The sequence below is a fragment of the Phocoena phocoena genome, chromosome 15, assembly GCF_963924675.1.
Source record: "Phocoena phocoena chromosome 15, mPhoPho1.1, whole genome shotgun sequence".
In the NCBI taxonomy this organism is placed as follows: domain Eukaryota; kingdom Metazoa; phylum Chordata; class Mammalia; order Artiodactyla; family Phocoenidae; genus Phocoena; species Phocoena phocoena.
Window position 1 is genome coordinate 86,055,608 of NC_089233.1, and position 116,554 is coordinate 86,172,161.

At 54.0% G+C, this 116,554-nt stretch overlaps 2 protein-coding genes across 2 annotated transcripts; one reads left to right on the forward strand and one right to left on the reverse strand.

Moving 5' to 3' along the window:
• Positions 1 to 7,260: 7,260 nt before the first annotated feature.
• TAF4 (TATA-box binding protein associated factor 4) lies at positions 7,261 to 78,250 on the reverse strand. The gene is made up of 15 exons (XM_065893077.1): positions 76,978 to 78,250; positions 36,654 to 36,820; positions 35,290 to 35,409; positions 33,162 to 33,281; positions 31,848 to 31,970; positions 29,843 to 29,932; positions 29,027 to 29,308; positions 27,410 to 27,527; positions 26,864 to 26,978; positions 24,475 to 24,644; positions 24,057 to 24,187; positions 23,093 to 23,218; positions 22,590 to 22,646; positions 22,039 to 22,158; positions 7,261 to 7,428 (listed from the first exon to the last, which is right to left on the reverse strand). Exons 1-15 carry the CDS (start codon positions 78,248 to 78,250, stop codon positions 7,261 to 7,263), a joined length of 3,180 nt encoding a protein of 1,059 aa, XP_065749149.1.
• A 24,918-nt stretch (positions 78,251 to 103,168) lies between these two features.
• LSM14B (LSM family member 14B) lies at positions 103,169 to 112,906 on the forward strand. The gene is made up of 8 exons (XM_065892624.1): positions 103,169 to 103,295; positions 105,138 to 105,301; positions 106,408 to 106,543; positions 109,604 to 109,771; positions 110,003 to 110,080; positions 110,295 to 110,456; positions 110,815 to 110,965; positions 112,735 to 112,906. The coding sequence occupies exons 1-8, from the start codon at positions 103,169 to 103,171 to the stop codon at positions 112,904 to 112,906; spliced, it is 1,158 nt and encodes a 385-aa protein (XP_065748696.1).
• The last annotated feature ends 3,648 nt before the right edge of the window (positions 112,907 to 116,554 follow it).

Here is a 116,554-nt window from a genome sequence, read left to right on the forward strand (position 1 = left end):
GTCTTTCAGCAGGCCTCCTTCCACCTCCCCTCCCCACACAGCCTCTCCCAAGGTTACATGCGGTCTGATCCCCATGCCTCCCCATGCCCATCCCCTCTCCCCACTCGCTCCCCACTCAGCACAATCCCAGCTGCAGGCCCCCCTGGCTTCCTTGGGCAGCTGCTCACCCCTCTCTGGCACCCCTTGTCCCCAGCCTGGTGATTAACCTTGTCCTGGCCCCGAACCCTTCACGTGGCACCCCAAGGACTCTGCAGCCAAACTTTGCCACACACCCCCTGCCCTGGACGACACCTGCAGACGCTGTGGGAACTGCGGGTCCCCCACCCCTCAGCTGTCCAGCGCCAGGACGTGTCCACCTCCCTCCCAGCCACTGCCACCTACACCTTCCTCCTGGCCACATCCATCCAAGCCGGTCCCCGTAGAAACACAGCTTCATTTTTCATCCATATTCCCTTCTTTCTGCGCCTTTGCCGAGCTACTGCGGTGCGCGGTAAACTGCCCTCTTCCCAGCCATCTGAAACGTTCCGACACTTGCATGCACCACCACAATCACGGTGACCAACATCCCAGGACCCCAAAGGTTCCTCGCACCCTTCGCAGGACTCCCCCACCCCCCAGGCCACCCCAACGCTCCACACAAAGGAAACCCCACGGGGCCCTCTGGCCAGGCTGCGTTCCCTCATCATCACCCCCATCACCCCGAGACTCACTGTGGCACCGAGCGGCCCCTCCCTGTAGGAACAGGCCAACATATCCCTTCACCTGTAGAGGGACAGTTCGGGTTCCTCCAGTTTTTAGCCATTTGAGATAAAGCCGCTATGAAAACTCGTGTACAATCTTTGCACAGACGGCTCTTCCATTTCTCTTGGGTGAGAGCCCAGGAGTGCGCTGGCAGGGTGTGGGAGTGGACGTGGTCATAACACACATCTCACTTCTGAAGAAATTGCCCAGGGCCGTGCATCCTGCAGCCCCGCAGCTCCCGGGCCCTCATCCTCCCGGCACTTGGCATAGCCAGTCTTTTCCCGATGGTGTGCTGCTAGCATCTCACTGTGCTTCTAATTTCCAAACAAGCAGACAAAGTGTGCTTGCCTTTCTCCCCAGCTGCACCAGCAGGAGAAGCCCTGTCCCCCCCCAACACACACACACCCCTCTGTCCAGGCCGCGGCCCCCGCTACGCCCTGCCACCCGGTGGGCTCCTGGCCACCTCTTCCAGCCCAAGTCCGACCCACTCTGTGGCGGCGCCTGGCCCTCTTGCTGAACAAATACATTTTAGAAAAGCGATAGATCTGTGCAGGCCTGTTCCCCTCAGAAACAGAGAGAGTCTGGCAGTTAGGACTTAAAGCCTGATGCAACCGCCTCGAGAGGCAGCTAAATTTGTAAGGAGGAATGTGACTTGTTTCCCTTGCGAGTCTCCGAAGGAAACAGGACACGTCCCCTTGGGCTGGTCCTTCCTGGGCCAGGTGACCCAGGTGAGGCCAGAACGATCTGGAGGACAGAGAGGCTGCCAGTCTGTCGCTGTGGAAGGGGAGCTCGGAAAGGCCGCTTATGGCCTGGGGCTAAGAGCATACCTCCACCGTGAGAGCATGCACTGGTTGAGCACTTGCTGTATGCAAGGCATGAAGGCTAAGCAGGACTCAAAGGGGTCCCCAAGGCTGCTCAGATCGACAGAACACGAGACCAGAACAGCTGCCTTGTGGCCTCGGATACCGGGACGGTCAGGGCTGAGGGACGCTGGGTGGACTGTTGTTTCTTTTAGATGAAGTTTTCTTGTTTTTTAATTTTGTTTTAATGCTTTATTTGCTCAGCTGTAATAAGTCATTTTAAGGCCTCTGTGTTCTCAGATATGTTTTCTTTCTTTCCCTTTCTTCTCTCTCTCTCTCTCTCTTTAGGCTGCGTTGGGTCTTCGTTGCTGCCCGCAGGCTTTCTCTAGTTGTGGCGAGCGGGGGCTACTCTTTGTTGCGGTGCGTGGGCTTCTCATTGCGGTGGCTTCTCTTGTTGCAGAGCATGGGCTCTAGGTGCACGGGCTTTGGTAGTTGTGGCACGCAGGCTCAGTAGTTGTGGCTCGTGGGCTCCAGAGCGCAGGCTCAGCAGTTGTGGCGCACAGGCTTAGTTGCTCCGTGGCATGCGGGATCTTCCCGGACCAGGGCTCGAACCCGCGTCCCTTGCACTGGCAGGTGGATTCTTAACCCCTGCCCCACCAGGAAAGTCCTCTTTTCGATACAAGTTTACACTTGGAGACCACGGTTGTGACAGAAGGGAAAACAAGTGAACTGTGGATAATCACAAGACTTGCCTTGATAACAGCATTCCCAGAAGATCACAAGCTGTCTCCTACTTAGCACACCTATCCCGAGACACTCGCGTGCCTTCCCGTGTGGCACCACGTCACCTGCCCAGGTGGAGCCGAGGCCCCACCCAGGGGGTCCGACGCTCAGCTCTGGAGTCTTTCCCCCACGCTCTCCTGAGGTACACTTCACACACGCTAAAACACACAGATCTTAACCTGTCAGCCTAACCTTTCACACGTGTTCACACCCACGTGACCACTGCCCGGATCCCGACGGCACTTCCATCAGCCCAGCGGGCCCGGGGCCCCTCCAGCCTGGGGAACGCGCTCGGACGCCCGTCACAGCTGGGAGTTCTGCCCGTTCTCGAGCTACAGGCGAACGAACAGGGTCGGGTGAGCGGGGGCTTCCGCGGCGGGCTTCTCCCAGCGTAATTCTCAGGAAACTCGTGGGTACGTTACTGACCGCATCATCGGTGCGCTCCGCTTACTCCCGGGGAGTATTTCACCGAATAAATACCCTCTGGTTTGCCTGCACTCACCTTCCGACGGACACGCGGGCCGTCCCCATTTTACCCCATCAACGAGCACAGCCTCAGTGAGCAGCCTCGCAAGGTGTCTCCGGAGGACAAGGCACCCATTTCCCTGAGTAGACGCAGAGGGGTGCGACTGCGGGCTCACGCACGTTTACGTTACCAGGCGTGACACGGTTTCCCGAGTGGTTCCGCCACGTTACACACTGACAGCCTGTGGGAAGCTCCACCCACACACAACACCGTCAACCTTTACCATCTGAGCCAACGTGGGTGAGTGGTGGAATCTCACCGTGGTTTTGTGTTTCTCCGATGACCCGTAACGACGAGCACCTTTTCATTTGCCTCTTGGCTCACGGGCAGACCTGCCATGAAGTACCTGTTCAAGGGTCTCGCACGTTCTTTACCAAGTTGTCTTCTGACTGCTGAGCCGTGGAATCCTTTGTATGTTCTGGACACAGGTCCTTTGCCGGGCGTGTACTTCGCAAATATTTTCTGGAAGTCTCTGGCTTGCCCTCTCACTGTCACAAGAGCATCTTTCGATGAGAGAAAGTTTGTAACTTTAAAGTCCAATTTTCCAATGTTTTCTCTGTGGTTTGTGCCTTCTATGCCCTTAGAAATCCCTGCCCGCTCCCACGTCATGACGATCTCCGACATTTTCTCCCAGAAGCGTTGCAGTTTTAGCCCCCGTTTTCAGGCCTGTGATCCATCTCGAAGTGATACCTGTGGTGTGAGGGCTCACGTTCCCCCCACCCACCCATAGGGCATCTGGTCACACCAGCGAAAACCTAGTGACCATAACATATGGATCCCTTCCTGGACTCTCTATTTTGTTCATGGATCCTATCTGTCTTTACGCCAATACCATGCTGTCCCAATTATTGCAGCTCTACAGGAAGTCATGAAATCTGGGGCGGAAATACTTCAATTTTGTTCTAGGTTGTCTTGGCTATTCTAAGTCCTCTGCAGATTCATGTAAGTTTCTAGAATCACATTGTCAGTTTCTATGAAAATTGCTGGGATTCTAACCGGGACAGCATTGAATCAGTTGGGAGAGAACCGCTATCTTCACAATACTGGGTCCCCTCCGTGGGTACAGCGACGTTTCGCCCTTTAGGTCTCCTTTCCTCTCATTTCAGTGTAACGATCGTAGACATCTTTCACTGTATGTATTCCCACGTATCCCAATGTTCCTGGTGGTGGTGTTAATGCTACTTTTCTAGCTTTTTGCTGCTGGCTAAGGGATTACGGTTGATTCTGGATCCTGACCTCGCACCCCGAAATCTTACAAAACGCACAAGCGCCGGAACCGTTTCAGCGCCGTGCGCATGGATTCTTTTGGGATTTCTGTGCACTCGACTGCATTGCCTCAGGGTCCTGCCCTCACCTTCAGTCCTCATTTCTCTCTCTCGCCTTTCTGCCCGACTGGGACTGCAGTTCCCTGGGGAATGGACGTGGTGAAAGCAGACGTCCTTGTCGCGGCCCTGGCCCATCCCCACAGCACTCTACCCCAAGCCCACAGAGGTACGCGAATCGGACTTCGGACAACTGGTAAGGTGTTGTGCTGAAACGCCGAACAGCACCCGGTGCCCCCAGGAGGGAGAAATAACGGATAAAGGCGCCTCGAGGCTGCTGGCCACGCTTCTGCCAGGGATCATCCCCGGCGAGCGTCAGTCTGTGCCTCGGCGAGGCCCCTGGCAGAACGACTGGGCCCAGGAGGACGTGCAGAGAAGCCGGAACTAAAGCTACTGCACCTGCAGAAACCCAGGCGCTGCTGCCCTTTACTGACTGACCTAGTTTATTTCAGGCCAAGAACTTAGTGAAAGCAAAGCATTAGTCGTGACGGAAAGTCCAAGCATGACCTAATTAATCAACCGCCTTGGGCGTTTTCATGCAGGGGGAAGACTGGAAGTCGGGCCCCTGGTACTCCCTGCTCAGGCTCTGAAAATTCAGATTTAGTTTCTTTCATCATCCAAAATCACAGGCGTTACGGGTTGAACTGCAATCCCCCCCTCCCTTAAAAAAAAAAAAGCTTATGCCAGGGTTGTGTGGCGGTCCTAACACTCCAGCACCTCAGAACATGACCTTATTTGGACACAGGGTCTTCACAGAGGTCATCAAGTTCAAATGAGGTCACTAGGTCGGGCCTTCATCCAAACGACTGGTATCCTGTGAAAAGGAGAAACTCAGACACAAAGACAGATGCACACACGGCGAAAACACCACGCAAAGGTGAAGGGGCGACGCTTCCACGCCCCAAGGAACATTCAAGATGCCCGCGACCACCAGAAGCCGGGGGCCCAGGGCACATCCTCCACCACCGCACTCAGAACCAACATGGCCCACACACCTGGGTCTCGACTTCAGCCTCCAGAACGGAGACGACCAAAACCTGTGGCCTCAGCCACCCGGTCCACGGCGCTCTGTCACAGCAGCCCCAGGCAACTGACGCAACAGGTACCAGAATGAGACCGTAACTCGTAAATAAGCCCACGGATCATGGGAGATCCAGCAAACTCGTCAAAATTAACGTGAAAGCTAGATGCCGAAAACCATCACGCCAGGGACAGGGTCTGTGGCTCTTGAGAGGCCGAGCGCTGGTGGGGACTTAGGCGGCTAAGCCTCTGAAAGGGGGGCCCCTCGGGAGCCATGGTTCATCAAGGCCAACCTGTCAGGCTCACCGCCAGATGGGGCGGAGCCTCTGGAGACCCCGCCCTCCCCATCCAGGGGGTGGGTCCACATCAGGGCTGGGGCTGCCCCCTCCACCCCGGATCTCCCCGACTCCTCGCCTTACCTTCCCTCTCCCAGGGGTGCCCCCGTGCCTCTGCACGGACGGGAGCCCGGAGTCCACGCTGCGCAAGTCCATCTGTGTCCGACGTGGGGAGCCCCACAGGCTGAGGGCAAGGCCTGAGCTCGGCTTCCGGGCCCTCGGACGTGACCCACCGGGTCCTACTCTGGAGCACGCAGGTCCTGTCCTTGGAAGTGAGGCTATTTCTACCAGGTTCGCTGGGTTTTAGACACTGATTCTAACAAGGAGCTCATAAATACACCTCAGTGGAACCAGAGCTGAATCTCTGGTAGCAGAATCTACAACTGGAAAACTGGGAAAAATAGGCAAAACAAATACAGATAAATTTGTTTTTAATAAAGGAGTTAATTTTCTTTCAATCCTATATAAAACAATAGCAATTAAAAACTTCATTTCTGAAAGTAAAATATTTACATATGAACAAGTAACTGTGCAAAATTTACATGAAAAAATGGAAAGACAGGGATTTCCTAAAAGACAAAATAAAAGGTGTAACAGTTTTCAGGCGTTGGTAAAAAATACTGATCAGCATTCAGTTCACACGCGCGAACAAAGTCTAACGTGAGAATTCACACGGAGAAAGCCGAAGTATTTACAGTCATAAAAGTACTATCAATAGACAATTTAATACAATAACCTCTGAAAATATAAAGAACCAATTAGTATATTTGTAATAAAAAAATAGGTACAAAGAAGGGGCTTTTGCTCTGGACGTCTGTAAAGCGAGTCCACAGCTTGCATACAGCCTCTTAGCAAAATAATTATAGCTACATAGCCGTCCTCACGTTGTGTGCCAAAGGTTATGTACAATTACTGACAAAATACACCAACCAGTTTCCAACACTTGATTCACACTGAGAAACAGTCTTCTGATGATTCTTCTCAACTCTGGTTTTATTTCATCTAAGTTTTTTCACTTTTAGCTAAAAAACAGTGCAAGTAAAATAGATTTATGCTGAAAAGGTTTTCATTTCTTTTAACTTTACAGCTTTACAAACGATAGCAAATAAAATGCATTTGTACAGATGCTGACCCCACACATTCAGAAGGAGCCGCGTCGCCGGGCCCCACGAAGCAGAAAGGGAGGAGCCCCAGGCGCAGGCAGGCGGTAAGCTGCCTGCTCCCTGAGGGTCCTGAATGGAGGGCCGGGGACGGGAGGGAGATAAATAGTCTAAAAAAATCAGTTTGCTTTGCCAACTGACTAATACAAAAATAAAATAAATGAAATGAGGTCATCGGCTGTAGACACACACATCCGCAGTAAGTTGGGTTGAACTAAACCAAATGCACAAACGATGTAGAAACCGCTATGAGGTGACAGAGGGCAGCTACTTATTTGCTAAACGATTCCATCAGTTTTTATATATGGCTTGTTTGGCAAGAAGGCCACTCGATCAAAGATGAGTTAAGATTTAATTGTCCTTTAAGAGTACCCTCAGGCCTCTTGTTCTCTGTTACAGAAACGTGTTTTCCTTCATACTGAAGAGTTGACTTAGAAACAGGAATATAAAACTGTTCCATTGTAAAGAGGTGGCTGCTTTTAAACAATATCCCATTTGCTTGTTACAAAAAGGCGTCATCTGCAAATATAGAAAAAGTCCCCAGGCGTCTCCGGCTAAGAGGCCGCGTCCGTGCTACTTAAGGAATGCTTTGTAGAGCAACAGTGAATGGCTTGTCTCACGTTCATTTTCTAAACAAAATATGAGGTCCCTGAGGTTGACCCGCGTGATCCTTTGTCGCGTGAACTGTCTGGGGGTTCCGACGCCGGAACTGCCTGGGACCGCTGAGCCTGGGCCCGAGCCCTGGTGACGAGAAAGGAGAAGACAGCCGAGTTAGTGGTGCGCAGAGGTGGGCAGGGCCCTCGGCGCTGGAAGGAAGGGGCAGGGCCAGGCGCCGCCCCAGGACCAACTCACGTTTCCCTACAGGTGTCCCAAGAAACCCTGGCTCTGGAGGAAGCCAGGCCTACTGCTGGAGCTGAAGTGCTTTACGAGTCCCTAACGGGGAGGGGTGAGAGCAGGGGGCACGCCGACCCTCCAGGACTGGTGCTCTCAGGCACGCGCTCGAGAACACTAACCCCGAGATTCCCCCCAGAGCTCAGACTCTGGCCCCTGGGGCACGAGGAAGGAAAAGGTGGCGGCTCCTGCCCCAAGGGGACGGCAGAACAGCTCCAGGGCTTGTGGCTGGCGTCCCCGACCTCCAGGCGTCCAGGGACTCAGGTGTGCTGATGCTGTGCCCGAGGCGGCCGTGACATCCCCGCTTCGCCGGCAAAGGCACACTTCCCAAGGCCGCAAGGTCTAGACTCCTGGGCTGGGCGGGCTGGCGGTGGTCGGCTGGCTGCGCCGAGGGCTCCACAGTCACCACGTCGTCCATGGCCTGGAGGGGGCTCCCTGCTTCCCCGGGCTGACAGCGGCGGTTCGGCCGGCCTGTACCGCTCGGCGCCCAGCCTGGTCGGCCCGCGGGGGATCCGGGCGACAGCTGGGGCTCTGATGCCTGCCTGCTTGGCACAGGTGGGTTTCCGGGCGCTCTCCTGCCGCGTCGCCGCCCCTCAGCAGCAGCGTCCCGTGGTTTCAGCATGTCACCACCTCCAACCGACACTCGCAGGCATGAACCACGCAACTCCCAATCGGACAGTCCTCGGTTTTCCACTCGGAATGAACACTGAGTGTCTGTATTCTGATGGTTAAAGTCGCTCTTGCGTATCTGAAGCGCAAACCTTACAGTGGTATGTTTACAGCGTTTTCTCGAAGCTTAAGGTGGGAGCGATGAGCCCTATGATACTGGAGGAAGCGGCAGCGCAGCGAGCAGCCAGCAGGTGGCAGGTGAGGCTGGTCCCTCCTGGGCACTCAGGGCAGCTCAGGGCACGCACGCCCTTCTTCCACCTTCCACCGTTAACCGCGTGTTCTTTACGCCCCCTTCAGACACCCTTAAACCACCGGGGTCCCTCCTCCAGGCCGGTCCTCTGGCGACACGTTTCCGTGTTTGAACAACTATTTAGGTTTTCTTGGCAGCTTCCCCTGAGTCTCCATAACGGCCCTAAAGGAGCATTTTGTGAACAAGACAAACCGCCCCTGAAAAGGGGGTGATGAAAGCACACAGTTTAGAGGAGCCAGGAGGAAAACGGGGTTCCATCTCCGCAGCCGGAGAGCTGGCCTGCGCCGGGGGCCCTGTGGGTGTGAAGCCTCTGCACCACGGGGGAGCCTGCAGGCCAAGCCGAGGCCAGTGCCTGGCCAGACGGCTGGGGCGGGGCCGGCGGGGCCGTCAGGCGGGTGGGAGCTCCTCCCCGCCCCGGACAGACAGGGCGGCGCCAGACCTTGGGGCTCGTGGAGAGCAAAGCGCTCCCTCAACCACGGGCCAGGTGTCTTCTGTGACACTCGCTACAACTCTGGGCCACGTGTGATGTTCTTACTTTCAAAACAGTTCAACGGCCAAACCCAGCTGGGACAGGGGTGAGGGCTCCCTTCAGGCACAGCATTTAAAGCTGAAACTCAAGCAATCCCTGCAAGTAATATTTTAATGAGATCTTTTTCAGAAGTCAGCAGTGCTTCCAAACAAACCGGACAGGCAAGCGTTAGCACAGCCCACAGCCAGGGCTCCGGGGCCGGGACCACACCGGCCCCACTCCGCACGTCTCAGGCTCCAAAGGTCACGACGCTGCCAGGCGTCACTGTTCTATGGACTTGAATAAGAAGCCTATGTGCTCAAAGGCATCCTACTTGACAACTCAAATGACTTCTGATTTCATGGGGTGAGTGCCGTCCTTTGATCGTACTGCCCTTGGGGTGTCCTGGCCAGAGAAGGCGGTCACAGGAACCCAGCGCCCAGCCTGCGGGCGCAAGGACCGGTCCGGCCCAGAGCCCCACGTGGGAAGCCTGGGGAAGCGGCCCTCGGGCACGGCAGCTGAGCGACCAGCAGTGACCTCAGATGACAGAAAACTGCGGGGCAGGTGCCGGCGTCCACCTTCAACAACATTCACACTCCAGCAAAGAGGCTGATTCGGTGTGTTTTGTTTTGTATTTGCAGGCACTGGGGTTGAAACAAAGCGACCGTGGACACACGGTTTACATTCTCCCGGAGGCCAGCTTCCTCCCTGAAAGTGCTGTGTGACCATTCATCATGTCCTGTCACAGGACTGCTGAGAGGATTCATGAAAGGAGGCTGGTATCTCCTTTGAAGGCAATCTTTCCACTGTCAAAAACACCACAACCAACCTAACAGGCAACAAACACTCAAGGTGAAAACCAAATGGAAACAATCACCTCCGTCCCAACCCCACCTGGCTCGCGGGGTCACTTCGCTGGGGCCCCCAGGGCCGTGCACAACCAGCGGTGGCAGCCGGTGCAGCTTCAGACCTGCCGTGGCCACTCGCCCCGTCGGCGGAGAGCACCAGCCCCTCGGGGACTGTCTCGGGGGGACTCGCACCACGGGGGCCTCGTTGCCGCTCCCCCCAGAGCCCCCTCGACAACAGTGAGAGGTCTGTGCCCACGAGAGGGCACCTCTAACCCGCGTGATGTCCCTGCGTCCCGGACGGCGAGTGACGAGGTCACGGCGCCAAGAGCCCAGGCCCCCGGCCAGCTTGCTCTGCTCCGCTTCTGCCAGCGCAGTCCCCACACTTGTCCACGAAACGGAGCCCACGCCCAGCACAGGCAGCTGGAGGGCGCCGTGAAAAGCGGCAGCGACGGAGCCCCTCGGGCACTCAGCTCAGAACAAGGGCCACTCGCAGGAGGCTGAAGACAAGCTCACCCCGGTACCTCCCATCGTCTCCCCAAGAACCGTCCAGAACAGGGAGGGAAACACAGACCTACGCGGGGCACGGCACCCGCACAACACGAGGATGGGGCCCGGACGCCATGCGGAACGATGCTCCTGGGCGGGGCCCACAGTGCCTCCACGAGGCAAAGCGCCAAGAGGCAGAGCAGGGAGGGGGGGCTCCCGCCAGAGCGGGCCTGGGGGGCCTAAGAGCGCACAGCTTCTGAGGTGAGTCCTTTGAAACTGGGCAGCGGCGGCAGGCAAAGAAGTAAGCAGGGGGAATGCAGGGGCCGGCAGGCACAGGGCCTCGCCTCCAGAGGACACTCAGCCCTCCTCACCCTCGGACAGACACCTGCGAAGCCACCAGGCTCTGCAGAACTGTCTGCAGAGGGCACCGTCCGAGGGCGAATCTTGTAAACACCCCAACCATGAAAATGCACACGAGGAAGATACGCAGGTCCACAAAGAACCACTGCAAAAAATCAGAAGATGAAACTCCACATGTATCAGAGACAAAGTCAGTCTGGAAAAACAAGAAAACTGTAAGACAACGCTTTCGACAAAACAAAATATACTTAACATCTGAGGATATGAAAATCACCTTGAATCAAAGCCTCAAAACTTAGCAGGAAAATGGACTGAAAACCAGAAAGAAATGAGAGTTGATTTGACACAAGAAAGAAATGAGAAAAAAAGACAAAAGTATCTCAGAAATTAATATAAACCGTAAGGTGCTCAGGGGAGAAAAGACTTGAATAAAAATGTAGTAAGAGGCAAAGAAGAAAGGCAGAAAAACAAGAGAATAAAAATGAGACAAAGAAAAGAAATTAAAGGGCCAGGAAAAAAAACAGGGGAAAAGGAAGCAACCAAAGGAGGACATGTACTCAGTCGTCCGAGCCCCGGAGAAGGAAGACAAACGTGCAGTAGAGGTTAACACTCAAACTATAATCCAAGGAAACTTTCAAGAAACAGAAAACAAAACAAACCGACACACTGAAAGGGCATGTGGGCACCTGGGAAAGGTAACCCATAAAAATCAACTTCCACAAAGCCTCAGGAAACTGTCAGCTTTCCAAGATAAAGAAAACGCCTCCAGGTAAAAAGAGAAAATAAACCATCAAGACGAGAGAATTAACCTGGCATCAGGCTTTCCCAAACCAACACAGAAAGCAATGCAACAGCACTGAAAAATCACTGAAAGCAAGTGTGAGCCAACATTTTTATATCCAGCCTAACTGTCCTCCACACATCAAGGCCACAGAAAAACCGTTTCAACCTGCAAAACATCAGGGGACTCTGCACCTGAGCTTTGCGAAGGCTCAGCCACAGGCAGGGGTCGTCCCAACAAGGGAAGAGCGGGGAAACCTCAGAAAAACGCAGAAATAAGCATTTATAATATATAAACATGCAGCTGGTGCCACAGCAGAGGCGGGGAAGAGGCTGGGAGACGGCAAGCGCTGTGACAAGGCAGAAATGACGCAACAAAGCACGAAAGGGAAGGGGACACCACAGGCTCCGGACGCAGTGTGGCCACCGGGGAGCCGAGGAGAAGGCTGACGCAGGCCGAACAGGAAACACACGTGAAAACCGGGGACTGAAGACGCCCAGAAACACTTACATACAAAAGTAACCACTAGAGCACAGTTACAAACCATCCTAAACACAAACAAAAATCTTAATTAAGGAGCAAAGACTACACATCTCACCAAAAAACAGAGCAACTATAAAAAGTACACATCATCATAAAATACTGTGACCGAGTCAGAACCCACTTTGTCAGCTATATCAATACAGATGACGGGCTTAACTCACCCGTGACAGGAAAACGCTTTTCGACTGGACTCAGAAAACAAGACCCTGCCGTGTGCTCTACACAAGAGACATACCTAAATCCGGGCTACAAATCAAGCAGAATGGAGGTGTTCCAGGCTGATGCAAACAGGAGAGCAGGGTTAACGGCCCTGACTGAGGACAAAGGAGACATCAAGCCCACTGGGCAAAGGCTGACGCTTTTCAATGGTAAACATCACGACTCACGGTGAACATGTAACACTTACGGATGTTTATGTACCAAATAACACAGCAACCTCCATACAAAGCAAAAACTGCAGGAGATGCAAGGAGATAAAGACAGAAACACAAGGACTTCCCTGGTGGCTCAGTGGTTAAGAATCCGCCTGCCAATGCAGGGGACACGGGTTCGATCCCTGGTCCAGGAAGATTCCACATGCCGCGGAGCAACTAAGCCCGTGCGCCACAACTACCGAGCCCGCGCTCTAGAGCCTGCGAGCCACAACTGCTGAGCCCACGCACCTCAACTACTGAAGCCCACATGCCCAGAGCCCGTGCTCCGCAACGAGAGAAACCACTGCAGTGAGAAGCCCACGCACCGCAACGAAGAGTAGCCCCCGCTCACCACAACTAGAGAAAGCCCGCATGCAGCAACGAAGACCCAACGCAGCCAAAGATAAATAAATAAATGAATTTATTTAAAAAAAAAAAAAAGACAAAAAAACACTAACAACGGAAAGCTCCGGGACACCACATCCATCCAGCACAAAACACATCACGTGGACAAAAATAAGCAAAGACACAGTGGGCGTAATCGGTCAGGTGCACCCCACATAAACCCAGCAAGCCCTACACCTGCCTAAGAATACGCCTTGTTCTCACGCACCCACAGCACATTCACCGAAACTGAGCGCCCCTGTGGCCCAACAGATCAGCAAAATTACAAACTGTGGCGACACACGCCAGGAGGCTGTGGGGAGACAGGCCCTTTCCCTCACCACCGGCGGGTGAGAACTGGCACGACCCTCCAGAGGGGAGCTTGGCGATTCCTAACGAAACTACCGACCCACTTACCTTCACCCCACAACACACACCCCCAAGAATACAACACCGTCCGTGCACAAGGGAGGGGGTCGCCCAAGACACGTGGGTGCGGAGAAGCACCCCGCTTGCTGTGAAGAATGGGGAGCATCGCCACGAAACGGCATGGAGTGCACTCCAGAACATGCGAAGTGAAAACGGCCCACTGCAGAAGGGCGCCGACATTACGCTTCCTCAAGAGAGAGGCGGAAATCGCAAAACACACGCTTGTGTCTGAGGGGGAGGAGGCGGCACTGCTGGGTGCAGGCATTTGTACAGCTCTGGCTCTGAGAACCCCCAAAATAAACAACCAAACGAAAGCGGGGGGGGGTGGTGGGGGGCACCACACTGGAGGACAGACAGCAGAAGAGCCCAGCTGTGCCACTCGGAGGGACACAGCCTGCTGCGGGGCAGCAGGAAAGGGCTCATCTAGTAACTCTGCGGCGCTGAGGACGCGGAACTCGGGGGCGCCGCAGGGCTACACACAGAAAGAACTGGGCAGACACATGCTACTCTGGACAGTCAGCCACTTCCTTCTCACAGGGCTTAGCAGTTGTGGATCTCCTTTTTATCTGCAAAGTAGGGTGGGACAAACAGCAAACCCACCATGACGGTGAGAGTCAGGCCTCCCACGTGGGACGCGGGACGGCTCGGAGGGCCTGTCACGGCAGGTTGGACCCACCGCCTTCGGTACAGACACAGAAAACACAGGTGGGGCGGTGCATGTATCCCCAGCTGTACCCCCGAGGGGGCTGGAGCAAGACACCCAGGGGCCCGAGCACACCGGTGCCCAGACCTGGTCCCTGCACACGCGTCCCAACAAAAAGAACCGCGGCTCTGTGGAGAAACGGTCGATTCCACTGTTAGGGCAGGAAAAATATAAGGTAAGCCTGGAACATTTGTGACGTGAGAGAGTAAGAACCCTTCAGAAGGTGACAGGTTACGTCAACAGGACAGAGGAGCCCAACTGAAGGGCTCGCGAGGACCAAGCAGGGCTGGCAGAATTCCAACCAGCAAATGGGGGACAGAGGAGGAGAGCCTGTCAGCCCGCGGTCACCGAACACGGGAAGCAGTGGTGCCAACGAGGAGAAGCAGGAGGGCACGGTCCCTCAGCATTTCCCACAAGACACTTTCGTGACAAAGGGACACAGATTTTCCAGCGGAGATGCCTGCGACCCCCCTAGAACCAAGTGTTCAAAGCAATCACTCGCAGCGGGACACACAGATGTCACGTACCTCCTGATACGATGCACTGAGGACACAGTATCACTGGTTCGACATTCTAGCCAAATTACGTAACCTGGGTTTCATCAAGAGGAAATGTAAGATGAGCTCAAATTAAGAGACCTTCTACCAAATAACCGACCACACACTCTTCAAAGTGTCAAGATCAGGAAAGACAGGCAAAGACAGAGGACCCGTCATAGACCAGAGGAGGTTACAGAGACATGGTGACCAAATTCCAGGAGGGCTACTGGATGGGATCCTACATCTTCAGTGGAGAATGGTAACAATCAAATAAAGAGAAAACATTTGCTTTTAAAAGACATATCTGGTTTAAAAAAAAAACTCATCCAAACTATACAAAGAACTCCAAAAACTCAACAGCAAGAAAACAAACAACACAATTTTTAAAATGGATCAACGGGGCTTCCCTGGCGGTGCAGCGGTTGAGAGTCCGCCTGCCGATGCAGGGAACGTGGGTTCGTGCCCCGGTCCGGGAAGATCCCACGTGCCGCGGAGCAGCTGGGCCCGTGAGGCATGACCGCTGAGCCTGCGCGTCCGGAGCCTGTGCTCCGCAACGGGAGAGGCCACAGCAGTGAGAGGCCCGCGTACCGCAAAAAATAAATAAATAAAAATTTAAAAACTAAAATAAAATGGATCAACGATCTTAAAAGACCCCTCGCCAAAGAAGAAGCACGTGAAGAGGTGCTCCACGTCATGCATCAGGGAAATGCAAATTAAAGCAATGAGACACCACGACACACCTACTAGGACGGCCAAAATCTAGAGCACCGACAACACCAAATGCTGGTGAGGATGTGGAGCAACAGGAACGCTCATTCATAACCGACGGGAATGCAACATGGAGCAGCTACTTTGCAAGACAGTCTGGCAGTTTTTTACAAAACTAAACATACTCTCACCATACGAACCAGCAATTGTGCTCCTTGGTATTTACCCAAAGGAGCTGAAAACTCATGTCCACACAAAAGCCTGCACACGGGTATTTATAGCAGCTGTATTCACAGTGGCCAAAACTTGGAAGTAAGCAAGATGTCCTTCAGCAGGTGACGGATAAACTGTGGTGCATCCAGACAGCGGAACACTATTCAGCCTCGAAAAGAGAGAAATGAGGTACCAGGCCACAAGAGGACACGGAGGAACCTGAAATGCATTGAACTAAGTGGAAGAAGCCAATCTGAAAAGGCCACAGACTGTGTGATTCCAACTCTATGACACTCTGGAAAAGACAAAACTATGGAGACAGCAGAAAGATCAAGGGTTGCCAGGGGCTGGGGGGAAAGAGGGATGACAGATGAAGCACAGAGGATGTTTAGGGCCGTGAAACTACTCTTTATTATACTGTAAAGGTGGATACAGGCCATCATACATCTGTCCAAACCCACAGAATGTGCAACACCAAGAGGGAACCCGGATGTAAACTGTGGACTCTGGTGGCGATGAAGTGCCCGTGCAGGTTCATCGACTGTAACAAGCGCAGCATCCGGTGGGGGGGCGTGGATGATGCGGGAGGCTGTGCAGGTGCGAGGGGAGCGGGGGGCGGGGGGCGGGGGGGGGCCGTATGGGAACTCTGCACTTTCCACTCAATTTGGCCGTGAACCTAAAACTGCTCTAAAATATAAAGTTTCTTAACTAAAATTAAATTCTGAAAAACCAAATCAAATCAGGTCTCTAGTCAGTATCACACCAGTGATGCACATTAGGGTAAGCTGAGGGATATACAGAAACTCTCTTTACTCTTCGTGTAACTTTGCTGCAAGTCTAAAATGAGTTCACAATAAATTTGTTTTTAAAGACACACCCTAAAGAAATAATCCGAAACTAAAAAAAGAAAAAGAGAAATTAAGCCTTAGCTCTGATGAAGAAAGGCATATGAAGGACTTTTTAAATTCCAGATTCCGTATTAACTGCCACACATAACCCACAAGTATCCCTGAAGACCTGAATTAGGCACAACCAGCAACTTACGAAGCCACGCCACAGGACCTCCGGTGGCGTGCATCCCTCCCACCGTCTCCTCAAGGTGCCCCCTCACCCCACACTCCTCCCCACACTCACGCCCTCCCCGTCAGTCTGGAAATACACGCTCTTTTTCTCGTCTTTAGAAAACGCCTAAGGCAGAAGTTAATCCACATGCCTTTCCCACGAGCCCTCCCCTCCCAGCACAGGGACCCCAGCGGCCAGAGTGGTTCGGGGACTGGTTACATTGAGCCAAAAAAAATTAAAAAACAAATATATTGAGAATAACGGGAACTCGCGTTCTGTCTGTGAAGGGATTCGAAAGTAAGGAAACGAAGAAGACTAGAAGCAGCCCTGAGGTCCTAGACTAGAATCTCAGCATCAACTAGAACACACAGGGTTGTTCTAGATACAGAAAGGGGCACGCGCGCACGCACACGCACACTCGCCTGTACACATACACACGTTCCGGGCTCTGACTGCTGGGGACCCGGAGCAGGGACCCCCGTAGCAACCAGCACACACAGTGCTCAGATACTGGTCTCTAAATACCACCCTCCACCGCAAGGAAGCAGGCTCCTGGGCGCCACTGCGGGTGAGGGCAGGGGAAGCACAAGAGGCACCTGGACACCTCTCACGCTTACAGGACGAGGGCAACGTTTCAAAAGGATATAGGAAACCGCTTGAGGAAGCTTCCACTGACCAAATCTAGAAATAACGAGAGTATTGATTACAACCCTCTGAACACAGCAGGAATCCATGCGTCCGTACACAGTGATGAACAAATGCATGAACGAATGAGGACGGAGGGAGGGACGGAGGGAGGGAGGGAGGGAGGGAGGGAGGGAGGGAGGGAGGGACGGAGGGAGGGACGGAGGGAGGGAGGGACGGAGGGAGGGAGGGAGGGAGGGAGGGAGGGAGGGAGGGAGGGAGGGAAGCTCTTCTTCATGGCAGAAGGCAACCAGTAAATGTGGAAGGCATGATGGAAACAGAGCATCGTGACCTGGCCCCCAGCCTGGCGGTCCTGACACAAGGGCAGTCTGCAAGGGTGCTAAGGCCGGGTGAGGGGTGATGGGAACAGAGTACCTGCGTGACCCTGGAGTGCCTCCTTACACAACACTGATAAGCGCTAAGGGACTAACTGACTACACAGTGGAGAAAGCTGCTTTCTCAGCCAGGCAACTTAACCAGGTGATCAAGGCTAAGATCACCTAGTGATGCCAAGGGTCATCCTACAGAACAAGAGACCCGCCCTCTTCAGCACCGTCAGGAACGGGGAGACTGGGAAGAGGTTCACGCCACAAGCCAGCCGGACACCGCACACGCCTGGATCAAAGAGAAACCAGGACAGGCGGTGAAGTGGGAGCAGGTCTGGGGACCCTGGGGCATCAGGGCTGATTTCCCGATGCGGGGGGATGGGTGCAGTAGTAACACAAGAGAACGTCCAGTGTTGTCAGCATTTAGGGGTGATGGAACATCTCACACGCGTACTTGTGTGTGTAAAGAGGGAGTGACGAGGGCTTCCCTGGTGGCGCAGTGGTTGAGAGTCCACCTGCCGACGCAGGGGGCGCGGGTTCGTGCCCCGGTCCGGGAAGATCCCACATGCCGCAGAGCGGCTGGGCCCGTGAACCATGGCCGCTGAGCCTGCTCGTCCGGAGCCTGTGCTCCGCGACGGGAGAGGCCACAACAGTGAGAGGCCCGCGTACCGCAAAAAAAAAAAAAAAAAAGAGGGGGCATCAAAATAAAGGTGGTAAAATGTTCAGAATTGAGAATCTGAATGGAGTTTTTTATACTGTTCTTACAACTTTTCTATAGGTTTGAAACTACTCTAAATCAAAAGAAAAACATTTTGAAAAACAGTAATCATTACATTCTGGGAAGATGCCAGAGGCGTCAAAGTCGTTTTGAATCTTCCCGAAGGCCAGATAGAACACAGAGCAACTAGAAAGCAAAACCAAACGCCAGCAGACAACATTTACAGCCAAACCGGTGAAGATGAACCGCGAGCAGCCACAAGCCTATCTGAAAACCGTGCAGGAAAAGCAGTGGGGCAGCTGCGAGACCCGAAGGCCCCCAGGGGCCAGCGGGTGTTCACCGGGAGGAGTGGCAGGTTCACTGGCAAGCAGCAGCTACAGCCAGGAGTTCTCTCCCCTCAGCAGCAGCCTCGCCACTAGGAACTCTGCCTCCGACCCGCCAGGGCCCCGCAGCACAGGGCCTCACGCAGAAGAGAACCTGCGAGGAGCGAAATTAAAGCTGAGCAGGACAGTCAAGGACCATGGAGGCAAGAAGGTCCAGGGGAGAGTCAGGGAGCAGCAGAGGCTGACGTCTCAGACAGCAAGTTCGTCACCACGCGGAAACAACGGAAGAGGAGCTCAGTGAAGCTGGCAAACCTGCAAACCACCTCCTCCTAAAGGCTCAAGACAGCAAAATTCACATAAAAGTGAACCACAGAGAGGTCAAGTCCCAGAGAAGCTGCCCTAGGAAAAAAAGAGAATAAGGAGCAGAATAACATCCCTACAGATGATCAGAAACCACAAAAAGACGTAATCAAAACGAGATCAAAACTGCTATGTTCTATTTCCAAACAAGCTAAAAGACACTGAGAAAATGATAAGAAGCATGAAAGAATAACATAAATCAGAATCAGCGAAACTCAGAAATGAGGTGACAAAGGCAAGGAAAAATCAGAAACAAAAGAAAATTTCACCTGAGGAATGAAGACTCTCCACGAAAGAGAACACAAGAGCAAACAAACGCAACAAATGATACCTTAAGAAGGAATTAGGAGAGCGAGAAGCATAAACAGGGTAAAACTTTTTAAAAGAGAGACTGAAAGGATTAAAGAGAAAAGGACAAATACTGATGGCAGATACAAAAGATACAGCGTCTGTCCGAGTAACAGGAATCTCCGAAGAGGAAAACAAAAACAAAGAAAGCATTAAAGAAAATGTTCCTGAATACAAAAAGGTTTAACTGCATGTTGAAGGAACACAACCTCTCCTCTCCCTGAGAGCCCAACCCAAGACAGCCAATTCCAAGTAAAATGCTGGGCTCTAAGGGAAAAGAATTCTGTGGGCATCTTTGGGCAGAAAGAACACATGAGAAACACAAGAGAAATAAAATTAGACTACCGTCAGACTGACAGCAACCTTCCATACCAGGAAAAAAATTATCTAGTTGTAACTATTTGCTCAAGATAGATTCTCAAGGAAAGAAAACGTGAGCCACGGCTTTTCTAGCCATCAAAACCGTCATCGACATGCACAAACACGGGGAACGCAGCCCCCACAAAACATTCCAGAAGAATCCAACAGACAACGAGATTCAGAAAACCAAATGACTGAACAGACATCCACACAGACTTGTAATTAGCATTAAACATAAAGTTACTTACGAAACTAAGATGAAGGGTCCAGGGAGAGAGGACAGCGTGATGTAAGCAAAACACATGCACGAGTGGCAGTCCTCGCTGGAGTGTAGCCCACCTGACGCTCTCCCTCCCAGCATCCGGCCGAGTCGCCAAAGGCCCTTCCCTGGGAGTAAGGATCATACCCTATGTAAGACCCACCCCAACCAAGCCTAAAACCTGCACAGGGAAGGCAAGTCTGCAGGGTGAGCCCCACTGGGTGAGGGAGCTCAGAAACATCATGGGATTTCCACAGACCCTACTGAACACCAAAGTGAGACACAAGACACACAAGTTCAAGATGAGCAGCCAGGAGGTGAACTAAAACGAGTCAGCACTCTTCAGAGCATGATGACATGTCATCCACAAAATCCAGCATCCAAACGACAATGACTAGACATGCAGAGAGACAGGAGACCGTGACCACGGTCAAAGGAAAAAGCAGTCGACAGAGACTGAATCGAGACGCCCCCGATGTCGGACTTGACAAAACCATTAGAGCAGCTTTTACAAATAGGTTCAAAGAATGCTGGGAAAATGTGGCCTCAGTAAGTGAGCAGACAGGGAAATCTCAGCAAAGACTCAGCAGCCATAAAAAAGACTTAAGTGGAAATCCCAGAACTGCAGATATATCAACAAGTGAAAACTTCACTGGACAGACTGCAGAGCTGACTGGAGAAGACAGGGAATCTGAAGACAGATCAGTAGAAATGATCCAGTCCGAACAGAGAAAGAAGTGATTAAAGAGGAACAAACACAGACTCAGAGACCCACAGGGCAATACCAAAAAGATCTTAACAGAGGTATAACTGGGAATCCCAATAGAAAAAGACTGAAACAGAGAAAGTTTTGAAGAAATAAAGGCCAAAGTGTTGCAAATTTGAGGAAAACTACTGACCTACAGATCCAAGAAGCTCAGAGAAGCCCAAGCAGAGTGACTAGCAAGAGAACCAAGTCTAAACACCGCACGGACGAACTTCTAAGAAGTAAGACGATCGCCTCAGAACAGCTGGAGAAGTGACTCACGTGACAGGAAACAAGGACTGAAATCACAGTGGGGCCCTGAACACGATGGAACAACGTCTTTAAGGACAACGACCGTCACACGTTTACGGCTGTTTTCAGGTCTAAGAATAAGAGCTCTGCAATTTTGCAAAACACACTGGGAAATTTCCCATCTTTTTTGTGATCCGGAACAAGATAACATGTCTAAATGAGAATAGGAGTTTCCCTGGAAAAGAGAAAGAGACCAGCAGTTAAGACAGGATTCAAGGAGTAGAGGAAAAACGTGAAGGATGGCTAAAACTCTTACAATCACTCATCCCTATTAGTCAGTCACTCTATAAAATTAAGTGATGTATGTCTGGATCTGCTCGGCTTATTCAAGAACGTTGAGAGAAAATTACACATTAAGTTAAGCTAAAAAAACAGAGCTGAAAGAAAAAACAAAAAACTGTCAACATTCAGGGAAAACTTCAAACTTTTGAGGGTGAAATACAACCCTTTTCAGGTAAACAAAAGCTGAAAGAATCCATCACCAGCAGACTGCACTACAAGAAACGCTAAATGCTGTCCTTCAAGCCAAAGGGAAATACCGCAGATGGAAGCCTGGAACTTGGGGAAGGAACGAAAAACACCAGAAATGGTAAATAAGCAGGTAAATATAAAAGACGATGTTTTCTTTCTTCCTGTGATTTACTAATAAAACAACCGGCAGTTTAAACAAAAAATAACAATACTTTAAAGTTGGGTTTGTAATTACATATAAAGACACGACAGCAAACAAAACAAGAAACTAACAAACTCTGGACAAACAGAAACAGGCAACAACAACCTTCCTTCACGTTAACCCCAGTACTCAGGGAGGACAGTCAGCCCCACAAAGGCCAGTCTTCGGACAGAATCTCCCCATATTCTCTTCGAAGTCAGTCTAAATCTCATCGTGTTAAGCTACAGTGATCAAACTTCCTCATGCAAAGAACTTCTTGCTCACATGATATCCACAAATAGGCTGATTTGAATATAAAGTATCGAATGTACCGAGAAAACAAGTACTCCAAGGGCGGTGAGACAACATGTGCGCGAACGACAGCCTGTTCTCGGCGTGCCTGACTCCCTGAAGAGGCGAGCGGGACGCAGATGCCCCGAGGCCCTTCCAGCCCCCGTCCCTGCATCCGTGCGGTACCTCTACTCCCGATCCCGGTGCCGGAGAGTCCACTTTCCTCTTTTTCCTGGGCCCGATGGCAGCTAGTGCTGTGAGGTTGGCATCTCGCTGCCTCATCTGTGCCAGTTCTTGTTGCTGCATCTTTGTTTTGAAAAGGAAACAGGGACTGTCATTTCACGCACTTTTTTTATTACTACAAAAGTAATACATAGACACCAAAGGGTTTTCTAAACTTTCCTAAATGAAAATTTCATTTGACTGTTTTTTTTAAACAGTAAGCATGTTGTGCAATCAGAAAAACAGTAAAGCAATAGATGCTCACCTTGAAAAGCTCAGATATGAGCAAAGTGTGAGAGTACAGAGACTGGACTTCACCAAATGAGAAATTATCGTGAAGTTTCAAAGCACAGGAAAACACTTTTGCAAACACCATAAATCGCTACGGCAAGGCCTATTGTGCAGAGACACCATGGCTTTCTCAGCCTCTCTCTCTCTCTCTCGTTAAGTGCTGAGGTTGAACACAAACGTGTTTTCAAGTATGCAGTGTAGACTCTTGGACCAGAAACGCTTACCTCCTTTGCCTTCTGTTTCAACCTTAACTGCTCTGGATCTTCTTGTCTGGACCGAGACTATTTTCAAACAGGTAAAAAAGAAAGATAAGTTGTGACCTAAACGTTCATCACCCGACAAACATGTTATCTTACGCATGACATGATGACATCTAAGTCACGTGACAGAACGCATTAAATTTTTTAAAGTTTACAGCCAACAGATGAAAATTTATCATCATGAAAATCAATACCATTTGGATGTAAGAACCACGCCATGGTCCAATGTGACGTGAGGACAGCGGGCCAGGGCAGCCCGCAGGGCTCCGGGCTCAGTTAAGGGACCCGCCCCACGTGCTGGGCGACCTGCTGAGGTCTGGAGGCTTCCCGCCCCGGCTGTGCTCCTAACCCCGCACACGTGTCATCGAGGCCAGCGCCAAACCCTGCTCCGGCTCCTCGAAACCCCAAGGGTGTCCGCGAGCGCCCAGGGCGGACGGGGGAGAACTGCGTGCAGCAGGAGCACTGACCTTTGCCGCCCGCATCAAGATCTCTCTCTCCTGCTCGTCCTTTCTCTGTTTCTCAATTTGATCAAGCTGTTCAAAAAATTTCAGCTGAGCCCGGACATCACTTGCCTGCTCGTATCTGTCATCATCCTAGAAAAAAGTGAAACGACTGTTTGTCACGAACTTGGGAACCCGGCCGGACAGTCCGCGCACCGCTTCCCGCCCCCCTCGGCCCACTCCCCAGGCAGGCGCGCAGACCCAAGCCCCTCTCGTCTCCAAGAGACTCTGCTTCTGAAGTGCTCTGGACACGCACACGCCGCCTCAGGTAAGTCATCCGGGGGCTCACAGGCAACTTTCCATTTTATACACTTTGGTGTCATTTGACTCTTTTAAGTTACATTAAAATTTTTTTTCTAATAGCGTAAAAAGTATTTTTAAAGCAAAGTGGCTACAGGCTTGTACTTCAAACGCTGCTCAGGCAGTGCCTGGCCGCTCCACGGTGCCCCTGAAAGAGGGTTTGCATGACTGAAGAGGAAGGCGGATTCTGCCTTGAACCTGCTGTGAGAGGCCGGGCTCTGGTGAGCTGGCCCTCCACAACACACGACAGGGCACCACTCTGAGTCATGGGAGCGCGGGTGAGCCAGAGCCCCTCGGGTCTGCAGGGACAGCTCGGGCCGCAGCTGCTGGGAGCCCCCTGCGTGGAAACGGGCGGGGGGCTCCACCATCTCCAGAGCTGAAGATGCCGCCAGCCCGGACCTAGAAGGCTGGCTCCCTAATCCGGAGGTCAGATCCTCCGCATCCTCCTTCCGCAGCCCAGGGGATAGCGCCCGGAGCACCACGGGACTGAAAGAAGTGGCATCTTCCCAAAATCTCGTTCTGGGAAAAACTCAAAACGAGCGCAACACTCTGCCGCCTCCCCCGTGCCCTCCAGGCAGCACCAGACCCGGGAGGGCCGGCAGGGCATCCCCTCCAGGAAACGGCGGGTTACCTTATAAGAGAAGTTCTTTTGCTGAGCCGTTTCTGATATCTTTTCTACAAGGTTCTGCAGTCTCTGTTGCGTGGCGTGTGACACGTAACTCACCACGTCTGGGTGTAGCTCTGTTATGCCGTGTTTCTTACCTGGGGAACAGCCGGTATTTTACAATCACTGAAGTTCTTTTCTTTCCTTCACTATTTTCCCTTAACCCCCGGTTACCGCTTTGTGCAACCTGAGGGTCACGGGTGGTCTACACCTGCTCCAACTACCTGAGAACGTCACCGCCAACCCCACGGAAAGCACAACCCTGGCAAAACAGGTGACAAGGGACAAGGGGTGTCCCCCCACGCCCAGGACAGCTCCACGCTGAGCACCGCAGCCGTGGTCCACACCAGGCCCACTGGTGGAGGCCGGACGCCCAGGGCCATACCTATTTCCAATATTCTTCTTTGCAGAGGCGCCGGGAGGAGGAAGGTCTCGTCTTTGCAGGACCGCGTCAGGGTGCCCACTAACTCAGAGTTCGTAGCCAATATTCTCGCACTTTCTTCCGACAGGTTCACGCCGGCCATCGACGCTACGTCATTGATGTCATCGTCGTCCCTTCAGGAAAGAAGAGGAGGTGGGTCTAACCGAACGAAGGGCCGCCAAGGAGGCACACGCGGGTGGCCCCAACTCGGCGGGCAGAGGGGCGGCTCTCCCGCGCTGCTGTCACCTGAGCACAAAGGCGGTCATCTGCGAGCGAATCTGTTTTTTTTTTTTTTTTTTTTTTTTTTTTTTGCGGTATGCGGGCCTCTCACTGTTGTGGCCTCTCCCGCTGCGGAGCACAGGCTCCGGACGCACAGGCCCAGCGGCCATGGCTCACGGGCCCAGCCGCTCTGCGGCATGTGGGATCTTCCCGGACCGGGGCACGAACCCGCGTCCCCTGCATCGGCAGGCGGACTCTCAACCACTGCGCCACCAGGGAAGCCCGAATCTGTTCTTTTAAAGGAAGACCCACCCCAAGGTACGGCAGAGTGGGAGTCTCTGCACACAGATGTCAATGCCAAGTTCACGGAGAGCACAGCACCTACTCACTGCTTCAAGGAGTTTGTTCTGTGAAACCCTTTTTAAATGATCTCACAGCATTATTTTTAATACAATCACAAACTCTCAGAAAAGCTGGAAGAACAGTACAAAGGGAAGTCCGTGAATCACTTGAGGGTGAGTGGCCGACCTGACACCCAACCCCCAACCCCCGGGACACGGCAGTGTGGCTCCCTGTGGACAGAGGCACCCCCTACAGAACCGGGGGGATGGCCTTTGAAACCGGGCCACCAGCCACGCGCAGACCCCCAGCTTTGGCTAACCGTCCCTATAGCGGCTCCCACAGCAAAGGGTCCAGCTCAGAACCACGAGCTGCGTTTTGCTGCCACATCTCTGCAGCCCCTCCCTGACTCTCGTGCCCCTGACACCTGGAAGGTCACAGGCCAGCTGTTCTGCAGCGTGTCCTCGTTTTCCCTCTGACGGACGTCCCTTTGTGACGAGCCGCGGGCAATGCACCTTTGGCAGGAATTTCACACGAGTCAGGGGCCTTGCTCACCCTGCACACGGAGCTCCAGTGCAGGGGCGCCCTGCCCGCTTCCCTGCGTCGGGGCGCCCCTCCCTCCCTGTGTAGTTACAAGGACCTCGGGGGAGGTGGTCTGAGACTGTGCAAATCCCGTTTCCCTAAACCACCCACTGACTGGTTTCTAGGGGCTCGGGTTCCTGTCTTATCCAGCAGGTACAATGTCACTACAGACACGGCTGGCGGGAGGGGGCCACTTGGGGGCTTCTGGGAACTCTGACGCTTGAGCACTGCTCTCTGACCAAACAAAGTGCACTAACTCGTCCTGCACCCTCCTGACTCCGGCCTGGAATCAGCAGCCCCCTAAGGCACCCTGGTTACCGTGGGGGAAGCAGTTTTAGACGAGACCTGGGCGCTGGGTGTGCTGCTGCCATCACGGTGTCACCAATCCCAGGCCCCTCCAGTGGCAGAGCGGGCGGCTCCAGCCATAGCTTTTCCAGAGTATTCACAGCCGGACGTCCGACCCGACCCGACCCCACCGGGCTCGCCTCGTTTGCTCCTCTCTGTATTTCTAACTCCCTCACACCTGCAGGTGGACGCGTCTTCCCATCTCCGCCACCCGCCCTCTCCCTCGTGGATGTCCTCCCCACCCCTGCGGGCCCCCGCCCTCCGTGCCAGACTGTGCCAGCCACCCATCTCCTTGCCCTGCCTGGAGGCCGACCCAGGCTCAGGCCACCACGGCTCCAGCACTGCCAACACCTGCCCTGCTCCCTAACAGCTTGAGGGATGAAGCGTCTGGGAAGGGAAGGGAAGGACCACCCAGGTCCCCCGACACATGCACTTTGCTACTGCTGGATCCGAACCAAAGGAGCCACTGCAGCCCTTCCTATGGCGATGCTCAGACCAGCTGCTCGTCAAGAGACCAAAGCACAGCAACTCTGAAGGTTCTGAGGTTGAAAGGAGGACACAGAAGCGTCCTCTGTTATGACTGTGATGCGCTCAGAAGGCTGAGCCATCGTATCACAGAAACAAATTTCCCACTGGTTCGCGCGGAAAGTCAGCTGCTCTGCCATCCCACCCTGTGTCTGCGGCAAACGTCCCTGAGCCGCTCTGTGGGAAAGCACGCACACGGCGAGCGCGCGCACGTGCATGCGTGCGTGCGTGCGTGTGTGTGTGTGTGTGTGTGTGTAGGGAATGAACGCAGCCTCAAAGCACCAACGGCCACCGGGCGAGGCGCTTCCCTCCGGCGCCTCCTGAGCCACGGCCCGCCCCTTACCTAAACGAGCCCCCCCCGGGCTCCTTGAGCTTGTTCTTCTGTGCAGCGGCTGCCTGTGCCGAGACGGCAGAAAGAGCTTTGGCTCCAGGTAACACGGCAGGTTTCACCACAGGGACTGCAAAACAAGAGACGAGGGTATGCCCCCCGCACACGGACTCGAAGATGGAGACACTGCTGTCCCCGGTGCTAGGTGGGCTGCAGGGAGGGCCACTACTCCCAGCCCACCACAAGGAGGCTTCCTAAAACGTCAGAAACGTTGGGTTACTAACTCTAGATTAGAGTAAGAGCACAAGCGGCATCTCTCACACATTTGCCTTCCTGTATCTCATCAAACTTTTTGGAATGTAGGAACGACTGCTGGTTAAGAGCCCAGTCCTGAATGTGTAATTGTAAACATCGTACTGCCCTGGGAACGTACTAACGCCGCTGACTTGTCCACCTGTTCACGTGACTACAATGGCCAAGTCTGTGTCACGTGAGTTCCACCACAATTAAAAAGCAGGGAGACAGGGCCCTGGGGAGAGCGGCCCGGCCGCCGGCCCTCACCTGGCTGCAGCTGGCTCAGCTGGACCTGCTGGGGCGTGGTGAGCACGATGCGGCTGTGGGGCTGCCGGAGCGCCACCATGGGCGTCTGTGTCAGCGTCACCTGCGGCGGCCGGATCACCTGGAGCAGAGCCCACGGGGCACGTGAGCTCACGTCCCACCCCCGCCCCCACCGCGGAGGGGGCTCCCACACCTGTTCCCTGCCCGGGGCGGGGGGCGGGCAGCCTTCCGGGAGGACCAGGAGGGTCAGCCGGGGACACTTCATCAGGCTGCAAGCTCCTGGGGGCAGATTAACTGCTCGGAAGCCACACGTGGGGCCCTGAGGCCAGCGCCTGGAGGACAGTGTTTGGTGAGCTTGCAAACCAGACTTCTCCTCCCCAGATGTGAGCACAGGTGCCGGGGCGCCCCCTCAGATCCCTTCCAGAGCCTCTAGGGCTGGATCAGAATCCAGCTGCTGAACTTTACGAAGGTCGCCTGGTGGGCACGCTCTTAACGTTACAGCGCACACGGGGAGGGATGGGTGGTGCCCGGGGCCGAGCTATTTCTGCAACAAAACCTATGAAAATTCACACTGTCCAGAATGAGCAGACACACGACTGCCTGCAGGAGGTTCAGGCCAAGATTTGCCACAAACTCAGGGAAGAGCCTCCAGGTTTCACGTCTCTACGGCCTTCAAGGGAAGCAGGTGATGGACCGGTGGTGCCTGACTCTGCAAGGGCGCGGCAGAGCTCCACCCCTCCAGTGAGGGGCATGCGAGCGAGCCCTGATCTCACACCTGCACTTTGGCCCGAAGCACGTGTGCACACGCGCGCGCACACACACACACACACACACACACACACACACACACACACACACGGCTCCACCTCCCATGGGAGCCTGTCTTCCTCACCACCAATCAAGGCAAGAACAAATGCAGACTTTAACTTGAGCAGGTGAGAGACCACCACCCTTCATGACTCTGATTGCCCGCCTGGTTATCACTCGCGCATTATCGTAAGACACACTCCACAACCTACGAAAGTGACGTGAGGACCTGCGTTGTTTTAATTTTTTTTAACCGTCTGTATAGGAACAAAATCCCTTTGAAATTTTTTTGAAAAACTAGCAACTGCCTTTCTACCCTGGGCGAACCCCACGTGCCTGCAGGAGCACATTCAATCCTAAGCTCTTCCCAGCAGAGACACCCTTTTCTATGGCTACACGACCAGAAGCCTGGATCCCAACCACAGACAAATCCACCGTCAGCAGCCGCGCCTCCCGAGGACCTCCGAGCCCCAAACGACGGCTGCAGAGCTTGGTCCCAGACCACGAAACCTGACGTGTCCAGCGCCAAGCACTTAGCGTCAGCTTGGTGTATTTGGGCCATTGCTCCTAATCAAAGATAACGTCCAGCTAAAAGATCCACTACAAACACACCGTGTCCATTTAAACCAGGGACGCCCGAAACAGTACAGACAACGGACGTGCCAAAGGGCAAAAGTCAGTAGGCTTATTTCGTTTTACTGAGAAATAACTTTCGAAGCTGCAGGGCCTCGGCCCCTGGCTGACACCTCACTATTTCAGATCCCACCCCAGGTCCTCCCTGGCAGTCTCTCTGAGCCGCGGGCGGCCGGGCACGTGCGGGGGAGCAGGGCGAGGCTCTGGCCTCCATACCAGCGGCGTGGGCTGCCCCTGCTTGCCGACGCCCACCGGCGTGGGCTGCGCGAGGCTGATGACAGGGGGCTGGAGGGCACTGGTCACGGTGGCCGCCGTCTTCCCGGCTGTGCGCTGCACCGAGCCGCTGAGCACCACAGCCGTGAGCGCGGTGGTGGCCTGCGAGGCCGGTGGCGGCTGCTGCTGACTCTGCTGGATGAAGGCCGCGGAGTCGGGGGTCAGCTGTCTCAAGGCGGGCAAGCTCCTCTGGGCGGAAAGACAGACACAGGGTCGGCTCCCTCCTCCACTCAGAAAACACGCGACCCTGAGAACACGTCCTCGGCCAAACAGCGTCGGTCTGGGGCCTTAAGGAGACGCCCCGCGACGCCGGGTGCCGGCGTCCCAAACCACTGTCCCCCGACTGCCACTGAGCAGGGTTACCCTCAGTGACAACTGGCTGCAATTTGTTTAAAAAACAAAGCAGAAGCGCCATTTCTGAAATGCAGTTAAGCGCGTTACGGCAGCCGAGGCATCTGAGAGACACCCTCGTCCCAGCGGCGCGGGGCCCCCGTCTGCGGGGAGAGGGCCCCTTGCAGTCCCCGGCTGTGACACAACATTGTGGCCTCAGTGGCGGGGGTCTCGTAACTTACAGAGAAGCCTCAAAAGAGAAAACTTAACCTTCTGTCTCAGGGGGCTTGAAACCTGCAAACGCACCGGTGACACCCGTGCAAGCCCACCCCTCCCCGGGACGCGCCCGCCCCTCCACCCGACGCTGGGTGCTCGCAGGCGGCTTCAAATTACCTTCAGGAAAGGCACAAGGTAAGGTTGAGGTGAAGAATTAAGTTCTCGGTATAACCTACTAGTGAAATCTTCTGCTTCGATTTTTCCGTCCTTAAAAATAAAATTCACATTGAAATTCCTCCACGAATACAAACGCGCACACGCGTATCTTTATGCAGCATTTCTCTGGTCTCGCGCTTTACGACTGGCTGCTCCTCACGCCAGGTCCTGCACTGCACGAAGGTGCGGGGGGGCCCGGGGGCCACGTGCTCAGCTGACACCAGTTCCCGGGCGTGCGTGAGGCCCCCGGCCCTCCCTGTGCCCCGCCCCATCGGGGCTCACTGGCCCACCCCACGACTTCCCTACGCCAGCTCCCACGGGACATCTACGTGGCACCTAACCCACCGCACATCAGGCATTTTGCCAGGCGACAGACTAACCTGAAAGTACCCTCGTGACCAAGTTGGAAGGTACCGCAGACCAGGGACACCCTTACCCAGAGAGACCACACCTACGCCGAGACCCCAGAGCAGCTGGGGCACCGGCGGGGAGAAGTGAGCACCCAGACGAGAGGGCCCAGACGCCGCTCTGGAAACCAAAGCGAGCCAGGTGTGGGGACTGGGGGGCCAAGCCCGTGGCTGACTGGGCCCAGTTCAAGGTGGGAGCGGCCAGGGCTGCAAAGAGGTCCTGTAACAAGGGCGGAACGGGGGTCCCGGTGCCCTGACAAGGGCGCAGCACAAGGGGGACGGCACTGGGCTCATCCGGGGGTGGGGGGATGGATGCGGAGGGTCGACGAGATGAGCCCACGCTTCCAGCGCCGGGGAGGGACCACAGACAAAGGACCGTGGGAAGAAAGGGAACGGCGTTTATTTAATTAGAAATTTTCATTAGAAGGTAAAATTGTTATAATTAAAACAAACAAAAAGCTGGGAGTTCTTGTTCGTCGCAGGAGGTGAGATGATTTTTCAATCTTTGGGTTTCCTGAAAAGATTTAAGGAGCATCTGAAGCAATCATTTTTGCTTGTGAGAGCGGGACTTCATTCCTTTCTGGCCCCAAATCCACATGGTCTGCAGAGACGGCACAGAGCCAGCCCCTGAGGGTGGCACCCCTCCAGCCCAAGCCTCGGCACGGAAGGGAGGCTGCGAGCAGAGGGTCTGAGCCGGCGAACCCACCAGCAGGACAGAAAAGTCGAACAGCCCATCTGCTGAGCCACCAGGTTTCCTTGCATAGAGAAACCAAGAGGAAAGGAAAACAGCAGGAAGGAGGGGACCCCCAGGTTACCAGCAACAACAGAGGCAGCTGCCACAGGTGGGCCTGACTGACGCTGACCGAGCCCTGCAGGCAACACTGGACTCAGCCTCTGGGCACCTGGGGGCTGCAAGGGATCCTGTGTTTGCAGGTTATGTCCAGGCATCCGTGCTAAAGTATTTATGAGACTGGGGAGGGGCTGTGGGTGGCAACGGGGGCACAGCAGATGCAAAGTCACATAAGAACTCATGACCGATGAAGCCCGCAGGTGGCCCAGAAGGGCTGTCACTCTGCTTTCCGCTTCTGTATCACTTAAAATCCTCCGTGAAAGGGACTTCCCTGGTGGCACGGTGGATAAGGCTCCGTGCTCCCAACGCAGGGGGCCCGGGTTAGATCCCTGGTCGGGGAACTAGATCCCACATGCATGCCACAACTAAGAGTTCGCATGCCACAACTGGGGAGCCCACCTGCGGCAACTAGGGAGCCTGTGAGCAGCTAAGACCCCGTGCAACCAAACAGATAAATATTAAAAAAAAAAAAAAATCCTCCGTGAAAAAGGTAGAGCAGGTGGAGGAGCGAGCAAGGGCCTTTAAACACCCTCCATCTGGTGAATTTACATCGCTCCTCTGCGGCCAGCACGCTGTGAGGCTCCGAGAAGCCGGGCTGGCGAGCGGATGGCAGGGTGGTGGGCAGAGGGGCCCAGACTCCAGCCGCACCCCACCCCCATGGCCAAGTACAGCGCTCTAAGGCAGAGGGGCCGGCGTACAGAGCTCTTACCAGCAGATTCTGTACCAGTTCTTTCACGTTAGCGGCTGTCTCTGTAGACTGTTTACCAGATGAAGCCAGTTTTATTAGCGTAGATAAAAAATTTTTACATTTCTTCACGTTCTCCATAGTTTCCTGGATAGAAGTTAAAAAGATGTAAGCAAAAAACTCTTAAAAGGCAGATTTTCATCACAGCTTTTAACTAAGACATGGGTATCATATAAGAAATGTGTATTTCTGGGCTTCCCGGTGGCCCAGCGGTTAAGAATCCACCTGCCAACGCAGGGGACACGGGTTCGAGCCAAGCCCAGGTCCGGGAAGACCCCACATGCCACAGAGCAACGAAGCCCCGTGCGCCTACTGAAGCCTACTGAAGCCCCTATTGAGCCTGTGCTCTAGAGTCTGCGAGCCACAACTACCGAGCCCGCATGCTGCAGCTACTGAAGCCCGCGTGCCTGGAGCCCGTGCTCCGCAACAAGAGAAGACACCACAGTAAGAAGCCCACGCACCGCAACGAAGAGTAGCCCCCGCTCGACGCAACTAGAGAAAGCCCGTGCACAGCAATGAAGCCCCAACGCAGCCAAAAATAAATAAATAAATTTATTTTTTAAAAAAAAAAAAGAAGTGTGTATTTCTTTTCTTAAACTTCTTTGAGGAAAATGCAGTAACTCTCACGGCCTGATGATGGGAGTATAAACCAGGACATGTGCTCCGAAGGTCCAAACCCAAGTTTACAGCTCACTCAGCCCAGCAATTCTACTTTTAGAAATGTAACTAATAACCAATAAATGTAAAAAAGATGACCTGTAAGACATTCACCTTGATACTGCTTATCATAAAGAAAAACTGATCCCTACCTAAGTGCACAAGAAAAGAAACTGAATTATGGCACAGATACTAAAGATGCTGAAAAACACTCAGCAAAGAAACGTGAAAAACATAAGTCATAAATAAAGCACGATCCCATTGGTTTAAAGACTCACACGTGTGCAGGACAACTGCTGGAGATAAATGTTAAGGGGGCAACGCTGCTGCTCTACGGGCCGCAACCGCCGTGCAGCCCCGCCCCCGTGTCACCCCTCTGAACACACCTGGTCTGGGTTCCATCCCACAGACGTCCCCCACAGCCCAAAAGCCTCGTGTAGGGTGGTGGACCCTTCCTGCGGCCCTGCAGAGACCACTGCCCTCAGACCCACTCATATGGAGCCGTGGAGACCCCAACGCATCCCCACGTCCGCGGCAGCGGCGCCCCCGGGCCGGCTGGCGCTCTGAGGCAGCACGAACCACACACACGGCCCCAAATCGCAGCCGAGAGGCGGCACTCACCGTGGCGGCTGTGGAGGTGGTGGTGGCCCCCGGGACCGTTCGCTGAGGTGTCCCCGTCTGAACAGCTGTCGCCGTCCCAAGTGAGGGTGTCTGGGCAGCGCCACCCAGAACAAGCTGAGGCTACAAGAAGCCAAAACACAAGGTAGATAGAGGCTGCGGGGAGACGGCCTTCGTGAGACTCCCTGTAGCAGGCGGGACCCCACGGGACGTGCGGCCTCAAGGGACCACACCAGCCCCGCGGCAGACCGTGTCCCCGAGGGCCACCTTCCTGAGCACCGAGGAAGCAGTATTTTGCAGCAAAAACTGACAGAAACGAAGCCAATGGCCGGGAAGAACCTGGTTGTCAGAAGTCGATCCTAGAAGTCACATGGTGACCGAAACAAATGATCTTTTAATAACCAAACCAGATCCCGTCTCAGAACTGAAAAGAACAAACAGAGAAACCAACTGAAAAGCCCGTCACCTGGCTTGTGCAGGCAGGCTGGTGACAAGGAAGCCAGGACATCACATGCACACGGGCAGGCCGCCCCCCATTCGGGGGGCGGCACCAGGACTCGTCGGGGTCCCGGGCTCCCCCACCGCTGCCGGACCAACCTTTCTTTGCTGCCCCAAAGCGAGTCACATCCAGAAACATCCTGGAAAGGGGGTTTTCAGAGCAGGCAGGGACTCGATGTAGTTGGTGTTGGGAGGGAGGGGCCACTTTGCTAAACGAATATATTTAAGCCAACAAACAGCTAGACATCAAACAACAACTGTCCTCGGTCAAATTCCCGAGACTTCTATTCTACGTGACCAATCAGGATGCAAACATTTACTGCTTTTTTTTTTAATTAGCACTTTTCCAATTTAAAAATGGAGCCTCCTCCAACTTTTTAAACGTTACTCTCTTATGACTTCGGAAGATAGGGGGCAGTGTAACCCCAAGCATGACTGGCCTGCGGCTCTTCTAAGCAACCAGGCCCCAGGCCGGGCAAGGGACTCGGACAGCACGGCCGCTAAGGCAGGGGGTGGGCGGGCAGCTGTCTGCACCCCCAGGCTGTGGACACTGGTTTCACGGGAGGAGTTGAAAGAGATGATGGGCTCTTCCTTTATTATCTGTGTATTTCACTTGTAACGTTAAGCATGTATTACTTTTTTAACTACAAAATGGCAAATAAAAAACTTCAGAGGAGAAACGTAAAAGAACTGACCAACAGCCATCTTTGGGCAGCAAAAGGGGAAGAGCAGAGCTGCTTCGGGACACCCAGAAACAGCCAGGGCACTTCCAATTCTTGGGAGTTTTCCTTTACATCAAACTTTATTCCTCACACTTGCTTCTACTGGTCAGATGAATACACGTTTCACCTGGATGATTCTGAGATTGTGGGAACCTATGTTGATAAACTTATTTTCTACTAAATCTCATGCAAAAGCTGACCATGAGCTTCACTACCTTCTCAGAAAAGGTTCCTTTCACTATAACTAAGTTCAGATGCGCCAATCAGACTGAACTCGGGCCAGAAGACCCCGTCTCAGGAAGCGCCGCTGCCTGGGCAGCTCCTGTTGCGGGAGGCCACTGAGTTCAGTTACTTGGGACCCAACTGCTCCTCCAGCTGTTCTGAAAAGCAATGTCACGGCTGCAGACGCCAAAAGGCAAAGGAGGACAAGACCAGGCTGAGTGGAGAGAGCACTGGACGAGGTGCGGCTGCAGGGAGGCCGGCCGAGGCCACACCGGGACAGGGGTCCGGAGCCTCTCACACCGCACGTGTCCGCGCCCATCAGGGAGGGGTGTTGTGAGAATCGCACGCATGAACGCACATACACAGTGAGGACACGTTCTCCTCAGTGCAGCAACAGTTCGCAACACACGCACACTCTGTCTCTCTCTCTCTCTCTACCCCCACCCCCACCCCGCGCGCTGTAGATCTTCTCTGCTTCACAGATGCAGTTACTAAGGCGACGTTTTCAATTGTACTTCCGGCACAGTGGGAAGCTTTTAAGAATGTTGCTGGTGTTAAACTCTATGCGACTTTAAAGAAAAGCAACTGATCTACGCTGCGTTCCCCAAACTCCAAAACTTAGCATCCAGCACCCAAACTCGCGAGGCCTGACCCCTGCGTCATGGGCACCACGGAGCCCCCGGCCTCACCTGAACCCCGGGAGAGCGCTGCAGCGCGGTGCTGGGCTGTACCGTCGTCTGGGCCTGAGACACTTGCTTGATTATGGTCGTTGGGGTCACCTGCCGTGCAATAATGGGGGTCCCAGGTGCCTGAAAAACAAGGAGGAGTCGCCTAGAAGGAGAGACAAGTGAAAGTAGTTCCCAGCACCTGGCGCACCCAACACTCCATCCTTTAGTACAGAGCCAGCGCGCTCAAGGGCCCCCAGGTCAATCACCAGCCTCAGGGAAGGCACCCTAAGTCTAAACTTTCCTTAACAAGTAAAAGTGTATGATCGGAACCTCCATCGTATAAACTGTAATACACTCCTTAACGAAGTCTCCGACCTGGTCTTTAAGGAACGCATATAACCTGGGAAATCAATACTTGTGTGGATTTCTTGTATTCTTGGCCACAAGCGCCAAAGAAGTAACAAAGGCACTACAGTAAGAGGCATGTGTTCCCTGGGCCTAAAGACTGGTCACTGTGCTGCAGAAAAGGAAGTAAACGGGACACTTACAACGAACTGTCCTACATAGTTAGGGTACATAAAGTGAAATATCCCACATCTGCGTCTTACTGCACAAACCTCGGCCGACCCTGAACACTGCTCTGGATTTTCAGTCAGGGGAGGGCCCTTTGTGAGTCCCCACGCACGCACACGCCCTGTCTACAGCACAGGGGTCTCAACTCCAGAGGAACGCGGCTGAAATCAACAGAGAATAGAGTTTTCCAGATCTTCCTCGTCTCCATGTTAGTCTCTAACCAGCCAACTGGCTCAGAACAGCAGAACGGCAGCACGAGACAGAAAGGCATCAGAGACGGAGTAGGGAGTAGGGAGGTGATGTGCGGGCATGGACCCAAATGGAGACTGAGAGGCAGAACCCTGGGGGGAGGGGCAAGTCCCAGGCACTGGGCTTCAAGCATCCAACCCATCCTCCCTCCACAACCCCAGGGGGCCACAGCCTCAGGGGTCAGGGCAGGCAGTAACCCCTAAAGGCTTCAATGTCTGCGGGGGGAGAGGGGAGTACTGTTTAACATAATCCTGTAAAGTTCTTCCACGCCTCCCTGGTAGTGACGGCTGACACTTGCTCAGCGTTCCCTCTGTTCCACTGTCCTAACTGGTCCCCGTGACAGCCCTACGAGAGCAGCACCGGCGGGATCTCCACGTTGCACAAGGGAGGAAACTGAGGCCCGGGAAGGTGGCGTCACAGGAGAGAAGGGGAGGGCCCAGACGGGGTACAGGCGGCAGACCCCAAGCTCCTCCCGCGGCAAGTGGGCCATGCCACACCCCCTGCCCGCCCCACCCCGCCCCCCACCCCACCTCCCGCCAGGCCCAGCGCTGGCTCGCACTCACCTGCACGGTGGAGATCTGCACGGGAGGGGCACTTGTGGGCGTGGCCGGGCGGGGCGCCATGGCGGTCTGAGGCTGGGCCTGGGCGTGGGCCTGGGCCTGCATCTGGGCCAGGGCCTGCTGAGGAATCATTAACAGCTGCCCGTTCTCGCTCCGCACGAGGACCATACCTGGGGGAGGAGAGCCGGCATCGGGAAACACGCCCCAGGGCCGGACTCCATGGGGGAGCCCGGCAGCTCAGAGGAGGCAAAAGGAGAAGCTGTCAAACACAGTCGCAGAACTCTATACACACCTGCGAGAAAGAGGGTCCGCAGCACGACAAAAACGTAAAAGGAGTTTTTTCCTGGATTCAAACAGCAACAGTGGGCCAGGCAGCCGAGCTGCTCACGCCGCCGTCTGCCCCTACGCTGGCCTGCAGGTCAGGAGGCCCGGAAGCCGAGGGCCTCGTGTGCTCCCAACACGGGCTGCCCGGTGTGGCCAAGTTCACAAGGCAGCAGGTGTCTGGCAGGAGGTCGTTCGTGGCTGGAGCCTCAGACCCGAGCCCTGCCCTGGAGCAGGTGTCCCCACCCCCGTCCCCGTGGGCTGGGCTGGGCCCTGGGAGGCAGCAGCCCACATGCCCAGGGCTCCCCGCCTGCAGTCCTGTGAGGCCCCGACACTCCTTCCAGAACAGGACCACTCTTGGGTGGGGTGGGGGGGGGCAGTTCTGTGCCCACGAAGACCTGAGGCGCCCACCACAGAGACACAAAGACACGGAGGACTGCTCGCACTTCACGGTGCTTCAGCTACGTCACTGGAAGCCCAACCCTAGCGGGCAGGTTTGGCGTTAATTCCAGCTTCAAAAACCGGCAACCAATTATATCCTAGATTCCACTAGAAACAGCAACACAACTTTCACACTTGATTTCCCATGACGGATTAGTGATGGAGCTGCAAGGGGAGACCTAAAAACGCCATAAACACCGTACTCTTCCCAAAGCAAGGCCTCAGCACAGGGCCCTGCACGAGGCACCCCACTGAAGAGTGACGCAGCCAGGCAAGGGGGTGTCGACCAAGGAGCCTGCTGCCTGGGCAGCCCCTGCGTCCTCCCATGAGGCAGCTGAAAATCAGGTCCAAGAACCTCCTGCCAGCTTCACAAGGGACATCAGGCTTTCCCCTGCTGAACCAAACAGGAGTTCGATCCAACTCACAAGTCTGAGAAGTCTCTGAAGCTGCTGGGTCCCGGCTCCTTCGACACCCATCGTGACATCAGGAAATAAGAGGCCTTTCCCTGGGGTCACATCTGCTACTCTTGATCCAAGAGAACCACGTGTATGCCCATCACGAGAGCTTCCTTCCAAAACACCCCTTTTAAAATACGCCATGCTGCAGGAAAGGAAACCGTAAACAAAACAAAACGGCGCCCACAGCGCGGGGAGAATACCTGCAAGCAATGCGACCGACACGGGATTAATCTCCGAAATATACAAACAGCTCATGCCGCTCAATACCAAAAAAACGAACCACCCAGTCAAAAAACAGGCAGAAGACCTAAACAGACATTTCTCCAAAGAAGACACACACAGATGGTCAAGAGGTACATGAAAAGATGCTCAATATCACTAATTATTAAAGAAATGCAAATCAAAACTACAATGAGGTGTCACCTCACACCGGTTAGAATGGCCATCATCAGAAAGTCGACAAACAATAAATGCTGGAGAGGGTGTGGAGAAAAGGGAACCCTCCTGCACTGCTGGTGGGAATGTAAACTGATACAGCCACTACGGAGAACAGTATGGAGGTTCCTTAAAAAACTAAAAATAGAGCTACCATACGATCCAGCAGCCCCACTACTGGTGTGTACCCTGAGAAAACCATACTTCGAAAAGATACACACATCCCTACATTCATAGCAGCACTATTCACGATATCCAGGACATGGAAACCACCTAAGTGTCCATGGACAGAGGAATGGATAAATAAGATGGGGCACATATATACAATGGAATATTACTCAGCCATAAAAAAAGAATGAAATAACGCCATTTGCAGCAACATGGATGGACCTGGAGATGATCATACTAAGTGAAGTCAGTCAGAGAAAAACAAATATCACATGATATCACTTATATGTGGAATCTAAAAAAATGATACAAATGAACTTATTTACAAAACAGAAACAGACTCACAGACTTACAAAACAAGCTTACTGTTACCAAAAGGGAAAGGATGGGGGGGATAATTTAGGAGGTTAGGATTAACATATACACACTTCTATATATAAAATAGATAATCAATAAGGACTACCGTATAGCACAGGGAACTCTACTCCATGTTCTATGGTAACCTATATGGGAAAACAATCTGAAAAAGAATGAATGTATGTCTATGTATGACTGAATCACCCTGCTGTACACCTGAAACTAACACAACACTGTAAATCAACTATACTCCAATATAAAATAAAAATTAAAAAACTAAAACTAAAAAAATAAAATAAGCCATGCTAAAAAAATAAAAAACCAACAGCTGCTGCAAATAACTCACTCTTTTGAAACCTGGAAACTCGTTAAAGCACTGAGGAGAGAAAGGCCTGGCAGGCCGACAGCCAGAACTGACGTATGTCCACGCCCTAAGAAGTTTGCACCACGCTCGGGACAGGTTTGGTGGGCCGGGGGGAGGCTCAAGGGGCCAAAGAAGTCAGGGCTGGGCCACTGTGGCGGGTGTTGCACAGCTGCCCACCCTGGCCCATGCCTGTGCTGGGGCCCCCAGAAGAGGGCTCTCGGTGAACACCCAGCCGTTCACTCACCGGTCCACTCAGACGCCCGTCCAGAGACCCCTGCTCCTCCCTCACAGGGATCCTAGGGGCCAGGGCAGCCGAGCAGGCCCCTGCAGCTCCCACAGTTGGACACCCCAATTTCAAACTCGCTAATGGGGCAGCTGACGCCTACACTTTGATTATCGAATGCTTGTTTGCTTGAAAAATGATGTCTGCAGAAATATAAAGGAATGTTTAAATAATATTCATGAAAAGCAACGGGATTAATATGGCTATGAAGTGACGGTGGTCTTTTGGACACCAAAGTCTAGGAAAATGGACACTAGGGATGTGTGATGAGCCTCTGAGAGCAAGCTGGGGATGGAAGCAGAAGTCCCCCAAGAAGTGACCATGGGACCCCGGAAGTGACGAGACCTCTCTGCAGCACTGAAAAGTCTCCAGTGGTTACAGACACGGGAAAGCAACAGCCTCTGGGCATGAGGGCCACGGGGCTGGTCTGGCCAGCGGCTCCGCGGGCAGGCGTGGCAGGCGCTGCGCCCAGGACACCTGTCAGCTTCCCTGGGTACCGCGTGCACAGTCACTGGTTCTGACAAAAGCGGAGTCAGACATGCACGTGCCGCCGGGGGGAATCCAAACAGCCGCGCTGGCCTCAAACACCCCGCAGTAACGGCGCTATCACCGCTCTGGATCTCGTAAACTCAAACAGATAACTATGCAGTATCCATTCAGAGGCAAAGAAACACAACTCTGTCTCAAAATGTAACTTAAATGACTTTTAGATAAAAGGTCATGGAAGAGCAATCCCCGGCGTTCGCAGCAGGCAGCACGGGTGGCCTGGGACGCACACCACCCGGGCCCCCACCCGGCCCCAACCCACGCCGGGAGGCCACCTGTCGTCACCCCTCCGCGGGCGCAAGGCCAGCTCTGGGAGCGACTCAGGGAATGGCCTTACAGACCGGGCCACCGAGGCCGGCAGGGAAGTGACTTCCCAGGAGCCTGGACGCGGGCCCGCACAGCACGGCCCCGAGGCCCCAGCACACACACCCAGGCAGTCTGGCTTGAACAGCGACCTAGAGGAGGGCTGTATGCATGGGCCACGTTCATCCCAGCCTTACGTCAGGGAGGAGGTCAAACTTGTCACACTGAACACAGCTTCCATTTCAGAAGGCCCTCAGGGGAGGCCAGGGGCCACAGACCCTGCCCAGGTCCCCCTCCCTGCACCCCTCACCCCTCCACTCAGGACGCTCTGGAACCAAAACAGGCCAACGTGCACCAGCAACAAGCACGACACGGTGAGTTCAAGCAGCCAGAAAGCCATCCAGGGTTTCCTTTTTAAATAATTTTAACGTCTTTCTTAGTATAGAGGTAAGTGTTCATGAGAGAAAACCTGAGAAACATGGAGATGTACAAGGAAGACAGAAATCTCCAGAAACCCCATCTCCTTTGGCTACTAGACTGTGTATTTCCTTCCACCCTCTGTCCTACGTGCACATGTATAACATATGTGTTTTGATAACCGTAAAGAAAACTGGGGTAATTCTGTTGATATCTGGCTTGGTAATTTCTTTTCAGAACCGTAATTTTCAGTGGTTACGTGGTATTTCATCCAGAACGTATTTATGATTTCTTTATTGACGGAGACAGGCATTTTCTATTTTTTGTTACTGTGGGAGCTCAGGTTCTTCGATTACAACGCACAGCACAAACCCCCATCAGCCGCGTTAAGGCCATGCTGCTCGGCTGTGGCCAAGCCTCCGCGTGCTCATACGTAAGACAGGACGACACCGCCTGTTTGGGAGGCCGGGCGCCGACGCGGCCACAGAGCAGAGTGAGCTCCGCGGGGGTGGGGCCGCGTCCCCCACCGCAGCCCAAGCACAACCAACAACCCTTAAGGACTGAATGAATCCCAGCCTCCCTCAGTCACCAGAGTTCAACATCAACTCGAGTGTTCTTACCCAATGTTACGGTTTTTCTGACCCCTTTCATGCCAGCATTTTTCACTGTATTTTTAACCAAGATGTAGGTCAGCCAGAGCTACACTACAAATTAAACAGGCATTTTCTGCCCCGCCTGGGAACGTCCACCTGCAAGACATCGCTTCTGGGGAAATGTTCTTCAGCACGACCTTCGGGGGCTCCGGCCTCGACCTCACCCCCGTCACACACGCTCGTCCTTCAACCTGGGCTCGGGGGGGCGAGGGTGGGGGGGCTCCCAGCTGCGCTGGCACAAGCAGGGAACAGCGGCCGGGTCAGACGGTCCAGACCCCTCCCTGCCCCCCCTCCCACCCCGACAAGGGTCCCCAGCACCGTCACCTGCCGGACGGCGCAGAGTCTGCAGAGAGAGCACTACGAAAGGCAGATCCTCCACAACCAAGATGTGCAAAACGGAACTGCCCCCAACCTGCTGCGTGAACCCTGAAGAAGCCAGAATTGGACGGGAGCACAGGAACCCGCGTGTGGCATGGTGTCCCACAGCTGGAGAGCTCACTCCTGAGAGCCCTGACACGTTTCCTAACCGTACAGGGGAGCTGGGGGGAGGGCTCCCAGGACCGTCCCGCCCAGACCCCAGGCCGCAGCAGCGGAGAGAGGAGCCTGGGCCTCATGGAGCATCCCTGAGACCCAACAGCCCAGGAGAACAGCCACTGGCCAGCGTGACGGTGGCCCTCCTGCCATACCACCTCCCTCAGCCCTGCCCAGGGTGCCTGCCCCTCCAGTAGGTCCCCATGGGACGGGGTCCCCCAACTACTCCAATGGAAGCAGAGTCAGCAAGACGCCAACACGGACGCCGGGGAAGCTGACTTAAATTACGGCCTAACTGTTCCTTTCGCTCCTGTGGCTGTTTGCCTTTTACACCACCTAAAAGAAAGTGCAGGGGCTTCCCTGGTGGCGCAGTGGTTGAGAGTCCGCCGGCCGATGCAGGGGACATGGGTTCGTGCCCCGGTCCGGGAAGATCCCACGTGCCGCGGAGCGGCTGGGCCCGTGAGCCATGGCCGCTGAGCCTGCGCGTCCGGAGCCTGTGCTCCGCAACGGGAGAGGCCACAACAGTGAGAGGCCCGCGTACCGCAAAAAAAAAAAAAAAAAAGAAAGTGCAGAGCTGTGACTCCAGGAAGGCCAGCGTGGGGGCGAGGGGGTCGGGAGGGGTTAAGACGAGTGCCCACGGCGCTCCCACATCCTGGCCTCAACTTCACAAGCCTTAGGCATGGAGGGCAGAGCACGGCAACCGCACCAACCTGTGTGCTGCCCTGGTGCCGCCCACGAGGGAGCCCGGTTCGTGACCAGCTCACGAGTGGGACCCAGCCCCAGGGTTTCGGTCCTTCGAGAGCAGCTGGGCAGTGCCTCACCTCACCACACTTCGGGGACACTCCACCTGCCTCACCCAGGACGCCACACGATTCTCACCGTCACTCCCGAGAATTCTCGCTCTTGGCCCTGAAGTGGTGCAGGACCCACCTGCAAGTATGACATGAGCTCGGGTGCGTGAAGAAGTCGACCCAACCCTGGCGCTCTGTCCCCCTCGAAGGCTGGTCTTACTGCTTCAAGGGGCATCTGTGCTGCAACAGTAGGCGCACAAGGGCGCATTGCTCCCAAAACCTGTTTCCCACTAAGCCAGATGTGTTGTCATCACTGCAGGGGGCAACTGAAGGCTGGAAGCCAAAGCCGCTGGAGCAGCCGGAAGTGCTGAGAGCACTGGCGTCCCTGCGCTCCTGAACATTCAGCTGAAGACGAGCTTCTGACCCAATTCAAGGTCCAGCGTCTGCAGCTCCCGGCACACCTCACGTGTTGTTGTAAAATCGCGCGCTTTTAATTCGTACGTTGAAGACTACAAGACACTGCCAAGGGAAACTGAGTAAGACCTACACAGGTGAAGAGACTTACCGTACCTTGTTCATGGGTCGGGAAACTCAGAACCATCAAGATGTCAGCGCTCCCCACACTAACCTGCAGACACAACACGAGCCACCAAACCCCAGCAGCCTCGTGCGTGGAAACAGACAAGCCGATTCTAAATTCATATAGAAACGCAAAGGTCCTAGAGCAACCAAAAATCTATGAAAAAGTACACGGTTGGAGGCCTAACACTTCCTGTTTCAAAGATGGATTAGAAGGCTACAGGAATCGAGATGGTACAGAACTGACACAGATTCAGCCACAGACCCCACCACACACGTGCTCGCACACAGGGCCTCTGTCTGGAACCTTCCGTTCTCCCAGCTGCCTCCTAACCCCCACTCATCACAGACCCCTCCCCACGGTCTAGGGTTCCGTGCACCCTGCTCCTGCAGTTGGGTCTCCCTGAAGGGCTGGACCCAGCACCCTGGCCTCCCGCACCTGCGAAGTGGAAGCTCAGTGCGACTGACAGGGCACAGAACCACAGGGGTTCACAATGCCAGCCCCACGGGGTGTTCCGGCCCTTGTCCCACCAGAGCTGCTCCAGGCCGCAATACACCCCTCAAATGTTACTTCCTTAAATTCTCTTTAAGTACACGTTAACTTTAAATGACTAACGTACTTTGATAAGATTAAGAAATGACTGATGTGTGTATGTGTTTACACGTAACACACAACTTGTGTGCGGGTTTTGTTTGTTAAGGCAGCGCCCGCTGAAGTGGACCCCTCTTACAGACCATAACCTAAAGCTGCCGACATCCACCCACAGACATCCTTCCCCACGGTGGCTGCGCGTTACATGCTTTACCTAATGGCTCCAACAATACCCACCAGAGGCGCAGCCACTCACCCCTGTGTCAGCGACAGCTTAAATCGCTTTGATAAAACCGTCAGGAACAGGTGACTCTGGAGGGAGAGTACGCAGGTATTCACTGCATTAGTCTTTTCTGTAAGTTTTAAGTTTCTCAAAATGAAAACTGGAGGCGGGAAATGCTTCGCTATGTAGAGATGCAACCAGAGGTGACGTGAGCTTGGTTGAGGGAGGGAAGGGGGAGGGGGAGGGCAAGGTAAACGGGTGCATCCCTAAAACCCTACTTCCACAGGAGCTCAGGTCCCAGCCCGCGGTAGCAGGAACCCTGCTATCTGCCTGGGGCACCCGGCAAACACAGCCCCCCGTGCACACGCCCCGGCCTCCAGGCATGGACGGCCCAGTAAGACGAGGGGCAGAAACCAGATGACCTACAGCAGCCAGGGACTGACCTGGGAGCTGGACAGGGGGGAGAACAGCGCTCTGTGGGGCACGGCCACGTCAAGGTGAACTGCGTGTGGAGCTGGCCAGACCGTCAGGGACGGCGCACGCAGCGGCGCCAGGAGGGCCAGTGAGCGGGCCGGGCCGCAGGCTGGGGCCCCAGGGGAGGGGGGACATGAAGCATCCCTCACACAAACACCTTTGGAGCGTGCAGGGGTCGCGCTCCGGAGACTCAGGCCCCCGCACGTTACTTTTAACTTCTCTTCACTTCACACGGTGACTTTCACGGTCTTGATGAAACTGAGCAACGGTTTTAAGTGAGGCAAGGCGTCCTCTGGAGCTCCTCGGACGCTGCGTTTAAGAACCTCGCTACTGTGTACACACGGGCACACACCCCACAGAACTGTCCCACAGGGCAGGCTGGAGAATGAGAATGAAGGCAGGGTGGCATGTGGGGGGTCGGGGACGGAGGGGGTCTTTCCCACGTCAAACATGTCCGTACAGGCTGGAATTCTCTAAGGGACCTGGCTTAGAGCATAATTTCTGAACACAAAATTTTGCCCTAAAACTTGACTAAGTTGCCAGTAACCACAACTGTCTTATCTACTTTAAAAATTGACCATGAAAACTCTTATCTCGCAATTCCCAAAAGCAACACAAAGGGCCAAACAGCAGACGCTCAACCTCCCTAATGAGCGAGGAGGGGCAGGTTTCAGGTGATGACCTTCACCCCGCCACCGCAGACACGGCTCAGGGTCATATCTGCCCTCCGCCCCGGCACGGGGTGGGCACAGGGCACACACGCCCCTGCGAGGATCTTTCTGGCAGCGTCAACATCATGACGCGTGTCCCCTGACCCGGGCTTGCTGTTCGGGGACACTCGCCTTCAGGAGCCAAGTGGCCGCGACTCTGCTGTACCCATATGGTGTCCACAGGCAGTCCACCCATGCACTGGTGGGGACACGTGCCCTTGACGTGCGACGTGATGTAAGACAACGGCAGAACAACACGTGACTGGCTCGTGTACATGTCACATGTGCGTGCTCAGTTATGCACTTGACATATGAAAAACCACGGTCAAGATACACCTAAGGGGGAACTTCCCGGATGGTCCAGTGGTTAAGACTCCACGCTTCCACTGCAGGGGGGCACAGATCTGATCCCTGGTTGGGGAACTAAGACCCCGCACGCCACGCAGTGCGGCCAAAAAAAAAAAAAAGCAGATAGACCTGAGGGCGCTGACCTCTCAAGAGAAGACACGTGTCCACAGTTCTTTTAAATTAGCTCTAGGGTCACTTTGTCACTTAAATGAAACCACAAGAAGAAAAAGAGCACCAGGAAGCGCTGGGGTGACGGGCTTTCGGGGCGCCACAGGCCCCGAGGTCCCCTCAACCCTTGGGGCCCTTGGGGCCACCTCCACCTCCCTCTTCCCCAAGGCCCACCACCAAGGGTGCCCCCTGCGTGGCTCAGCTGCCAGCGCTGCTCCGTGGCCCACATGCCGCCCCACCCGTCTCGGACACTCCATGCTGCCTTGTGTGTCTGGGGCTGGCGGGGCCTCACGAGTGCAGGGCTCCGGGGCTCCAAGCGCCTTGTCATCCCACGCCTCTTCTGGGTGGTAGAGGGAAAACAATGTTCCCCCAAAAGGACGCGTCTGGCGCCCCTGACAGCACAGCGCAACGGAGGGAAGCTCTCTCTCCTCCAACCTCACCACGGACACGGGCCTCACCCCTGCCGTGGTGTCCGCGGCCCTTTACTTTCCGGTGTCCGTGCATCTGCTTAACTTAGCGCACCTGGCCGAATGCCCTCACCCCTGCTTGTCCACGTGCGGCAAACAGGGAATGGCTGTGACCTGCAGGTCTCTCTGGGCGCCTTTCGGGGGAACGCCTCTGTGGAGGACGCCTCCCGCCCGGATCCCACCTCTGCCGTCTCTTACGTCCTCACTTTAGGCAGCCGACAGTGGGTGCCCAGTTCCTCACATTTCCAAAATCCCTGAAATCCATGGGCTTCAGAGGCTTCCCCGAGTTCCTCCTCTGGGGGCCCTGGACCCACAGCCAAAGTGGCCAAGGATGAGGTTTCGGGGCATCCAAACCCCACCCTCCCAGCACCAGAGCCGGTGGCCCAGAGCCTGCGCATCAGCTGCCAGGACGGCGCTCCCGTGAGGACAGCCAGCATCCCAGCATCCCCCCCCCCGCGGGCCTGGGTGAGCCTGCCTCGAGCATCCCTGCACTCCTGGCAGAAGCCTGAGCGTATTTCACCGTGTGCCTACGTCCGAAGTTCTAAATATTCCACGCTAACGGAGAACTTGTACCCAGGCAACGTTTTATGGTGTTCTCTCATCAGCGGACTCTGACCGCCATTCAAACGCTACTTTGCTCCCTTTGCTTTGACTGGCAGAAGCCAATCGGTGCCCTCCACCACCACCCCGCAGGGCAGCTGACAGAGCCCCAGGTGCGCACTCCTCCCTCAACCCGTGCCATTCTATCTTTCCTTAATCTTCCCTTTCCCCTGACCTTCTCTTATCTTCTATTATTCTTATTATTCATCTGAAGTTCTTTCTAGAGTAAGAACGTGTGTAAAGAAAAGGAGGCCGAGCAGATGCTCCTCCCAACCCCAGGGATGCAGCCAGCAGGCGGGGGCCTGAAGCGCCCGCCTCCCCCCCCACCCCCGCAAAGCTGTGCGTGTCAAGAGCAGCTCCGGATCAGGGATGCAGCCAGCAGGCAGGGGCCTGAAGCGCCCGCCCCGCCCCCCCCCCCCCCCCCCCCCCCCCCCCCCGCAAAGCTCCGGAAACGGGACAGGGTGAGAGCACACAGGATGCTCTGGAGGAATGTCCCGGGCCTTTCTCAGGATCAGGAGCAAAGAGAGAAGAACCCTCCCTATCGGAGTTACCCGCCATGGCATGTGACTCAGCGAGCTCTGAGTCCACGGACAGGTGAGTACCAGCTTCTCTTACCCAAACTCCACAGGTCTGTCCAGATTGATACAACACCTCTACCCTTTCAGGTGCTCAACTGTTTAGTAAATCGGCCTTTAGCCAGAGGCCAGAGCAGGGCTGATCTGAGAGCCGAAGGTGGGAAGCATGGCCCACTGCCCCAGACAGAGCCTGCCCGCTGCAGGGCCGGGCTCCGGTGTCCAGGCCGAGGGCCCGCGCGAGACCTGGTTTGCGGCAGCGAACTAAATTCCAAGTGTGGGCCTCTTGTCGTCAACACACTTTGAACAGTGTGTGAACCCCGTGCAGTTTCCAGGGAACTACGGTCAGGTGGCAGACAGTACGCACGCCACAGCACTGACGGCAAACTTCAGCTACCTGCCACCTCACTCGTTGAGAACACCCGAGGAGGAGGAGGAGCAAAACAAGGGACTCTGAACTACATTCACTGATCCCCTAAGCCAGCCGGCCAGCCCGCCAGCGCGCACTAAGGACCTCCTACATGCCGGGCTGTGCGGAGCCCGACAAGAACCGGAAACACACACCGGGCTGGGGCTTCCTACACGGCGGGGAAGGCAGGCACCAGCCAGCGGCCCACCACCTCCCATCAGCCCTACAACCAATCAATGAGATCAATCAGTGCCACAGCCAATGCCACGAAGGGGAGGTGCCCGGCACTCTGTGCAACCAGGAGTTGCTCTAATCTGAGGGGCCTGGTTTCCCGAAGGAAGCAACACCAAAACGACCCGGGAAGGAAGAGTGGGGGCTGGCTGTGAGGAGGGGCAGGGGAGAGCCCCCCACGTCCCAGCAAGGCAGGCAAAGACCACCTGAGGGACACGCTGAGGAGAGAGCCAAGGGGACCCGAGGGCTGAGATGCAAGACCCCTCGGCCACCAGACAGGAGGGACGCAGGCCCAGGTAGTGGGTCATGGCCCTCAGCTGCTGGCTTCAGTGCTCTCCAGGGAGCACGGGGTGGCAGGAGAAGCCAGAGGACCAGGATGGGCAGGAGCTGACCAGCAACACTGCTGGGTTTTAAGTAACTGAAGGAATCCCACAGTAGCACAACAGGCATCTGACAAACTCAAAGTCCACTGGACTAAAAAATTAACATCCTCCGCCAAGAAAAGCAAACAACTTTAGAAAATGAGGAACGGCAAGGAACCTCCTCAACTGGATGAAATAAACCTACAAACGCCCATCTCCAGTGGTGAATCATTAGAAGCATTTCCTCTGATACCAGGAACAATTCAAGGGTGCCAGTCAGCACCACTTCCACCCAATACCATACCAGAGATCCCAGCAAGCCCCGTAAACCAGAGGACAGACAGGTAGAGAGGTGGGAACATGAGGACTGGAATGACATAAAACTGTCACTAATTGCATACAATAGGATTCTCTACATATAACACCCCCCAAAAAATCTGCACATACTTTTTTTTTTTTTTTTTTTTTTTTGGCGGTACGCGGGCCTCTCACTGTTGTGGCCTCTCCCGTTGCGGAGCACAGGCTCCAGACGCGCAGACTCAGTGGCCATGGCTCACGGGCCCAGCCGCTCCGCGGCACGTGGGATCCTCCCGGACCGGGGCACGAATCCGTGTCCCCTGCATCGGCAGGCGGACTCTCAACCACTGCGCCACCAGGGAAGCCCCTGCACATACGTTTTTAAATGAAAGTGCTTGATAACATCGCTAGATTTAAAATCCATGTCCAAAATTCAACTACAATTCAACATTTCATCAACAAAGAATCTGAAAATGCAACTTTAAAAAACTACTATTTACAATAACAGGAATAAACTTAAGAGTGTCCTGGAATGAATCTAACAAGATATGTGTAAGACCTATATGGGAAAAAATATATAAGACTTGATTGAAAGATGTTATAGAAGATCTAAGCAGAGTGATAAGCCATATTCATGAATACACTAAGCTCTATATTGTGCATGGCAATCCTTCCCAAATTGACCCACAGATCGATAAAATTCTGATCAAAATAACCTGGGCCTCAAAGAGTTGATGCAAAAATTTATAAGCAAGATCAAAATACCAAGACTACAAAAAAAAAGAAAAAACAAACAAACAAACCAAGACTAGCATAGACAATTCTCAGGAAGAACCTAGTGGGATACCAGCCCCAGTAGACACCAAGAGTCAGCATGAAGCTACGCTATTTATGGACATGATGGTACCGATGAAAAGACAAATAAACCAAGAGAAAACTACCGACAGCCCAGAAACAGACCCCTACATAAGACTTGAAATATTACAGAAGGGACATGCAGATTAGTGAGACAAGGAAGGTCATTCAAGTAAATAGTGCCAGGACGACTGTTTATCCAAATGGAAGAAAACTGAAAACGGAACTCTAACACACCATATGCAAGCCTGATTCCAGGAGGATTAAAGACATAAAAGTGGAAGCAAACACTAAAATTTTAGAAGAAAATACAGGAGACCATTCATATGACCTTGGGTTTAGAAAGTGTTTCTTAAACATGACTGAAAAAGGTATTTACCATAAAGAAAAAGACAGATTCCACTCCATTAAAATCAAGAACTCCTATTCATCAGAAGATACCATAAAGAAAGTGAAAAGACCAGCCACAAACTGAAAGAACACACCGACCACATACGTGACCTATAAAGGAATCGTAAGCAGAATATAAACAGAATTCGTACAAATTAACAAGAAAATTCAAAAGAAAACTGAGCAAAAGGACATAAACAAGACACTTCACAGAAGGATACCCACCAACAGCCGTAAGCATACAAAATGATGTCAACTTCCTCGATATTGAAGGAAAAGGAAATGAAAACTTAAACAATAGTGTGACAGCATTTCACACGCACTAGGTTTGAAGAATTGAAAACTCTGACAACACCAAGCGCTGTCAGGGATGTAAACAGACAGGAGCTCTGCGTGCAGGCAGGTAAACTGCTGTGACCAGCATCACTCATGAACCAAAGCCAGACAGCGATAACTGCAAGAATACAACACCAAGAGCCCTCACAAACTCACAGAAAAATTTTAGCAAATCAACTATAGCAGTACATGAAATGGTACTACTTCATGGCCAAGTGGGGTTTATCCTAGGAATGCGCCATGATTTTAACACTCAAAATCAAATCCACGTTAACACCTTATTAACAGACTAAAAAAGAAAATCCACAAGAGCATCTCAATACATGAAGAAAGGCACTGGACAAACTAAACATCCATTCAAAAATTCTCACCAAACTAGGAATAGAAGGGAATTCCTCAACCCAGTAAAGGACATCTATGAAAATCCTACAGCTAGTATCATACATTTAATGGAAAAAAAGTCTGAGTACAATTCACCCCAAATCGGAAACAAGGCAAAAATGTCCCCTCCCATTGCTTCTATTCAACATTATACTAGAGGTCTCAGCTGGTGCAATATAGTGAGAAGAAAAATAAAGGTATGCAGAACAGAAAGGAAGAAGGAAGCCTCTCTTTGCTGCAGACAGTACGGTTGGTTGCCTTTGCAGAAAATCTTAAGGAATCCACAAAACTGCTACAAGAACTAATACATGAGTTAGACACAGTCACAGGATGTAAGGTCAATACTTAAAAAGTGACTATTTCTAAATACTAGCAACAAATAATGGGAAATTGCTTTTTTTTTTGGCAGTACGCGGGCCTCTCACTGTTGTGGCCTCTCCCGTTGCGGAGCACAGGCTCTGGACGCGCAGGCTCAGCGGCCATGGCTCACGGGCCCAGCCGCTCCGCGGCATGTGGGATCTTCCCGGACCGGGGCACGAACCCGTGTCCCCTGCATCGCAGGCGGACTCTCAACCACTGTGCCACCAGGGAAGCCCAAATTGCAATTTTTTAAAGTACCATTTATATAGCATAAAAATATGAATACTTAAAGATATGTTTAACAAAACATATTAAAGACATAAACACTGAAAACTATAAAATAATTCTGAGAGAAATACTGAAAGACCTAAATAAACAGAGAGGTATACCATGTTCATAGATCAGAAGCCAATGTTTTTGGTTTTGTTTTTAAGATTTTTTTTCGATGTGCACCATTTTTTAAAGTCTTTATTTAATTTGTGACAACATTGCTTCTGTTTTACGTTTTTTTGGACATGAGGCATGTGGGACCTTAGCTCCCCAACCAGCGATTGAACCCACACCCCCTGCATTGGAAGGTGAAGCCTTAACCACTGGGCCGCCAGGGAAGTCCCACCAATGTTGTTAAGATGTCAGTTATCATAAATCTGGTTTACAGATTCGATACAATCCCAGGCAAGATATCAGAAGACTTTTTTGTGGAAACTGACAAGCTGATTCTAAAACTTACATGGAAACGCAAAAGACCCAAGTACCCCCAAACATTTCTGAGAAAGAAGAGCAGTCAGAGGACTCACGCCACCCGAGTCCAAGACTTACTTACTATGACTGAGCTACAACAATCACGCACTGCTGTATTGCATAGGTAAATAAATGCGACAGAATACAATCCATAAATAAAGACCACATATACATGGTCAATTGATTTTCAGTAAAAGTGGCAGGATAATTCAACAGAGAGAGGAAGATCTTTTCATCAAGTAGGGCTGGTACGACTAGATATTCTATGCGGAAAAAGTTAATCTCAACCCCTACCTTACAACTATCCCAAAATGAACTTGACTTGGATTGAGTAAAAGCTAAAACCATAAAAACCCTGTAAGAAGACACGGGAGAAAATCCTTGTGCTCTGGGTCAGGCAAAAATTCCTTTGATAAGACATAATGTGAACACTGAAAGAAACTGATAAGCTGGACTTCATTAAAATTGAAAACTTGCTCTTTGCAATATATTGTTAGATAAATGAAAAGGCAAACACAGACGAAGAAAAAGCATCTGTAAAACAATTCTATCTGATAAAGGGCTTGTATCTATGTTTTTAAAACTCTTACCAAACGAATAACAACAAAACAAACACCACCAAAAAAACACAGGCGAACAATCTGAGCAGACACTTCAGGAAAGATCCGCAAATGAAAAATAAGCGCGTGCAAAGATGCTCAACAACATTAGTCATTAGGGAAACGCAAATTAAAACCATCACGAGACAGCATTACACACCCACGAAATCGGCGGAAGATTTAAAATACTGACCATGTTAACGGCAGGGATTTGAAACAACCATCACACACTGCTGGTGGGAATCTAAAATAGTACAGCCACTCTGGAAAACATCTTGGCAGATTAAAAAGTTAAATACTCACCAACACACCCAACAATCCCACTCCTGTGTAGCTGCCCAGGAGGAATTAAAACGTATGTCCATACAAAGACTTACAGGCAAAGCTTATAGAAGCAATATTTTTTTTTTTTAATTTAACTATAGTTGATTTACAACATTGTGTTAGTTTCAGTTATACAGCTTCCTAGAAGCACTATTCTTAATAGTCAAAAGCTGGAAACCCAAATACCCACCAACAGGTAACCCGACGAATAAAGCGCAGTGCGTATCCACAGCGTGGAATACTACCTTACAACAGAAAGGCACGCACTGACGCATGCAACAACTTGGAAAATTTCAGAAGCACTCTAAGTGGAAGAAGCCAGACAGAAAAGACTACTCTTGTATAATTTCATTTGCATAAAATTCTAGAAGAGGCACAATCACAGAGACACGGGGGAGGGAGGGTGGGGGAGGGGCTAACTACCAAGGCAAGCAGCAAGGGGCAAGGGGAAAATGCTTTCCAGGCTCCGGACCGGTTCTGTTTCTTGACTGTGGTGATGGCTACATGATTTAGGCTTGCTAAACCTCACAAAACTATACCCTGAAAAGGGTAAATTTTACTGTATGAAAACTGTGCCTCAATAAAACAGACTTTAAAAAATAAACACAAGGAGATACCACTGCACACCCACAAGAACGGTTAACATGAAACAGCCTTCCCACGCCCAGCGCTGGCTCGACGTGCAGCCACAGGGACTCTCGTGCACTGCAGGCCGACCCCTCAGGAAAGCAGTGGCTTCTGACGGGAATGAACATACACTTTCCACACAGGCAGCAATTCCACCCCTGATATTCACCCAAGAGGAAAGGATGTCCACACATACGTCCACACGAAGCCCGGGCAGTAACGTTCAAAGAAGCATCAGTCACCACAGCCAAAAACGGGAAGCGACCCACTGCCCACCCACTGATGAATGAATTAACGTACAGTGTGTGTCCAAACGTGCAACGCTGCTCGGCAGGAACAAGCATCACAGATACACACAGCCACGTGGAAGAATTCAAAGCATGCACAGAGGGGAGAGCGCCGGACACCAGAAAGCACGTGATGTACGATCCCGTACAAATGAAATTTTAGAAAGGCAAAAACCAAACGGCAGTGACAGAAAAGCAAAATGAACATTTGCTTGGGCCCAGGGTGTGCCAGGGATGAACGAGCGACCTGCATCTCGGTCATGACGGTGGACAGACAGGGCACCCACTTCTCAAAACTCAACCTGTTGCGCTCAAAATGGGTCCATTTTGTTGTATGGAAAGCATACCCTCCCTCAAAAGATTTTATGTGTGCTGACGAGTATTTAAAGATGAGCCCCTCGGCCCTCAGACACCATGGACCTGGCTTCTGCGTCACCCCGGGAAGCTGAGGCCCCGTTCCAAGCACACAGCAGACTGGACGGGAACCACACAGCTTCACCTCCACGAGCAGGACCAGCCTCCACCGGCAGCCCGACCCTCCCCGGCACAGGTGTCTTATGCTTATGGATGCTTCTGACCATGCAGGGAAAGGTCTAATGTCCTTTCTGAACCCATTCCCTTCCAAAACTACGTTTACGTTTTAGTGCTTGAACTATGCAGGAAGGTGTCACTACTGAAAGTAATTTCTTCTCAGAGTGTACTAGATATAAAACTTAGTTTTTCGATTAAAATAAAATGCCACCAGAAAATGATCTCCAGGTTATACTGTCAGAAAAAAATCAAGGTTCAAGTCAATGTATACGCCACCTTTGGTGTAAGAAAAAGGGGGAAAAAGAATACATCTGTGTGCACACACTTATTTTTACAAAAAGACATACTTGAAAAGATGGTCCACAAACTAATGAAAATTAAAATTTTTTAAATTATCCCTCTAGGGGAAGAAGAGAGGCAGAACTAGAGATGAAAGTGCTTCTACAGAGTTCAGCCTTCCTACCATGAAAATGTCTCACACATTCAAGATACAAAATTACAACGAACAAAAAAATAGGAGGTAAAGTTGAAAACAAAGTCAAACAAACCAAAAAAACTAAACCATGGGGACTTCCCTGGTGGCTCAGTGGTTAAGAATCCACCTGCCAATGCAGGGCACACGGGTTCGAGCCCTGGTCCGGGAAGATCCCACATGCCGTGGAGCAACTAAGCCCGTGCGCCACAACTACTGAGCCTGCGCTCTAGAGCCCTCGAGCCACAACTACTGAGCCCTCGTGCCTAGAGGCCGTGCTCCGCAACAAGGGAAGCCACCGCAACAAGAAGCCCGCGCACCGCAACGAAGAGTAGCCTCCGCTCGTCGCAACTAGAGAAAGCCTGCACGCAGCAACAAAGACCCAGTGCAGCCAAAAGTAAATACATAAAAATGAATTAATTAAATTTTTAAAAATCTAAACCATGTATCAAATTGGTAGCATAACACACACAAAAAAGAATTTCAATGGAGTCTTGAGCACACAAAGAACCGCAAAGAAGCCTTAAACTTCACTCCAGTCTTACTCTTACAATCTTGAAACTATCTCTAAGTATATGGTAGAATAAGCCAAGTGATAAATATGTGTATATGATCAGGATTCAAGATGCTCCGTGCAAGAGAAGAGATACAAATATAATTTCAAAGAATTTATGGGGGGGAACCTGCTATGCTGGAAACACCGACAGGAGCTCCCTTCCCTCACAGAGCGCACAACAGTGACAGGACACACGACCTGGCCCCAGCCCTTGGTGTTTCCAGAGCCATTTTCCTTTAAAGACCGTTCCCAGGCTCCTTGGGAAAAGTCCGCCTCCAGGCCTGGGACCCAGAGCACAGGACACAGCGAGCACGGAGCGGAGGCCAGACGCCCCACCCGGCCCACGGCCCCCAGTGCAGAGACGGGAGGCAGCGAAGAAAGAGGCACCTCCAGAAACGCTGCGAGGTTCACTCGCCTTACGACACACGGAGACGAATCCCAGACGCAGCCAAGGCTGCAAGGAGACACACACGTGAAGACACACCTGGTGTGTCAGGTGCCGAGAGCCCCCCAGACAGGCAGGTGAGGAACCCGCCAGGCCACCCTCCGCTGCTCACACCACTCGTGCTCACGCCCACCCCCGCACAGCCTCCCCTTTCGGCAGGGTCCCCGTCACGCACGACAGGCGTGGCACACGGCTGGCACTAGGCTAGCACTGAAGAGTGAACGAACGTTAACTTAGGTGCACAGCCACTAAAATCGTGTTTACCAGAGAACAGTTAAGGACCTGGGAAATTCTGGAGATCAGGAAACAACGTGTCAGAGACAATTATGACCTCTTGGTGACAGAAATACAGATTATTAACCATCCCTTTCCCATACTTTTCTGTGTTTATCGAATGTTCTATGATGGGTATGTATTTGGAGACCAGATGTTATCTTGTTGGTCTGCAAGTACAGAGGAGGTAAGCTATACCTTACAATGGCCACTTCTGGGACAGGCAGGCCCAGAGGAAGACCACCCCCGACGGACACTCAGCTTCCTCCAATGAGGACTAGACTAGACGGATGCTTCCACTTCAACAGAAGCAAAATGGAAGCTGTGTGGGTGGTCCCGTCGGTGCCTGGCACAGCACTGCCCCCGGGGGCTCCAGGGGGAAAGTAACTCCTCACAGGCACAGCTAATAAGCGGCCCCTTAGCTCAGGCAAATGGCTTCCTGGTGCTCTAGCTCTCTTAAAAATAAGGAAAGCGAGACTGAGTAACCAGTATCAGACCCAGAGGGCAATTAAGCCGTTTCAAAGAAGCCCCTGACCAGCAGTCCCGACTTCTTGCTCTGTTGCACCCTGGTTTTAGGAGAGGGCAGACACTGGTATCCTACACAAATACACGAGAACACAGATTGTAACTTCAGCTCCAACTACCCTTCTTTCCCCCGGGACATCATGCAACACCAAGGCAGGAAGAAAAGGAGGCACCATGAACTTTTCTCGTATAGCTGTACTGAAACACAGTGTACAAAGAACAAAATATACCCATTTAAAGTGTACAACCTGGTGAGCTTGGACAAATGCATACAGCTGTGCACCCACTGTCATAATCGAGGTCTGAAACATTTCCATCAACTTAGAAAGCCTCTGGGCAGCACACAGCCATCACCCCTGACCAGGCAACCACTGTTTCACAGCACAGCTTTTGCTAGAATTTCACATAAATGGAACCGGATCATAGCCGGTCCTGTGCCTGGCTTCTCGCACTTGGTGGACAACTCTGAGATCCCTCCGTATCGTGGCACGTGGCATACTCCATTCCTTTGTATCCTAAGTCGTGTCCCACTATGTGGACAGACCACGTGCTCCGCTCACCACCTGGTGGACACTTAGGTCACTTCCAGCGTGGGCTGTTACAAACAGGGCTGCTGCCAACGCTACCAGCGAGCCCCAAGAGGATACACGTCTCACTTCTCTTGGAGGGGGTGCTGGATACCATGAGCACATGCCGCATTTTTCAAGCAGCTGCCAAGCTGTCTCCGCCTGCCTGGCTGTCCCTGTTGGCACTCACCCCACGGGGCTCCACGATCTCCACATCCACCCACAGGAGGTACGGTCGGTCCTTCTCGTTCTACCTGCGTCGGTGTAGGTGGAAGCAGTAGACGTATCCCACGGGGGCTTAATTTGCATTCCTCTGATGACTTTTCATGTGCTTGCTGGCCATTTTTGTAACTTCTCTTGTGTCTATTCCAAACTTCTGCCCCTTCTGAACAGACCTGTCTTCTGACTACTGAGCTGTATTCTGGACACAAGCTCATCTCACTTCACAGCCTGCCTTCCATTTTCTTAACACTGTCTGTCAGCTAACAATAGTTTTCCTTTAATTCTCAAATCCAGTTTACTGATCTTTTCTTCGATGGTTCAGCCACCTGTGTCCCAGGAAATCTTTTCCTAAGCTACAGGTAGAAAGATCGCCACCTGCTTTCTACGTTTACTCTTTGCTTTTAGGACGGTGACTTCAGTGTCACTGCGAGTGGGACGCAGTTTCGCTTCCCGGGACTCTGCATCCAGCGCCTGCCATCCCACGGCGGGCGGGCCGACGCCCCGTCTCCTCGGGAGGCCACCCAGCAGCCTGTGCCCCAGCCCTGGGATGCCACCCGCTCTGGAGAGGAGGCCTGCCCCAAGAGTGAGCAGGCACTGAGAGTGTGGGCTTCTCCTAAAGCTACTGGATTTTCACACTCCTCCCCAGCAGGGGTGAGAGTCTAGAGATTACACAGGGAAGACCCACTGTGTTCGCCTTACTTTCCTGCCCCTAGAACGGGAACCCTAAACCTGAAAAGGAAATTGTAAGTTCATGTGCAAGGAAAGAGAAAACCCTAACCGAGCATAACAGGACAATGTCTTCGGTGGATTCTTGGTCTGAAACTACACTCAGGGAGACCTTCAGAGGCACAGCCTCATTTTAGAAAACCTGACCTACAAGTGGGGTGGTAAAATCTTACAAAAGGGACACCTGCCCACGATGCTGAGATACCAAGCCCTTCTCCTCTCTGCTGTAAAGGCAGCACTCACACCACATCCAACCCCAAAGTGCTTGAACCTGCTCTGGAACACGTGAGGCTTTGTCACAGGAAAAGTGACCCCTGGTTTCCACGGTAAGAGCATGGTGAACATAAATGTCTGCTATCAAATTCCGATCATATGGATAATGACACGGTCAGGGGAGCCAGAGATCTACCATCTCAATACAGCACCCAGAATCCCTCACCAGGACATTCAGGCACAGGGGCTGCCTGATGAACAAGTGTCACCCAGGCCAATGCTCCCCGGGGAGCCCCCAGACCCACTATTCCTCCTACCTCACACCCTCCACCAAGGCTCGGCCCCTGCCCCCACCGCCACGTCCGCCCAGCAGACACTTCCCTCTTCCCCACCCACAGCGTGTGGCCACCAGCCCACCCCTCCCCAGAGCGGGGCACCCCTGGTTGGGGAGGGTTGCCTTCTAACACAAGCACCAAAAATCACCCTGAAAGTCCCGAAAGCCCCCGGGGGCTCGGGCAGGGCCAGGTCCCCTGGGCAGCAACACTGGCACTTGTCACCTAAACCCCAGGCCAAGGAGGGGGCTTGCCCTTGGGGGGGGTCCAGTTCCAGAAATGCTCTTCTCAGAACCCTGGACTGCCTCGGGACTGAGAAGAGTGACAGTCCATCTCGAGGCCTGGACAGGGCAGGAGTCTCCCTCAGGCTTTCCCTGCCAGGAGGGCTCCTCCAGCGTCCCAGGGAGGCTGCTCCCCAATGACTCTTCCCCAAATACCCCCATTCATGATCAAAACTCTCAATGAAGGAACAGAAATGAAGTTCTTCAGCTTGATAATCTACAAAAAACCAACAGCTAACATCATACTTCATGATGAGAAGCTCAAAGCTTTCCCACTAAGACCTGGTACAAGGCAAGAACGTTCCCTCTCACCACTGCTTTCAACCGGAAGTCCTCCTGACCAGTGCAAGAAAAGGAAAAGAAATAAAAGGTATTCAGATTGGAAAAGAAGAAATAAAACTGTCTTTGTTCATAGATCATATAATCACCTATGCAGAAAATCCAAAAGAACTGGCAACAAACAAACAACTCCTGGAACTAATAAACGGCTATAGCAAGGTTGCAGGATACAAGGTTAATATATAAAATTCAACTGCGGGACTTCCCTGGCAGTCCAGTGGTTAAGACTCCACGCTTCCACTGCAGGGGGCACAGGTTCTACCCCTGGTCGAGGAACTAAGATCTCACATGTCGCGGGGCGCAACCAAGAAAAAAAAAATTTCAATTGCTTTCCTATAAACCAACAATGAATAAATGGAATTTCAAATTAAAAACACAATACCCTTACATTAGCACCCAAAAAGTGAAATACTTAGATATAAATCTAACATAATACATACAATGATGAATTAAATCAAAGGAGAACTAAATCAATGAAGAGATATTCCATGTTTATGGATAGGAAGACTCAATACTGTCAAGATGTCAGTTCTTCCCAACACACTCACAATCAAAATCCCAGCACGTTATTTCATGAGTATCAACACAGTGATTCTAAAGTTCACACGGAGAGGAGGCGAAAGACCCAGAAGGGTCAGCACAATATTGAAGGAAAGGAACAAAGCAGGAGGGCTGACTACCCAACTTCAAGACTTCCTGAAAAGCTATAGTAGGGCTCCCCTGGTGGCACAGTGGTTGGGGGTCCGCCTGCCGATGCAGGGGACACGGGTTCGTGCCCCAGTCCGGGAGGATCCCACATGCCGCGGAGCGGCTGTGCCCGTGAGCCGTGGCCGCTGAGCCTGCGCGTCCAGAGCCTGTTGCTCCGCGACGGGAGAGGCCACAGCAGTGAGAGGCCCGCGTACAACCAAAAAAAAAAAACAAAGCTATAGTAATGAAGACAGTGTGGTACTGGGGAAAGAACAGACACATAGATCAATGGAACAGAACAGACAGCCCAGAAATAGACCCACACAAATATCATCAACTGATCTTGGACAAACGGCCAAAAGCAATACAATGGAGCAAAGACAGTCTCTTCAACAAATGGTGCTGGAACCACTGGACACCCATCCACAAGCAAAAGATGAATCTAGACACAGACCTTACACCCTTCACGGGAATTAACTCGAAATGCATCATAGACCTAAATGTAAATTGCAAACTATAAAACTCCAAGAAGATAACAGAGGAGAAAACCTAGATAACTTGGGTCTGGTGATGCCTTTTCAGATACAACATTAAAGGCACGATCCAGGGCTTCCCTGGTGGCGCAGTGGTTGAGAGTCTACCTGCCAATGCAGCGGACACGGGTTCGGGCCCTGGTCTGGGAAGATCCCACATGCCGTGGAGCGACTGGGCCCGTGAGCCACAATTACTGAGCCTGCGCGTCTGGAGCCTGTGCTCCGCACAGAACAAGAGGGGCAGCGATGGTGAGAGGCCCGCGCACCGCGATGAGGAGTGGCCCCGCTTGCCACTGCTGGAGAAAGTCCTCACACAGAAACGAAGACCCAACACAGCCATAAATAAATAAATAAATTTTAAAATAAATTTTTTTAAAAAAGGCACGATCCATAAAAGAGAAAATTGATAGGCTGAACTTCATTAAAACTAAAAACATCTGTACTACAAAAGACAACTTCAAGAGAATGAGAAGACAAGCCACAGACTGGGAGAAAATATTTGCAAAAGACACATCTGATAAAGGACTGTTAATCAAAATATACAAAGAACTCTTAAAACTCAGTAAGAAAACAAACAACCCAACTGGAACTGGGCCAAAGACCTAAACAGGCATCTCAGCAAAGAAGACATACAGATGGCAAACGAGCACGTGAAAAGACGCTTCCCGTCATACGTCACCAGGGAAGTGCAAATTCAAACAATGAGATACCACTACGTCACTCTCAGAACGGCCAAAATCCAGAACACCGACAACACCAAATGCTGGTGAGCATGTGGAGCCACGGGAACGCTCATTCACGGCTGGTGGGGATGTGAAACGCTGCAGCCACTTTGGAAGACAGTTTGACAGTTTCTTACGAAACTAAACATACTCTTACCATATGATGCAGCAACTCTGCTCCTTGGTATTTATCCAAAGGAGCTGAAAACTCATGTCCACACAGAAACTTGCACACAGATGTTTAAAGCAGCTTTATTCACAACTGTCAAAACTTGGAAGCAACCAAGATGTCCTTCAGCAGGTGAATGGATAAATAAACTGCAGTATGCCCAGAGAGTGGAATGTTATTCAGTGATAAAAGGAAATGAACTATCAAGCCATGAAAAGACATGGTGGAACCATAAGTGCATATTACTAAGTGAAAGAGGACAGTCAGAAAAGACTACAATACCGTATGGTTCCAACTCTACGACACTCTGGAAAAGATGATGGAGGCAGTGAAAAGACGAGTCGAGTGGGAGCCAGGGGTTGGGGGAGGGAGGGATGAATAGGTGAAGCACAGAGAAGTTTGAGGGTAGTAAAACTACTCCGTGTGATACTACAATAGTGGATACATGTCATTATACATTTGTCCAAACCCACAGAATGTACGTCACCAAGAGTGAGCCCTGATGTAAACTATGGACCCTGAGCAATGATGAGGTGTCAATGCAGGTTCATCAGTTGTAACAAATGCACCATCTGGTGGAGGGTGCGGATAATGGGGGAGGTTATGTATGTGTGGGGGCCAGGGGCATATAGGAAATCTCTATACTTTTAACTTGTTGTGAAACTAAAAATGCTCTAAAATAATTGTCTTTAAAAAAATCTGCTTTGGGGCTTCCCTGGTGGTGCAGTGGTTGGGAGTCCGCCTGCCAATGCAGGGGACGCGGGTTCGTGTCCTGGTCCAGGAGGATCCCGCATGCCACAGAGCAGCTGGGCCCGTGAGCCATGGCTGCTGAGCCTGCGCGTCCGGAGCCTGTGCTCCACAACGGGAGAGGCCACAGCAGTGAGAGGCCCGCGTACTGCAAAAAAAAAAAAAAAAAAAAAAAATCTGCTTTGGGGACTTCCCTGGTGGTCTAGTGGTTAAGAATCCGCCTTCCAATGCAGGGGACACAGGTTCGATCACTGGTCGGGGACCTAAGATCTCACATGCTTAGGGGCAACTGAGCCCTAGTGCCTTAACTAGAGAGCCCTCGAGCTGCAACTACTGAGCCCGCACGCCACAACGGGAGAGAAGCCTGCCCACCACAATGAAGAGCTTGTGTCACAACAAAATATCCTGCACGCCGCAACTAAGACCCAATGCAGCCAAAGATAAATAAGTAAATAAATATATTTTTTTAATCTGCTTTTACTAGTACTTGGAGAGTCCAGGGAGGTGCCCCAAAACCCCCCTGAGAAGCAGCCTCTGGGTGGCCATCTGACCGGTGGAACCATCTCCTCCCCCACCAAGACCCACTAAACCGAGAATAAATGAACCTAAGTGGTCCCAAGCCCCCAAGAGAAGGAGAGAATAGAAGGACGGGAGATTCCAGGAATTCCCTGGCAGTCCAGAGGTTAGGATGCGGGCTTCCACTGCCATGGACTTGGGTCCGATCCCTGGTCAGGAAACGAAGAACCAAGGAATGAAGGAGGAAAAGCAGACTCCAGGAGGAGGGGCAGGAAGGGGTCTGCCCAGCACTGCCCCCAAGGGCTCGGGGAGGGAGGTCCCTGCTGCAGGGACCACGAACGGGAACTGGGGGAGTCTGGGTAGCACAGCAGCCACGTGTCCAGGCTTTAAGCAGGAAAAACTCAGAGTCGGATTATCCTTTCCTAAGACACTGAGAACATTCTGGCATCAAGAAGTCCCGCCTAGTCCCACCCGATCACCCAGAGACGAGGGGTGCCGAGGCACGAGCATGACCCCCTCCCTGTTCATGCCGTGCTCAGACGAGCCAGGACCACCAGACACTTCAGGGAAGGCTCCTACAGGACAGGGGCGTGCACACCTGCTATGGGCCAATCGCTGTCCTGCGTGCCGAGGATCAGAGGGCTTCCTTTCTCACAACGCAACTCGAGAGAGCTGGAGAGACGGGGCACCCACAACCAGGGAGAACGCACAAGAGCAAACCACACAGACACGACACAGTGCTCCCGACAAAGTAAAAGGAATTTCAGAAAGAGAGCACAGGCGCGAAGCTACCAAGAAGGGGCGAAGTGCCCACAGAAATGGCACCACACTGTCCTCAACCTGGAGAACTGGAGCGTCCAGGGGCGCAGGCTCGACGGCAGGGCCGGGGGGCACCCACCCCAGGAGACCCGAGGTCCTGCGACCGGCACGGAGATGGCAACGTTGGGCTGAAGGTCCAGGCCCTCAGTGTGGCTGGGGCCCAGTGTGTCAGGGCCCCTGGGCAGAGACAGGCGTGCTCGCCACAGCCTCCCCCTGGAAGCTCCTGGAGAACGGCTCCAGCAGGATGTCAGCCCCCGGGCAGCGAGGTGGGGTGGGCACGGGGGACCCCAAGCGCCAGCCAGAGTGGCCTCTTCCCGCCACGGGCTGCACCCCCCATCAGCCATGGGGCTGACCCACCCAGAGCAATGGTTTCCCCCTCCTGTCTGAACTCCGTTATCCGTGTCCTCCTTTCACTCTCAAAAAAGCTGCCGCTGAGCAATCACTGACCCGTCAGCCCCGCGGCCACCCTGGTAGACTCTGGGCGCTCCCACTGCCCGATTTCTCCCGGTGACCCAGTGCTTTGCCACAGGCAGGCCACAACGCACACGGCCCCCCTCCCCGCCGCCCCCAGGGAAGGAGTCAGGGCCCCCCCCCATCCAGCCCAGCCCCTCCCACCTGCCTCCTGCACAGCCCTCCCCACTCCGGCCACACTGCCGCCCGCACTGCAGCTCCTTACACGCTTCCCCACCCCAAGGGCTGGCTCCGCACCGTCCTCAGCCTGGCCCCACACCGCCCTCCGGGCTCAGTGCCCTCCAGCTCAGTGCCCGGCCCCCAGCGACCTCCTCCAGGGCCTGACCACACACCCTCCTTCCCCCGCTGCACTCTCCGTCCCCAGGTACACGTCCAGGAGCCACCTCGAGCGCCAGGAGGGGCTGTGCTGAGTCCGCAGGCGCGCCAACAGCTCAGGGTGACTCGGACACGGGTGACAGCCCGACGTGATACAGTGGGCCAAAATATGTTAAAAGTATTACTTTCATCTTGTCGTACACTCGTGTTTTTTGTCCTTTTTAACTGCTACTGGAAACTGAACTTTCTGTGTGGCTCACGTCACCTTTCCACCGGAGAGCCATGCTCTAAAATCTCCCATCTTTCAGAAACAAGCCCAGAAACAACCAAAGAGACTGAGACTCCTGAGACTCCACTGGCATGTGCCCCACCGACAGTCCCCAAGCACTGTCCTGACACCCCAAGGGCCCTTCTCACCTTCCCCCAGGCTGGCCCGTTCCGGTCACCAGCCTCCAGGGCCCAGCCCAAGGGCAGCTCCGTCTCCACCTCCCTGCCAGGTATAGACACTCACCTCCTTGACACACTCCTGACCCCACACCTGCCTCCCCGCCCCGAGGGCCCCCTTCTTCCCCCATCTCCTCTGCAGCTGCATCCACCTGTTCCGCCATCAGGCGTCAGAAGGTCTCAGAACACATCTGTGGGCGCTTCTTTCCTCCCTGGCTATCCTGCCCGTCCCCCAAACCAGGCGAGCACACCGACCCCCTGGTTTAAAGTACCATCCCTCTTTCAGGGACCCTCCCTTCCAGGTTCCCAGCCCTGAACCCACTTCTGAATTTGACTCACACCTCAATTCCCGCCGACACTCACTTGGGCATCTAGTGGACAACCGTAACTCAAGCGTCTAGAAGCAAGTGCGTGAGTTTCCGTAAGCAAACAGCTGGCCTGTGCTCAGCATACCCCACACATCGCTGGGAAGCGGCAGCACTTCCTGGGCTGCGGTTCCTCCCGCGACAGGACTGTGCCCCCTGCTCCCCCACTGGAGCTCAGCATATCCCACACATCGCTGGGAAGCGGCAGCACTTCCTGGGCTGGCGGTTCCTCCCGCGACAGGACTGTGCCCCCTGCTCCCCCACTGGAGCTCAGCATATCCCACACATCGCTGGGAAGCGGCAGCACTTCCTGGGCTGCGGTTCCTCCCGCGACAGGACTGTGCCCCCTGCTCCCCCACTGGAGCTCAGCATATCCCACACATCGCTGGGAAGCGGCAGCACTTCCTGGGCTGGCGGTTCCTCCCACGACAGGACTGTGCCCCCTGCTCCCCCACTGGACACCCCAGCAAGGTGAGCGGGGCTGAAGAAGCTGTGGGGTCCCCAGGTGACAAAGGACCGCCCGCCCTACAGGAGGACGACTCCTGCACCGCGACACCCGAGGTCCCAGAAGACGGCCCACAGCATGGCTCTCTCTGCAAAGTTATGGCAAAACCAGACACACGGTTCAGCAACCTTCAGGAAGACGCCACGAGCAGGTACGAAGTGGAAACGAGGGTGTGGTGGCCACGAGTGGGGACAACGGCTGCCGCGGCCGGAGAGGTGGGGGGCCAGACAGTCACGTGGGAGGTGTGCAGGGACCCAGCTCTGCTGCCAGGGGTGTCACAGGTGCTTATTAAACTGTTACATGACCAGAGACCATGACTAATTCACGTCTACACATCTCAGATCCAAACACACTTATCCTGTCCTCCACTGGTCTCCACCAACAGCTTCCTGAAGTCTCGGCCTGTCTACTGAGCGGACAGACCACAAACACCCCCAGGCCTCCTTGACTCAGCGGCGAGCACATACGCCACGCAAGCGCCACGCTGATGCTGAGGTCAAAGAGGAGCAACACACAAGCCACGCTCCCTGCCCTCAGGTGTCCCTGCTTTGCTAACGAGACCACAGTCAAAACCAACTGGTAACCCACAGGAAGCCCCACCTGTACGGGCTCAGAGCCACCTGCCCCGCTGCTGGGACTCAGTGAGAGACATGCGAGACATGCAGTCCTGAGGAAGGGCCTGCTCGGCCTTGGGGGCCACAGACGCCAGGGTCCAGGAGCAGCACAGGGGCTGGCGCCTGATGACGGGCAGAAGCGTCCGAAAGTGATGTTCTCGGCAAAACGAAGAGCGGCCGTGACGTACGGCTGTGACCCGGGCGCTGACTGATGAGGAAGAAGGCAGGCATGGACTTCCCTGGTGGTGCAGCGGTTAAGAACCCGCCTGCCAATGCAGGGGACATAGGTTCGAGTCCTGGTCCGGGAAGATCCCACATGCCGCGGAGCAACTAAGCCCGTGCGCCACAACTACTGAGCCTGTGCTCTAGAGCCCACGAGCCACAACTACTGAGTCTACATGCCACAACTACTGAGCCTGCGCTCTAGAGCCCGTGAGCCACAACTACTGCGCCCACATGCCACAACTACTGAGCCTGTGCTCTAGAGCCCGCGTGCCACAACTACTGAGCCCGCGTGCCACAACTACTGTGCCCACGTGCCACAACTACTGAAGCCCACGCACCTAGAGCCCGTGCTCCGCAACAAGAGGAGCCACCGCAATGAGAAGCCCGCACACGACAATGAAGAGTAGCCCCCGCTCAGCGCACTAGAGAAAGCTCGCGCGTGAAGGAACACACGGCACAACACAGGTGGTAACACAGATCCGAGTGGTGTCCCTGCACAGCCTCGAAAGTGGGCTCACACCGGGCCCCACCCCACCTGCTTCCTGCACACGGTGTACTCCTGCCATCCGGCCGTGCTGACCCGGAGAATGGAGCCCAGATACTCTCCGCCTGCTCTGCCCGTGCCCACGCATCCCTGCGCTCACCTGTCCTACCCTGCTAAGGCTAGACCGGAGACACAACACTTGTCTCTAGGGAAGCATGTCCCCAGCGGGTCGGCAGCCCACACCCACACCAGGAGACTCTGCTGGCAGCCCCGAGGTCGCCAAGCCAACAGCACCCCCAAGCGCAGCCTCAGAGCCCCCCGCAGAGGCGCGTTTGCAAAGCCCCCACAGCTCCAGGACGCTAGGCAGCACCAGGCAGCCGTTTCCCAACTGCTCAGCGTGGAAGGGAAGCAGGGGTCAGTCCACGAGGGCCCAGGCCAGGCACCGAGGCCCAGACCCACACAATCACTGACAAGCTCTGGCTCAGGGCTCTCTGCCTGCCTCCCCGTGGCCCAGCTGTAGGCTATCTTTACTACATCACCCGAGGACTTCCAAAGTGAGCCTTCTGAACTGAGTTTCTTAAACTGCCAAACACATAACTAAGTGGCACCAGACCTGACTTGTTATCTAATCAGTCCAAAGCAGCAGAGAAAACTCTGGAGCCTCCAGAACTGAATATAACAGACAGAACCTCTACTTTGAGAAATTACACCAGGGGAGGGACTGACTAATGACACTGCATCTCAGAAATGACATAACACTCGGCCCACTCCTGCCCTCACGCACTGACTTACAGTGGTTCAGCAACACGAGCCCATCAGAAAGGCACTCCCTGAGGACAGGACCACACTGCGTCAGCACAAGGTCGGACCTGAACCTGGTGCTCAGTTAGTGCTTGCTGACCGACGAGTGCCCAGCTCTCAAACCACTGCCCTGGCCTGCGGGGCCACGAGTAGGGCTGCTGACTGCCCACCAAGACAGCCCCCGGACACAGGCTGCAGGAGCCCACGGCCTCTGCCATCAGGAGAAAGGTCCCGGGCCTCAAGGCCAGAGTGCCTCCTGACCGCTCACCCTTTCCAGCCGGCAAGGTGGCCTCGACCGGAGCACCTGTGGCCCGTGCAGAGAAGAGCCCGCGGGCGCAGTGAGGGGCCTTTCCAAGCCGGGACCGCAGAGCACAGTCGCTGCCACCCCGAGAAGCCCGCGGCCCGGGCACTCCACGCCCTCCCGCACCTGTGTCTCCAGAACGGGTGGCGGGCACACTCACCCTGGGAACAGCCTCTCGCCATATGGATTTTCCCCGTGAAAAGCCTGGTCCCTGTGCATCAGCTGTTTCAAGTCGGCACAGCCATGAGGGGTGCACAGGAAGGAGCAGGCACCCTGGAGGCCCAGCTGGCCGGCCTCTCTCTGGGCCCAGCCCCTCGGTAACTGGCCGCCGGGTCCCTGAAAAGCCACTCACCTCCAGTCTCAGCATCTTCATCAGGGGAGGTCACCTTCACAGGACCGACCGGCTCCAGAAACCTACAGACCCCTGCATCCCTCCATCTGCACATGGCAGGAAGTCGAGGACTGCAAATCACCTGAGCTCATCAACTCACGCACCGTGTCGAAAGTAACGATGTTCATTCTAAGCCATTTTCATAAATAAAACGGCAAAGAGGCCAGGGAACGGCACTCCCTCAATGACAAACGCCCGGCATCACAAAACACTCTTAAAACAAGTGCCCCATGTTTTTCTTCCCCAAAGAGCTGGCAGCATTCAGGGCCACCCTTTCCTCCTGACCCTCTGCCCGCCCCAACTCCGCCCCAGCAGGGGGCTGCCTACTCCCCACCTTCTCCCAGGAGGCAGCCCTCACTCGCTGGGTCTACGCTGAGGCTCCGTTGGGGGTGACCGTCCACAACCAAAAATCCCATCGAATGCCATGACTCCCAAATTCCGACCTCTTCCAACCTCTCTCGCAAGCTCCTGCCTTATATTTAACTACCCACCTCTGATGTTTCCTCTGGGAATAGGCATCTCAAACTTAACGTGTCCAAACACACACATCTGTCCCCACCCTCACTGCCCACCCAGGGAACGTTCCACCTTCTCCCGTGTCATTGTGGTCCCGAATCTCAGTCCCTCTGGGACTCCCTGGCCTTGAGCCTATCAGCAAGTCCACAGCGCTCCACCCTACGCCGGCACCCCAGGCCCGGCTACCTGCCCCCGCCTGGACGCTGCCCGTCCTGCCCTGGCCACCTCACCCCTGGCCACAGACACAAAGCGCTCTCACAACGCAGTTCGGATTCTACCGCTGCGCTGCCGAAAACCCTCCAAAGCCTTCCCAGCGCACCTGGAATAAACTCAAACCCCCAGCACACCTGGCTACACGGCTCTTTAGCCAGCCAGCCCCCACCCATCCCCCGTGGCCCCCCCCACCCCCGCTCGCCCACTCCGGCCCAGGAGCCTCTCCCTGACCTGCCCTCGGGCCCCTGCACTGGCTCCCTCCTCTGCCTGAACCCGGGTCCCAGGCGGCACGTGGCTCCTTTCTCATCACCCAGGTCTCACTCGCCTGCTCGGAAGGGCTTCCCGGCCGGCGGCACCTGCTGGTCCCTCGTCCACTCCTCCATCAACTTAGCGTGAGAAACCCTGCCGAGGCTCCGCTTGTTCGTCCGCTGCCTGCTGCCCAGCACGACGAAGCACCCTGACAGCCGGGGCTCTGTGGAACTGGGGGCCCCCAGCTTGGACCCCGGCACCCCAGCAGCCTGGCTCACTGGCTCAGTCCACACCTGGAAAGCATGAGTGTGATCGGGCCACCCTCTCCATCAACACCTCCACCAATCAAGGGGTTTAATTAACCTCACTTGGTTGAAAAAAATGTGACGTAAAACTAGACACAACTGTCTAAAGAAGTCTTTAGAACACTATCGATTTCTAAAGAGTCGTATTTTGGCCACATTTCTAAAAACCATGGTTTCAAAAGCGTAAATGGTCGAGCTCTTCAGAAGACAATCTTTATCAAAGACCTGAAAGTGCTCAGCCCAGCAGACGCACACAGTGGACACAAGGACAGCCACCTAAGGGTCATTCGTGACAGACCAGTGCACATCCGCACAGCAGCCTGTCTCAGGGGCCTGCGACGAAGCGTTGGCCCGAGGCAGTGGGGGACCAGGCGGACAAAGGGAACTTCAAAGATCACTGAGGGGTGGGAGCTGCACTCCAGACTCACGCAGGAGAAGGCGGGCCACAGGGCCCCTCTCTTTCCAAACTTCCTAAAGGAATAAATCTAATTTTATGATCAGAAAAAACAGGTGAGGAAAGGAGTCATTTTCAAGTGACTAAGGACTTTAATAACACAGTTACATTTGAAAATCCATCAAGAACGCTTCCTTTCTAATTCTTCAAGTAAGTGTCGTGGTACCTAAGATGCTACTATTTCACAGCATCTTTACAGATCAAACAGGCACGCATCAGGCCTGTCTCTCATGTGCTGGGCTCACTACCACCCAGCGTCCGTCTGCATAAACCTTATGAAGGTGAGCTCCCCTGTGAGAGATGTAAAAAACTCCTTTAAACTCCTTTCCTGAGCAGCTGTCCACATACTTCAGCACAAAGTCTCGGAGTGGAGAAGCTGCCTTCTCGCCTTCTCCCCGTGATGCTGAGACACGGCCGTGTGAGTGGTGTGCGCTGCCCTCTCCCTCCCCGAAGCTCACAGGCTCCTCGCTGACCCCACAGGCCTCTCTGCCCTCTGTGGAGTGTCCAGCCAACACCTGCCACTCCGACCAGCGGACACACACCTGGCAGGCCGCGCCCAGCACTGGGGAGGAGGGCTTAGATCTCCTGGCTACTAGAGTCCCGCCCTGTCCACTTGGTGTCTACTCAGACCACTGACCACCCCCCCCCCAAAACAAGTCACTTGAGAGCTAGAACCTTCTTACCGCTTGCCCCTAAGTTCTAAAATATGACATCCAATTTGATACGGTCGTAAGAACCGTTTTAGGATTTCCCCAACCTCTGGAGCTAGAGAACATTCGGAAACAAGCCCTGGAGGATACTAGTTCCCCAGTGTCAGCGCGGATATCCCGCGTCCTCCTCTTCACCTGGTCACACGTCTCCCAAGTTTGGGCTCAAAATCAGCGTGCGTGTCCCTTCCTCCCAGGCCATGTGGAAGAGGCAGAAAATTCCCATCCAGGCTCTAACTTCAGGAGGGAAGGACAAAAGTCCAACTCAGCTTCACAGGGCTGCAGAGGGGCTCTGCAGTCACAGGCCCTGCTTCAAGCCCCGCTCACGATGCCCACGCCAGGAGGGTGGGGAGCTCCCCCGGCCTCCATCCACGGCCTCCATCCACGCCCATGCAGCAGCACGGACAGGCAGGCAGCCGGACAAGGAAGCCGGACAAACAGGGGCGACGTCTATGCACTTCTCAAATGGGGGCGGGGGAGGAATCTAAATTGTGGACATTTTTTGTATCTCTTTGTTTACTAAAGGTTTTAATTCCTTGGTGTAGCTATTCGAGGATATATAAAATTCAAAATTTTTAAGACTTCCCTGGTGGCGCAGTGGTTAAGAATCTACCTGCCAGTGCAGGGGACACGGGTTCGAGCCCTGGTCCGGGAAGACCCCACATGCCGCGGAGCAACTAAGCCCGTGCACCACAACTACTGAGCCTGTGCTCTAGAGCCCGTGAGCCACAACAACTGAACCCACGTGCTGCAACTACTGAAGCCCGCGTGCCTAGAGCCCGTGCTCCACAACGAGAAGCCACCACGATGAGAAGCCCACGCACCGCAACAGAGTAACCCCCGCTCGCCGCAACTAGAGAAAGCCCGCGCGCAGCAACGAAGACCCAACGCAGCCAAAGATAAATACGTTTATTTTTTAAATTTCAAATTTTCTTATTCAAAGCGTGCACAGCCCTACCCTAGAAATATAAAGTTTCCAATTTTCAATCATGACTTTATAGCACTTGCTCTACTTCACGGAGCATTAAAGAGCAATTATTCTAAGAAAGAAGCTCTGAAGTGCATGCATCTGTAACTCACAGGCCAGGAGCCAGGGTCCCCTCAGGCCCAGCAGGAAACAACACAGTTCAGTCACCCGCCAGGCGCACAGCACCCAGGGCAGAGGGTCCTGCTGCAAACAGCTCCCCTGTCCTTTGCTTTTCTTACTTGGTTCGACTGTTTTATTTACTATCAAAGGCCTGATTAAATAAAAGGCTGCCGACCTCCAGCCTGAGACAAATTTCACAGGTGAGAGCTCTGAACGGCGGCTGAATCAATCAAGACAATCAAGAAAACCTGAGTCTCCTGCTGGCCATCGACACGAAGACAAGGAAAAGTGCTTCCGAGACCTATGCACATTACCCCAAATCTCAGGCAAGTTTCTCCAGAGTCCTTCAAAATCTCTGCTTCAAGATTTTCAAAAACGGTTTTAATTATGTTTTGATCAACTCACATACGACTAGTGATTTATGAAAAAGCTTTCTTAAAAGGTATCATTTAAGATGAGGAAAGCTTACATTTACACTGAAACGGGCTCGGGAAGCATGTCAGGAACCACCGGCATCTCATTACGACTTCAAGGAAACAGACAGGTGCACCGCTGCTCTTTCCACTGAGCCGCTTCCCCCCAGGGCGGGGTCTGAACCGAGCCGCTCCAGTTCCGATCAAACACCACTGCGGGGGGCGGGCAGCGGCCAGAGCCCAGGCTCCACCCCACAGGCTGGGGGGCAAGACAGCCGCCCCCTAGCCAGGAGACCACTTTCCCAACTGCTTCCTTCCAGAGCCCTCGCAAATAAGGACGCACCCCTCATGCAGTGGTACTCAGAAAGTTGTCTCTTCAAACCCTGGTGATTCCGCCACAAGGGCAGGGCCCACTGCCCTGGAGCGCAGTGAGAAGAGACACCCCGGAAGGGCCTGAGGGACCCCTTTCCTGGCTGTTGCTAAAACGTGAGAACCACCAGCTCCGAAAGACACCCACCTACGTGTGCAGCCTCATCCTGATGAGTCCACATCACCAAGACGGCTACATCCACCCTAAAGACGATGCGGACAGCCAGCTTCCAAGGTGGGACAGAGAAAAAGGAAGAGTGACCGCCTGCTTGCCCGCCACGGGCCTCGCCTCCAAGCCAGCGGTGTGGAAGCAAACTCAGAGACACCACCTCTGCTACGCTAAGCAAAAATGCCCAGTGCTGGCCGGGTACAGCTCCCCAAAAGTTTTTTGTTTTTTATTTTTTTCAAATGTCACTGTTATCTAAGGATGTCAAGAGAAAAACTCAGTGAAGGCCTCTGGCCTAAAGTGAGCCCCCTGCCCAGGTCCACTCTCTCTGCAGACAGCTGCACCCCCTTGTCCCCCACGGCTTCCAGGACATGTCCCCCAGGTCTATGGCCCACCTGTGATGACAACCTCAGCAACTCTCTCACAGAACCAGAGCTGGCCACCACACCAGGCTCCCCGGTCACTGAGAACCTGTCCAATCTGGGCATGGTTCTGATGGGAATAAAACTGTGTTTTAGACTTTGCTACATCTACAGCAACATACTGCTTGGAAACCAGTGAGAAACATAATGGAGCTGAGACAGCGTGTGGATAAACGCTACTTGACGGTGGCGCGCACCGCTCCTCCGGATGCAGTTTCACAGTGCTTCACAAAATGGTCAAGCTCACTTTCCACCTGGGGAAACTGAGACTCCAAAGAACCATATGTTCTGTCCCAGGTCAAGAGTGCCCTCAAGTAACAAAATCTAAACTTCTAAGAACATCCCTTGTGCCAAAGCACTTCTGCCGAAGCCGGCCACCAGACGTCCAGAGCCCAAAACTCTGGGGCTGCCACCCGGCTCAGGATCAGCCTTCCCAGAACTCAACCCGGTCCACACAGCACAGTCTGCTACCCTGGACTCTTTTTCCCCTTTCCCCACCATCCAATAATTCTTTTCACCAAGGACGGGAACCCCTGCCCTAGACCTCAGCAGCCTCAAGAGTGTTCATCTTAAGCCACCAGCCCCATGCAAACATTCCCGAAGCCCAGGTATGGAGGAAAGGTGTTCTATCCCGGAATGAGAACCAACACTTCAGCCAAACCTTAGACCCACGGGAGAACAAATTCTCTGTGAAAGCAGAACAGACAGACATACACTGCTGAAAATGCAAGAAAAGATAACCTTTAGAAATAAGCATCTCTAGCGTAACATCGATCTCAAAAGATCTCTTAAAACCATTTGCGCACACGCCAATTTCGGTGTCGCATCACTTTTCTCTCCTTTCAACTATAATAATAACGCTACTTCGACGTTATGCCTATTCTAAGCTGTACAGAACTAACTAGTGCTTTTCACTGTTCTTGGGTCCACTGCCTTTGCTGCAACAATCTCTCTGAAGGCTTATGTGTTCTTATCATTCCCCACAGCAGATAAAATTGAAACTCTGGTACCCTTAAGTGAGTAAATTAATGACAATAACATCAACGTCTCTTTACACAACTGTCCTGACGAGGAATATCGAGACTGAGTTTACTGAAACCAAGTTCAACACGTGCTCACGGTGGCTGTGAGGATGAAACATGCAAGGCCTGACTGGCCCTCAGGGACTCGGTGAAACCTCTGTCCCTCTGTTTCCCCCCTCGGACTCTGACCTACAGGGAGGGAAGGCACTGGGAGGGGCAGGCCTCTCTCAGCCACGCTCCAACTGCCAACAGTCTGTTACTTCACTTGACACCTAAGCGTAGCTTTGAAAACCCTGCCCACCCCTAATGCCTGAGTACTAACAAGAATGAGTTATCATCCAAGCAACAGTTATTTTTACAAGTTAGTTCCACCTCCACTTTGTACATTTTTATGATGAAAAATTTCAGTGAAAAGGAAGCATCAAACAGAATTTAATATTTTCCGATTGACCAATTATATGAGGTAACTAGAATATTCGTAATCTGTCACTTTGATTTACAGAACTAATTTGTGCTATTTAAAAGAAGGCACTCTGCTGTGGGGCACTGGTAGTAATTTTAACTATACTTTTTGTGCTTCTTCTGTTACTAAGGTGGAGCAGCGGAATTAATCAGCGCTCCAAATCAGTAGATCAACTGTGGGGGGAGGGGAGCATGAAGAGATGAATGCGAATCTTTTATTTTCTAGAAAGCATTTGGCCCCTTTAAAGCACAGCTCTCAGCATTTGTCACCCAAATGTCAACATGAGCTGTTCTCTGCTCTCACACGTGGGACTAATGCAAAGACTCGTGAGAACTCATGCAAAGAGTCAGCGCTTTTACAATTTTCTTCAAGGAGTCACCTACTTGTCACGTGCAGACATCTCTAACACACCGCTAACACAGGAGGTGAGAGGGAATCCAGGGTCAATCGCAACGAAGATGACAGAGGTGCCCTTTCCAAACCACAGCTTCCTCCCCCCAGAAGAAATAAGGTAGCGAAGGCTTCACCTACGCAGAGGCCCAGACCAAGGGGATCCAGTCAACCCCAAACAGCCACACCTACAGGCACCATCCAGGCAGGCCGGGGGGTGGGGGGGGACGGGGGACACGACGATGGCCTCCGCCCCGCCCTGGGAGCCAGGCACAGCGCGCCGGTCTCGCAAAATTTACTGACGAGCTCACACCAGCTTTCAATAACAAAAGTGCAGCGCATGGAACCGGCCTTGCTAGGAGCGAGGAAGGTGCCGAGGACCAACGAGGAGGTATTTTAATAAGTAGGTAAAAAGTATTTTGACATTTTCCATAATGTGCTACAACCACGAATTCTCTTTTTTAAACGTTACTGAAGATCAAACATATCTTCCACTAAAAGGTCAAAAGACACATAATGAGCAAAACACAACCTTTAATAAAACCCTCCTACAAACTCAAAAACAAACAAACTGTGCTGTAAGGGGCAGCCCGCACATCTCAAGTAACTTACACCCCCCCTCCTCCCCTCACAGCAGGGGGGCTCCCACAACCACCCAAAAACGCTGCTCTTGGCTGGAGCCTCCCCTCCTCCCACCCGTGTGACATCAGGTCCTTGCCAGACTTCACCACGGCTCCAAACCTCACGGCACTTTGACAGCAAACCCTTCCTTCCAAGACGCTGAAATCCTCTCAAGGTGACCAACCGTTCTTTTCCGAAAGCATGGGGGACACAGGCACAGGACGTGCTGTTTCTACCACTCCTGTACGGCGGCGGCACACGTTACTACACAGCAGGGGAGGAGCGCTCCGAGTCCGCGCAGGCGAGGCGGAGGGCATGGAAGGGAAGACAGGGAGCCTCCAGTGCTGGAGTTTCTCTCTGCCCAGGAAGCCCGAAACAAAGCAGCGGGACACGTAATGCCGTGGGGGACCTTTCGCTGGCGAACCTAAAGAGCTGCCGAGATGACGGGAGATGGAGCGTGGGGTCAAGGAGGCTCGCGGTCCTCCTGCACCGTCTGTACCTCCGGGGGACCCGCTGATGGGAGAGCACGTGCCCACCGCTGACTTCACTGGTAATAATCAAGGTAACCGGCATCCTCTAAGTGAGGACGCCGTGCAGAACGACACCGTGCCTACGAGGAGTGCTGAAACACGGCTGCAGAGCGGGCGTGAGGCAAGGGCTCCGACCAGGAAGGCTGTGTGCCCCGCGACTCCTCCAGGCTCACCTGGGAACTCTGCCATCCTGGTGTCAGCAGGGCAGCGAAAGCTTTCCGTGCAACCTTGCCCAGCCTCGTGGAGGGGGCGTCACTCCGCCGACCTCACCAGGAAAGGGGGGTCCCTAGCCCACCGGCAGGGGACACCAATCACAGCCCAGCATAATAAACGAGCAGAAGAGTTCAATGAGGACACAGACCACATGCCTGATCCCAGAAATCAGAGAGGGAAGTGCCAAGCATGGGAAAGCCACGGGCCCAGGCTGAACGACCCAGTAAGTTGTCCCCGGAGCACCAGCTGCTACTGCTCTCCACCGTGCGGGGACTGGGCAGGGGCACGCAGGGCCAGGAAGAGAGCAAAGGACCCACTTGCCGGACTGGCAGTCCTGGCAGAGAAGCTCTGCAACGCAAAGGACTAAGCTGGAGCCAAGCACTGCACCAGGTAGGAGGCCCCCACTGCCACATCACACACACACACCCGCACACACACTCGCATGCCCAGGACCGTCCCGCGCCGAGGCAGAGGCGCACCCCCGCTCGCAGCAGGCCCACGCAGGGCCCATGACCTCCGCGTCCTGCCAGCGCGACAACTTCCTGGACGCCCAGCTGCGAGGCACGAACGCACTCGCCCGGCGGCGCGGCCACTCACCTGGGGGCAGCTGGAAGTTCTGGATGTTGGTCGGGTTCTGCGGCGGCTGCGGCAGGCGTGGGGCGAGGACCGTGGGCGTCAGCGTGGCCCGGATCCCGCCGGTGGTGGCCGAGGGCGTCCTGGGCAGGCTCTGGGTCACCGCGCTGGTCGAGCCCTTGGGCAGCCCGGTGGGGGTACCGGGGGCCGGCGGTGGGAGGCCGGCGGCGGCGGGCAGAGCCCCTTGCATAGTTGGCCCGAGGATCATGCCGGCCCCCGCGCCGGCCGGGCAGCTGGCCGCCAGGGTCTGCGGCGGCGGGGGCGCCGGCTGCAGCGCAGTCTTGGGCGAGTCGGCCTTGGCCACCTGCGCGGGCGCGGCGGCGGGCCCTGGCTGACTGTTGGCGGCGGGCGCCGGGGCAGAAACGGGCGCTGGGGCCGGGGCGGGCGCGGGGGCGGGCGCGGGGGCGGGCGCGGCGCTGCCCCCGTTCTGCGCGGCCACCGGGGGTCCGGCCGGGGGGCCGGGCGGCCGGGCCAGGCTGGCGGCGGCGGGCGGCGCCGGCGGCGGGGCAGCGGCGGCGGGCGCGGGGGGCGCGGGGGGCGCGGCGGGCGCGGGGGGCGAGGGGGCGCGGGGCGCGGGCGCGGGGGGGGCGCCGAGGAAGGGCGGCGTCTGGATGACAGTGGCGGCGGCGGGCTTGGGCGGCGGCGGCGCGGGCGCGGGCCCGTTGTGGAGCAGGCTGACAGCAGGTGCGGCGGCGGCGCGGAGCGAGTTCCCCAACGAGGCGCTCCCATTCAAAGTTTGCGCGGCGCCGGGGCCGCCGGGCGGGCCGTTGCGGGCGGCGGGCTTGGCGGCGGGCTCGGGCGCGGCCGCTGCCCCCGGCGCACAGGCCCCGGCCGCGGCGCCGGCCCCGGCCCCGGCGCCGGCCGCGGCGCTCGCGCCGGCCTCGAGCGCGCTCAGCTTCGCGGCGGGCCCTGCGGGGACAAGCGAAGCAGCGCAGTGAGGACGCGGGCCCGGCCGGCGGCCGCCCGCGCTCAGGCCGCGCCGCGCTCTACCTGCGGGGGGCGGCTCCGGCGCCGCTGCGGGCGCGCCCTCGGCCGGCACGGCTCCGGCTCCGACATGGTTCCCGAGCGCGCCGGCGGCCGCGGCCCGCGCCTCGGGCGCGCGGGGCGCGAGGTGGTGGTGGTGGGCCGCGCTGGCCGCCAGCTGCGACTCGAGCGAGCCCACCAGGTCGCTCACCACTTTCTCGTCCACCTCGCTGTTGAAGAAGACCTCGTCCAGCAGATCCGAGCCCGCCGCCATCTTTCCTCCTCGGCCCGCCGCCGCCGCCGCTCGGCCGGCGCTGGGCGGGGAGGAGGCTCCGCGCGGGCGGGCGGGCGGGCGGGCGGCCGCGGGGGCGGGCGGGGGGCGGCGCGCGCCGGGCGGGGCGGGGGCGGCGGCCGGGCGGGGGGCGCGGGCGGCCGGGCGGGGGGGAGGGCGGCGGCGGCGCGTTGCGCAGGCGCGGCGGCGCGCCCGCCCCCGCCCGCCGCCCGGCGCCTCGCCATTGGCCACGGTGCCCCCCGCCCGGCCGCCCGGCGCCCCACGATTGGCCGCGGCGCTCGCCTAAAAGGCGCGTCCAATGGCTGCGAGCGGCAGAGGCCGGTGCGCAGGAGGGCGGCCGGGGCTCAGCGGGCGGGTGGGAAGCGGGCGGCGGGCCCGGCGCTCTTGGGCCGGCGACGTGGGGGTCGCGACCGCCGGACGGGCTAGAGGCCGGAGGGCAGGAGGACGAGACGGGCAGGGACCGTGGCCGGGACCTGGTGGGGGCGGCGGCAGTGACTGGCTCTTTGTCTCCGCTCGCTCCAAAATGGCTGCGGCCGGGGCTGAGGGGAGAGCCGGGCGGGCGGGCGAGGGATCCGGGGACGCCGTGCTCCCGGGACCCCAACGCCCCTCATGGAGTCGCCGCCGCCGCCGCCTGCGGGGACCCGGCGCCCGGGAGGGTGCGGGCTGGGGCCGGGGGCCGAGGCAGGGAGGCAGCCTGGGCGTCGGCGCCATTGCTGCCCGGCGGGCGCGAGACCCGGAGCTCGGCGCACCGGGCGGGGCGAGCGCTGGCCTGCCCCTCGGCCGGGCGCCTTGGTCCGCCCGAGATCCGGCGTCTCGTGCCGTGAGGGCCGCTGCTCGGGCGGCGGGGGCGGGGCGGGGCGGGGGTCGGCGCCCGGGGCCGCGCCAGGGTGACTCATCTTCTCCGGCGGCGCGGCCCCCGGACACGAGTGTCTGTAAATTACTGGGTGAGACGGCGGCGCCGGCCGGGACCAGCAGCTCCCGTAGGGAGCGTCCATCCTGGAGGTCTTCCTCGGGTCCTTATTTCCCGTTCTGTCGTTTTGACGAAGTAAGTTATCTAAACCTTACGAGCACCTTCTCTGTAGAAACAGTTCACGTAAAGTTCTCTCCTGCGTGTTTTCGCGGTTTTTTCACCGAAAGATGGTATTCTGGGACATGCCTAGGGGTTCTCTTCTCTCCCCTTTTTTTGGGGGGGGGTGGGCGGGGGACCCAGAGAGGTGCCTCCAGCCTCGCTCCAGCTGAAGAGCCCGCGCCGCAGACACACGGACCGCAGCACAATGCGGGAAGCTGTTGACACGTAAATGATCTTTTCTAACCGCCTAACAAAAGAACCCGCCGGCCCCCGCGAGCCCCACTCACGGGGCGGGTTTAGACAATGGGCGCGGCGGTTGGAGCCTGGAAAGGGGCCTTCATGGGCCAGTGTTAGGGGGGAACCCTGCGAAGAGAGAACCGGAATTTTGCACCCGAACTTGAGTGCCCAGAAGGTGGAACAAACCTGGGGTGGGGGACCTTGCACGCGGGGTGCCTGCGCGCCATCCCCACCGCTCTTTGAGCCCAGCGCGGGCGGACAGTCTGGTTTTCGAGCCAGAGCAGAAATGTGGCATTACGTGTAAAATCTCATCATCTTTAATGTTGACAACTCATTAGAAAATGTTCAGGTGGGCCAAACAAAAGCAAGCTGACTTCAGCCCCGGGTGCGACCTCCGTAGTGGGAAACAGAGGTGTACACCGTAGTCTACACTCAAAACACTCAGATCGGAGTCAGGGTAGAACAGTTAGCAGCCGTGCTACTGGCCAGATCACTGGCTGCCGCGAGACCGTGACCCCCGGGTTCTGAGGCCCGGGGGAGGGGGTCCCCCTCCCGTCCGCCCCTGTAGTTACTCCGATCTTCAGTGAAGGGAGGAGGTGGTGCCATCTCAGGCCCCTCCTGCTTCCCCACAGTGCAGGGACTTCCTGCGTCCTCTGAAGGCCCGCCAGGACCCCTCCAACCCTCCGCGCCGCAGTGGTGCTGACATCACCCCCAGAGTCCTCCGGGGCGCCCTCCAGTCCAGCAGGAAGTGTGGGAGGTGAAGCGTACGTGCGCCGCCTTCCCCGCCCCACCACGCCCCACCCCGCTCCACCCAATTCTTCCAGAGGGGTCGCCCGCAGAGAAGGTGGGAGTTACCGACTGCTTAGGCACTCTCCCGCGTCTGGTGCCCTCCAGAGCACGGCCCGCCTGGAGAGCGGGGTGGGGGCGGAAGCCACGTGGCTCCTCCCCTCCTCCAGATAGGAGGGCGGGGAGACGCTATCAAACTGTTAACCTTGGCCACCCTGGGGACTTGGGGCATTATCTTTGAATATCGCTCTGTGGTTTTACTTGCTTCAACAAGCAGCTTCCCTGTGACTTCTGTAATTTGAAACAAAAATCCCAACTAGCATGAAGAGAAAAAAGGGCCTGAAAATGAGTGTAAATATAAACATCAGGTTTAAACAGGGGAAAATGTTTATTGTTAAGTGAGAACGGCAGAACCCAAAAACAGTACATCCTTGCCACCTACAGCGGTGCAAACGTGCAAGGCCATGAGCAAAAAGGCAGCCTCCCAGGCCGGCAGCTGTGTGGGACTTTAAGGTTTATTAAGCAGTATATTATCTTCTCAATAAAATGGAGACAGCATCAGACACGCTCTCTTAAATATAAGAATAAACATAGAAGACCTAAATAGACATTTTTCCAAAGAAGATATACAGACTGCCAACAAACACATGAAAGAATGCTCAACATCATTAATCATTAGAGAAATGCAAATCAAAACCACAATGAGATATCATCTCACACCAGTCAGAATGGCCATCATCAACAAATCTAGAAACAATAAATGCTGGAGAGGGTGTGGAGAAAAGGGAACACTCTTGCACTGCTGGTGGGAATGTGAATTGGTTCAGCCACTATGGAGAACAGTATGGAGGTTCCTTAAAAAACTACAAATAGAACTACCATACGACCCAGCAATCCCACTACTGGGCATATACCCTGAGAAAACCATAATTCAAAAAGAGTCATGTACCAAAATGTTCATTGCAGCTCTATTTACAATAGCCCGGAGATGGAAACAACCTAAGTGCCCATCATCGGATGAATGGATAAAGAAGATGTGGCACATATATACAATGGAATATTACTCAGCCATAAAAAGAAACAAAATTGAGCTATTTGTAATGAGGTGGATAGACCTAGAGTCTGTCATACAGAGTGAAGTAAGTCAGAAAGAGAAAGACAAATTCCGTATGCTAACACATATATATGGAATTTAAGAAAAAAAAATGTCACGAAGAACCTAGGGGTAAGACAGGAATAAAGACAGACCTACTAGAGAATGGACTTGAGGATATGGGGAGGGGGAAGGGTGAGCTGTGACAAAGCGAGAGAGAGGCGTGGACATATATACACTACCAAACGTAAGGTAGATAGCTAGTGGGAAGGAGCCGCATAGCACAGGGAGATCAGCTTGGTGCTTTGTGGCGGCCTGGAGGGGTGGGATAGGGAGGGTGGGAGGGAGACGCAAGAGGGAGGAGATATGGGGACAAATGTGTATGTATAACTGATTCACTTTGTTATAAAGCAGAAACTAACACACCATTGTAAAGCAATTATACTCCAATAAAGACGTAAAAAAAAAGAATAAACAACCACGAGTCAATTTCAGTGTTGCTCTGGCTGTGTGAAAGATATGCAGTGTTTGTTATATTTCCTATGCTTTTGTTATCTGCCTGAAATACAACATAACAATCTTAAAAAAAGACAGGCAGCTAGATGGCAGCTGGTGGCCCGACCCTGTTCCCAGAGTCTTGGTTCACCAGACTTCCCTGCCCCAGCCGGCAGCCCTCAGCGCTGCAGACTCAGCGGGCTGTGCCACAGTCAAGAGGGGATCCATGTCCCAGGATGAACACATAACTGATTGTAAATGCAGGTGCATTAGTTTCTTAGGGCCGTTGTAACATTATCACAAACTTGGGGGCTTAAAACAACAGAAACTTATTCTCTTAGTTCTAGAAACCAGAAGTCCAAAATCAAGGTGTCAGCAGGGTCACACTCCCTCTGGAGGTTCCAGGAGGGTCCTTCCTGCCTCTTTCAGCTTCTGGTGGCCCCAGGCATTCTTGGCTTGCAGCAGCATCACCAAATACCTTAATATAAAACTAACATCAAAGAGCTCAAGACCTATAGACAAAAAATTGTAAAACACAATTGAGAGAAATTACAGAAAAAGTAATTACATGGAGGGATATACCAAGTTCAAGAATTGGAAGACTAAGTATTGTAAAAATGTCATTTCTCCCCCAACATACTCTACAGATCGATGCAAATGGATTTTAAGATCCCAGGCAGGATTTCTGCACAGAAATGGACAAGCTAGGCTTCCATTGCCAGTATGTGAACTCCTACTGATCTAACCTGCCACAGACAGCGCTATGAACTCTGGACAACATAACGCTCACCTGGAGTAGTCAGAGTGAGCACAGGCAGGTGCTGGAGAGGAGAAGCCCTGGAAGAAGAGAACGGCCGGGTGAGGTGCCTGCTTTCACAGCTTCTAGCCTAAGGGCAGGCCATGCCATGCAGGGCAGATAAGCACCAACAAAACACCTGCAGTCCTGCTGGCCTGAGAGCCAGGAGATAGAGTTTGGGCAATGACACCCTCTGGAAAGTATTTGGGGGCATCCCAGAAAGGAAGGAGTGAGAGAAGGGGAGACCCAAATTCTGTTTGTAACCTGGGCCTAAATCTCCAGGTGACATTGGAACACAGGCATAGGGTAGACTCCAAGCATCTTGGCTAAGAATAAAAGAACTGAGATGAGATCTGAGCTGCTGTCCAAGGGACAGTATTTGCTGTCTGAGCCCCACCAAGTCATCTTTGATTTGCTAACACAAACATAGAAATAATCAAATCAATGCTCTTTGAGTTAATATAAGAGAATCCAAGGTCAACACAAAATAACACAATATCCAGGACACAATCTAAAGTTACTAAACAAAGAAAAGGAGAATCTTAGCCATTCTCAAAAAAAAAAAAAAAAAAAAAAGTATGGGCAATTGATCCCTGATACGACACGGGTGATGGAATTAGCAAAAGAAAATTTTAAACTATTGTAATCACTCATGTAAAGAAAAATATGCTTTTAACGAGTGAAAAGATTTTTTAAAAAAAAAACAGCAGAGTTGGGACTTCCCTAGTGGTCCAGTGGTTAAGACTCCATGCTTCCACTGCAGGGGGCACAGACTTGATCCCTGGTTGGGGAACTAGGATTCCGCAGATTCCGCATGCTGTATGGCATGGCCAAAATAAATAAGTCAACAAATAAATAAATCACAGCAGAGAACTGTAAAATATATCTTAAAAAGGAAATTCTAGAACTGAAAGTTAAAATTTCTTAAACATAAAGTTAACTGAATGGGCCAAACAGAAGAGTGGAATGACAGAGGGAAAGAAATCAGTGAACTTGAAGGTGTATCAATAGAATGTATTCCGTCTGAAAAGGAAAGAGTGGGGAATAAATAAAAAGATCATAAGGGATCTCTGGTATAGAATCAAAATGTTGACATCTGTGCAATTAAAATCACAAAAAGGGAGGAAAAACTAGGGCAGGAAAGAGTATTTGTAGACAAAATTTACAGAATTTTCTATATTTGGTTAAAGGCATCAATTTACATGCTTGAAGAATTCCACAACCCCCAACTAAGATAAACTCAAAGGAAACTATGCACAGGCACAGCATAGTCAAACTGTTGGAAGCTGGGTGTAAAGAGAAACATGAGTAGCCGCAGGAGAACACATCTCATGCAGGGAACAATGAAGTGACACTGCTAACTTCTCATCGGAAGCTATGGCGGCCAAAAGAAAGTGGACCAACAGCTTTCAGTATTGAAAGAAAGCCCGTGAACCCTTTTGCAGAATGCCAAACTTTCAAACTATCTTTCCAGAATGAGGGTAAATAAAGATATTTTGCTATACAAGAAAATTAAGAGGATTCATCACCAGCAGACCTAAACTACAAGGAATGCTAAAGGAAATTCTTCAGAGTGAAGGAAAATGATACCAGATAGAAACTTGGTCATCGGGAAAGAATGAAGAGCATCAGAAATGGTAAATACCTGAACAAATATAAAAGAATATTTTTCCTCTTCATTTCTCTAAAATACATGTCTATTTAAAGCAAAATTATAACAGTGAATGGTGGGGGGTTTTACTGCATTTAAATATACTCTAGCAAATCTATAGCAAACTATGGACCTATGACATTGAAAGTGTTCTACATTTTGGGACTTCCCTGGCGGCACAGTGGTTAAGAATCCACCTGCCAATGCAGGGGACACGGGTTCGAGCCCTGGTCCAGGAAGATCCTACACACTGCGGAGCACCTAAGCCCGTGCACCACAACTACTGAGCCTGTGCTCTAGAACCCGCGAGCCACAACTACTGAAGCCTGTGTGCCTAGAGCCCGTGCTCCGCAACAAGAGAAGCCACCGCAGTGAGAAGCCCGCACACTGCAATGAAGAGTAGCCCCCGCTCACCACAGCTAGAGAAAGCCTGCACGAAGCAACAAAGACCCAGCAGTCAAAAATTAATTAATTAATTAATTTTTTAAAAAAAAGAAAGTGTTCTACATTTTATGTGACTTGGTACAATGTTAACTCAAAGAAGACTGTGAAAAGTTAAGGATACGTATTATAATCCCTAAAGCAACCACTAAAAAAATTAACACGAAGAGCCATACCTAAAAATACGATCAATAAACTAAAAAATTGAAAAATATTCAGATAATCCAAAAGAAAACAAAAGAGGACATTTTAGGGCTTCCCTGGTGGCACAGTGGTTGAGAATCTGCCTGCTAATGCAGGGGACACGGGTTCGAGCCCTGGTCTGGGAAGATCCCACATGGCGCAGAGCAACTAGGCCCGTGAGCCACAACTACTGAGCCTGCACGTCTGGAGCCTGTGTTCCGCAACAAGAGAGGCTGCGATAGTGAGAGGCCCGCGCACCGCGATGAAGAGTGGCCCCCACTCGCCGCAACTAGAGAAAGCCCTCGCACAGAAACGAAGACCCAACACAGCCAAAACTAAAAATAAATAAATAAAAGATTCCACATCTTCCCCCAACGTTGGCTTTCCTTTAAAAAAAAAAAAGGACATTTTAGAAAGAACAAACATAAAACAAATAGATGACAGACCTAAATCTCACCAACTTAACCATAATATTAAATGTTAAGCATTAAGCACTTCAATTAAAAGGATAGAAAAGCGAGACTCTGCCATATGCTGTTTTCGAGAGACACTTCAAAACAACGTATCACGCAAACACTCCGCTTAACAAGGCTGGAGAGGCTATATTAACATCAGATAAAATGGACCTCAACACAGAGCGTGTCAGAGATAAAAAGGGACGCTGCCTAATGAAAAATGGCTAACTCATCAAGAAGACAAAAACCATAACTTGGTACGTGCCTCATAGCTTCAAAATACGTGAAGCAAAAACGGACAGAATTAAACAGAAAAATAGATAATCCAATAGCCATTGTTGGAGATTTTAACACCCATCCAACAAAGGGACAAAACTCTCGGGATGGACACAAGTCATCTGAATGACAATGTGAGCTATCTTGATCTGATATCTCTCAAACACCACACCCAACACATTCTTTTCTACTGCACATAGTGCCCTCAGAAAGATAAATGCTGGGCCGTAAAACAAATCTCAACAAATTTAAAAGGATTGAAATCGTGCAGAATATGTTCTCTGTTCATATTGGAATAAAATCAATAACAAAACAATGCAAACCCCAAATATTTGGAAATACCTAAGTAACCCATGGGTCAAAAAAATCACAAGGGAAATTTGAAAATACTTTGAACTGAACGTTACTGAAAATACAACATATCAAAATGTGTGGCCCACAAGTAAAGCAGGGGATTTAGTTTATAAATGCTTATTTTAGAAACGCTAATTCCAGAATTCAGATGGAAATGCAAATGGACAAATACAGCCAGGGCAGTCTTGAACAACAACAACTCTGGAGGACCTTCGTTACCAGATATCATAACCATGACGGTAATTAAGGCAGTGAGGCATTGGTGCAAAAATAGATAAATAGGCCAAATGAATAGAGAGTCCTGAAAAAGACACATATATACAGTCAGTCTATTTATGACACAATGGACAATGCCTTGCGGTGGTGGAAGGACGGTCTTTTCGATCGTTGGCTCTGGGTCAATGGCCACCCATAAGGGTGAAAAATAAATCTTGACCCAAACCTCACACCACACGGAAAAAACAATTCCAGCCGAATTGAAGAGCTAAATGTGGAAAGTAAAATAATAAAACTTGTAGAAGGAAATATGTTTACAATCTCGGAGCAGGTAAAGTGTTTGTTTGTTTGCTTTTCCACCGAGCTGTGCAGCTCATGGGATCTTAGTTCCCTGACCAGGGATTGAACCCAGGCCACACCAGTGAGAGCACCGGATGGCGAGGGAATTCCTTTTATCTTGTTTTCAAGATTTCTTTTAAAATAAGCACAAAAAGTGCTAAACACTATAAAGGGAAAAAGTTGATAAATTGGGCTACATTAAGAACTTCTCGGGCTTCCCTGGTGGCGCAGTGGTTGAGAGTCCGCCTGCCGATGCAGGGGACACGGGTTCGTGCCCCGGTCTGGGAAGATCCCACATGCCGCGGAGCGGCTGGGCCCGTGAGCCATGGCCGCTGAGCCTGCGCGTCCGGAGCCTGTCCTCCGCAACGGGAGAGGCCACAGCAGTGAGAGGCCCACGTACTGCATAAAAAAAAAAAAAAAAAAAAAAAAAAAAAAGAACTTCTCATCAAAAGACACCATTAAAAGAATGGAAAGGCAGTGGGAGAAGCTAGATGCAGTATAGAAAAAATGGGCACGTCACTTCTGATGGATAGAGAGGGTGATTGGAATATAAAAAGGGCCCAGCCTCATCGGTCCCCAGGGAAATGCAAACGGAAACCCACTGCAGACCCACCACAAAGACCAAACTGAAAAGGACCAACCTACCTAACTGTTAGGTATTTGCACTGTGTCACAGATCTCCAGAACGTTTTCATCTTTTCAGACTGAACTCCGTCCCATTAAACAACTCCCTGTCCCCCTCCCCCAGCTTCTGTGAACCACCATTCTACTTTCTGTTCCTACGATTTTGATGACTTCAGAGACTTCATATAAGTGGAATCACACAGTATTTGTCCTTCTGTGTCTGGCTTACGTCGTTGGTCATAATGTCCTCAGGGTTCATCCATGCTGTGACATAGTGCAGGATCTCCTTCCACCTTAAGGCTGAACATATTCCAGAGTATGGGTGGATCACATTCTGCTTATCCATTCAGCCATCGATGGACACTTGGGTTGTCTCCACCTCTTGGCTGCTGTGGATAACGCTGCTAACAAATCTGGTTGTGCAAACATCTCGTCAAGCCCCTGCTTTCCGTTCTTTTGGAGAAATGACCAGAAGTGGTCTCATCAACATTCTCAAGTTATTTATACTCGTAGGTTTTACCACCTCAACTACACAGAAGGTCCTAGAAGTCAGGGATCAATCATCCACTTAGGTGTTGGTAAGTGTTTAATAACCGTCTTCCTGAGCGGGAGGAACACCTGATTTGTGCCAGTTGCCGACACCCTTGATGTGCAGCCCGAGGAGATGCCTGGTGCTGGAAATCGGGCCCTGCTTGGAAGTGTCCAGAGCAGTGGGACCCTGGGTGGCCACCCCTGCCCCGCATGGCCAGGCAACACTACCCCCACCCCTTAAGAACTGAAGCCAAAGACACCCCAGACTCAGGGTCAGGAGCCCAGCAAGGTGGCGGTGGGGGGGTGTGGACTGGGTGAAACTCTCCACTGAAGAATTCTTAGGTTGGATGGTGGGGACATGGGTGCTCACTTTCTTCTTGTTAGTTAAAAGATGCATTGTGATATATAACTCTTTTATATGCATGAGACATTTAGCATTTATTTTTTATTTTATTTATTTAATTTACTTTTTTATTTTTGGCTGTGTTGGGTCTTCGCTGCTGTGCACGGGCTTTCTCTAGTTGCGGCGAGCGGGGGCTCCTCTTCGTCGTGGTGCACGGGCTTCTCATTGTGGTGGCTTCTCTTGTTGCAGAGCACAGGCTGTAGGCATGTGGGCTTCAGTAGTTGTGGTGTGTGGGCTCAGTAGCTGTGGTGCACGGGCTTAGTTGCTCTGCGGCATGTAGGATCTTCCCAGACCAGGGCTCAAACCCATGTCCCCTGCATTAGCAGGTGGATTCTTAACCACTGTGACACCAGGGAAGCCCGACATTTAGCATTTAAAAGGTAAAACACAAACACTCACCCACACAGATTCACGTGGTGCATGCACCTGCACAGGTGTGCATTCAGGTGCACCCAGCCTTTCTCTGGGAGGTCTGTCCACAGGTTTGGGTGGGACCCAGTCACCTGCACTCTGAAAAGATCATTTAAATGATTGTCTCGCCCACTGACACAATCAAAAGATTGTCTCTCAGGGCTTCCCTGGTGGCACAGTGGTTGAGAGTCCGCCTGCTGATGCGGGGGACGCGGGTTCGTGCCCCGGTCCGGGAGGATCCCACATGCCGCGGAGTGGCTGGGCCCGTGAGCCATGGCCGCTGAGCCTGCGCGTCCGGAGCCTGTGCTCCGCAACGGGAGAGGCCACAACAGTGAGAGGCCCGCGTAGCACAAAAAAAAAAAAAAAAAAAAAAAAGATTGTCCCTCATACAAAAGATGTCTGTGCTGCCAGACTTTTCCCTCAGATTCCCTAAAATGGGGGAATAATCGAAATGAGTCATTTGCTCTTTTCTCGGGAAGCAAAGGGAGTAGCATGTGCAGAATGAGCTTAGCAGTCATGAACAAGCCGGTAAATTTCCCATTTGGGGGAGGCTCACTCGTTAAAACCCTTCCCGGGGCCTCCCTGGCGGCGCAGTGGTTAAGAATCCACCTGCCATGCAGGGTACACGGGTTCGAGCCCTGGTCCGGGAGGATCCCACACGCCGCGGAGCGACTAGACCCGTGCGCCACAACCACTGAGCCTGCGCGCCTAGAGCCCGTGCTCCACGAGAGAAGCCACCGCAATGAGAAGCCCACGCACCGCAACGAAGAGTAGCCCCCGCTCGCCACAGCTAGAGAAAGTCCACACGCGGCAATGAAGACCCAACGCAGCCAAAAATAAATAAATAAACAAAATAAATTTAAAAAAAAAACCTTTCCCAAATTCATGCCAATATGCATTTTGACAGTCATATTTTATCAAAATGGGTTGTGTCATTCAGAAACTGTTTGCAAAATGAACGTCCTGCCCCAAGAACCCACATGCTATTTTTTTTAAAGCTTATAGAGCAGAAGGATAGCCCAGCTCCAGAGTGGAAAAGGCCGAATCTTCTCATTAGCAGCCTGATGCCCTGCTGGCCCTCTGTGATAAACCTGAGTGGCATGAGAAAAACCAAAGCATGAACTTGAAACATTAAAGACATGACCCAGAGAGCAGGAGGGAAGGCGTGCCCCAGGCTGTGGACTCACAGCTCACCAGCACTAAGTCGACTTGATCCATCCGCCAGAAACCATCTGCCAAAACCAGAGTGTTGGTTTTCACCAGCTTCAGGCTTCAGTGCTGGCCGCTGCCCTGGGGCCCAAGGCTCTCCAGGAAAAGACTGGAAAGGTGATGGGGACCTTGGAGTTTCCTTCTCCTCTGTGCTTTTTCTGCAATTTATTTTCTTAAATGGATGTGTTGTTCTTTTATCATTAAAAAAAGAGAAGCACTGCTTGATTTTTCATCCCTTAACTTGTTCTTGAGGGAAAATACACACACTGGAAAGTGCACAACTCGGTGAATTCTCGCAAACTAAACACACCCACGTCACCAGCACCAGATCAAGGAGCAGAATGTACCCAGCCACCCCTCCCCAGAGTGACCACCACCTGACTTCTAATATCATGCATTCCTGTAGCCAGGTTGCTGACTGGAGGTAAATGGAGTTATACGGACTTCTGTCTTTTGTTTCCCCAGTGTTTTATCTTGTGTGTGTGTGTGTGTGTGTATTGGGGGGGCGGGGGGGTTAATTTTTTTTATTGTGGTAAAATTCTCGTAACATAAAAGTCACCATTTCAACCTTGTCACAGTGTACAACCTCGTGGCACTCACAATGTTGGGCAACTATCAGCCTTACCTAGTTCCGGAACGTTCTCCTCACCTGAAAGGAAAACCGTAAGCAGTCAGTCCCTACCCTCCTATTTCCTCAACCCCTGGCAACCACTAATCCACATCTGTCCCTATGGATTTACCTATTCTGGACATTTCACGTAAATAGGATCATGCAATACGTGTCTTCCCTTTGTGTCTGTCTTCCTTCACTCAGCATCGTTTTTTTAAAAAAAATGCTTTATTAATTTTTAGGCTGCGCCATGCAGCAGGCAGGCTCCTAGTTCCCCAACCAGGGATCTAACCAATGCCCCCTGCAGTGGAAGCAGGGAGTCTTAACCACTGGACCGCCAGGGAAGTCCCTACTCAGCATCTTGTTTTTGAGGTTCACCCACATGGTAGCCTGTGTCAGTGCTTCATTCCCTTTTGTGACTGAATAATATTCCATTACACGGGTGGATCACCTTTGTTTATCCATCCATCCATTGATGGACAGTTGGGTTGTTTCCATTTTTGGAATAGTGCTTCTGTGAAGATTCGCACACAAGGTTTTGTGTGGACATATGTTTACATTTCTCTTGGGTATATTCCTTGGAGTGGAATTGCTGGGTCACGTGGTGAGTCTACGTTTAACTTACGGAGGAACTGGGTTCTCTTGTGCACGGGCATTCTCTCCCTCAGCGGTAGGTGAGGCTCATTTGTGTTGTTGCCACCCTGCAGAGGGCCCACGCTCACTGCTGCAGGATCCGTGGTTGAACACACCCAGCTACGTATCCACTCTTCAGATGGGGGGCACTGGGGGCTCCAGTTTGGGGCTGTTATGAAGAGCGCTGCTCTGAACCTTCCCTACTTGACTTTTGGGGACACAGACATTTCTTTGGGCATACAGCTAACAGTGGACTGGGCTAGCCATTAGGTGAGAAAATGCAACAACAGACATGCAGATTGGAAGGAAGAAGGAAAACTCTCTCTATCTGCGGATGATGTGACCTTGTATACAGAAACTTCTAAAGACACAACTAGAGAACTATCAGAACTAGTAAACAAGTTCAGCAAGGTGGCAGGACAAGATCAACATACGAAAAATCGATTGTAGTTCATTCAGGAGCAATGAACAAGACAAAAGTGAAATGAAGTAAGCAATCCCATGAGTATTTGAGTAAATTAACAAAAGAAGTGCAAAACATATATTCTGAAAACTACAATACATTGTTGAAAGAAATTAAAGAAGACCTAAATAAATGGAAATATATCCCACGTTCAGGGTTGGAAGACTGAATATCATTAAGATGGTGGTACTCCCCAAATTGATTTTTATTTGCGTTTCCCTGATACCACTCATATATCAGACTCAATACAATCCTTATCAAACTCCCAGGCGGCTTCTTTGCGGTAACTGACAAACGGATCCTTAAATTCCTATGGAAATTCAAGGGATTCAGAAGAACCAAAACAATCTTGGAAAAGAAGAACAAAGTTGGAGCACTCACACTTCCCAATTTCAAACTTACTACAAAACTACAGTAATCGAGACAGAACGGTACTGGCATATGGAGAGTTACATAGACCAGCTGGAGTAGAATAGAGAGCCCGGAAATAAACCCTCACATATACGGTCAAATGATTTTACAGAAGGGTGCCGTGATGATTCAATGACGAAAGGACAGTTTTTTCAACAAATCGTGCTGGGAAAACTGGATACCCACATGGAAAGGAAAGAAGCTAGATCCCTCTCTCACACTAGACACAAAAATTAACTCAAAATTGATCAAAGACCTGAATGTGAGGACAGAAACTGTAAAACTTTTAGAAGAAAATATACATATAGACCTTGGATTAGGTGATGGCTCTTTTGATGTGACACCAAAAGCATAAGTAACAACAGCAAAAGAGATAAATTCGACATCCTCAAAATTTAAAACTTTTGTGCCTCAGAAGACATCGAGAAAATGAAAAAAACTGACACAGAGGAAGAAAAAGTTCAAATCACACTTAGAAGGGACTTGTATCTAGAATATATGAACTATCGCAACTCAATAATAAAAAGACAGATAACCCAATTTAAAAATGGGCAAAGGATATGAATAGACACTTGTCCAAAGGAGAGATACAAATGACCGATAAGAACATGAAAAGATGCTCAGCATCTGGGCCAGGACCATGCCAGTCTCCCAGAGGGAGTATGTTACTCTCCACAAAACAGCCCAAGGTGACAGTGCTGAGGGCTCTCCGCAGAAGGGATGGATTCCACAAATACTGACACCGTCTCTGTGCAGATGTGGAGATGTGCTGCTCAGAGCCCCTCCAGGAAAGCACCACTGCCCAGCTGCAAGAAGCAGGGTGAACTAACTGGGAGACTCCAGCCATTAGCTTCAAGCCCAGGTCACGTTCTTCTCGGGTGATCCCAGCGACCGCCAGCAAGGCGGTAGGTGGGATGAGGACACCTATTTCCGCTCAGCGTGGAACCCCTCCAATGGGCAGGTGCTCCGGAGCTGCCCGCTGGGCTGGCACATCGCGGTCCGGGGTCCCTCCTGCCCAGTCCTGCTGCCACCCTTTTCCCCCTTGAAGATGTTTCTTCCCAAGAAACCTCCGCCTCAGCGTCTACGTCCTGGAGAACAAGCTGGGACTCGGAGTAGAGCAGTCCAAGAAAGCAGGCAGCAGGATGGAGCTGCAGACCGGACCACTCACCACCGGGGCAGTGAGGGAAGCCCATCCCTGGCCCGGGGCCCAACTGCTAACACTTTCCCTGGGAATGACTTGGGGGACGGAGCTGGTGGACCGGCTTGTGGCAGGGGCCGCACCAGCCAGCAGTCTGCCCAGTGTCACGATCCAAACTGAACCGGTTGCTTGAAAGGTAGCGGAGCGGGGGTTGGGGGGTGGGGGGAAGATGGAACCGGAGGCTCGTTGACTAAGTTGCACTGATTTAGAGACGATAATGACAAGCTGAGGGCAGTTAAACAATTGAGAAACGTGTGGGAGCCAGCAGTCTCATTAGCAGCTTCAAAGAAATTCAGGCGGGGGCTTCCCTGGTGGCGCAGTGGTTGGGAGTCCGCCTGCCGATGCAGGGAACACAGGTTCGTGCCCCGGTCCCGGAAGATCCCACATGCCGCGGAGCGGCTGGGCCCGTGAGCCATGGCCGCTGAGCCTGCGCGTCTGGAGCCTGTGCTCCGCAACGGGAGAGGCCACAACAGTAAGAGGCCTGTGTACCAAAAAAAAAAAAAAAAAGAAAAAGAAACTCAGGCGGTAAAGCAGGAAACACTCAAGCTCCCATTCAGACACGACGGCCAGAGTGGCTGAACTTCACAGACGGAGATTGCTCAGCCGGGGCAGGACCGCTACGCCGATGTCAGGACCCTGCCTGGGACCCCTGGGGACCCCGAGGGGTGGAGACCTGGGTGTGTGCATGCAGAATTTGATTCCTCAAGGCCTTTAGCCACCTGAGCCTGAGCCTGCAGACGTGGACCCCTTCCCCAGCTAGAGCCAGCCGGCCCCGGGGGAGACGATACAGAAATCTCTCCCCCATAAGGCAACAGGTGACCGTCCCCACACCCTCTCTGGGCCACCAGACCTGTCAGAATTAAGTTACAGTGTAGCTGGGATGATACAGCAGGAAAAGGGCTGCAAGGCTCGGCCAGCACATACTGCCAAGACCGGTGGGGCTGGATTCTGAGGGCGCTCCTGGCGCTGTGGTGACTCTTACCGTGAATGGACAGAGCAGTACCCCAGCCTGAGAGGGTACAGTGACCAGGGGCTCGGACCCTCCTGAGTGAGGACATGGCTCACACTCCCAGGAAGGCCACCAAGATCTGCAGAGGTGACAGCTGAGGAGGGCTGTAGGCTGGAGAGTAGAGGGGCCCCGAGACCCGCTGCAAGCGGTGGGGCCTCACCCACCTTCCTCCCTCCCTCTTCTAAGTCTCCCCCAGGAAGAGAGGCTGGGATACCCCTGGAGGAGACCCCATGTGCAAGTGAGGGAACCTGTGGGCACAAGGGGTGACTGTGGTCACACAGATCTCCCTTCCGAAAGAGACTCACTGCCCAACACAGGAGCGCGGGGCTAGCGGACTGCCCGCAGCCATTAGAGGCTTAGGGTCCGCCTCAGATTTCACTGAGGTGGTGCCCTTCTCAGGGTGGCCCCAGTCACCGGTGGCCGTGGTCCGAAGGCCTGGCCATTTCTGCCCCACGTGAGACTCCTCCCCTGGACTCCAGAGCTCCTGCCGGCAGGCAGACTTGGTCAGGTCCCAGCCCAAGCCGACTTCCTCCACCTTTCCCCTCACAGGTGTTAGCCCCCTTAGGCCCTTTGTACCCTTACTTGTCTCAGCACTTTCTTCCTGGAGACCCTCGCACTTGGCCTTTATGTGCTGACAAGCAGGACGGCCAGGGAGGGTTGGTTTATTAGCTCAGCAGGTATTTGGGGAGGATATGTAATAGCATGCCGGGGGCCAGGGCGTCCCCAACCTGCGTTGGCACCTGGCTCTGCTAGGATGGTAGGTACGTTCCTTAACTGCCCTCATCCTCGTCCCCCTGTCTGTAAAATGGGACGATTATAGAGCCCCACGCAGAGCGCTGCTTCAAACGTCAGACGTGCGCGCGCAAACTGTTCAGCGCGATGCCCAGCGCACGCTCGGCTGTGAATTGCAATTGCTGTTCTCCTTTTTCCTCTGAGCGCTCCTTCAGGGTGTTTGCTGCGCGGGCCTTATCTTTCTCTGCAGAACTTAGAATGCGTAGTCCGCACTCTACAAGCACACCTTGTTTAATTACTATTGCACTTCGCAGATATTGCATTTTTCACAAACAAGTTTTGTGGGAACCCTGCGTTTAGCAAGTCTATCAGCACCATTTTTCCAACAGCATTATTTTAAGGTTAAGGTATGTACAGTGTTTTTCAGACACAATGTTACCGCACACTTAATACACTACAGCATAAAAATAACTTTTATATGCACTGGGAAACCCAAAACATTCATGACTCACTTTATTGTGATACTCGCTTTATTGCGGTGGTCTGGAACGGAACCCACGACATCTCTGAGGTCTGCTTGTATCAGGGCAGGGATGGTGACCACAGGCCTGAAGACCTGGAGCTGTAAGGTCTGGGGACTCCAGGCTGAAGGCCTGAGTCTCTCTCCTGTGCTACATCAGCGGTCCCCAACCTTTTTGGCACCAGGGACCAGTTTCATGGAAGACAACTTCTCCACGGAAGGCAGCGGGAGGGGGGGATGGCTCGGGCGGTGATGCGAGCGGTGGGGAGCGCTGGGGAGCAGCAGATGAAGCCTCGCTCACTCGCCCACCGCTCACCTCCTGCTGTGCGGCCTGGTTCCTAACCGGCTCGGACCGCTACTGGTCCTAGGCCCGGGGGTTGGGGACCCCTGTGCTACATGACTGACTGGGATAAAAGGCTGGCTGCTTGCGCGGCAACCCCAGCGCAGCTTTCCCAGGAGCAGCCCGCCAGTCCTCTGCCAAGGCCTGTGGTAAAAAAAACCTCTATCTGCCCCGCTCATCTGAGTACGGAAGTCGGCCCCTTGGGTGACTGCTGACAGAGCATGTGGACGCCTGGTGCCAAGGCACTCCTCTGAGCAGGGAAATGCCTTTCATCCCCAAATGAAGGAACAGCCCTGCTGAGACATGGACACCCCGTCCCCAGAGAGCATCAAACGAGGACCAGGCTCCCGTCACACGTTGCTGTGGGAGGATAAAGACGTGCAGACACTTTGGAAGACCGTCTGGTGGTTTTTCACAATGTTAAACATAGACTCACCATATGAGCAGGCAATTCTACTCCGAGGTGTATACGGGGGGGAAATGAAAACATACATCCACTCAAAGCCTTGTACACGGTGTTTACGGCAGCATCATTCATAGTAGCTGAAAGGTGGAGACAAACCAAATGTCCATCAACTGATGAACACGTAAACACCAGCATACAACAGAATGTTATTCAGCTACAGAAAGAAACAAAGTACTCATACGCGCCGCAACGTGGATGAGCCTTGAAAACATTCATAAACGTACGCACAGTGAAAGGAGCCAGTCACAAAAGTGTATGATGGTGTATGATTCCACGAATGGGAAATGTCCAGAACAGGCAAATCCATAGTGGCTACCTGGGCCCTGGGGGACAGGGCGGTGGGAAGTGACCGCTAGTGGCTATAGGGTTTGGGGAGTTGTGATTGGAATGTTCTGGAATTACACAGTGGTGACGGCTGCACAATTCTGTAACCATACTAAACACCCCTGAGCCGAACACCTTAGATGGGCGAATGTTAGGGTATGTAAATGATACCTCAACAACGTTGCCAAGCAAACAAGTAAGTGAATGAATAGGCGTGAGTTCCATGCAGCCCAGCGTGGAGAGAGATCAGACTCGGGACCACTGGCCCCGAGATTCCAGGGAGCGCGGTAAACCCATTTGTGAAGACACTTCCACGAACCGGGGGAGACTCCCAAGGCAAACGTGGTTCTCGTGCTTGTTGCTTGGGAAAGACAAATATCTACTCCTGGAGGTCTGCGGTCGCTTGTATGAACAACACAAGCCACGGCAATGTGTTTTTGGTGCCGTCCGCCCCGTCCAGCTGCTGAAACCTCCTGGAAAATCTGGAAGCAGCTCTGGACCGAGGCATCTTCCTGGAGGAGGACCCGCTTCTCAGCCCGGCCCGCATGCTGCCCCTTCTGCCACACACGCCCCCGCCCGTCCGAGGGCGTCCGCGTCACGACAAGCGTCTGCCTCGGTGCCCAGGCTTGGCCACCGAGCCTTTGCGTTCAGGGGGTTAAGGCAGCCACAGAAGGGAAGGTGTATGGTGTTCACAGGGTGGACCTTCACACTTGCAAAAACACCCGTGTGCCGGCAGGATGCTTTCCATCCACACTCCAGCCTCTCGCCAGGTGAGAACGTCAGTACGCAGACGAGGGGTCCTCACGTTGGCTCCCGAGCACTGCCAGGTGGCCACAGGCTTTGGGGGGCCTGGATTGTCTCTACCACTTCTTTATTTTATTTTTTTAATTTTAATATTTTAAATAGTACATATTTAATTTTAAATATTTAAAATATTAAATTTTTAATATTTAATTTTTAATATTTAATATGCGGCTCTTCGTTGCCGTGTGCAGGATCTTTTAGTTGCAGCATGCGGACTTTTAGTTGTGACATGTGGGATCTAGTTCCCTGACCAGGGATCGAACCTGGGCCCCCTGCGTTGGGAATGTGGAGTCTTAGCCACTGGACCGCCAGGAAAGTCCCCCACCCCTTTATTTACACGACTTCATTCCTGGGGGCTGCGGTTCTGCCAGGCCGGCGCTCGTGCACCATCAGGCAGGTGCAAAGACAAGCGCCCAGCCTTGGAGCTGACTTGGAGTTCACATCCTAGGACGCTCCCCGGGTAGGCCTTTGGGTTACTGTGGCAACTCCCTGGGACGCATCCTGCATCTTTTGCATGGGGTCAAGAGAGGACAAGGTGAAGGAACTCTCCCCGCAGTGCCCAGCTGCAGCCTCAGGACAGTCTGCATCTGGGGCACCTGTACAGCGTGCGTTCCTCGAATGAAGAAGCAGCCGCATCTGGCATCTCCCCCGCGGCTGAGCAGGGAGCACCAGGGGGCAGGGTGTCCGGGTCAGCAGCCTGAGACTCAGATCGGAATCCCAGGCTGGCCGCTCAGTGGCCGTGTGACCCTGGCTGAGCATCTAGCCCAGGCTGGTCTCCTCACCATTAGGCCCCGGGGGGCCGCCATCCTGACCTCTAACAACCTGTGTACATTGCAGGGGGCCTGTGACTCTGTACAGGGCATTTGTTCTCTGCGTGTCTTTCCCTCGTGGCCCTGTCTGTGCGGCCACGGTCTGCTCATGTGTGGTGCCCAGACTGACCCAGTCTCCTGCTAGAGGTCATGGGTCGTGGAGGTCTCCAGCTCTGCTGTGTAAACGCTCCAGTGAGTGTCTACTGCCAGACAAACGCACTGGGCCCTTAGAGGGATCTTCTGTCGATAAATATAAACGACCCTGACTGTGCACGTAGCGTGCTCAGGGGAACACCGGGGACCCTACAGTCCCCTTCCCCGCTGCCCACACCCCTTTTCCGACCTCCTCTCGGGACCCGCCAGGAGGCAAGGTGCAGGCGGCTGGCACGGAACGCTGGCAGAGCCCCTGTCCAGGGCTCTCTCGTGGCCCCCTTCAAGGTGAGCCACACGGCGATGCTGCACCTGCCTCGTGCCAAGCTCTGCGCTAGAACCCGAGGCCAGCGTGGAAGCTCTTAGGGTGTGAGGGCAGGTCACCCTGAGCCGCTGGCCTCCCCGTCACCGTGGCTGACGGCACCCTGCCCCAGGAAAAGCTGGGCCGGAGGAGACGCCCAGGGCACACAGCAGAGGGCGAGGCGGGAGGAACCAGGGGTGGCCCCGCGTGCTCTGCCTCTGGGGAGCCAAACCCTCACCACTGACTCTCTGACCTGGACACCTCTTCTTCCCCAAATGAGGTGGTGAGGGAGCCCAGGCAGAGGGAAGGGGTGAGGAGGGCCTCGTGGGGTGGGTGAGGGTGGGCCCAGCTGGGGATGCTGCGGGCCCAGGGGACCTCAGCCTCCCTCGACCCTCCCTGTGTGCGTGGTAGGCCCCGGTCGCTAACTACCTTTCCAATCATCCTGCTGAGGGAGGCCCCACACATGCAAGCAGACGCTGGTGACCCAGGGTGAGCGGTTACAAGGGTGCCTCCCACACGCTGGCCTGGTGCAAACAGCTTGCTTGCACTTGCCATCCTCACAGCACGAGGCACAACCTGGGCCCCACTCTTCGTGCTAGAGGCACAGCCAGGAAGCTCTGGGGCCAGGATGCCAGCCAGGTCTGCCTGACCGGCCCTGGGTGGTGAAGGTGGTGGCTAAGGGGTCCCTAAGCTGTTCCTGAGCTCTTAAAGCCCTCAGCATCGAGGGGCTTGATCATCACCAGGAGACGAAAGCCGACTGGCCTGTCCATCTTCCTGTTCCCAGGATGTTCTCTAAGTGTTTTCTCTATTTCTGAAGGGCCACCATGTTAGAATCTGACACTCGGGGAGCTAGCGTCTGGGGCTGCCAGAGTCCCGTCAACTTTGCTTACCTCTCCCACCAGCTGGGCCTGGAAGGGTGGGCCGAGGCTGCCCAGCTGGGTCTGGGCCCTGACACACTTTTGTTTACTTCCCGCAGCACGCCTCATCACCAGGAGGCTCAGCTGGGTGGGCGGCCGGCGGGGGAGACACGGAGTGGAGGTAGGGAAGGGGGAGGGGGAGGCGAGGGAGATGGAAGAGGAAAGAAGGGGTAAGGGAGAAGGGCGAGGAGAGGAGGGGGGGTCCAAAGATGCAGGAACCTCAAGCCACCGGCGCTCACGGAGCCTCCAGGGAAAACAGCCCTGCAGGCCCCGGGGACGGGGATGGATTCCCACTGGATTCACAGAGAGCAGAGACCTCGGGGAGAATTCCTGGCCGTGTGGGATCAACCCTGCTTTACTCCCTGACCACAGAGGCCCTGAACACAGCCGCCCGGGCCTCCCAGCCCTGTGACCTGCCTGAAAAGCTCCTGGTATGGGTCACCTTCAAAGCCAGCCTTGCCCTTGCCACCCATCCCGCCTGCAACTCTCAGCTTCCTCCTGGCTCCTGGCTCTCTGCGGGCAAAGGCTCCCTCCTAGCAGGGGGACATCTGCCCCTCTCGGGCGTTAGGTCCCGAAGGAGAGGAGGGGACAGGCAAGGTCCCACCCTGCTGGCACGTCCCCTGCTTCAGACCCCAGACTCGATTTCTGTTTTATCTGTGTCCACCTATCTATTACTAATACGTCTTTGAATCAACTCACCTGTTTTGTTTTGCTCCTACTAAGCAATGATACCTGTGAAACCAGTGGCTGGGCCCATCATTCTTTCTCAGGTTCACATCAGTCACAAAGTGGCCTTCTGTGGCCACGTGCCCCTCACCTGCTACAGGACACGGGCTGCGATGGAACCCCGGGCCTCGTCCTGGGTCCTTATCTTCACACCCGTCCTTAATAAAGGACGCTGTCCTCCAAACACACAGGGCTTGGTACGTGGCTCGTGGGTGCAGTGGAAACCCAGCCAGCCGCTTCTGTGGTCCTCTGAAGGGACCACCGTCTCCCATGCACGGGCCCCTAGCACCTCTCAAAAGCCCGTCACAGGCATTATCTTCTGGGGTCCTCACATCCAGCAGTGAGATGGGCAAGACAGCTGTCTTCTCAATCTGGCAAAAGGAGAAACTGAGGCAGGGAGTCCAACCTGCCCAGGGTTTTTCGTCTTCTCAGCTCCCCTTTCTACATCCCCAGGCTCAGGAGTCTAAGGCTTGGTGATGACCGAGCAGGTGGGCACTGTGGACAGCTGTTGAGGGTGGAGGTGCTGTTCAGGGAGGGGTGTCCCCTTGCATGGAAAACAGACCACACCAATGGACTCCCGGGCCAAGTTGAGGCTCCGTACAACTGCTCCCCCTCTCAGACCTTTCACAAGTGCCCTCCACTTTGGGCAGGACACCAAGAAATGAGTGGCAGGGCCAGCCTTCCTGGACCTGTGCGCCACGTGTATTTTTAGCCTCTGCCCTGCCCGGGCATTTGCAGTGACCGATGTCCTCAGGGAACCACCCAGCTGTACACCCAGGGGCCTGGTGGACTCTCAGAGGTCTCCAGGAACTGCCCCCTGCCCTGATCCTGGAGCTCAGGATCCAGCTCCCCCTTCCAAGGTAGAATCGGCTCCAATTGGGGAGGAATGCATCCCCACCTCCAGTACACACAGAAGATTGTGGAGAGAGTTCCGAGGCACAGAACCTGTGACCTTAGGCAAGTCGTGCTCTGGACCTGGGGGAAGTGGGGGGCAGGAAGACCTCTGCTGTGCAGGGGGACCACCAGGCCAGATGGTCGCTGAGGTGGTCAGGAGACCTGGGGTTGCACCAACACCACACAGGTGCACCCTGGGGAAGACTGTTGTGCTGTCCTGTCTCCTGTCCAAGGGCAGGATGCCCCAATGCCTGGAGACCTCTCTTACTGGAGATGGGCTAACCCGGGGGCCGCGCTGTCCACCCTCTCCTCACCAGCGCAATTCTCCAGGAGCAGAGATGCACTGGTAAATCTTGGCAGATCGATTTAGAAGACTTTTCCATCTTCTCTTCTGCTCCTTCTGTGCTCCCTTATCTCCAACCCAATACTGTTCTCTTACTGTTGCCGGGTGCTGGTGGAATGGGGGGATTCACAAAGGGCAGGCAGGGCAACTGTCCTGTGCTGGGTCTCAGTTTCCTCTGTAAAATGGGGAGTCAGAGCCTATGTGCAGGTTGCCGTAAGGTGTTCTCTGCAGCGGCTTTCATTTTTCGTTTGGCACTTATTGTAAGAAATACACTTCACATCTTGATCAAGTACCCACTTAAATACGTGTAAGTAAAATAAATGCTTCACAGAGCAAGCGCACTCTCACTGTGAGATGCTCTCTATCTCATTCTGTTTCATTTCTATAAAATGCTGGTCACCACTCACCACGTTTTTTTCAGGACATAATACTAGTCGCTGATCTGAGGTCAAGAGGGAGAGACAGGCAGAAAGCAAGCGCAGACATAATCACCAATCGAGCAAAGGGCTGTGCAGGCAAGAAGGGGGTCTGGCGAACAGGAGGGGGCGGCCCGTTTCTCCACTTCACAGCGAGGCCTCAGAGCCGGAGCCGGGCAAAGCGGTAAGCAGGCCAGGTCAAGCGCGTCTCGGAGGCCCTGGTGGCCGGCTGGGATTTATTTTAAGGGACGCGGAACACCACCGCAGGTTTGGGGGGAGGGGCGGGATTAAAAGAGAAGATGCGCTCAGCACCTTATATTTAGCGGCTGACGCGCCGGAAGCGCTCGTTACCCGCAGTTACTACTGCGCCCCACGCGCGGAGCGCGGCCCCCACCTTCACCTCCTGGGCAGTGACCCTGGTCCCCCGCCTTCGCCCCCGGGGAAGAGACCACCCCTCACCCTCCGTTTTCACTGACCCCGGCCCGGCCCCCTGTCTTCTACCCCGGGGAAGAGACCTCCCGGCCCCACACCTTCACCCCACGGGCAGTGACCCCGGCCCCCGTCACTCTCCGGGGAAGGGACCCCCAGCCTTTGCCCCTGGGGAGGGTGACAGTGGGGCGCATCCCAGCCTTCCGGCCCAAGATGGGGAAACCGTCTGGTACGCTGCTGTAGAGGGGAAACTGAAACCGGGAAACACGATCCACAGGTTCCCCGCACCCGGGTCCTGAAAAGGGCGGTACGCGCGGCGGGCGGAGCTTTGGCGCCCCGCCCCCTCCCTCACACGTGCGCCCCCGCCCCTCCCGCGGACGTGCGCCCCGCCCCGGTCGATTCCCACCCCTCCTCCAGGCCCGCCCGCCGGGTCTCGTGTTCCCACCCCGCGCGGGGCCCGCCGGGAGCCAGCCGAGAAGTGGGGCGGAGAGCAGGGGAAAGCCCGCCGGGTCAGGCGGCGCTTGCTACGCAGGCGCGGAGCGCGGGGCCGCCCCCAGGCCGACAGCGCGGCCATATTTAAAGGGAGGCCGGCGAGGCGAGCCAATGGGCGGTGAGCGTGCGGGGGCGGGGCGTGGCGGCACAGGACCCGGATGTGGCTGCTGCGACCCCTCCTCCCCCGCGTTCCACTTACAGCCCCCCGGCCGCGCGCCGTTGCTCGCTCTCTGGTCCCCGCGCAGGCCCTCGGGCGGCGGTGAGGCGGCGCAGAGGCGGAGGAGCGGGCGGCGAGGCGACCGCGCGGAGGCGAGCGAGCCAGGCCCGGCCGGGCGGCCGCCGCCATGAGCGGCTCCTCGGGCACCCCGTACTTGGGCAGCAAGATCAGCCTCATCTCCAAGGCGCAGATCCGCTACGAGGGCATTCTCTACACCATCGACACGGACAACTCCACGGTGGCGCTCGCCAAAGGTAGCGCCCCGCGGCCGCCCCAACCGCCCCGCCCCCGCCAACAGCCGGGCCCGCGCCTCCTCCGCCCTACGCCCCCCCGGGCGCCCCTCCGCAGTCCCGCCTCACGCCCCGGGGCGACCCCCACATCCTGCCTGCGCCCGCCGGGGCGCCCTGGGCCTCAGCGCCGCTCCCGCCCCTGCCCTCCGGGGCTCGGCTTGCACAAAGGGCTCCCCGGGCCCCGGCGGCAGCGTAATTGTGCGCGGCCAGCCCGCCCTGCTCGGGGTTGGGGTGGGGAGGTGGGGGCGGGTCCAGCTCCCGCGGTGCTGCCCCCCCCCCCCGGGCGGGGTAGCCCACCTCTGCAGGTGGGGGGTCGGCGTTGCTAGGCTGTTTCCTCCCCAGCTGCCCGAGGGCGGAGGGAGCGGCTGGCGCCGAGAACCCGGTCCCTGTGGGGGAGGGGTGGGACTAGGGGCCCGGAGTCTCCTCGGGGCCTCCCCAGAAGGCTGGAGAACGAGAAAACGCGACTTCTGCAAGCCCTTCTGGAACCTATTAAGCAGCTGGGGCCTTGAGCCTGAACAAATAACCACGTTTTAATGGATTCTCCTGTCGGGATAGGAGCATCGTTTGGCGGCTCCATGCTCCCGTTTAAAGCGTCTTCCTACTCTAATTTCAGACGTTTTAGTCTGTGGGTTTACCCTTTTGTGACAGACTCCTCCCTGCGGGCGCTGGTAACCACACTGAAGTCCCTGGGAGACCTAGAGAAAGATGGCTGTACTGTGGCTCTGCCGGAGTCCAGAGCCTTTTCTGAGCGTGTTGAGGCAGGAGGTGGGCCCAAAGTTTCTTTGTCTTCGTCCTCCAGGGACGATGACTAGTGTCCTTCCCCTGCCTCTTGGAAGTGCTGAGTGCAGCCAGGTCTGCAGAAACCCTGTTTGTTTGATTGGTCTTGTTAGGCTGGAGACACTGGGCTGGGCCTCTAAGGGTCAAGGCGCAGCTACGTGCTCCTGTGTTAGAGGGAGCCTCCTCCGTCCAGGTCGCAGTCAGTTCCCAGCTCTGGGAGTAGCTCCTTTGAAAGCCTAGTATTTAAGTTTTCCGGTAGATGTGTTGCTCCAGGACATAGTTTAGTACTGTAAGATTTTGTGGTCACTTGTACTCTTGGCTTTGGGCTACATTTGGCCTGAGACCCCCGTTGGAAAAACTGAGGCCCAGCGTAGTCCCTGGTCCTCAGCGGGAGTTGTGCTAGGATTAGATTAGATAAAGGCTGCTTCAAGCCCAGCTCTGCCTCAGGGACCTGAGAAGGAGGCACTTGCTTGGGCTCCTTGAACCCTGCCGGTAGGGGTTAATCCCCTAGGAAACCCCTCCGGGAGACAGACGCTCGTGGTGTGGGTCCACGTTCTGGGCCGCCTTCTCCCATTGTTTCTCTACCAGCTCCTCCCAGGCTCGTCGTGGGCAGAAGGGTGGGGATGACACTCAACCTGCTGGCTTTTCTCAGAAGAAAACAGACTCCCCAGGGGTGGTGTGTTGCGAGGCTTCAATCAAAAAGCAGCTTTGGGGCTGTTTAATCTGCAAAGTCAGATGTGAATGGGGGGGCGGGGGGGATTTGCAAAGCAGGCGTCGTTTATGGGAGCGCTGGCCTTCCATGTTTGAAAGGGAGACTGTCAGGCTCTGAATCGTTCGTGGTCGTCTTTGCGACCTAGAACTTTTTGGAGCGTTGCCAGCTGGGGTCTTGTAGGTATTGTCTGTTGATAATGAGGGGTGGAGCAGTTGAGGCGTGGAAGCTGCGTGCTGTGGATGGCCCCTGCGGGAGGGCTGATTGAACGCACTTGACTGAGGATGACAACGTAACCCTTCTCTTTCTTAACCCCTGAGTGAGGTCCTTCGGTACTGAAGACCGTCCCACAGATAGGCCTGCCCCCCCTAGAGAGGAAGTTTATGAGTACATCATCTTCCGGGGAAGTGACATCAAAGACATTACCGTGTGCGAACCTCCGAAAGCCCAGCACGCGCTCCCTCAGGACCCCGCTATTGTTCAAGTAAGTGCGCTGCCCCGTGTCTGCCACGGGCGCTGTCTCTGAGAGGCGCCGGCTTCCAGACGGAGCTGGGTGTCATCTGGCCAGAGCACTCAACTCGAGGAACAGCCTCTTCATGAAAAGCAGTTTAACTTTGTCTGGCTCTTGGCGTTCTGTGGGAGGCTTCATCTGTGGCGTGCACGGGGTGTGCTGTAGAGTGAGGCCGGCCCAGCGTGTTGGACAGTGCAGGGGCAGTGCTGTTAGTCTTGCCGGCACCCGGTGTTTGTCCTTTGTCTCGGGTGGGTAAGCCTGCAGCCCCGGTACATGCCGGGAGTGAGAGATGCTAGTAGGGACTTGGGACAGCAGGGCTCACTCTCCCAACACCGCCCCGATGATAAAGTCAGCGTTGTGGGATGCTGAATTCGCAGGTGTCACGCCGTGTGCCTGCCTGCTGTGTTATGACGTGTTCTGCCCAGGATTACTAGGGAGTCCAGGCTCATATCTTCTTGGCTTGTAAACCTCGACTTTCACCGACTCCTGCGGGGCTCACGCTGCAGGAGGGGCCGGGACAGAGCGTGCTCCCTGCGGGGTGGGGCTTGCACGCTGGGCTGTGTGGGCACGTGGAGAAGTTCTGGGCCAGACTTCTGAAAGGTTTGAGGTGAGCGGCCTTGGGAACTCCAGAAGAGGGAAGTGCTCGAGCCAGGCCTTGAGGGACGAAGGGGCCTCCCGGGAGCATGGGGAGCTGGAGAGAGGACGCTGCGTGGAGGTAGTTCCTCGGCTACACAGCTGTGCCCCGGCGTGTTGGGGCCAGGGCCCAGGTGAGGATGCCATCCTCGTCCCTGGCAGAGCCTGGACTCCCTGACGACCGGCAGTGGGGCCACTAGAGGGGTTCATGGAGTTAGGAGAAGGTCGTGTTAGAATTACCTGGCAGGTGAAGCTGGGGGTGAACGTGGAAAAGGCAGCTCTGAGCCCCTTAGGCCACCCTGGGGGCTCACACGCCCCTCAGTGCCGCCTCAGCCTCCAGGAGCAGGCTGACGAATCGGGCTGCCTTTTCCGGTCTGCACGGTGCTCGCCAGGCAGGGTGGCAGGAGGGCCTGGAGCTGCTCTCACCTGTGTGTCTCATTGCTCAGTCTTCCCTGGGCTCGGGCTCGGCCTCCTCCTTCCAGCCACACGTGCCTTACAGCCCCTTCCGAGGGATGCCGCCCTACAACCAGCTGGCCGCCAGCTCCCTGCTCAGCCAGCAGTATGCCGCTTCCTTGGGTTTAGGTGAGTAACCTTTTTCTACCTGGTCAAGTGCCTGTGCTGTGACATCCAGGAGCGGGGCCAGACCCTGGTGGTGGGGACGCTGTGTTCGTGCCACGTTCAGCTGGCAGTGCATACTGAGCACCTTCTTCAGTGGCCCTTCAACTAGTTAGAACGCTTAGGAACTCCTCAGTTGAGTGGAAGAGGCAGCAGGGTGAGTTTTGGAACAGATGAATCAAATCAAAATTCATTTAAAGTGTCAGCCTGTGTCTGGGTGGAAGTTGTGGTATGTCTGGCTCAAAGAAGAAATAACCGATGTGTGTAATTACAGATGAGTTCTAACCATTTGCACATTTGTCAGCCTATAAATATAAAAGTTAAATGCAACGCCCACCTATCCTATCCTTTTACCATTCTCGTGTCAGTGCTTTGCTCAAAAATGAAGTTTCCCCTAAGGTTGAGTAAGGTTCGCTTCTACACGCGTGGAGTGAGAGTCACCCTGGCCATAGGTTTGCGGCACATTCAAACCACAGAGTCGCAGCCATCACCCGCTTCACTCGTGAGAGTCACATGCTTCTAATAGAAGAACCTGTTGTCTTGAGTGCTGCTCCTGGGGTGCAGGAGCCCTTCTCAGCTTGGCTCCCCGTTTCTAGATTAGGCTTGTGTGAGCAAAGTGTCCTATGAGAGATGGCTGGGCTCTTTCCAAGCCTGCTATACACAAGACGAGTTTCTCATTACTTATTTGTGTGCCTTTTTTTTTTTGCTCTTTTCTCCTTTATCTTCTTTTAGAAAAGTTGGTAAGCCCTCCAGCCTCAGCCGCGGCTTCCAGCCCTAGTTCTTCTCCATCTCCACAGCCCGTTTCAGAGCTTGACATGTCCTCAGAGTCACATCAGCTCACTTCCAAGGGTAACAGCAGTTTTGCAGAACTGCATGCTGTCTTGCGAGCCATCCTGAGCGAGGGGGTAAACCAGTAGACCAGAATGACAGTAGCTGTAGCAGATAATTTGCCAAGCCTGTGGATCAGTTAAACTGCCTCTGTGTGTTTCTGCACGTAATCCTGACTTATTAACTCTCACAGTTTTAAAGAGGGTATTAGAAAGAACCAGCAGTGCACTTTGTTCGCTCTCCTGGGTCCAGGGTCTGTTTTGACCTGTACTGTGATTGCCACGTATGGGAAATGTCCCTCTGCACAGAAGGCCACTTCCTGGGGTTTCTGCTGGTCCTAAATGCAGTGTAGGTTGCTGGGTAAGACTGCAAGGCGATCCCCCATGTAACAGGCATGCTGCTCTAGGATCCGTGTGGCACATTCCTCACCCATCCAGGGCGTTTAGCATCGGGGGCCTCGGGTGTCTTTGTAAAATGAAGCACCATTAAAATTGGGTGGCGAGCCTGAGTTGTTGACCGGGTGAGCAGTGGGCCTGATGACTGGCTTGGTAACACGGGTTTGTCCCACCTGTCTGCCGGGTGCCGCACCTGTGGGTGGTTTTTTGCCCGTTCTGGGCCTTCTCCTTTCACCGGAGGTCCTTTCACCGTGTGCGCCGCCCTCACCTTTGCAGAGACTCTGTCCAAGATGATACCTGGGGCTTTCATTATGGCACACAACTACTGTCAGTCTGTTACTTTGCATGTGTTGCTTTCCTGCATGGATGCCAGTGGATCTGAGTACAGCGGTAGTGATGTTTTTTTCCCCACTTAAAAATTGCACAAGGTAGTTCATTGTCCTTAGGATCATTTACATAAAACTGCTCTTAGGGCAAGATAGTTTGACTGATCTTTTTTTATGAAAAGCAAATGAGCCCAAGATTCTTGCCCCATCCAGTTACAGCGTGAGCAGGAAGCAGCTGTCTTGCTCAGGGAGGGCCGTGCTGAGTGAGGCGCTAGGCCAGAGAAAGTGGTCTAGGTCAATGAATGCCCATCGCAGAGGACACTTAAAAGTACCAGTAAGGGGGCTTCCCTGGCGGTCCAGTGGTTAAGAATCCATGCTTCCACTGCAGGGGGCACGGGTTCGATCCCTGGTCAGGGAGAACCAGGATCCCGCATGCCGCACGGCCAACAAAGATAAAGAAAAAAGTATCAGTATGTAGGGCCTGCCCTTTGAGTACTTTTGATCCGGTTGTGAGGAATTTCTCAGAGTAATTTCTGACAGTAGTTTCTGCTCTATGTTTAAAAACAAAAGTAGACTGTCCAGTCTTCACTGTGTTGGGCTCCCCCTCCGATAATAGTTACTCCGTGGTTAGGGTTCATTTTTTTCTGTCTCAAAAGTCTGTGCACCTCCACCCAGTCCTCAGTTGTCCCATTTAAACAGTGCCCACTGGAACGTGGGAGAGGGAAGGGAGGAGATGGCCTGATGTGTGTGGCACACCCTTCTCTGTCCTCTTGCGGCAGAGGCCCGTCTCGTGAGGGGGACCTCCACTGAGGCCGGGTTCTGAGCACTCCTGCGCTCAGGCTTGGTGATGCCGTGTAGCGGGAACACTCAGGGCAGCGCCGTCTCCAAGGGCAGCCTGGGAACCCTTCGTTTCTTACGATGAGCCTTCACCCGGAGGAATGCAGGCTGTTATTTCTCTGTAGTCAGCTCTCATCACTTCATCCTTTTTGGTTTTGTTGTTTCTTAAGCAAAAACAACAGTGTTCTAGAATTTTAACTTCAAAGGCTGAGCACTGCATTTTGTGGAAGATGCCAGACTGGGATGGTTCTTGTCCAGCATGGCCCAGAGCGAAACACATTCTCAGACTGTGAATTCACCGGCATCTCGGGACTGTCGAGCCCCCTTGGGGTTAGAGCTTGTGTGGTTTGGGGGAAGCTTTTTCTAAGCCGCTTGAGAGGTGCTTATTGTGCTGGGGTGTTTTTCCCTCCTCCGGATGCCCTAACTGGGGGAGCCTGCTGGCTTTTTGGCTGCCTGGGCTAGACGCAGAGGGGATGGTGCGGGGTGGGGGCTTTGCCTGGGTTCGGTAAAACCTCCCCAGGCGGTTGCCTTCCTCCTGCTGCACAGCCAGCTGGACGAGGAGTGGGGGGTGGGGGCGGGGGGCGAGGGGGTGTGGCCTTCTCCTTGTCTCTGTTATTAACCTCTCCTCCTCCTCGACTCAGGAGCTAGCTTTCCAGCTGTCTCAGTCAGCAAGAGCCCCATGGTGGAGCAGGCTGTCCAGACTGGTTCTCTTGATAACCTGAACACCAAAAAGCTGTTACCTGGCAAGGGCACCGCGGGGATGCAGCTCAACGGGCGCCCAGCCCCGCCAAGCAGCAAGGCTGCCAGCGGTACTTAAATACTCACTCCCCTGGAGTTTGTTCGTGTTCTCAGTGGCATAGCGCTTCCTGGGGTTCTTTTTTTATCCTTTAATTAGACACCCCCACCCTGCAGGCTTTTGCAGGGCCGGCTCTTGCGCAGTCCCCGGTGGCGCCGCCCTGCTCCCGTCGCCAGGCTCTGCTCCTGTCCCCGGGCTCTGCTTTCGCAGGCGCTTTGCCTTACTCTTCCTTTTTGCGCCTTAGATGTAGCTCAGCCGGCAGCTGGGCAGACTCAAGGGCAGGTGAATGACGAGAACAGAAGACCTCAGAGGAGGCGATCAGGTAACGGCTGTTGCCACTTGAGTTCTGGGGAGCCGAGAACCACCCAGTCGCGCTCCGCTTACCACTCCTGTCTGCTTCTCCGTGGGTGACGGTTTCAGGGTGCTGGGCTCAGCGGCAGCTTCCGTGTGCTCTGTCCCCGCTTTGTCTGCTGTCTCACACCGAGTAATGTTGAGTTAGTGGCTTACCAGCCAGGGCTGTCCTTTCCTTCTCACAGGGAACAGACGAACAAGGAATCGCTCCAGAGGGCAAAGCCGTCCAACTACCGTCAAGGAAAACACAATCAAGTTTGAAGGCGACTTTGACTTTGAGAGTGCAAATGCCCAGTTCAACCGAGAGGAGCTGGACAAAGAATTTAAGAAGAAACTGAATTTTAAAGGTTTGAAAATTTGCCCCACCCCAGGAGTGTCCACGGCGCAGGTCAAGGAGAGCCTGGCGGGGGCGGGGGGCAGCTGGGATGGTGGTCAGCGGGGAAGCCATGCTGTCTGAGGAGTTCCCAGGAAGGAGAGGAGTCGGGGGGAGGCCCGTGCTCAGGGGATGAGAGCGGGTTGCAGGGCCCAGGGGTGGACGAGGCGAGCAGCCAGCAGCCAGCAGCCAGCAGAGCTTTCCGCGTAGTGCAGGACACTCCCGGCCGCTTCCCTGAGGCCCGAGCACAACCCTGAGTGGCCCCGCGAGGGCCTGTCCTGGTGGAAGGTGCTTTGCTCCTTGGCCTCTCAGTGCTCTGCTTCTCTGTGTAGACGACAAAGCTGAGAACGGGGAGGAGAAGGACCTGGCGGTGGTGACCCAGAGTGACGAGGCGCCTGCTGAGGAGGACCACCTGGGGCCCAACTGCTACTATGACAAATCCAAGTCCTTCTTTGACAACATTTCCTCTGAACTCAAGACCAGGTCAGGGGGCTGTGGGGCCGGGCAAGGCCTGGGGGAGCTGGCGGGAAGACACTCTGCCCCCAAACTCTGAGACTGGGGCACGCTCTCTTGGAGACCAAACCCAGATCTTAGGTTCAAGGCAAATCTCTTAGGCTTACATTTTTACTGTAATGGGTACGTCAGGCCCAGCGGTGCCAGCGGTAGGTGGCGGTGTGAGAAGCCCTGGCAGTCACAGGCACCTGAGGGATCTGACCCAGGTCCCGGCTCCTCTTTTGCTCAGCTGCCCCTTTCTCATCAAGGTTGGGCTGGACTACCCTCCCTACCGCGTCGATGTTCCCGTTCTGTACCACCTCACCTGGGCCTGCTTCTTGGTCTGCCTTGGTGGCCTGAGGCCCTTGCTACCTGAGGCAGCTGGCAGGAGTGTCCGCAGTATTCACCCACCTGATTGCTTGAGGCCGGGGACTCTGTCATATGCTTTGTTTTTAGCACCCAACAGCTGGTGCTCAGATGTTGCCCGAGAACCAGCTAGACAGTAAACGAAGTCTACAGAATGGGCATGGTGGAAACTCAGATCCTTTCGTTCACAAATGGAGTAGCAGACGCACTGCGGGCACTGGGGGAACAGCAGAAAGCAAGCTGGGAGGTCCCCATTCCCCCCACCACCCCTCTTAGGTTTTGGCAGGGGAAAGAGATAACAAAAAAACAGGCGCACGAGATAACATCTAGCAGTGAGGCGGGAGAGGTTGGGGCGTGTGTTGGGTGTGAGGGGAGTGGAGCGCCGAGGTCTCGGGTGAGGTTCGGGAGCCAGTGGGAGGGTGAATGCAGGACAGGGTGTGAGGCGGAGGCAAGGCGGAGGTGGGCACGTGCAGCTGCTGTGTGGCTGGAGCGGAGCCTGGGGGGGGTCAGGGAGGAGCAATGAAGATGGGACGGTTGCTGCCGGGCTTTGTAGGTCACGGTGACAACTGGCTTGGGGAGAGCAGTGCTGTCTGAGGTTTCACTGCTGCTTTGTGGAGAGTGGGGGCAGGCATGGAAGCTGAGTGGTCACATCAGAGGCTTTGGGGTAGTGGGCAGTGCTGGAGGAGGGGAGAGAGGCTTGGCCTCTGACATGCCCTGAAGGTTTGCTGATGGGCTGTGAGGGGAGCCTGGATGGCTGAAGGCTGCGGTTGCTGCTGCCCGGAGTGAGGAGGGGGGGAGGGCAGCAGAGCAGGGGGTTGGGCTGGGTGTGTTGCGTGTGAGCGGCCTATAAGCAGCCTCGTGGCACACAGTTGGACACCGGGGGGTCCTTGCTGGAGGTGCAGAGACGAGTGTTGGCAGTGTTGGTGCTGCGTCCGCACCTCCCCCAAAGCGTACGTGTCATAGCCTTGGGGACCCTCCTCCGTTTAGCCCAGTCCCCTCCTCGTCTCTGGAGACTCGTCTGGAGGGGTCCGTGATCTGCTCCAGGTCTCGGAGCCTGCACGGGCCCTGGGCCTAGCAAGCAGGGAGGGCTTCCTTCATAGCACGCTGCTGTCGCGTGCTGGCCTTAGATGACGCAGGTGTGAGAGGTTTATACCGAGCAGCCCCGTCCAGTGGGAGACAGGCCTGGTTGGAAATTGGGCTGGGAGCCCCTGCAATGTTGAGTCTCAGGCTCCAGTGTCCTGATGGGATTGCCCCCCCAGTGGCTCCAGTGACGAGTCACCATCTGTCCATCGGTCCTTTCTCCCTCCCCAGGCGGTGTGAGGCTGGGGCCTGGCTCGGAAAGCTGTGAGGAGGTGCCCGCTGTAGTCGCTCTCATGCTCCTTGTCTTGGTTCAGTTCCAGGCGGACGACGTGGGCTGAAGAGAGGAAGCTCAACACGGAGACCTTCGGGGTGTCGGGAAGGTTTCTTCGTGGCCGTAGTTTCCGGGGTGGATTTCGAGGGGGCAGGGGCAACGGTGCAACCCGTCGTAACCCGACTTCCCACAGAGCTGGGACTGGCAGGGTGTAAGGAGGCAGCTGAAGGTGAGTGAGGGGAGCTCTGGGGTCCTTTTGTGGGAGGGCATCCGGATGGGGCTGCCCAGGTAGGAGCCACCTCTTCAGGAGGAGCTTAGGAGCCGGTGAGCGTTGGTATCGAGGCCAAACTGAGGCCCCGACCCTCTGAGTGAATCCCCCAGGGGGCTCTTGGGGACGGTGGGACCCAGGCCCTAGGGTTGTCAAAGTGAGGGTCCAGGTGCAGGAGGGCTGGGTGCTCCCCACTCCGGTGTGGTCAGGAAGGAGAGATGGTTACAAGCCAGGCCTCAGCTCCAGCCTGGCCTCGCACTGACCTTGAGTCTGCATTTTTAACTAGGTCGAGGGTGGTGTGAGTGGGCTTTGGGTGAGACCTGGAGCTGCCTCCCCCCCACCCCGGTGTGAACCAAAATGATGACTTTGGGTTGTGATGGGAAGGTCTGGGCAGCCCCAGCCCGACTTGGGGTGGGAGGGAGGTTCAGCAGTCCCTGTCCTTCATTCACGGTGCTGGGCTCGGGCTGGGGAGCTGCCTGGATGTGCTCACTAGATGTTGTGTCTCCTCCTCGCAGGCTCTTGCTGAAGCGGCACAGACGCCAGACTGTGTCTACGAGGATGTTGGAAAACGCTGCACTTACTGCGGGAGACGTGGGTCACTTTGTTTACTGAGTTTGGAAAATTCCCATGCTACTGCTTATGTTTTGGACTGAACTGAACTTGGACACCGTCTGAGTTAGAACCACTTTTTGGGGGGACGCGTATGTGGGAAACCTCTTTGAGGTGTCTTGGCCTACTTTTCCTTTTTAGTTGTGCACAGCCTGACGCTAAGGTTTTGGTATTTTGCAGAAAGGTTTCTAGAGCGAAAGTGTGATCCTCACTTTGTGACCTTTTTTGGACAGCTTTGATTTTTAACGTGGAACCAAATCCCATTTGGCAAATGCGGCAGCCAAGTGCATCTCTGTAATCCAACTGGCCGCTGGTGCTGCTGGCCTGACACCCACTGCCACAGGCGGGGCTTAGGAGCCAGGCGTGGCCAGCACGGGGGCATGGGGGCGCCTAGGGCATGGAAAGCGGGGTGTCCCACCATCATGTTGTAGAAGCAAACCAGACGACCCTGACCTCAAAGTAGAGGGCGGGGTCGGGGTGCTGGAGGTGTAGGATGGGGCCCTGAACGGGAGGGAGCTGGGAGCTGTCACTTGGAGTGTGGCTTCCGTAGGAATCCGGGCTGGGGGGGAGCGCCCAGGACGAGCTCCTCTGCGGAGTCCCTCTCCCTCCTGCCCTCTCCCTGCCAGTCCCTGACCCAGGCCAGTCAGCGTTGGACTCTGGCCGAACACTGTTCGGTGTCTCATCCACTTGGAAATGAGCCAGTCTTTTTTTTTTTTTTTTTGCAAGGTCAGTTGACCGAGAACATATTTCCTCTCGATTGTAAATAGTTCTGTGTTTTTGTTTTACTGGTGGGTGGAGGGAGGGTGGGGAATATAAATTTGTTGCATGAGCAAAGGGATCAGACCTTCAGTAGAAGCATGCGTCCCTCTGACAGGGCATCGTCGTGAGCATAAGCGCCTTGGTAACTAAATCCCTTTAAGTAGGCGGAACGGTTTTAGTTCTGTATCAATTAAGTTACTGTAAAAGCTTAGGTTTATTTTTGTAGGAGTTAATGGCTAAGAATTAGAACATAGCAACGCGGCTGCTCTGTTGGGGCAATGTAAACTTGTAATTACAAACAAACATGCAAACCGTTAAAACGCTCTTCTTCTCTGCTCTGGAAATAAATAATCCTGTTGCCTCTGTTGCCCGAGTTACATCATGGCTCACGTGACCGTCCCAGGGTAGGTGTTGTGTACAGTTCAGATCTGGGGGACGTCTGGCACTCTGGAGCGAGACCTGGCCAGTGTGGTGCAGGGCCACGAGCCAGGCCCTAGGTTACTGAGAGCCACCCTCCCAGGGTGAGTGGTGCTGCTTCCGGATACTCTGGACACTATTTAGAGAACCTGCTTCGGAAGTGGCCCCTTCGCTGCCATAATACAGCGTCCAAGCTCCCCAGAACTTTCATGTCGTTGATGCCTTAGAACCTGTTACAGGGCTGGACCCTGGGACTACAGAGAAAAGCCAAGACTTGGCTGGTTTCAGACTGAAAGCATGTAATTTCACTGCAGTGGGTTTCCAGGCGATTTTTTAAAATATAAATTCATTCATTTATTTTTGGCTGCGTTGGGTCTTCGTTGCTGTGCGCGGGCTCTCTCTAGTTGTGCTGTGCGGGGGGCCACTCCTCGTTGTGGTGCGCGGGCCTCTCACGGTGGCCTCTCCTGCTGTGGAGCACGGGCTCCAGTAGTTGTGGCAACGTGGGCTCAGCAGTTGTGGTGCACGGGCCCAGTTGCTCTGCGGCATGTGGGATCCTCCCTGACCAGGGCTCGAACCCATGTCCCCTGCATCGGCAGGCAGATTCTTAACCACTGCACCACCAGGGAAGTCCTCCAGGTGATTGTTAAAAAGCACTCTCAGGACTAAGGCCCACCTGGCCATCTGTGCGTGATTCAGGCTGAGAGGAGGACCAGACGGCAGGCCAAGCTGGCCTGTGACATCTGGATGCAGCCTTGTGTTTGGCCAGCTTCCTTTTCCGGGCTGTCTACCACTCTCCAGCAGATCCTGAGCACTGCTGGTAGTTTCAGAATTTAACAAACTCTTAACAAATACCAATTAAAAATAAAAAGCTTCCACAGCTGACCTGCTACACGCAACTGGCCTTAGCACTAATTCTAAACTAAGTAGTTTTTTTTTTGTTTGTTTTTGTGGTACGCGGGCCTCTCACTGTTGTGGCCTCTCCCGTTGCGGAGCACAGGCTCCGGACGCGCAGGCTCAGTGGCCATGGCTCATGGGCCCAGCCGCTCCGCGGCATGTGGGATCCTCCCGGACCGGGGCACGAACCCGCGTCCCCTGCATTGGCAGGTGACTCAGCACTCAGGCTAAACAGGTATTTCTCTGCTAGAGATTCTAAATATAGTTAAGTCACAGTTTACCACCTATGACTAACCTTGCTATTAAAACTTAAACTGACAGTCATTGTGACGATTAGACACTTTAGGCTAAGTTTAAAATATATCTGGGCCTCCTTATCCCTATTTATTTTGGCCGCGCCGCGTGGCTTATTGGATCTTAGCTTCCCTACCAGGGATTGAACCTGGGCCCTCAGCAGTGAAAGCACCAAGTCCTAACCACTGGACCGCCAGGGATACGCTTTAGTCCTCTTGAGAAGCTTGATGTATATATGCCATTGAATGAGAACCCAGTACAAGAGAAGCTGTAGACAGAGCAGAGCCCTGGCATTGGAGTCCTACCAACCACTGTGGTCAGAAGAAACAACCAGCCCAAGGACTCTTCTAAGAAGCCTTTTGTGAGTTCTCCTGGGGCAAAGGAAGCCAAAAGGCAACGCCATCACCAGGGCTGGCGGCAGGGCCTCTGGAGAAGCAGCAGCATTGTGCAGGAGAAGGGTGGTTAGGTTCTTCTGTAAACGCAGAGCTTAGGACCATGACTAACCCTGCTGTGGACTGCAAGCTAAAAGAAGGGTAATCTTTCTGGCTAAAACAGTGAGGGAGGGTAGGGAATAGCCAGCACCGGAAGTCTTAGGTAGAAAACAGGAGGAGTGTTGACTTGA

Bases quoted from the DNA above. Each gene is read 5' to 3' on its own strand.
- TAF4 (XM_065893077.1), bottom strand. From the start codon at position 78,250: ATGGCGGCGGGCTCGGATCTGCTGGACGAGGTCTTCTTCAACAGCGAG. The intron at 33,282-35,289 runs GTGAGGCCGGGG...GGCTTCTTGTAG, and splicing joins AGCGCTCTCCCGGGGTTCAG to CCTCAGCTTGTTCTGGGTGG. The intron at 23,219-24,056 runs GTAACCCGCCGT...ACTTTTTTCTAG, and splicing joins AAAAGAACTTCTCTTATAAG to GATGATGACAGATACGAGCA.
- LSM14B (XM_065892624.1), top strand. From the start codon at position 103,169: ATGAGCGGCTCCTCGGGCACCCCGTACTTGGGCAGCAAGATCAGCCTC. The intron at 109,772-110,002 runs GTACTTAAATAC...TTTGCGCCTTAG, and splicing joins AAGCAGCAAGGCTGCCAGCG to ATGTAGCTCAGCCGGCAGCT. The intron at 110,457-110,814 runs GTTTGAAAATTT...TTCTCTGTGTAG, and splicing joins GAAGAAACTGAATTTTAAAG to ACGACAAAGCTGAGAACGGG.